At 38.5% G+C, this 129,154-nt stretch overlaps 1 protein-coding gene across 3 annotated transcripts; it reads right to left on the bottom strand.

Annotated features, from left to right (window-relative positions):
- Window positions 1-11,636: 11,636 nt before the first annotated feature.
- Window positions 11,637-128,951, bottom strand: LOC129368062 (thyroid hormone receptor alpha). 3 transcript variants are annotated; one of them, XM_055042887.1, is made up of 12 exons: window positions 128,295-128,951; window positions 109,970-110,052; window positions 93,483-93,594; window positions 77,305-77,376; window positions 43,150-43,547; window positions 33,712-33,773; window positions 30,110-30,210; window positions 29,379-29,526; window positions 28,486-28,691; window positions 23,823-23,969; window positions 21,682-21,940; window positions 11,637-20,692 (listed from the first exon to the last, which is right to left on the bottom strand). In XM_055042887.1, exons 5-12 carry the CDS (start codon window positions 43,203-43,205, stop codon window positions 20,442-20,444), a joined length of 1,230 nt encoding a protein of 409 aa, XP_054898862.1. In that variant the 5' UTR covers window positions 43,206-43,547; window positions 77,305-77,376; window positions 93,483-93,594; window positions 109,970-110,052; window positions 128,295-128,951; the 3' UTR covers window positions 11,637-20,441. The 3 variants fall into 3 exon arrangements, with proteins under 3 accessions (XP_054898862.1, XP_054898861.1, XP_054898860.1); XM_055042886.1 differs by having other exon boundaries at window positions 93,493-93,594; XM_055042885.1 differs by lacking the exon at window positions 93,483-93,594.
- Window positions 128,952-129,154: the final 203 nt, after the last annotated feature.

Raw genomic sequence — 129,154 nt, 5'->3', positions numbered from 1 at the left:
AATGTTTAAAAATGAAAATATATTATCATCGATTGTTCAACTTGACATATATCCTTCATTAACATAAGTCAATTTCTGATTGTTCTCTCTCAGGATAGATCTAGGTAAGCCTGATCATTTGAATTTGTCTTTCACTTTTATTTCTATTCTCAGTTGTAATTTCTTCAGACCTCCAAAGGACAGACACAATTTTGATAAGCAGTACAAAATGAGAACATGATGATGAACGAATTGGCAAAAGGAAGAATAGACTTGGAACTGGTGAACTTCAATGAGTATTTAGAAACAGAAATGATTCGATTTTCTCTTTCAGCTGCATTATGTATTAGTTTTCATACTGTTTTTATGATCTTTAGTTGTTTAATGTTATCTGAAGTTATTAGGGGCCCAAGTTATAAATAATACGGACAGAGATAAAAAAAAAATATTGGGGCGATGGCAAGAAAGTCTTCCAATGTCAATGACTAGGAGCTCAAGTGGAAACATGCAAAAAGATAGTTGTTTGATCTACTGCCAGTGAAGATTTTTGCATTGATTATTGAGAAGGGCATGAATCATTTTTCAACATATTTTTAAATGAAATGTAAAATTAACAGATACACTTTTCTTTTTCAAAATAACACTCCTTTAAGTTGCTTCATAGTCTTTTGAGAGACACATTATTTCCTATCAAGAGCTCATTTCTTGGCAGAATGAAAAATTATTTTATATCTAAATCTGCCAGGGGTGGCTCTGTGGGATTATTCACTTTGGCAGCTTGCTAGAAAAGAGTGTTTAAAACACCTCAAGGCTTTCTCCATGTTGCTTTATGCATATATGGGGGTTATTCGGGGCAGCGCTCAGCGTCAGCAGTCCTCATTTGACCTGATTTGAGAGCCAGCGGGGACATGTAGGGGTTGCAGGGAAGGGGAGTGAGAGTGGGTGACCTCACACTTACATAATCGTCTTCTTGTGTGTACAGATCACAAGCGAGACGTACAGAACGGTTCTTGCATAAGTACTGCAGTACCATAAGCTTAACTTACCATAAATTCACAATTCACACTGACTGACTGACGTTGATTGTGCAGAACATGATATAATTTCTATATTTTTGTCCTGAAAGATGTTTTTAAAGGGGAGGGGGTACTATCTGAAATCAACTTTTCCATCTTTATGTCATGTTATAACGTTATTCCCTCATCAAAAACATACCTGGGGTGTGGCTTTGACTATTTTATGAATGTCTGAGAAATCCTTGAATCTTTCAAAGTCAGCCATTTTGGGGTGGCTAAACACTTGCTCATACCAAATGCCACCTTTCCCACAAAGCTCCTCCTTGGAGCTGCAGTCTCTAGCAGAGCTTCTGCCTCACAGAGCAGCTCTTCCTCTCTCAGCTCCACCAGACTTGATGCTGCAGCAATTAGCAAACACCTCGTGGAAATGTGAGTCTGCTTATCTCATCATGCAAACTACTTCATAACGGTTGTAAACAGCATAATTGTTATAATGACATGTATGCTGAAGGTGGAGTGTTGGAAAGAGTGGGAGCTTTTTAAAGTCTGATTTCAAATAATTAAATTGCAAAGTTGTTATTTATATATATATATATATATATATATATATATATATATATATATATATATATATATATATATATATATATATATAGTGTCAGCTTTTTTTACAGCAAGTGAAGGTTGTGCTTTAAAAAGTTCACTATGTGCTTGGAAAATTGGAAACAGCACGTCTCTAAAGAATCAATAGATCAAAACTGCAAGATCGGTATAAAAACAACTCTGGTGAGGACAAATAGTCTAAATATTATCAAAAGTATCAACTCTACAGTTTCCCATAGCTCTACAATCTTAGCTTTTATGATCATTGTTTTGGTTTGTGGTCAGCAGCCTGGCACATTTGATTTACTCTTGTAGCTAACATAGCAGAAGGACAGACTGTGAGAATTATCCAGATGGAGGAACAAAAGAGGAAAAACAGAGCTCCAACATGGGATTGGGTCCAACAGATTCCTTTGCACACAGAGAGTAGATAGAAATGCACTTAACGAAAACAAGTGCACAAAGTTCTTTTCAAATTGATTCTGCAGCTCGGAATAATGAGATCTGCTGCAGTCTCACATGCAAAGACCTGGCACAATATGCCATATGCATAAAGGGTACAGCTGTGCACATGCCTCTGATCACCAAGGAAAAATAACAATAACATTAATAATAATATAAATTAAAAAAAAACAGTAGAAGCTGGCTGGGCAGAGGGGTGGGGTGTCTGCAAAGAGTTGTTGAGGTATGAGCATGCTCTGAAACTGACAGCACAGCTGGCTGCAAAATTCACTTGCTGCTGAGTGAAAAATCCCTGATATGACAGAGCAGGGAGCTTGACATGTGTGCATGACAGAGACACACACCAGAGAGAGGAGAAGAGTAAAAGAGGAGAGGGACCTGAGGTAGGTTGGGCTTTTATTCAAACAGCCGGGAAGGGATTGGTTGTCAGAAAAGCTGCCTTTGTGAGGTCACACCCATCACAACAGCCCCCACCCCCAAGATGGACTTCAATGACAGGGATCACTCTTGTCATTTAGTGATCGCAACAAAGATACGCAACAAGCTAAAAAAAAAAATCAGCTACACAGTTTTCCAAATGAGTCAGAACTTTGCTGCCAAACAGTTGACTATCTTTTTGCAATAAGGGAGTAACGCCATTTTAAAATGCAATAAACTTGACATCGCTACAGACATACAAAGCTCCAAAACCTTTTCAGAATATCACCACAATCTTCATAGTATTTTTATTTTTATTACTTACGTGATAGACCAATGCATACACTGAAGAAAAGGATACAAGAACCTTTCAAGTCTTTGGGTATGTCTACCATTGTATGTACCTAATGAATAAAATGTCCACCAATAGTACTTTGCAGAGAAACTGGATGTAAGATTGAACTGGAAGCATTTGTGAACATCAATTTTGCTTTGTCTGGATTTTGAATAGGCTACTTTAACCAAAATAGGAATCTGCTTTGATCTAAACCTTTCCTTTGTAACTTTCTCTGAATGCTTAGGGTCATTGTGATGCTGCAGGGTGAACTTGGTACCCAAACGTAAGAATTTTGCACCATGCTGTTTCATTGTGGACATAGTCCGTGTGTTACATGCAACATTAGTTTTCCGCCACACAAATGTTTTGCGGTCAAAAAGCAATTTAAATTTAAGTAAACTATGGTCTCATCGTGCCAGACCACTTTTCACCACATGTTTGCTGTATCCTTAGATCACCCAGTCATTCCCTTGTCTCCACACAGACAAGAGTTTCGGAGCAATTAGTAATTTGACCAGTTTTCTGAAACAACATGAAGTAGGTTAAACAAACACATCGGTCTTCAATCTAAAGAAATTCAGTAGCTAGTGTGTGACAAAGTCATTACCATCTATCCGCCTGGGGCTCCAGTGAATAACTGTCAGAGGGATTATTGACAATCAAACAAAAAGTAAAAAAAAATGAAAAAGAAAATCCAAGGACTAAATTTTAAAGCACTGCAGAGTGATGTTCATCACCAATAAAAAGACAATGGCATCCAAGGGGGACTTCCTAAACCTCTGGTAAACCTACAAAATAATAGTATTCTTTGTACTGAAAAGTAAAAGTGAAGCTTTTTGGAAGATGTATCCTGTTACATTGGAACAAAACTAGAAGAGTTTATGTTTTATCAAAAAACATCATACAGTCAGTCAAGCATGGTAGTTGAAGTTTGTTGGTATGGAGCTCCTTTGATGCTTTGGGGCTTGGAGGAGTTGCAATGATTAATTCTGATCTCTACCAGAAAATCCTATGGGAAAATGTCCAGCCAACCCCAAAATAAAGATTTGAAGCATAACAGCAGCGCCCCCACCGACTGGCTTGAAAAAATAACTGGAGGTTTTTGAATGGCTGTCTATCTATTGCTGCTTGACCACCAGATGGTGATATGCCATGTATATGTGTTGGTTTTCATAAACTGGCCTCTCACTACAGACCCTTCTCTTAAAACAGTCTTGTACCCATCAGATTTCAGGCGGGATCCTATTTTTGAAACCATAATGCTCGCTCCTGGAGAAAAAAAAACAAACAAACTCGTCATATAGTCTCTACATACTGCTCGTTATGGTTGACGAAAAATTTTTAAAATGATGTTTTACAAAATTGGAGCACAACCTTTCATCTTTGAAATTGAAATCACACCGAGGGAGAGCTGGTGAACCCACAGTGTTGTATCTATGAAACCACACAGCACATCTGTCAGCAAGTTAGGCAGGATGTGTTTTGATTTTTTAAACAAACTGAGCAATGCTGCCAGGGTCAATCCTGACACTGATTCTGATTCAACAAGAATCCTCATTTAGTCATTCTTTTAGCTCTCTCAGTCTCACAATTGTTCTTACAGTGTTAACAGATAAGCAAATAAAATATGATGCTTAACCCATAACAGTAATCCCCTCCACAATGTAATGCATAATTTCATGTAACAGAAACAAAAAAGCAAATCTTTATTTTAATATTTTTTTATTGGTTCATTCCAACTGTCATTGATGATTTGACAGATCAAAGAACATTTTAGACGTATTCTGAGTCACAATAATTACGTAAATAGAGAGCAAAATAAACCAGCGACAGTTAGCATAAAAATAGCTTCCTTTTAAAATCCTGACAACAAACATAAATGTGTGAGAGCTTCACACAAACGTTTACAAAGCCCACTGATTGTCTGGACCTCTTCTCAGCAGTCCACCACGTTTACCTGACATCACACCACCCACTGGACTCAATCTGGGAGGAGGAACACGGGCAGTGGTGAAGAATTAGACTTTGCGGGAGGAACCGGTGAGCTGGTGCGATGAAGGCGTGGGTGGTGTGGGAAATCACAGTGGACATTTTGAGGTTTGTCGGTGAGACAGGACGGCATGTAAATATTCAGCTCAGGGGGTTAACTAAAGTTTGACTGCGTTTGTCTGTGGATATTTGTTGATCCCAGCTCTTTGTAGGGTTGGGTTCTGAATATTGTTCTCCTGTGTCTCAGTTTTTTGCTTCTAAGCAAAAACCGAGAAGCAGAAAGAAAAATAATTAAAAGGATTGGGTCTAAAAATATGCTCAGACTGCTTATTGTCTGGGACAAATAAAAACAAACGCCAGACTAGAGATTGAAGGTAAATTTACTGAATTTCTGAGTGATAAGTAGGGAAAAATATACCCATAATCTGGTAATAGACCAGAGCAGAACAGGCTGAAGAAAATATTTTTAATATTTCCACAGTTAATGGTCTTTAACCCATCGTCTTCTAATCCTTTTGCATAGTGCAAGCAAAGTGGTTTATGAGAAAGAATTTCAAACAAAATGTTTATTTCATTCCATATGGTAAATGGCCTGTGCTAGTATTGCATAAATAGACTGTATATGACACAGTGATGTGTACAAACATGCTCTTAATAGCTGATATTGTCCCATAAGGTTTAATTAGATTGTTTAAAATGCTGAGTTTGCAGGGTTTGTCTCTGTTATGCCAATTTGTCTGAAAATAGTTTTTTTTTTCTGACTAAAAATGATTTGTATTTTTGAAAGAAAGCAATTTGGACCCAGCCAGCTTGTGTATGTGGGCCCAATATTGATTTTGAAGGCAGACCTATTTTAGCCTTGATGATAAAACCCATATCAGTCAAATCTGTTAGGGATCCTATTTGTGTTGATCCTAAATTGGAATTAAGAAAATCAATTCAAAATCCACAACTTGGGTAGAGAACATACAAATCCTGGTTTTCACTCAAAATTGTTCTCCATCAAATCTATAGGCTGTTACTATGGAGATATTTATATATAACTTCTGGATAATCCAATAGGCAGCCAGTTTTTGAGCCTATTTCCAAACCCACCATAAACATTCTGTCCGGGGAAGATGGAGTACTATTTTTTGAAAGAAGCATGGAATTAATTCTGATCTCCAACAAAGTTTTCAGAGACCTCCTAAAGCCAGTACATGCACTGCAAGAACAGAGAAATGTGTTTTTACCCAAGGCTGCAAGAACAAAGTTCTTTCTAGCCAGGACTTTTTATAGCGATTTCACTAATGTTCAACAGCAGAATGACGAATCTACAAATTGAGTCACAGTTGTCCCGTACCCCGTAGATGGGAAGGTTGTGTTCTGCTGCACACAACCTTTATGTTATAACAAATAATGTTCTGCTCAACAACAAGCAGCAAGAACAGAGTTAAGCAATTTTACAACCTTGCAAAAGAGAAAAACCTTTGATGTCTGCTTTGGACTTCATGCAGGTGTGAAAAATTATATAATTCTCTAAAAGGCTGGGTTTATGTTGTTGGGAGTGAAGCAGTAGTTCTAACCAAATCCTGGGTCAAAAGTTAGGAGCTAATTTGTTGGACCAGAGAAGAAATTAGAAGGAGCCTCACTGTTTAGAAGATTACAAAGACCTGGTCAGACTTTACTGAACCTTATCTACAAGAAGAAATAATAAAATTATGCTGCATAACAAGGTCGAAGACAGTTTCATTAGAGATCATTCACTGAAGCAAACATTAGCCCATTTAAGTCACATAACAAAATGTTATCGGGTATTAATTATGTGATTTAAAATGATGTATGTGACCTCTAACAAACTGGTCATGTCCTTTCAGCTCAACCTAATGGGGTAAAGTTGTAAAGTGGGATTAAGAGTAAACAAATGTACAACAAATATTTTAAATCAAACTATAGCAACGATCAGAAGCAAAATAACTGTCAAACATTCAAGAAGCTTTTAGTTCTCACTTATGTTTTTATTAGTTATTAGTATTTTATTTATTTTGTTTTGCTGGGAAAAATGGGTGCCACTGATTGCTTAGCACCGTTTAAAACAGCTGAGCGATGCCACTGGCATTATAAAGAGTTTTCATTTGGTGTACGGTAATTGGATTCCTAAATGGTCTGTTTTCACAAGGACAGACGGTCAAACTGAAAAACTGGTGCTATCTGAAAGACAACTAAAAAGAAATGGGAGACCAACAACTAATCGAATTTTTCATTCTGAAAAAAGGGTGAAACAAATTCCTCGTGTTATTTTCCAGTTTTTTGTGCTGCATAGAACTGCACTGATGACCACCGAAAAGATTGTCTCCACATCTGTTAATAAAAACGTTGCTGGCGTTTTGATAGAATTTCATTGCTGCAGTAAATCCTGCTCCAAACATTGTGTCTGAACAGTGAGGCTCAAAGTTCTTAAAAAATAAATAAAAAAATCACTTGACCTTAGTAGATAAACTGCCTTCCTGCAGTATTGTCCTCCAAGAAATTCAGAATACAACAGATGGAGGATCAGACATTTACATACAGCGAATCTTTAAATAATATGATGATGTGGCACCATGCTGGTTATCTGGATTTGGAAAACCAAATCATGTCTTAAATGTTTTATTAATTGTTCACAGTAAAGGAAGGTAAGCTCCAGCTCTAGCACCAGTTGTCGAATGGGAACACAGGGTATATAGTTTGTCCTCTTACTGAAACACTCTTTTACCTGCATTAACTTCAGAGATTCTTTACATGGGCTTTTTTCCCCCCTTTTTTTTGCTACACTCCAAAACTTTCAGGTTAACTTCAATGGCTGTCTTGATAATTTAGTCCTTCATTTAATGCAACATATATCTAAAGGAAAAATGTTATTCCACAGGATGCAAGTCATCAGATTCCTCCTTTACGACAGGTTGACAAACTGCAACAGAGACAGGAACTTGGCAGTTTGCTTAAGATCTGGCAAAGATTCACACTGACAAGGGGTGGCCGAGCTGGCTGCCACAAGACAGAGCAACACAAGGTTGAATGTTATTTCCAGAGACACGAAGCTCTCTGGTAAAAACATCATTAAATTACTGCATCTTCACATCATAAATGGCTAGGAAGCTAGGAGGCACAGAGGCAAGGTTTGGTGCTGCATAAAGGCTCAGAAAGGTACATTAAAATTTATGCATCTTAATTTTCAGGATGGCTGATTAAACAACAAAAAATGAAAAATTGACAACAAGGTTATTCTTTTAAGCTGCAACCTGACAAATTAAAAGACAAAAAACAACAATAAAAAAACAAAAAACAAAACAAATTTCAGATGCCATTGTAGGACAAATTTACATTAACTTTATTTTATTTTGCACCAATATATTTTTTTTTTTTTTTGCTTTTTGGGATCTTAAAAGCATAAAAACAGAGTTTGTTAGGTCTGTAAAGGACCAGTACAAATAAGTAATCCATCTAACGTCTTGTTTTTCGCACTTTCCAGATATGCAAAACAAGATACACGTGAGTCTGCAGAACTCATCATAGCGTCTCCAGCAGCCACAGCAGTCAATGTGCAGCCATGGCGAGTAAATGTAAGCTCTGGTTTTTTGTTTTTTTTTTTTTTGCAAAATGTAATTAGAACTATTAGTATTTGTAATTTGTTACTGCTGTAATCAGTCTGAACAAGATCCTTTAGTAAAAAAAAAAACAAAAAAAAAAAAAACAAAGAAAAAGTCAGAGAGAAATGTAACCCAAAGGGTGCCGCTTTTCAGCTTTGTAAAAACACATCTTAAAATTAGCATCTTCATTTTGAATGAGGAAAACCCATTGCATAGTAATAATATTTAAATAAATCAATAAAGACAATTAACTCAGTTGTTGGCAAAACAAATAGCACCACCGGAATTCAGTAGAAGCATTACCTCACACTAATTGCTGCATAAAAGACATATTGTACTTGTGCACTCCAGCTTTCTGATATAGACATGCAGAGTTTTATGTGCATGCAGCAGTGAGCAAAGATTTTGCTCCCAGATCTGTTGGTTTAAGTGTTTAGCCTTGATTGCACTGGATTTTACTTGTGTGTACATGAAACACTCTGAAGTTTAAGAGACGTGAATACCTTTACAGCAAGTTGCCGAGAACCAAGCAATGCTTTTGATTTCACAATAGGTTCGTGCATGTAAGTAAGAGGATGGTGTAATGTGATTGTGGGCATTTGGTGGAATAGGAAACAGGTTGAACCACAATGAAAGAATGATAAGCACCCTTTGAGGCCATTTAACTATCCGAAGGTTAAAAGAAAAAGAAAAAACATTGTGCATCTTTCCTAAAACAAATTTTTCCCAAGCTCGACACCTCACCTTTCTAACTTCAAAGCACTACTAAAAGTTCAGCAAAAATCTGCACACTCTCAACTCACTTTTCCATAAAACCCTTTGACTATAAATCTTTATGCAGATGATCTAAGCAGCAAAAACATTTCCCTATTTGCCCCAGTATTTTTATGACTTTTAATCCATGTCATTGCCATCAATATTAATATTAGCGGCTCTACATACGATGTCAATAATTTAGATCATCAAGTCTATTTCAGTAATTGAGTCCAAAAAGTGATCATTTAGATTTACACACACACACAGTGATAGATTTCAAGGGATTATTTCTGTAAACCTTGATGTTTATATGGGTTCATGCAAGTAAAAATAAAATAAATTACAATTATTTAAAAATTTGATTGCATACTAATCATGAAACTACAAAAACTCATTGCTAAACTTTCCAAAGTTGAGTCGAAAGATAAAAAAAAGATGATATCAAACACATAGTGATTTCTTTTGGTCACAAATTGTCAGGAAACGCAGATTACCAGATTTGGTACCTGCTTACATTTCCAAAGGTTTAAGGCTGTAATGATCATAATATCCCTGTGTTTGACTGGCCAGCAAACTCTTGTGGTACTCAGCACGACTAAAACAATTTTACTTTGAGTTTTAATACTCTCAACTTATTTTTATGCCCGGTTTGTGGATTCAATGTAGCACCTGAATCTTCCTTCTGAAAAGTGCAGATTTTAGAATAAATCACCTGCCATAGTATGAAACAAATTGTCGGAAAATGATGAGGGATGAGGGCGATTAAAGCAATCAATAATGTGAATATTTGAAGTGAATTACAAAAATCCAAACTCGTCATCTGTGCCAGTTATTTCCCTTATTCTGTAGTAACACAACTTTTGTTGATTAAAGCTGCTGAAGTTTCTCTTTTGAAGTATCTATTTTCTGTTATTTTCTTGAAAGTCATTTTTCTCTACCTTGCAATCTTGCCGAAGATGAGAAATGATTCCCAAGCCCCTCCTCTCTCCCACCCTTTTTTCTTTTCCTTTTTCTTCATATACGTCTGCCTGTCACTGTGATAAATACATCTGAAGGAAAAATACTGGTCTGGGACAGGACAAATGTCTGTTCTACACTCACTGAGGCCTTAAAAGGTGCTTTTTGATGGGTTTGAAGAAAAAGTGAAGCAGGTCAACCAAGACATGCCATTGGACAACAAAGCGCTGACAATTCTTCTTACACACAACTCAATCCTCCCACAAAGACATTTACATGCACAGTTTTACACATGCAAGGCCTTTCTTTATTCCCATCAGTTGAGAGCATCATGTCATCATCAGATGGATAGGGGTGTGTGGGGTCTGTGTGTGTGTGTCGGGGGTTGGGTCAGGTTCCTTCGCCTCCACACTGACGAAGACTGATGCTGAGTTTGAGATGGGAGTCATGTGCTTCTGTACGTCCAGCCTTAACACGAGGGAGTGTTATTTATGGCTGCAGAAATTTTGACTATAAAAGGGAGCAAGTGTAAAAAATAAAATAAAAATAAAAACCCAGTAAGTTTGCATAGCCTGGTTTTGAGAAAAGTCAAAATCTATCCACTCTGTGAGATACTGCATAGTGCATCATGTACTTACCTGGAAATGTTAAGCGTCATGTTAGAATCACAAAACAGAAAATATAACCCCGTGACCACAAAAACCTAAGAACATAAGGATCATTCAAAAGAAATGGCGAATGTAATCATTCGTCAAATTAAAAGGATATTTTTAGAGACCTATAACTGATTCATTTTATTTTTTTAAATCATAAATCTATAAATTTTCCAGCTGCGTCTTTAACGTACAGGGAAAAATCAAAATTATAATACACAATGATTAAAAAGAAGTGTTAAGGTTAATTTGAAAATTAACATGTTTAGAGAAATATATTTATTTATGTCCTTATTTATAAATAAATATAATCTAAAAACTTTTATTTTTCTACATGGACACTTTTTAGAGCCTAAACATAATCAACTTAAAGTGTCGTGCATGAAAAGATAAAAACAAAAAACAAAAAAAACAATATTCCACCACAGTAAAAATGTCATTATTCAAACCAATCATAATTTTCAGCAAAATTCTATTCTTTTCACCTTAAATTTTGAAAACATAACGAAGGCCAGTAATAAAGAAAAAAGGCCAGATTGTTTTAACATATTTTGGATATTCCTTTTACCTGATATGAGAGAGGCGGGCTTCAATAGCAGCACAAACGCCAACCCAACAAGGATTGAAAACCCTCGCACCTCCTCATGCGATACTAATTTGCTTTCCTTTGCGGTGAAAACCATCTACCAAAACCAGGTGAGCGTCATTCATTTTCACTGGGTCTAAACTTGAAATCTTAAGTGTTTGGTAACCTTGGTTAAAATTATTTTTCTTCATGAAACCCATCCAGGACAGAAAACAGACAATGCACAACTGCACATTGGGAGGCCAAAAAGACGAATAACAAGGGTTTCCGATCTAATGTTCGCCATCATTTATTAGAAAAGGTTCTTTTTTTTTTTTTTTACCTGAGAGAATCCTTCAATAACTTTCTTTACCCAGAAACAAAAAGTCATTTGTGTTTGTGTGTGCGTGCATGCTGATTGGGTCTTGCTGGTGCTCTCATGGAAAGGTGCATTAATCCCCACAAATGTGTGAAGAACTTTCTGATTAGATGTGAAACTCAATGAGTTATTGCACGTCATTATAAATTATAGTAAACTTTAAATAATTCTTTTAATATTATTTTTCCTTCTTTTTGGGGTTAAATTTCTTTTAAATATACATAACCTATTTATAAATATGTACATTTTGAGAATTAACACTAAGACTTTTCCCTTTTTATCGTGTTTGGGCCATTCAAAGTGCTCTTTAAGTTAAGTGCTAATTTAAAGCTAAATCAGGTTGGTTTTAAATCTTCCATCTCAAAAACGTGAACATTCTTTATATCTACGTAAGTGAAACTGATTCAGGATCAAAAGCATTAAGGTTTTAGTAAACATAAGCTAAAGCACAAATCTAAGAACTAGCATTACATTGACTAAGTAATGGCATATAAAGGCAGCAAACGGGATTAAATTTAGCTGCTGGCCCTAATTTTAAAATCTAAGTTTTTTGATGCACCAATCCCATTAAGGAAGCATGAGCAGAATCCAAGCATGCACGCGCACACGCAGACTCACGCATCACACTCTGAGCAATTCACAGAAAACAGCACATCTTGTTGAATCCTTGTTTTCCACATCATTCCAATGAACCCCGCCTACTTCTGTGGGATACAGACTGCTAGAAAGAGCTCCTGCGCCTTTGGACCGGCCACAAAGGCTGGGCGGGAAGGCCAGCTCCGCTGAGCAGTCGGGATATGCGCCCACACAAAAGCAGCAAGGGTCTTTGGGTCATGCAAAGAGCCTCTGGAATTCAAGCCAGGCCAAATTTGATTTTAATTAGTCAGACCAGCTCGTTGTTACAGTGAGCTTGTCTTTCTTTTTTGGGAAAAAAGATTTAGGAGGGGAGATTGCATAGACATCTTGCTGTTTGCATGTCTCAACAAACTCTATATTTGGCATAGGGGGAGGGGCAGGGAACCAAACACAACCAATAAGAAAAAAAAAAACAAACGACGTTACAGACGATCTTCACCTTTGTCCAAAGCATCAACATATGAGAATAGATCAAAATTAGTTGGGGCTGGATTTAAAGTTACTCAAAGTCAGTCTAACAAAAGCTCACTTCCATCCACAGACCAATTGGTTTGTGGATGGAAAAAGCACCAATCAAACTGCCAGGTTTCCCGTGACCTATTTACTTAACCCATCGACAGTAAGGATACTGACAGCAGTCAGTATCTGTAACATAACTTTTATAATTGCTTTTGTGTCACATAGAAGAGAACTGTGGGTCCTTAAAGAATATCTTAGCAATTTCCATTACAAACTTGAGTGTATTGTGTTATAAATAGGATTGAACTGGAATTGCAATTGAATTGAATTGCAATCTGTTCATCTGATCGGATTATATTGAACTGATTATATTTCTAGATATAAATTGGGTCTTATTGTTTTCAAATTTCCTTGATATGAAATTTGTTGTGAACTAGTGCAATGCAAATAAACAGATCTGGGAACAGGATATCAGTAGCGGCCAGGAAAAGCCTGATTGGTGCATTTGTAGTTAAAACAGAGCAAAAATTTTACCCTTGAATGAAACAATGGAAAGTTCAAACCACTATCATCATCTAACACCCCGTTTACATGTCATTTCATGTATCAAGGGCAGAATGGACATTCAATTTTGGGGATTTTTTTTTTTTTTCCCAGAACCACACGTACATAAACCAATAGAATTTTAAAATATTGGTGCTACTGGGGCAGGTATAAGCTAATGTTGCAACATTTCCAAGCTAGCTTTTGGAACTCAACGACGCTTTGGACAAATGGTCAGATCCATTTTACACTTTGATGACAACAATGTGAGAGCTCAGCAGCTGGGTTAGCTGAGATACATGCCAGACAAAGAGTCCAAGTGTACCTCTTTCCTTTCCTGCAGCTAACTGAGCTGCTCTCCCCACTCGCATCATCAGTTTTAAAGGACAATATCTGAGCACGCACACACAAAAAACCCACAGCCACACGTGTAGCACTTCATGTCGTCATGAGACTACAGAGGGCGTAGGCTTTTATCTCTTTGCAAACAAGACGAGGCACAGGGGGTTATGATTAATGTCAAGGGGCACTTTTGATTATGGACCTGCATGCACATGTGAGAGCGTGCACACATAAAAAATTGTAACAAACATTACACATTTCTTCGCTTCTTTTGTTGTCTTCACTTACATTACATGACAATGGGATGGAGCGGTAAAGTTGACTTTTATAATGAATCTTGAGTGTTTTTGTATGGTTTTGTATTTACATCATTGATCATGTTCCCCCTCCCCACTGCTGAAAAAGTAAAAAGTAAACAAAAAGTAAATCCAAACCGAAAACATACAAAAGTACATAGTATTGCACCTTGCAAACGGGCAATATATCCTTTCAGTTTGTTCCCCCCCCCCCTAATGTCTGTGTGACACCACTATCCTCTCTGCTGGTGAGTGGAAGCTGGGTTGTGGGTGCCAGGTTAAGGTCCAGTGCCCCCCTCTTTCAGCTACATTCAGTTCCATAAAACAATCAGCCATTATAGAAGCAAACATCCCTCAGTCTCTGGGCCGTTCACATTTTTTAAAGTCATGATCTACAACACAGTCAGAGATGTGCTGAGTGATTCTAGCAAAGCATGTCCTTGGGTTCATCTGAGATCCAAATCAATAAGAGGGCCCCAAACTTTGAGGAAAAACCAACAGATGCATCTCAATAATGTAGAATATCATAGAAAAGTTAATTCTTTTCAGTAATTTTGTTTCAGTAAAACTCATTTTATAGCTGTATTGCATGCAGAAACAGTTTATTGATTCTCGCTTATAATTAATGAAAACCCCAAATTATGTTTCTTAGGAAAATATAACACCACTAAAACACAATGTTATTTTATGGCCATTTTATGGTCAACACAATTATTTGGGAAACTCCAGACTTGACAGTTGAGCAGCAGAAAGTGACGGACAGCTTCTGCAAGAGCAACAAAAAGATATAGCTAAAAAAAGTGGATGCTAAGAGTGTTTCAACCATGCTTATAAATAGAAGGTTCAGTGGAGGGATAAAGTTTGAATATAATTTAGAAAACTTTGGAGAAGCTAATCTTGTTTTCTCGCTGTTATGTCAACAGTAAGGGTCCAGAACCACCCGCAAACAGATAAAATCCTGAAATACTTAATAGCCCTTGGTAAAAATTCCTAAAATTGACTATTTTACACCAAACACCAAATACACCTTAATATGCAATCATACACACAGTGGAAATTCTCTGAGCACTACCACAGGAGCCAATTTCTAAAGTCTACCTTGTCTCTGTACTTCAGGGTATAGCCAAACGGCGGCAAGAAAAATAAATACTACTTCAGGATTGGCTGCTTTGCAAATACCAGCCAACAGTGTCAAGTGCTCCTAAGCTGCATTTTCAGTAAAAAAATAAAATACAAATAAAGGTGGGAAAAAAGGTGAATAGGCAGATTTTCTGCAAAAAAATTGTGTTCCACAGAAAAATCTGAATTGGTGAATATGCCAATAATGAGCTAAATCTTTTTTGCATTTGATGCAAAAAGAGCCCTGACCAAGTTTGGTAATAATAATAGTGTAGTAATAAGATGCTTCAGCCTCAGCCCATGACTTTTATTTTGTTCTTACAAAATGAAACTTATATTTTGTAGTTAAAAAATGAAAGTCATGGGCTGATGCCTGGATTCAGCATTCCTTCATAGCTTACCCTGCTTGTAGAGCCTGTCGATGACTATACTGTCAGCTGTCCAGTCAGTAGTTTTCCCCATGATTCTGTAAACCATAACATATTGGCACGAGATTTTTTTTCCAGAAAAACTGGATGTGTTTTTGTCTTTTAGCTTCGAGCCATATTCATAAACATTAACTCAGAAATAAATATTTGAAATGTATTAACGTGTGCAAGAAGTCCTACATGATTTTCTCTTTTGAATTGAATTACTGAAATCAATTAACTTTGCAATAATAATCTAATTTATTGAGCTGTTCTTGTGTACGGATGCAAACACACAGGCCCTCTCTGTTCCTTTTTAGTTTATATGCATCTTTGCAATTTTACATGTGCCTGCAAAACACGACGCCTCCCAAGTTCGTATGAGTTTTGTGTTGCGTGAGGTATGACAGGCTTGTGTTTCAGTTTTTTTCTGTTTTCAGTTTAAGGTTGCATTATTTTCTGTTGTATTCCATTACAAAAAGAGAAGTATATATACGTATAAAAAAAAAAAACAACTCCTGTTTTGTTGGTTGTAAGTTCCTCCTCTGATAAAAGAGGACAGACAACTGGAGAGACACTAGACAAAACACATCAGTTGGCGTCTCAACACAAAAGACAGATGTGGGCAAAAGAAGTGAAATTTCTCCAATGTTACACTGCACACATGGTCAAAAAGTGACTACAGCCATTTTCTTTTTCCTCTCTCTTTTACACGGAGCAGTTAAAGCATCAAAATACAAAGAAATATACGAAAACAAGGAAAAAAAAACTCCAATAATTCTGTTTAGGAGTCTTTTTTTTTAAGTCCTCTCTTTTTAAATTTTGCTTTATGGATTCATATCATTTCAGATTTTATTTTTGTCCCTTAAGGAAAAGCAGCATTTAACCACCTCGGTTACACACAAAAACCCAGTCAGCTCAACAAAAGGACATCAGATTTTTTACACTCCTCTTTCAGTTGTTTAACAAAGAGGTGATCCAAACCTCAATCTCTGGAATGTGGGATATCTTTTCCGACCCCCACAGTATTAAAATTTCCAACTGGAACTGAGAGAAGGAGGTGGGGTGGGGGATCATTTTGGGTCCTCGGCTGGTGTGGGAGAAGAGGTTGGGGCACCTAAATTGGGGGGGGGACATTGCATATCCAACATTTCCCCATCCATAATTCCCACTTTATTCCAAGTTAATAATGGCATCTTGTTTTATTTTGCTTCCTTGTGTCAAATCTCTTGATCTTGTCTCTACTGCTTTGCTGTTCACATTCAATCAGTGGCGCCTCTCTGAAAGGCGGTTATGGCCAGCCTTGTCTCACAAGGTGGAGAGGCCTGAATCCTGTTTGGTGTCAGCGATTCTTGGCCAAACCCGTGGAGGAACAGCAAGGTTAAGAAGAGGAGGAAAAACAATTTGGAGGGCCCCAGATCTGAAATGTAATGATGATGATTATGAGAAGACGATAAGTGCTAAAGCCCTCCAAACCCTCCCATGCAGGGGTCTCTCACAACCCCCCCTGTTTTTTTCTGGACTGTCAGCGTGATGCTGACAACAGGAAAGGTTTGAGCCTGAGGCCACTGCGGCTGTCAGCCTCTGTTATACAGAGTGGTCAAGCATTCTCATTTAGGGTAAGTTGGGCCAACAAATGTGTACAGATAAAACTTTGAAAAGGAAAGGGTGAAAGTGAGGACCGCTCCAGTAGTGCAAAAACTCCCACTAGCCCGGCTGAATGGGGATGTAATGGCCGCTTGAGCTCAGCTCCAAGGAAGGCCATGAGGATGGCAGAGCAGGAGAAGTGATGATTCCCAGAAGCTGTTGATGTGCTTAAGGAGCAACATTCCAGGTCCTCTTTAACTTTCCATTGCGGATGCTTATCCATCTGGTAGAGGTGTGAGTTATCCTTTATGTTCAGGACTGCTGCTTGACATTGAAATAGAACTGATTCTTTTATAGGAGGGGAGCCCAGATTTGGCATGGACCCAAAATCGAAGGAACAGAGTGGACTTTTATAACAGATGCTGTATTCTTTAATAGTCATTAAAGAATGACTATTGTCATGACTCATGTATGATGTCTGCCATGGATATTTTACACATTACTAGTATAGTGACAAGAACTAGGATACATAAGACGTTTGAGTACAATCATGACAAAAAGAAATTCCACCTTTGTTACCATGTATTGTAGAGTGAAATAAGGATTATTCTGTCCGAAAGCTGAAGCATGGCTTAAATTTGGACTCAACGGGACAGAGACACCAAACTCAACAGAGAATATTTTGCTGTAATGAAAAGTGGAGGCTAATCTACAGTGATTAGAAAAACTAAGAAATCCTACAGTTGATCATTCAATGTAGTTTTTTTTTCTACCACTTTACTGATCAAAGGTGGAAATCAACACTGGTCACTGGACAAATGTCAAAATATTACATGTAATAAAATTCAACCTTGCAACATACACTTAAATTAAACGTTAAGAGTTTTAGCATTTTTAGATTTACAGATTTTAAATATCATCTTCTCTATATTTCACATTTATACTTTAATTACCAGTAGAAACAAAGTGATTAAGTTCACGGTTATAAAATGTTTAGTTTAAAAGCAACAAATTTAAGTAGAAAGGGGAAATACAACTATGCATAGGCACAAAATAGTAAAAATAAGAGAAACTGACCTGAAACTATCTTCATAAAAAAACATTTTGTTTTTTGTGTGTCAATATAGCAGAAAAGGGAGCTTAGGATTATGAACTATTTAAAGCCTCTCAAATGTCTGAGTGGCTGGTACAAATTTTTAAATTAAAATGACAGTGACCTTGTTAGAAACTTTCTTTTCCCCATGATTGTAAATCTAATGTGGTGACCATCAATCACAGATATCCTGTTTTGTTCCATATCCAGTGGCAGAAATCATGGGCGAGCTGTGGAAAGTCACTCGTTTGCAGACGCCCAGTCTCTGCGTGCTAATTCAGTGGGGGAGCCCATCATGGGCGCTTGTTTGCCGTGGCTCATCTGCTCCTCTTGCTTGCTTTCTGAGGTGGCCTAAGCTGGGGGTGCCCACCATTCACTGTTTGCTCCTGTGAGTCAGTTTCTGTTTTTACAGAAGGGGGTGAAAGGATGACGCTTGGTCCCAAATAACAGAACACGAGATGATCCGAATGTGATGGGTACCACTCCCCCCCTGCAGGGTGGGGGAGGGTGGTCGGCCCTCCTGTCTTTTAGTACAGTTTTTCATTAGAACCAAGTGAGAGAGTTAAATGTGTGTCTGTGTGTGTTCTTTGAGTGTTTTTGTGCCGCTATGCAAAACAACAACAAAATAAAAAGTCTGAACTTTTGTGTTAGTCCACATATGAAACCAGTTGAACGGTGTATGTCTGGCTGTGGGCAGCTGCCCAGTGTCCACAGAGGTGAGGTAGTGCCTGACACCGTGGGGCGGTATGGCCGCCCCATCCTCGGGGTGTGTCCGCATTTGAGGTAAATGGTAGCCTTCTTGGCCTTTTTGCCTACTCTCAGTGACTCCCACAGATTTATTTCTTCTTTTTTTTTTCTTTTTTTTTCTAAAAAAGGCAAGTGTGTATGGAAGCCTGGAGGGGCCACACTGAGCTGAGTCCGTGAGGAGAGGACTCTGTAGAAACCCTAGGGATTAGGGCTTTAAATCAACACTGTCGTGCAGTGTGTACAGTAAAATGAGGCATTTATGTTACTCTGAGGTGAAGTTGTGTGTTTTCATATAAATGTGTGTGTCAAATGAAGACAGAGGCAGACGGGGTGTAGAAGATTTACTTCTGACCCCAGTCCGGGTATTACAACGCATTTCCTCTCCCTGCCTCCGTTCCTCCTTTTTCTGCTTCTCAAAAGGAATCTCTCCCTCCTCCCATCTTGTTTTTTCTTTCCTTCTTTCAGAGTTGAAACTCCTTGGAGAGAAGCGCTTCATTGTCATTCATACGACGGTATGACAGCTGCACAAGCAGTGACTGCCTGCACATATGCATGTATGTATGTATGTATGTATGTAAGTCTGGATGTCTGTATGGTATGTCTGTATGTCTGTTTGTGTGTGCATAAGTCACAGGAGCCGGTCCAATGACAAAAAAAAAAAAAAAAAAAAAAAAAAAGTAGATACGGTCCGCCCCCTTTTTAAAGGCTAACAGAACATTTTCATCGAACTGGACTAGCCTTTTTTATATAAATATAGCACCTGTTTCAGTGGGATCTTAGAGGAGCAGCAGCTCCAAAACAAAACAACAAGACAGCAGTAAAGGCTCAGATTGAGTTGATTACCTGGCAGCCGAGTCCGGTTGCATTTGCTTCCATCGGCGCCATTGCACACCAAAGAAATGTAAAATAAAAAGAAAAAAGAAAATTTTAGCTTGCAGTGTTTGCTGATTGCTCACATGACTGTGAGAAATGACGCTGTTTTCTGAACTACTGTTTTAACACTTATTCAGAAATAATACTGAAAGATCCTAACCAGCTCTGATGCTGCTTCAAAACGTGAGCACTGCGAGAAGCATAAAAAAAAGGAAACAAGGAGGGGAACCTGACCCCCACAAACAATGCTGCCCTGAAGAACTGAGGTGAAACAAGCTGTGGCTCTGTGTGTGAGTGTTTTTATGTGTTTGTGGATGTGTCTTGGCAAATGGCAACAACTCTTTCTGGATAAAACAGCTTGCTCAGACAGAAGGGCCCCCACATGGATGTTTAAACAGGAGATGGTGTACGAAAGAGAGGGAGGAGGTTCTTGTTCCATTCTCCCGTTGCTGGTGTGTGTTTTCTTTCCGGTTATATCCAGTTCCTTTGTAACCACAAACTGTGAATTTGATGTCGGAGAAACGCAAATTCCTGCCGATGAGACTCTCCATGCGTCTCTGTGGCTAAGCCTGTCTCCTGTTTCCTGTTTCCCATTGCACACGCTGGCATCTGCACGTGTCACACTTCCTGTTCCTCGAAGACCTCGAGGAAAAGCGGCGGAAACAGTTCGTTGGGACACTCCACCTTCATGTGAAGGAAACGGCTGGCGTGGCACGCGCCGATCATCCGCAGATCCGTCACCTTCATCAGGAGTTTGGGCCAGAAGTGGGGAATGTTGTGCTTGCGGTAGTTGATGTAGTGCTCGAATGCCAGCAGGTACGTCTCCTGGCACTTCTCTATCTTGTCCACAGACGTCAGGCCTGAGCGATCTGTCAACAGAGGAGACAAAGGAACATTTAGTAAGCTCTGAACTTGGCAGTGGTTTCTTGACTTGTTATGATGATGTGTGACTACAGCAATAAATCATTGAGAAAGCCAGGAACAGGTGCACAAATATTTTACTCAATAATGCTACACTATATAAAACAATATATATATATAAGTTCATTGACAATGTAGCAGAATTGACAATCCTGTTGCCAGATAATGCATGCCTTTGTTCATGCATGAGAAAAAATTTAGGTGTGGCAGCAATTCAGAGAAGCTTTGGGGATGGACTTTTGTTTGGTCTCAAGGAAGTCCTGGAAGTGACTCAGAGAAGAAAGCATAGGTTATTCCCTGTCTTGTTTGGCATAGGATTTGAGCTGCTGAACCACACAAAGAACCTTATTGGGTAAAGTAAGGATAACTTTGAAGAGCTACTTAATCCAGTCCCCCATAGCCTTAATAGAGGAAGCAAATTTTCCAAGTTCAAAATTTACTTTCTCTACATGACTCAATTAGTTGTGGTCAGCTCCTCATCAGCACGCTGCCTGGAGTGCAGAGCATTCATCCTGAGATGGTGAAGACTCTGGGCATTATTGGCCTGGTTGAAGAGCCTCTTTTTTGTTACATGGAGGACTGGGACAATGGCTCTAGAGTGAGAGATTGGGACGGTGGACCCAATCTTTAAGAAAGGGGACCAAAAAGTGTGTTTCAGTTACTCATGGTTCCCCTTTCCCTGGGGAAGGTTTACCTGAAAGTTAGTTTCTGGTTTTTAAACACCTAGTTCTAAGCACTATGTACAGTACATACAAACATAGTGCTAAGTACTGTACATAGCAATTTAAAAGTTTTACCTCCCATGAAGAAGTACGACTGAAATTTTTATTTAAATAATAATAAAAAGACTTAATTTACTACATGTTTCATTCAAATGAATGTAAAGCCATTGACATGCAATTATAAATTGAAAGATGCCTGTTTTCTTTAAGCATACCTGAGCTCATGAGAAGCACGGCCTGCAGAAGCGCCACTTCCGTGTCGTCCAGGTTGAACTGCGCCAGGCTTTTGCCCAAATCAAAGATGGCATCAGACACCACACCCAGCCCTCCGTTCTTCAGCTGCTCGCGCTTCACCGCTATCTCCCCGCTCAGCGTCAGTGTCTCGCTTTCTGGGTCATAACGGATGGCTGCACGCAAAGACATGATCTCCATGCAGCAGCCCTTCAACAAGATGATCTGGTCTTCACAAGGCAGCTGGTGATAAAAAAAAAACGGAAAAAAACCCACACATTTATCATTCAATGCAAACATAGAAATGTGAAAATATATTCTGCATCCATTTACATTTATGTTGCTAAAAAAAGTTCATTACATTGAACAAGTTTCCTCACTTGATCATTTTCAAAAACCATCACTAAGTGTGTCCATAATATCCACGTTGACTAGTATGCTACTGCCCTTTGACCTGACCAACACGATAACAGTGCTATTTCTATGAGTATATTTTTGGGAGAATGAAGATTGTTCAGATCAGTTATGTTCTCGTGTGGGCATGGCCTAATTGGCTCAGTTTTGGTGTTACAAAAAAAAAATCACAGCATCAAGAAAAGTTTAACAGATAATAAGGGAGACATATAGATAATGGTAAAAGAAGTGGTTCAAGAACAGAAGAAGAACGATGGATGAATACCAAGCATGTATTTGTTGCCATGAATAAACAGATTATTTCAAAATCACCCTGATTTACATGGATGCAAGCCCCTCTCAGCTGAATCTCATCTCGTTACGTGTGCAGAATGCGTTCACTGAATTAATCTCACCTCGATGCGAACTCTACTCTCCCTGTGTCGCTCCTGGCAGCCGAGCAGATTAATTCACATTTGTTGCCTTGATCTGTCTTGTAAATTTCTAATCATGGCTTGTAACTGAAGCTCAAACCAAACACTTACAATGCATTTATGGCTGTGTCAATTTAAAGGAGCAGCAATTAATTACTGTTTTTTTTAGTGAGTAAATGACTGCTGGCTTTGTTTCGGTGCGCTTCCTATCAGGGCTTCAGACAGGCAGGATGAAGAAGCCTCATGGATTAAATAGGTTTTTTCCAAAGTCCAATGTTATCAGATTAAACAGCCTAATTTATAGTGTCTTTTATTATTTTGAGATAAAACAAGGCAAATTCTGGCATTGCTATCTACTAAGCTTTAATTTTCAACACAATAAGTTTTTTTTTTTATTGATTTCAGTGGTATCATCTATCAAGGAAGAAACAGTTAAACACACAATTACATTGAAAAAAGCAGTTTCATCATCATTGCCTTTGATTTTTGTTTCTAAATGTTGTACAGAATCAAAGTTGCAACTTCTCCACATATGTAGCTAAATATGCTACAAATTCCCACTTACCGGCCTATTTAAAGCCATCTGTCCCATCAGAAAATAACTCTTTAATCAGTGATAATATAATGCCTTGTCAATACTTTATTATATGTTTACTAATTGATATAACCCAAATGTAAGACAGCTTGTTCCCTGAGGTGTCTACCTGTAATTCAGTGCTGGAGGAAATATTGACTAATACAAGTGTCTGTTCGCTTCACAAATACAAAGCGACAAGAAAAAAAATCCTTTTTGAAAGAAAGCCATGAGGGCAGACAGAGCTGAAACATACAACCAGAGTCACACTTCAGATCAAGACAGACAAGTCCAGATCAATATCAAACTGAGAATCTTTATTAAAATCTTAAAATTGACGTCAACAGATTGAAAATCATGAGAATGTGCAAAGATAGTACAGAAATAACTGAAAGACTTGCAGCTGCAGTTGCAGCAAAAGGTGATATTTGAATAAACTTTCAAGAACCGCAAATCCTTCTTTTACTTCTGACGTGATGGAGATCTATAATAGAAAATCCAAGATGAAACAAAATGTAAAGCAGTTTAAATGTTTAAGAGGTATGAATAAATCTGCAATGAAATTAATTGGCCTTTCCTTCAGACAGATTAAATGATCTGCTTGACAAATCGTACTCATGACCCTCACATTTCTATGAGCACTTACAAACACACACAGCCTGACAGAGGCATTCATCTATGCACGAACTGGTTGTTTTTTGCCAAATAATTAACCTTTCCTCACCTCAGAGAACATGGGCAGTTTTTTGGCAAAGTCAACTACTCGGGTGATGGCAGGGGTGATGATCTTGGTGAATTCGCTGAAGGCTTCCAGGTCCACCTTGTCTCCGTCGGACGTCGGGGCAACCGGAGATTGGCCAATCTTCTCTGGCTGCATTGGAAATAAGGCAGTGATTAGCCCCTTCAGAAATAACACCTGAAGAGTACGTTCTTGAAGATCTCGATTTTCAGGGGTATCTATCTAAACATACCTTACAAGGATCAAAACCTTCATGATCCTGTAAGAGCGTTGTGCAGCTTTTGTTTGCCTTTATGGTGCACAGCTAAGGCTAATACTTTTTGTGCATTTTTATTATCATCATAATTGTTTTGACAAAATTCCCTTGGCTTGAGCTCTTGTGACAATGAAATATAATTCTCATCAAGGTTAAGGCTAATGCCTCACAAAGTCCCATCCATTGCTCACCTCAAAATAATTACAAACCAAACTTTTATTTTTAACTTTTATTTATTTATTTGACAACCACGCATCGTTTATCATTCACCTTCTGCTTCATAATTACGCTCCACTTTATCTTGGTCTATCACATAAAATCTCAATAAAATACACTTTCGTTTCAGGGTCTAATGTGATAAATGGGGGAAAGTCAAGGGTTTGCATTGAGAAATCTGTGTAAATTGAGGTGTGATAATGACACATATTGTGTTACCTTCTACTGAATAATGCATGTGTCAGAGCTATAGCAATTAATTTAAGTTGGGCTCCGGCCATGAACAGGATAAAACTAAAGCATGAGAATAATCGTCGTAAACAGTAAGTCATCAATCATGGAAGACAGAGATGGATGCTGTGAAAGAGCCAAAAACTAAGCATAGTGTTTGTAGATGGAGGTCAGGAAAAATTTTTACATCACTGTTGAGAAAATAGCTGTCAAGGGGGAGGCAGGAGAATCAGCTGCAGGTTATACATACTGGAAGCAGAACACTCCTTCCTCAGTCTTTCAGTCATATTTTACATTGTTTAATGGCTTTTGTCTGTGCAGAGTTCATCCTTAACCCCAGTGTGATTAGAAAAGCATGGAGAACCTGAAAAATGTTAGCAATAAGCACAAAGAAGTCTTCATAGTAAGCACTGCAGATTACCTAGATTAATGCAGGAAAAAACTTCTGGAAGCTGATGGGGATTAATCATGGGGCTTTTCTATTTCCAAATCAGTCCAATTTCTAAAATAACCAAGGAGCCTCGATAGGACTAATAGAAAATGTCTGTTTTAGGATTTATGTGGAATGCAAGCTTACCTTTTGTCTCTTATTGAGTCTTGTTTTCAATAATAATAAAAAAAAGGTGTAGTGTTCCGAGGTTCCAAACCATTAATTGCGTAAATACTCCACACTTTTCCAGACTCAACTTTTCAAATTCAATGTCAAAGTACACTACTCTATCAGTACACCATCAATTTATGATGATGGAAGGACAGAAGAAAGGACACGTGTATGGAATGAATGAAAAAGGGAAGAGCACCAGGAGAGGAAGAAATCAAGGAAAGAATGAAGGTCAAAGGAAGGACATGAGTGTAGGAAGGCGAGAAGGAAAGATATCATGCAAAAAAGGAGAAAAGACAAAGAGTAGAAAGAAGAAGGAATGTAAAGACAGGAAGATAGGAAGAACATAAGGAATGATGAAAAAGAAAAACAAAAAGGCACAAGGATTATGAGAGAAGGAAGAAAAAAAATCAGGGAGAAAAGAAGGAAAGCAAGAGGAAAAATAGAATGGAGGAAAAAAGAATGAGAACAAGAGATGAACAAAGATACAAGGATGGAAGGAAATAAGAAAGAAAACAAAACAAATGAAAGGAAGAAGAAAAAGAAAGTCAAGTTTCAGAAAGTCAGTCATGAGTCTGTGAAATCAAAACCAACTTTCGAATGAAAAGACGTTTTAACATCAGATTTACAGACTGAAAAATACCAACGCGTCTCACGGTGACCTTCCCACAGAGTTTCCTCTTGCTCGGTGAGTCAGAATGTAATCCTAGATTTATGGGCAGTTGGGGAGCACAATCCATTAGAGTTCAAAACAAACTACACTAGGAAGTTTAGGAGTAATTTATACCAGTACTCACTTTCCACCCAGCATTTTTGACGCTGTCTGCAAAACTCCCCCATTGTCCAACACAAAGCTGAAGCTCCGGTTCAATATTATTACAAAAACAAAAAATTGTATGTAAGATAAAATGACTTCAAGTGAATTAAAGAACCAATCAATCAGAGAAATAAAAATTAGCAGCTTGCACATGGTAGATGGACCTAAGTGTGAATAAAGTTCAACTGATTTACTTGTTTTTACTTGGAACCTTGTTATTGCAGTTTCAGCATCAAAGTCCTGAAATGTTGACAATTATCAGATACATTATCTCTGGAAACTCTTTTCATAATGAGCTTATAGTAAGTCTATTTCATACCAACAGCGATTAAAACTGCTCTCAATGAGTCAAGTTCAACAAATTTCAATAAATAAAAGGTGTTTGCCACAATTTTGGCATCATGATTCAAGAATAAAACCAAAAAATGTATGAATATACATAATTCCCAATAATATATAGATGTTTTTTTTAAAAAGATGAGATAAAAAGTTTAACAGAAGCCAAAAAATATAAATACACACAACATCTGACAGGATGATGAGATCTCCTCTGGGAACCTGCAGGTCTGTGGTATGAAAAGTGTTTTTACTTAATCTGCACTGAACTAAAAGCAGATGTTCAAAGGGCCTTAAATTGGATCCGTTTCTGTTTCTAATTGCAAAGACTGAAAACAGAGATTCAGATTCAATATTTGGCAAATGTTTCTAAGAGCAACAGTTTAAAGTTTAGGACCTGTGAATAACAGGAGATTTCTGTGCGGTGAAGGGTTGTGGAGAGGTTTTATATTTTATTTGGCTCAGAGAGTAGAACAGAAAACCGAGAAGAATGGTGTGTACAAGATGATCCAACACTTAAAATGAAAAACTATTCCCACAGTTTTTGTTTCGTAGACGTTCATTCTGGATGCATCCAGCTGTTTGAAAGTGCTACTAGTAATCTTAGCTTTGTCTTTTAAACAGATACCACACTGCTGAGTAAAGCTATTTGGGTGGTTAGTGTTGCTGGCATTACATAAAACAGCAGCTTCTCTGTTGGCTTTCAAGGGAAAGCACCTTAACTTTGAGATTTCCGAGAGCCTGACAGCATGTTCAAAGTCAGCATATTTCATGGCGAGGGCCTCACTAACGTTGGAAAACAGTTAACTTTGAGCCCTCTTCACTCAGAAACAGCATCCACACTGAAGGATGTGGGTTGTCAGAGATTTCCTGAATCGGCAGAAATACAGCAGACTCAGCCGATGAGTTGGATTTGATTCACTTACTCAAGTCAGTGGACTCACTGGAAACAACTGAATGTGTGAGTCAACAGCAACATGCAGCCCCACGTCAAAAGCTGGTGTCATACACACAGCGGATAAAGCAAACCATGACTCACTCCAGCAGCAGCAGAAAAAAAAAAAACAATTATTTGTTTTTACTTTTCTTTTAGAAATAAGGAAGTGAAAAATCAAACAAATTCCTTATCTGTATAATTTACCTCTTGGAGACAAGAAAACATCATGCATTCATTTACCAAGAAGTAAATTTAATTCAATTACTCTCTACTTTTTATTATTCCTCCTTTCTTCAAAGTGGACATTTTCAAACCAGAACGCTATCACGACCTTGATCCACAGAGACTAATGCAAATCAATGCAATAAGCTGAGTTCACAGTCTCAGCAGGACCTGGTGAAGCCTCGGCGTGTTGTGTTTGCTGAAGATAAACTAATCAAATGCTGGCCCGTCACCCGTCAAATACAAAAGTAATTTTTTTTCGCAAACAAATTCTAAATAAAGTGAATGAAAGAGATAAAAATGTAAAACTACATAAAAAAGAGAACACACATGCAGATCGTAGAGTCTAATAAAATTAACAGGCGTCATGTCTCCATGTGGTTTAAATCTTTATTAAATATATATATAGAGAGATATATCTCTATAGAGATATATTTATAGAGGTCTGCATAATACCATGAAAAATATAAACAAATAAGAGCTTTTCAAAAATTTTACATCATGATGTACATTCCTGAAAGATTGGCAACCAAATTTGTTTTCCCAAAATTTTGAAGGTCTTATTTGTATTACAGAGATCTGTGTTTTGAATGAGTAAATAAAATGTCACTATACAGATTTGCTTTTGGCCTTATTAGTCTGAAAAGCCTTCTAAAATATTATATATTTGTTGTAACTAAGAGAGCTCAACCTGTTCATGCTTTGATTAGCAACAAAAATAAAAGCATGCAGACTTTTTTGCTCCTGCTGCTCTCAGGTTTGTCCTACAAGGCTTCACACCTCCCACAAACTCAGGCCAAAACGACCTTGTGTTTTGGCTCAGGATTATGTGAAGCATTCAGCTTTTATGCACCTTCAAACACTTTCAGAGCCAAACTCCTACCCTGCAGCAAGCTCCGACCTTTAGAGGAGACTGTCTTGGATTAATATTTTTTTTTCTTGCATTTGAGTGTCAGAACATAAAATATTGTACATCTAAAAGAAAGTGGAGTTATCTGGACAAAAATGGAAACCAGAGCAACATGTTCCTACCAGGAATTTGCGGTTCTGTTTCCACTGTGCACCCTGAGCGTTGGTATGCCGATGGGCCTCCGTCACCAGCCGGATCAGGTCCCACTCGGCCACAGTGGGCTCTGGACGGGTCTGCAGGGACTTCACCATCTCCTCTTTTTTGCGTTTCTCCCTGTTCTCCTCAATAAGGCGCCGTTTCGCCACCCGCTTTGAGTCATCCAGGACCACTGTGGAGGAAAGAAGAAAAGTTTAAATGTACATTAAGTTTAAAGGAAGAGTTTTTACTTGAAAACACATTTCAACCACAATAACTTGTGAGTTAGATCGCTTATTACTTATTTCCTATACAAACTTTAATATCAATTTTCTGAATGTACACCAGCATCTACACTCCTTAAATATGTTCAAATTCTGCCAACAAACTCATGTTTCATGAGATTTTATGAAAGCCTTTGTATAATAGCTCAAGCTCAGCCTGAGTGAACAGAAAGCATCTATTTTCATGCCTTTGCAGAAACTTTCAGTTGGACACATACATATGCTTTCATCTAAGCTGTTCCATTGTAACTCTGGACATATAATTAGGGACATTGACCTAGTAGAAGGTCAGCCTCCGCCCCAGGCCCAAGTCTTTCTCAACACCCAATATGATATTTTCAGGATGGTGTAAAGTCTGCTCCACCTAATTGGGTTGTGGGCAACTGCAAACAGGAATTCTGGATTGTATTTAAGGGTAACAGCTTAATAGGGGCCAAATACAAATGTGTGCCATTATTTCCTAATTTTTCTGTTTAATGAAAAATTAAAACTATTTAACTTTTGTTCTACTTTACCATGATTAAAAATCCCAGTATAATACACTGACGTTCGTGTTTGTCAAGTGACAGAATGTGGAAAAAAAACTTTGCACTTACAGTCCATGGCCATTCCCACTGAGATGCACTTCTTAAAGCGACACAGCTGGCACTGGTTGCGGGTGATCTTGTCGATGATGCAGCAGCCATCGTATTTGCAGGAGTAGGTGGGATGGAGGTTCTTTTGAATGGTCCTACGAAAGAAACCCTGCAGGCACGACGAAAAGCATACACAGAGAGAGGGGGAGACGGATGAATGAATGAATGCTTCAGGCAGAGTGACAGTCGGTCAGATACAGTGGAGGCCTGATGGGAAACAGAGCAGGCAGAAATTAAAGCGATGGAGGACAAGAAAAGGACAAGATAAAATGAAAACCTTAAATCCCACATCCTACGACATCTCATTAAAGTCAGGAACAATCAGTCCTCCTGCTGGTCTTGTTTGTGAGAAACGTTAACACACAGTAAGTAAGGTGTAAAAACCTTACATCAAGCATTAGTTATTTTAGCTTAGCTTCCACGAAGGAATAAATGTATCTGAAATCTTGTATCTGACCCAAAGATCCAAATAAGCTCATTTTCAGCCTGTCTGAAGGTTTTCTTTCTTTTTTTTTTTCTTTTTTTACCTTTATTGATTTTTCTTACTGTGAATCACATCCAAAACATAATCTCTCCTAAGCATGTAAAGATCACTGTATTTTTGCACTGAGAAAAGCCTTGGCTTGTAACATGAACACAAAAAAAGAATCTACAGATAACTGACAGAGGTGAGTGTCTCTGTGGACGCGTACCTTGCAGCCCTCGCAGGTAATGCAGCGGTAGTGGTACCCTGTGGCCTTGTCGCCACACACCACACATGGCTCATCCTTTTCGAGGTAGCTGGGGATGTACCCTGAAAGAAGAGGTAACACGAGCATAAACATAAAGGGCACAATACTGCGGGAGGGTGGCTATTTAAACCAGAAACAGTACGTTCATCAAGGGTGCTGCGTTTGTATCTTTTGGGATTTTCAATGAAAACATTCAGAATCTTTCCAGGCTATCTGGCATTCTAGCATTCTCATTGCTTTACTTTCCTGTTAAAAACAATGTTTTATAAAATAAGAAGTATACAAAACCTTGCAACAAATTTATTTTGGAAGTAAATTCAAAAGATCCATTAATATTTGTGCAGTTGATATGTTTGAAATAAGGACAGAAGAAAGAAAAGAAAAAGGGGAGGGAAAAAATCAAAAAAGGAAATAAGAAAAGAAAAGAAGAGAAGTAGGGCACCTGGAAACAAAGAAAGAAAGAACATAAGAAAGAAAGTAGAAGAAAAACACAAGAAAGAAATTAAAGAAGGACACAATACAGGAAGTAAAGACGGAAAGACATGCGACACAATGATGAGAGGATGGTCACAACATTTAGACCAGTCTAAATAGGAGATGACGTAGGAGATGCAGTCTGTAAGCTTAAATATCTTTCCCCACTTTTTTTTCTACATTTTGAAAATGCAAGCACTGAGTGAGGAACCCTTACTTTAAAAGCTCCCCCTCTACTTCTAATTTAACTTTCAGAAATTTAATTTAAAACGTTCTAAACATCTTTAATGAGTTTAATTGGATGTGAACTACATGGAACTAGTTACACTTGTTTTGACACAGGGAATAAGTCATAGGTCGGGAACGGAACAGCTCGTTCTCCTCCTATGCCGCCTCTGAGACTGGGGAGAACCAAGGAGTTTGCTCAGAAACACAGGAAATAGCAGATTTCCAGACATTTCATGTGCCGTATACGTGGCCGAGCAGCTGGGAGGGGAGGAAATGGTCCAGTGCAAGTTGCAAATAAAGTCAGTGTGGGCACAAACATACACAAACTGAGTGACTTCAGCATGCGTTTTTAGCTCCACAGCTGCTCAGAATTTTTCAGCTCCTTCTGATACATATCACCCTGTATCAGGACTGAGGCGGACAGACCTCTTTTACGGTATGATAACAACCCCAAACATGAAGGGAAAGAGGGGAGTAGCAGAGTGCTCCAGCAGACGGTTTGGCTCCTGCAGAGTCTCAGATTACATCCAAACAGAAGAATTGGAGAAGCTGAATCCACTGATGAAAACCTGAGATTCGTGCAACATCCTAGCTTCTTTTTTGCATGTCTGTAACTCCAAAAGTGCAGCAAGGAGGACGGGCGGGGTTGCGCGTGGTCAAATAGTGACCCAATTCTTTGTCTGGCTTTAACTTATTCAAACAGATTATGAAATGAAAAGCCTTTCCTTCTTTACGCTTAGCGGATGCAGCAGGATTGCAGCTGTGTGTGTGTGTTTGTATTGAGGCGTGTTGAGAGCTGTGACTGGCAGTGTCAGTTGCGCCCTGCTTTTTGGCTTTGCTACAGATTCTAGATGAGGAAGAGGATGAGGGGAAGAAGGAGGGGCAGTGCAAGAAGAGGATGGTGGGAAAGCAAGGCAAGAGTGAGTGCCAAGGGGGCACAACAAGTCACATTTCAAGCCAAATCGATTTGAACAAATACCACCAAGTTCAAGCTGATGAAACCCCACTGGGGATTGTAAGAAGACTTTAGGCTTGCTGAGAGGGAAAAAAATGCACAACTGAAGATGAAAATAAAGAAGCTCAGAAAAGGATGAGAAAAAAGATAAGGAGAACATCAGAGGCAAACCTGTGAGAGGATTGTCAGTGCTGCTGCCTTGGCAGGGCCAAACAATGGTAGACCAACCCTAAAGCTAGTCTGTAGCTGCTTTTGGAAGCCAAGCCTAAAATCAATACCGCTGCAGATCTCTGGATGTGGCAGTGCCCTCTTTTTTGAAACAGGAAACTCAAGAGACATCAACGAGGGTCACTGCTGCAGAGGCAGAGCCTAGTTAAATATTTGGTCTTCACGAGGGTCGCGCCAGAACAGCTGCTTTCTTTGTTTGGATCGGAACGTAATGGATCAGGTGTCTGACGGAGTCCCATGGTTCTTTCTCTGACACAACAGGAGTCCGGGTGGGACAACATATGAGACTGTAAACACTGAGGACATTAGGGGATAATCCTGACTACACACACTAATCCGCTGCTGCTGTATGAACTACACAATAAAACTTTAATAGCATAATAAGCGATTACCCATGCTTATAATGTTAAAAAAAGAAAAAAAAAATAATGAGCTCCTAATTTCAAAAAGCTTGTTATCCTGTCTTGATGTTAGATCCTACACATATTTCTGAATATGCGGTGATATCCCAGGCTTTAAACATCTCACGGATTCAGCTCTGTAACTACCACCATCAAGTGGTGGCAGTTACTGTACCGACTATGATCTCTGAGGCGTAATATAAGACTGCGAAATGAGCATGGCATGACCCAAAGCAACGACAACTGTTCCTGCAGGTCAGAGACATCAATCATACTCTAGTGTCTATCTTTTTGAGAAACATGAGCAGAGTCTGATGAAGATAAGATGCTGAGGATGGTGGACAGCAACTTTGCTTGCATTTAAAGCACTGAATGCGTTTGGAGCATGTACACGAGGATTGACACATAGGCTATACACATAGCCTTCCAGGTTGCAACCCATGCCTTTTTTTTTCCACGATTGCAGCTCCTTGAGCTGAAAGCACACAATTAGGGGTGGACAGAAATATTGACTCATCAATGCAATTGCTATTATTTATTCTCCAATTCAATCTAATTTTCGGAAACCCTGTGAATTGCCAGGTTGCCAGTGTCTTTCGCACCGTGCTGAGCAACGACTTCATGAGCAGCATACACGCTTGCTGCTCTTCCAACAAAAGATGGGCTGAAGCAAAGTGTGTTTGTGTGTGTGTGGGTGTGTGTGTTTTCTTCTCAAAACCTTTACCGTAACACCAGTAAAGAAGACTCTTTTACAAGAGCAACCTGAAGAGAGAGGCTCAAAATGATGGCATTAATGGGCCATCCAGCAGTGTTGCGGGTGATTCAAACCATATGCTGGCTTGGAGGGAAAACAAAAACATATCAGGTGCTTCATTTTCCTAAATAAAGCTGTTCCTCCCACCATAATTCTTTCACTGCGTCTTTCTTCGCCTGTTTACATCTCTCCCTCATTTCCCAGGATTTGGAGCCGTCACTCTCACAATAAACACTAACCAACACAAAGGCAGACAAAGCAGAGGGCTATTGTGTATCAATGGCAGATGCCCAAAATATTTTTCTCCATATCTGAAAGCAAAATGTCCACAAGGCAGTTTTGAAATAGCTACCACCTACCTGTGTACAATTGCACAGCTGCCTAGATTCATTGTGAGGAGCTTTCCTAAAAAATGCTACATTCATCACGTGTTTGATGAGATTTCTAAAAATGAACAAATGAACAGCTTTAATTCTCTGGATTAGGGATTCGTGGACCTTAAAAGATTAAATCAGTCACTCACCAGTCATACTCTTCACCGAACATTGGCTGTTCTTCCTCTTCCTCTTAGGGCCATTGAGCCACCTGAGGGGTGATAAAAGAAACAGAAAAAGAATTCAGACTTTGATGAATTTTCTGTTTTACAATGAGACCGCCTGGTTTGTTTCACAGTTGTTGTATTAAGCAGTCACAGTAAAGTTACATACACACAAGTTAGCGTGAGGTTCCCAGTTTCTGCACAACTTCATCCACTTACTGAGTTTCTGCCTCGTTCTAATGAGTCACCACAGCAATTTCCTGCAGCCAAAGCATGGTCTTTGACCAGGAGATTGCAACGTCTTGATCATTTTCTTTTCCAAACATTTTGTTTTCGATTTGCTGCTGGTGCGATATCGTTGTCCAGTTGAGTAGCCAGTTTGGACCAAGCTCTAATTGTGTGACAGAAGGCTTCACTGAGGCCAGTATGAGTTTTTAACTGGACTGAAAACTGATATGTAAAAATTACTATTCAACGTAAAAGAGCAATTTTGTTCATAAGTAGTTGTCCATAGCAGAGCCAGATGATTCAGAATTTATACATAAAAAGCCAAAGAGACAATGCAAGCTAATCTGTACAATCCGTCTCTGTGCCAGCCATCTGCGCTCTAAAATCTAGAAAGAAATGAGTGTTTTCATGGAGCAATGGAGCACTCAAAGCCAATACTATTCGGAGGCCTTTTATACAAGTAATTGGGTGTATTTTAACAGTAAAAGCTTTGCTTTTGACTGTGCTCTCAAACTACATTCAATAGCAGGAAAATTACTTTGCGGGAAATACATAAATAAGCCCCTTAAAGCCCTCCAATTACATGGCTACACATGGGGGAAACCCCACACTGACAAAGCAGGGGAGAGAACAACTCCACAGGCACATCAACACACAGCACATCAGAGGCACAGCTGAAACCACACCAGCAAGGTTTGAAAGGCATGTTGGAAACATCCTGCTCAAATGGGAGGGGATGGAAGGTGAAGGAAGAACACGATCCCATAAAGACTGTGCGTGACACACAGTCAGGTTGTGCAGTCTGTTAGTGTCGGAGGTGTTTGCAGTTCAAAGAGTGTGTAGGGTGGTCGCACGAAACCTCAGGGAGAACAAGGAGTACCAGCAGAAACTGCACCGCCTAACCACAGAGATTTCTACAATAATTAATGTTTTATGCCCAGTTTGTTTATTATTATCGCACATAAGGACACCATGTGGAACTTGGAAAGCCACTGAGGCAGCATATAATAAGCGCTTAAATAAATAAGCTATAAAAACAGTTTTATTTGCCAAATTAAAATTGTAGGTGAAGGCAGCATTAGTTATTCAGTCGGTAATAAATGGAACAATAAAAACTACAACCAAACATAAAGTTGACATTCAATTAATATATCTGCTTTGATTTCTCTGCAATATTTAATAAAAAAAGTTTCAAATGAGTTGAATAACTAAAGCCACACTAAAATTAATGTCACAATAGAAATGATAAAACATATTTATTTTTTATTTTAATCACTGAATTTATGCAATAATAATTAAATTTAATTAGTAAAATGTTAAGTGTTATCTAAATTACCATTAAAAAAATAAATTCAGAGTCATTAATGGACTAATTACACACAAAAATATAAATTAAAATGAGATCAATTTACTGTTTGTCATAAATAATTTATGTAGTAATTTTTTTAAATTTTTGCCAGATCGCAGATTTGGTTCATCATCCGGATGCGGTTGCTCAGGCCACAATCAGGATGCAGTTCCTTTATGATGTCGGCTGTGATTATAAACTCTGGCAGCTTTGAGTCGCACTGCTTCGTTTGCTGCCGTAAAGTAACTTCGAGTCTTACAAGTTCTGGTGTGACGGTGAAAAGATGGAGACAATTTTCTTATCATGTTTGCAAGGTTAGTAACTTCATTTCATCATAAAAAGTCAGAATAAAAAGTCAAAAACAGGACTGCATATCTAGGCATGCTTGGTGTTTAACCTCACAGTGAGAAAACAAATGCAATTGCCTGTTAAGTTGCTATCATTGTGCCCTAATGCTGCCCTTTATATGTTAGACTTTAATTATAGCTCGGCACTGCTTATGACTCCCTTTGCCCTTTTCGAAATCTATAGGATAGATTACAACAGCATAAAATAAAGCTCTTAAACACCCCATGGAGCCTGATTTATTTTGATTGTTTTGTTTACAGAATCTTAAAACTCTCTTGTGGCCCAGTTGATTGAGATAATGATCCCATTTTGTTAGGATGTTGAAAAGCGCGACTTCAGAAGCTTTTAAGCAAAATGTAATTTGACAAATGTGGTCCACTGAAGAACATTCTCACATGTTTGAGCTATTCCACATTTTAAAATGTTGCAAGCAGAAACCTTAGGGTATTTCACTTGATTTGAATTCCATACACAGACATTACTGTAAGTATTGCTTGTTTGCAAATTTGTAGAATTTGTGAACAAGATGCAAAGTTTATTGATACCCCTGGAAAATTCAGATCTTCTGCTAGTGAAGAATTTTATTTCCTTTATGAAATTAGACAAGAATATCTAAGAAAATAATACCACCACATAAAAGGAATATTAAATTTTTAAAAATATCTCTAAACAATGTTAATAATTGCAAGTTAAAAATTACACTTTTAATTTATTTCTAATAATTAAAAAAAACTATTTACCGAAATTACAGTAATTGAACCCTTTTTCTATTTATTTTAATTTACTTCAAAATGGGAATCAGTTGTTTTAAAAGCACCATGCGTCTGTTTTTCACTTTGTTTACATTGAGGGTGAACTTGTCGGTAATAGTTGTGACAGCACACCAGTATCAAGATAATATTTGAGTTTTGAGTAAGTGAGGGTAAAAAAAAAAAAAGAAAGAAAAATTGTATCCGTAAAGGTGCTTGGGGCAACAGCCCCTCAGTCAGTCAGTGATGTGACAGCTCAGACCACCACTGTGACAGAGTGTTTATGCCGTCAGAAACATCAACAAACAGATACTCTTTTTTCCAGCTTTCTGTCATTCCAACAACTGTTCATTTCTGAAGAGATCATGGTGTGGAAAAAAAAAAAATGAAAATCTCAGTTGCCACATGCTGAGGTTTGGTTTCCCTCCTCTGAGTACCACACTGTTCTATTTGCAAGCACACATCTGTTACATCACTGCACAACAGCCGGAGAACTGGCACAGTAATGATATGATTATAAAACGATAATACAAATCTCTGGCTCAGATAGAGCTCTTGCTGTAATCCTCTCTATTAAGTTCTGATTAAACCCAAAACAGAACCATTAGTGTTAAAAAAAAAAAAAAAAAAAAAATTGCAGATACAATATTTCTTTTCTGTAAGGTTTCGTGAAGTTATAAAAAGCAGAATGTTAGCAAACCATCTCACACGGCTGCGGAACATGTGCACGTAAGTATCCCAGTTTGGAAATGAACAACATGCATAATTGAATATTATGCACAGCATTATTTGTTGCAGAGCCATAACTCAGAGGGCTTTCTGATTCCAGCACTCTTAGACTCTCAGCAGCAAGCACTATAAGCCCCACAAACACACTTAACACCCCACCAAATACATAGCACCCACTTGAGAACAATGGCAGAAAAAGTTTGGTATGTCCTAAATTTGCGCATAACAAACACAAACACACACATGTTGCTCAATAAGAGCGTCGTCCTTCTGAAAACAAACAACCAAGAATATGAATCTAAAAAAATTGCAAATTCTCAAACTCACAGCACTGCTGAGCAGATGACACAGCGAGACTGTAAAATATGCATGCCAGAGGAGTGGCTCTAGCCGAAGCTACAGATGTGAGCTGGGGCGCTGCCTCCATGCATCTCTAACATGCGATGCTATGTTTAGTCTGGTGACCCACTCAAGTGCACTCTGCCTCTCCCTTCTTATTCTTTTAGTCTGTTTCACTCTCTCTCTCGGCTACAAGAACAGAACCACCCATTCTATCCTGACTGGACCACAGCCAGCCTCTTTGCTGGTGACCCAAATGGTTGCTGTGGTTTGTTTAGAAAGGAGTTTAGTGACCTGGCTGCCAACAGAAAACTAAGAAAATTTATTTATTTTTTCTTAAAGAAAGGGGAAAAAAACTGCGGAGCCCCCAAGGGGACGTGAGGATTTTTTTTTTCTTTTGCAAAACTCGCAAAACTTTAGCGTTCCCTCACAATATTGAATACTGTAAGCCCTTTTACGGTGGTACTTTCTGCTTTAATATAAGGTTATGTGGGGTTTTTCCGTGAATGTTAATACCTTGGTTCAGACAACCAACACAACAGAGACTCAATCTAAACTTTCAGATGACTGATCACCCCGCGATAATAACTCAGAAATAGTCCAAATTAGGATGTATTTTTATTTCTTTCCTACTTACAGTACATTTCTGTTTATATCATAGGTTTTTCATGCGTTTCTATCCAAAAGGAAAAGATATAAAACTTCAAATATTTCACAAAGAGGAATTAACATTCAAGGAAAAATCTCACATAACCTTGTGTTAAAGCAGAAAGGACGGCAGCCACCGTAAAAAGGCTCACAGTATTCCATTATGCCGCATAACTGATCAGTACAATATTGCGAAGCAAAAGTTTTGCGAGGGAACGCAAAAGAAAAACATTTCCCCATGACCCCTAGGGGGCTCTGTAAAAAAATAACATATATCGACCTAAAGGTAGAGATATAAAAATGAGAAAGATCACAGAAAATAAGAAAACCTAACAAACCCAACAGAAATGGGTTTGTTATAATGAATAAATATTTGAATAGTTTACAACATTTTGTAGACTGACTTTATTGCATTTAACACCATAAACAACCCATAGCCGAGGGATGAGAACATAAAGTTTATGTCAAGAAAACAACAGCTTGAGCAGCTGTTTGTGAGCATAAAGTTTATCAGGTACAAAAAACAGTTTTATTTTACAGATAATTGTCTGTTTAACTTCCCAGTATCTGAGCCAAACAAGGAAAAATAACAAAAAGGATGTTTAGTTGCAGATGCAGCTGGAGCGTTTAACTTTTACTGTCATTTGCCATGTGTTTTTTTTTTTTTTTTTTTTTTTGTGTGTGTGTGTGTGTATATTAGTTTGATGTGATACTTTACACAACATGTAAGATAGTTAGTTTAAGCTGATATTGTCAGATCTGTTTCAAATTTTGTGGACATGGACTGTTCCTGCCTTCTATACACTAACAAGCATGAACATAAACTTTTCATTTCTCTCATCAGTTGTGCGTTAAATGCATGACAGCTGTAGAAAATAAGATGCTTCTGTTTGTATTTCTTTACACTTATATAACATTTCCTCTTATGGAGGTGAGCTCAACTAAAACCTAAGCAATAGTATTGAAAGGCTTTCACAGAAAAAGGACAAAACAAAGAAACTCAGAACAGAATTATATCCAACAGTCTCTAAATGAGGCCCCCTTGTCCTATGTTTAGAGTGCTACAGTCGTCCATTGTTGTCCCTGTATGTTATCGTCTCACAGCTGAGCCTGTCTCGGCCCATGCATCAAGCGCTAATGAACACTTTATTCCCTCATGCGTTCCCTCTGTGTCTAAAACACAGTACAACGGGCGAAGGATACAACATGCTACTGGCTGGGCTTCCACACCACAGTTGTCAACCTCTAGTCCTGGAAGGTCACTGTCCTGCAACTATATGCCTCTGCTGCACCACACCCGAATAAAATAATTAGGTCATTAACAAGGCACTGGGGAACTTATCTACACAAGAAGGAGGTAAGTAAGCCATTTCATTCTAGTATTTCGTAGCTGCGGCACATCTAAAAACCGCAGGACGGTGGCCCTTGAGGACTGGAGTTTGACACCCCTGCTCTACACTAATGTACTTTAAACAGCAAATTAACATTGTTACCCACAGTCATGTAGTGAGGCACAATAGTGACATTAAACCAGCTTGAACCTTCTATACTTTGCTTCACTATATGCTCCCTTAATCTTTTAAAGGGGTTTTGGTTCATAACAAGGGAGACACATAAGAAAAAAGGGAAATGTGAGAAAGCATGGAGACCTGCTGCCGCTCTACACGCATCAAGAACACCATCAATAACATCCAGTTCTTTGGTGGGAAATAATTGATATCCTTCCCACATGGTCATGATTTCCATTATTACAACATGTATTCCAGTTTGGTAAATACACTGCAAAACTGGGTGATTCATTTGGGAAAGTTTATGATACATATATTTTTTAACTAATACTTTTCTGAAAATACTAAAAGTCACCTCCAATCTTCCAACACACTCATGCATTTCCAAATAATTGTCCAAGGTCAGAGAAAGTGTCAGTCCTCACCAGCCTGAGTTGGCTCAGACCACAGTTGTGCGATGGACATTTGTAGCCAATATATTTCAGGGCGAACACAAAAAGACTGGAATTTGGACACTTCAGGTGCACTTATCAACTCTTGCTAACTTTACATGCGTCAGTTTTTATTGTACGGAAAATTTGGAAAACAGAAAAAGCACGCAGACATCACATTAAAATGCCTCTGCAAACTAGTTGGTTCAAACCCAAAATCAGCAAGAGAAGGAAAAGTAGGCCAAATATTCACATAGGTTTGAAAAGATGTTAATATCCTGTTGTGTTTTTCACATTTTGAGAAGTTACAACCACAATTTCAACTGCATTTCTTTTGAATTTGCTAGATAAACACAAAGTGAAATAAAATCATAAGCTTAAGGAAAACTTATAACTTTTTTTAAAGACATAACCTCGCAAGTGTGTTGTGAATTTAAGTGCAGCCCTTCTGAGTGACTACTTTTGATGCTTTTGCAACTAAGCTTAAATCACACTGTCTCGTAATTATGTGACTTCTAAATGCAGTTTATTACACATGATTTTATTGAGGGATTTCTAAGTAAGAAAGTGTCAAAATAACACACTCTGAATTTGTGTGTGTATTCAGAAATAGCAGCTTTGCCTCTTTTTAAATGAAATAAATGTATCTTGGGTCTCTTGTCAACTTGCTGCCACAACACAGCTGACTAAAAGCCCACTATAGGTGAGATTTAGGAACTCTATGCTCCATATGACCAGAAATCAAATGGATCCTGATAAGATAAGAAAGAGTATGAGAAAAACATTTTAATCGTTTTTATTGTTTCAAATTATGGCTCACATTGAGGCTAGAAACTAGGCTGCGCTCCATGAATAAATGCACACACGGTTGATCAAGTAGAAAGTGGAATCTTCCGCTGTGCAAAATGTGAAAGCATAAAAAAGGCCTATTATAGCTCATAGCTCACAGATGAACCACACTCTTTAAGGCTGTGAGCTAGGCCATAAAGTTGTTGCAGCAAAGACCATGCAGGCTTACATCAGCTGCTGTAATATGTTTGGAAACGTGATGCAACACCCAATCCATATATATCAGAGCACAAAGCTTCAAATTGGTGTCAAACACAGCATCAAAGGTAATTGTCCATCAAAAAGTCTTCTGTTTGTGTGAAAATCGGACAGATAATCATTCCCATTTTTAACTGGAATAACCATGTTGACATCGTACAACACGGGCCTGATATCCACAGAAAGCACCGACCACCCCAAAACTCATCTGCAGTGAGCTGATGAGTTCACTGATCTCCAGTGATCTGCACAGATCACTGGAGTTGTGATTACACTGATAATCATCTCAACAAGGCAACAAATTGCAGCTCGAATGTGATGCAGGTGTAAGGAAAGAATATTGAGCTGAGACCCTTGAACATGTCTAATGAAAATGAAAAGTTCAAAGGATTTACTTCCAAAAACACAACAACTGTCACTCAGGAGGGAGAGCTGGTATTCCTCCAACAGGTGCCTGCGTTGGCTGAGGAATGCATCCGAGCTTTACGCAGTGAAGGAAACCTGATACCGCATTACCGCACAGACACTCAGCCAGTTCATTTACATGGCAATAAAATATTAGCGATTTCTTTTTTATCATTGTCATGAGCCATTTCATGGATAATTATGATTCACTCAGGATTTTCTTCAACATGTATGATGTTAAGCGTTTTGACTTTATTACAATGCAAGAAAACAATCCTGTATTAAGAGAAATTTATAAACCGATATAGAAATATTGTTACTAAATTTAAGTGGCTACATATTTTACCATTCTCTGCTATTGTTTAATGTAGGGCTGCATGATTTTAGGGAATTGTGTGATACGGTTGAATATTGTAATCTACATTTTTCTCAACTCTTTCTCAGATGTTACTGTGATGCTCTCAGCACTCGCTTTGCACTGTAGTCTGCTGCGAACTGTCATACGTCTTCAGCATCAGATTGAATAGACTGCTGACAGTCAAAGGGTGAATTCATACACATTTATGAAGAATACAGCGGCCAACAACACACTCCTATATATTCTGCAGTCCCAATGGAATGTGATGAAACTGCTATGAAGCTAACCTTGATTATTGGTTAAAAGAAGTAAATAAAAATAGTTTCCCTGCATTGACAAAAAATTTAGTAAGTTTTTACCTGTAAAGACATCATGAGAAAGATTTTTTATTCTGTTTCAAGATTAAATTTTTTGTTTTCATGCACTGTCCGGCCAGTAGGTGGCAGGGTGTTGACCAATACTTATACAATAAAATGGCATTTTTACAAGTGTTCCTCCAAACGCACATGTATAAAATAAGATGCTGTTAATTTTAGTTACTGTCCTTTGACTTTGGAAGTCAAAGGTCTGGTGACATTCATCTGGGGGTAAATCAAAAGCTAAGGAAAAGTTCTTATAGCTCTTATTTTGCAAAAATAAGTTTTAATAGACTGGGTGATCACCATGCCTGCATTCTAAGCTAAGTGTTGTAGCTCCGCAAATACTGTTCTGCAATATTAAGATAACAACTGAGTCAATGGGAAACCTTAACACATGCATACCTTCAATTTCCCCATTTAATTAATTCCTATCAGGATCAGAGCAGCAACTTTAAAATTCCCACACAAATCAGCTGAGTAAGTTCAGAATTTTCCTCCACAGTTTTTTTAAATATCAAAGTAGACTGATGATAAATGGTAACCCTTTCTATTGGACCCCAGCCCCAAGGCTTTTCCTTTAAAGGGCCTCTGTTGCCTTCCTCTTGGCCTCTGTGTCACTAATATTGTTTTTTCATTAAGGTGCAGTAGCTTAAACAGGACAGTGTTTGTTTGCACTCAGCTCTGCTTCTCAAGAATCGAATGTAAGGGTCAACATATCAAGGCTAAAAGCAGCTACAGGCCAAAGTCCACTTGAAACCGTTCACATGGAGTAAACAGACCGGTGAACAAAGTGTGTTTTACTGCTGACATTCCAATAATGTAAAAAGTACCTATTAAAAGGGAAAAAAACAGAACAACAACAACAACAACAACAAAAAACTGGTGACATAAAAAGAAAAAAATAGTCCAAAAAGACTTGAACTCACTGTTTCTCTTCTCCCTCTGATGGGTTAGAGTCCTGCTCCTTGGGCATGTGTTCCATTCACCTCAATTCCATCCAGCAGCCAATCACGAGAGACTGAGGCAAGCCCCGCCCTCCGAAGCACGCTCGTCATTCGACGGTCCGGAGGGGTCTGTCTGTAAAGCACAGAGTCGTCTCGTCCCTGGAGTACCTGGGAGGGGAGCAGTGGAGGGCGGAGGGTGGGAGGTGTGGGGGGTGTTGACCCCCTGTGAGGTTGTTGCTGGGTGTGAAGCTTCAGGACAAAGAAGAGGTTGGGGTATCCGCGAGGTTGGGGTATCCGCGGGGGTAAATGTGTTGGCCCTGCAGCCAGGGCTGGGGGTGGACGTCGCTCTTAGGCAGACGGAAGGAGGAATGGGAGACACCCTGCAGAAAAACACACAAGTACAGAAAAAGATTACAGCATCTCCAGGAGAGAAAACAATCGCTCTATCGCTCCTGGATTTCTGCCAAGTAGTAACAGTACTTTTTTAAAGAATTTAAATTGAAAAATTAACATGCAAAAAAAAACAAAAAAAAGATCTGTTTTCTTAGTTTTTGTGGGTGTGGCCAAATTATGTCAGAAATGATTTTATATTTATACATATATATACATATACAAAAGTTTTTTGGGGTGATTTACTGACTGTGGTACTACAACAACTCTTTATGGCAAGAAGTAAAATTTTGAAGCCAAGCACCTCCTATATACCTCCCTATTTCTATATTGGGATTCTAGAGACACTTCTAAGCTGTCCTTGCGATCAAACGCATCAACTTCTTCGCGAAAGACGACACCAACCAAGCAGGAATCATTTATCTGCTTGACAATGCAAAAAAAAAAAAAAAACATCACGCTAATGGTTGCAAACAAGAAGCACATTAAAAATTCAAAAACAATTCCAAAGCGATGGCCAGCAAGGAACTTTCTTCCAAGCTTTCTTGTTACTTATTACGGACACATTTTCACAAAGACAAACCGCAGTGTGAATAGGAAAGCAACACCTTCACCACATGTTGTGCCTTCATGGTCTAATGCTCCAAAGCCCCCTGCAAGCAAATCTCATATTTCATCTCTCACAGCATGACCCTGGTCAGATGAAACTGGCTTTATCTTGAGCACCCAGCAGAAGAAGGAATCCTCTGCATCACACAGCAAATCAATAGTGACAATAGTAAAGAAGATGGCCTGCAGGTCAAAAAGTCTTCTGTCTTTGTTTTCCAATTGACTAGTTCCTGAAAGCTGAAATCGGAAGGAATGTCTCCCACCATACATGCTTAAGCAGTTATTATGACCAGTGTAATCTGGAAGCATTTGGAGGGCCTTGCTGTCTTCTCTTGTTTTCTTTCTACAGCTTTATTTACTCCTCTGTTAATCCCCTTAGTTCAGTATCTTTCTAATCCTGAACAGTCAGGGACTGGCCTGGAAGCTGACCTCAGACAGAATGGATATTATTATTGCTTTTCTGACTCAAACTGATTTTCTTGGAAGAGTTTATTTTTTCCAAAGCATCTTATCGTGCAAGCAGGACTTCAATAAGAGATTTAGCAATGAATTATAAGCAAATATTTAAAGACAAAGCAATATAAAAATAGAGAGAGAGAGAAACAGAGAGAGAGAGATGCCACGCTCGAGTACACAGCACATCAAACAGATATTTAGAGAAAATTCCAGGTTTGAAGCAATCACATCAATCAATTTCAATTAATTGCCAATGAGTTTTTAAATGCTTCACAAACCTGAAATTAGGAATTTTAAATAACTGAAGTTGAGCACAGGGTGTCTGTGCAACATTCAATATTTACTCAGAGTGTGAAGGTAGTTTACTCTCCACAGCCACATCTTGTCAAGAAAGGTACATGGGTAAAACTTTAGGCAGAGATGTGAAGAGAAAAGACAGAGGCCAGAAACGTAACCTCAACTTTAAGTGAAAACTGCTCTAAGATCCACAAATCAACCAACACGTTCTTGTTTTTCGGATGCTGGAATCATTTTGTACAGAACGTTTTTCTGGAATCAAAAAGAGCCATCTTCTTTATTTATAATTCATAACGATGCAGCTTTTGTACCGTTCTTCTGGACATTTCCAAATTAATTATGGCAAATATATTCGTTCTTTTGTAGGTCTGTAGAGATTACTAAGCATCTCAGGATAAAATATTTTTTTTATTTTAGTTCCCTGCATCAGGGTATTTTTAGTTTTATTAGAAAATAACAATACCCAAATTCTTGGAGCCAGAGATACAAATAACAACATTATCCAGTAAGGGGAGTTCAATTCTCTAAATTAATTTGAATGAATGACAGTAAATATTTAAGCCATAGTTAACAGTAATTGCAGAACAAACTGCCATGGACAATTTAGAGGTATTTAATACTTTTAATGAGTAAAGTTAAGGATTAAAATCAAACACACTTTGAAGACATTTTCAAAAGTCTGCGCCTTGTTCTGTAGAGAAGCACTGTAACAGACAACACCTACCAGCTGGTGGTATCTTAAAGAAACACTCATATTTAATATTTTAACTTGTCTACAGGAAGATTAGAATTATCTGCATTTCTGACTAAGTTCTGTCTAAGGGCTGGAATTAGTACTTTCCAGCAATCAGAATCCATAGTTTCATGGATTCTGTTTTCTTTCCTAAGAATTATGGGCAATGAGTTGGGGAAGAAAAACCCAGAAAAATATGTGCTATGTGTTCTTTAGGATAGAACAGAATTGGAAAATAGGAACACAGTGAATGGGTAGTCTAATAAACGTTTACCCCATGCATCAGTCTCAGTTGTGTGTTTTTATTGGTGCACTTAATTAAAGGTTGTGTTGTGGCTTCATTTTTCCATGCCTCATCTGCTGCCTCTTGCTTAAAGTTTGAGATTGCAGATGAAACCATTAAACCTATAACTGCAGAACAGTTTGCTTTGCATTTTTCAATCTAAGCAGGTTTATAATAAAATGGCACAAATAATACCCAAAGAATGGTATATGTATGAAGCTCAAACTCAGTTAAGAGAAAAAGATGAAGGCAAACTCAATTTATTTTTATTTATATACTGATTGAAATAACAGCTGAAAGATGCAGTAAATCATTGGTACATCTTGCAACTATTACGCAGACAAATTACAAGTAGAAGAATCACCAAAACATCTCCCTCTGCAGCTTTCAGTAAAACAACAACCTCCAGAATGAACCCGAACACATAATATTTCTGCAAAATATTTTTGCAGCCACTGCAGATTTGGAAATCCTGAGTATAAGCCTGAGCTTCAGGCTCTTTGACCCGAGCACAACTGCTGAGAGTGGCAGGGAGGGTGATGACATAAAGCTGGGAGGCAAACCGCTAATGGAGTGTCCTTTATCAAAGGGCCCCTCTCTATCACATCAACTTCTGCCACAAGTGAAACCAGCCTCAGTTCGTGTTTGTGGCACATACAATTAGTTGTTTATCACACTGGGACAATGAGGGTAAAGGAGGGGGAAGAAAAACGGGGTATTGTTTGATTAGCAACTGCAGTAACATTGAAACATTGACTCTTTGGTTAAAAAAATGGTTGAAAGAAACTTCAATCTTTTCAATCTTGTGTTTAAAACTGTTTTCATCTTGCTCTCCATTAAAAGCCAGGCTGTCAGGGGACATTATGGAAACACTTTGATTTGTTATGACCTGAGAAAACAAGAAATTGTGACTGGTTTTGATTGCCAGTGAGTCAGGAAAGACCTAAAAATACAAACAGATTGCCCTGACAACAACACTACTCAGAGTGGAAGTTGTCACTGAAGGAAGATGACCCAGCATGTCAGTGAAGTGCTTGAAAAGAAAGTCAGAAGACGATAAAAATCTAAGAGGTATGCCGTCTGTTCACTCAAAGTCTCATTTTTATCACCGGGAGACTTCAAGAGATAACAGTGGATTACAACAGTGAGTGGATTACAACACAATTTCTCCAGTTAAATGTTTGTCGGGTGTGTAATGCTGACTCTATTTTACTTTTTGCTGCAGACAATGTTAGTGATATTACAATTAATGTTGAAACAAAGTAAGAATCAAACAGAGAGAACTGATATCTGCCTAAACTTCGTCAAAGTGAAAATTCTTCAAGATTTGCCTTAAAAAATGTTTGAAGCACAACTTATCTGCTCCCCTCACAAGCCGCATAATTCTCGCATTTTCCTAGATACTGTGTCCTTGTTTGCTCTTGCTCCAATGCAGGAAGTTCTGCTAACATTAATATCCTCAACCCGGGGGCTTGTGAGATGGAAATTAATTTTGTCGAGATAAGGCGGGAAAGAAAGCAAGTGAGATAAAATTGGTTTAAGGTAATACACAGTTTATAAAATGGGGGTGGAAAAGTTGACGAAAAAGTGAGAAAAAGATTATGTGAGTCAACGTTGGAATAAAGATGATGCAAACTTTAATCAGAGAGCAACAAGACATGTCAAAATGCAGATTTTAGATGTATTCGCCTTTTTTTATTTTTCTAAGTCATAGTGATCACCTTATCAAAAGTCTTACTAATGTTTTAGTGGCAACTAAATAAGTAAACATCTGTGGGGCCACAAAATCATGCCATATATATTCAAAACAGGGCAATTTATTTAGGGTCAATTGTCATGGATCAAAAACTGTACAAAGTAGGCCAATGATTGATGAAGTACAACAAAGCTCACTGAGTGGGCAATGCTACAAAGAAAACAATCACTGTGATTTTAAAAGATATATATATGAATCTGACATTTATAATTAAGGATTACAATGACTATGATTTTAATTAAACAGACCAAACGTCTAATTGTCCCAAATATCGTAAAAGGAAATCAAGCAACCAACCACATCCACGTTTTATCTACTATTTCAAAAACATCAAAAAATAAGCTAAGAAACATTAGACATTTGCAATATCAAATGTTACAATTAACTGCAATTTGAAACTACAATCCTCTAACTGCCTGATCACAGAAATAGATTAAAAATCTAAAACCTCAACAAAATAGACAGCGAGCTTTGGCACTGTAAACACACGACCATTGTGTTGTTGCTGCCAAGCAAAAACTAACAAATTGACACAATCGATGTGCTCAGAATAAACAAGATTCTTTTGTTTATGTCCTTCTATAAAACTGTCCTTGTGGAATTCCTTCTGCCTACATGACGGCTGTTCGGTAAAGTAGGTGGGCTATAAAATATGTGCATGGAAACAAGTAAATGTGGCTGCAGAAAGCATACCAGACATCCTTTTGAAAGTGGTCCGAGGAATCACAATCAGTGCATGATGAGTCTGATTAAACCCCCTCAAACTTGAATGCATTGTTATTGGAATTTTTTTAACAGCTAAACCAACATAAAACCTTTCATGCATGAATTACGATCCTTTGTGTTAGCATTTTTTTTTTCAAAATATTTTTTATTATTATTAAGACAAAAAAAGTAGGAAAAAATGTTTTTTCTTTTAATTGTAAATTTTTTTTTTTTTAGGTGATCAAATTGTAATTTTCTGCAAATACAAAGTTGTTGTTTGAAAAATACATAAGTAGTATTGTTCTCCAGGGGTTATCTGGTGTCACAATATTTTTTTCACCTGCAAGAGTCGTCTACAGTAGAAGGAGGGACAGGGTTGGTCAGCATGCTTTATTGTCTGTTGGCCATATTGGATTTAACAAAAACGTTTCTTGCATTTGCAGCTGATGGCCAGTAGTTGATGGTGTATTTTATGACGCATTCGTGTCCACTTCAGTGGTCTGTGTGCATTTATAACATAAAAATCACCAAGAAGCAAAAGAAAATGGCTTTTAAATAGGATGGAACATGAACACGAAAGGGTTAAAACTGTGGCTTGTATTTCTACAAAGCAGAAGGTCATAGATGGAACTATCATATTCTTCTTCTTTTGAGAATAAAAGCTATTGGCGGCTGCACAAGACCTGACACTGGGATGGCGGTTCACCTTACAGCAGAAGAACAACCTTGAACATACAACATACAATATGATTTCATATAATACAGTCATATTAAAATAAAAGAATGTTTGTGGCACTTTTGCAAGGCACCATAAAGCTTTTGAGGATCACAGTGCATTCTTAATCAGCCTGAAAAAGTTGATCTTCCAAAGACAACCTTTGTTAGACCTCACACCCCCGTACCAGACGTGGGGTCAGCGACCTCAGCTCATATTGCTGACCTGACTAATTAGAGGTTAAGTGCCAGGGCAGGGAAGCAGAGCTGACCTGTGGATGTGGTGAAAGTGCTCTGATTATAGGTCAGACTGCAGTGAAAGTGGGGAGGAATTGTCCAGCAGCAACAGACATAAAGATCAGCTTCTCTGCTCCATTTCAGTGTATTCCACCAGTTTGCAAATTTGTTGCTGGGGAAACTTCAACATGTGGCTTTAAGGGAGGCTGAAGTGGCTATGTTCCAATATGTTACCTTGTTGTGTTGAGTAGAGGCAGCCATTAGCATAAACTCTAGAATATGTTTACAAGTAATTCAGGGTTTAATACTTTAGAAGCAAAATTATTTGAAACACTACACATGTGGCTATCTATAAAATTTGCAAACAAAGCCCAATCACTTATTTCCAACATCTGCTGCAGTAGCTCTCTGTAACATCTCTTAACTCATCATGTCGGCTCTTGTGTTGTCGCTGCTGCTGTCAATTTCTCACATTGGCAAATTCAGAATCTTTCGTTTAGTCAAGCCAAACCGAAATACAAAACACACAGAAGCGACATCCACGTTTGAATTTTCTTACTTTCTGAGCACACATTTCGTTGATCCTCAGCAATTTTTTGCTTAGTGGCCTGTCAGCAGCAGTTGTTCAAGGAGAATGTGAACAGAGTGGTGCCTGGCACCAAACCTGACAAGAGGTCAAAAACATAAATTTTCATGAGACATCTGCATAGTTGTAGGACACGGCTATCTGACCAATTACCTCCCTCTTTCTTTCATGCCTTCCTTTTCTTCCTGCACAAAGTCCCTCATTTTTAACATTTTATTGCAGATTTACAGTGAACGGGCTATGAATCTGAAAGAGTTGCATCATGATGGAGGGAACAACAGATGTTTTGTGAGCTTGCGAGTTTGCATGCAGCTGAAGTTTTAGCCTTCATTACAAAACATCTGTTTTCAGACACTATCACAAACATTTCGCTTGTAAAAAGGATTATAATCTGGACACAAGGCTTAAGTACTAATTACAATAATAAAAAAAATGCTGCATAGCAGTGGAAAAACTGAATATCTAAAACTGACAAAATGTCTTTAAAATGGACTGCCAAACAAATATGTAATTTACTATTTTGTTTTAGGAACATGCCTAATTGTTTTAACAATGAGCATATAATGGGATCAGAAAACCGCAGCTGGTTCAAACATAGCAACAATAACAATAACTTTATTGGATAAATTGAGGGGAAGTTCTCTCTGAATCTTTGCTCTCTATGATACTTACAATGAAATGTCAATGCAACCAGATGAGATTTACTTTGTTTACTGGAACTGTTTACCACATCACAAGAAAAGAAAAAAATCAATGGCTCAACAGCGTGTGTTTTAAGTCAATAGCAATATGCATTACCGGGTTGATTTTAATGTTTGCCAGTCCTGAATGATTGTATTATGTCTAAAACATTCAAGTCATTTTTTTTAAAATAAAGTTCTCAGTAAATGATCAGAAAAATAATCTGATGTTTTACATTTACAGCTAAAGTCTTATTTTTTTTCACCACTTTGTTATGGTCCATCACAAATTATGGAAATGCATAAGACCTAATGGTTGTAAGGTGACAAAATGTGAAGTAAAGTCCAAAGAGTGTGAATACTTTTTCAAGTCCCATTGAAAAAGTGAATAATTCTTTGATTCTAACAATTCAGCCAAATAAATTTAAAGCCACATATTAGGAAGGAAAGGGGAAAAGAAACCAACTCCCCTCTCACTTCTTCTTCATCTTCCCTTTGATTCCTTCCCTTTCTTCCATTCATTGGCAAAGACAAAACAGTGCTACAAAGTGCTATCAAAACAAATCCACCTTTCCTCTTTTCTTCCATTTCCCTTCAACAGTAGTTACTCTTCTCCTTAAGGAGGGTCAGAGCTTTGCAGAACTGCTAAAAGGTGGAGATTTTAGGAAACAAAGTAGATCAATTGGAGGAAAATCTATTTTTTCCCCTCCCACATCAACCAAGGCAAACACACGTCCACCTGTTTTTCAAGACCCACTTTAAGAGAAGTCTGTCTGAAACTGTTGGAGTGCTTTATTAGCTCATAAAAAAGCACAGGGATGGACAATTTGTCACAATTACTGCAGAAATAAAACCCAATAATACAACTTGATAATTATACACCTAGAACCTGACAGGTTGGTGCTTAAATATTGTGTATTAGTTAATATGTCAGTTTGTACTTCACACTGTTTCCAGACTGAGATGATAGTGCTGAAACAGATGGCGAGAAAAGGTTTACCTACACACGCATGCACGCACAGCCACACAGCAATCTATGCTCTTTATCACTCCTTTCTGCTTCGACTGATTCCCCCGCCTCATCCGCCCAAAGAAGCTCTGTTAATGGTGTTTGTGGCCAGCAAAAACTCAAAAACGTCATCGTTCTGATAATCTTCTCATCCCCTTCTGCGTCAAAACACACCCTGGACTTGCCTTGATTTGCTCAAACTTTGTGTAAGACCAGCATCCTGGTGAACAGAAACACCAGACGCCTCTGGTGTGAACATGTAAAAAACAGCTGGACAACTTCACCATGATTGCTAGCAATTATACCAGGATATCAGTATAGAAAATAAAACTTCAGGATGAGGCTCCAAGCATTTGGTTGAAACTGTTTATTTTGAAACTTTTTTTTCTACCACAGCTACAAGAGAGCCATACAACTGAAACGAACTCACTGGTTGTAGCAGCAGCCTTTAAAAGGTTTCCTCAAAGAACTGCCAGTGGCATGATGTTGCCATCACAGTGTTTTGCCGTGGGAATTTTGTGTTTATCGTTATGAATGTGTCCCCCATACATAGCATTATGCATGGAGGCCCAAAAGCTCAGTTTTGCAGAGGACCTTCTGATTCTGAGGTCATGTTGCAAACATTAAAGTTGATCATAAAAGCTTTTTCTCAGCAGTTTTTCTTCTTTCTTGCCGTATCTTCATAAAGGCCTGATATGTGGAGTAGCTGAATTTACACTGAGGTTAAATTACACAAAGGTGGACTTTATCTATTCACTACGTGACTTCTGATAGCAATGCATGACAAGCTCCAGACATTTATTTGTGTTTCACAATTTTCTTCCACTTTGTAGTCGTCTATCCGTTAAAATACAAAAGCATTTCTTACACAGGCTTTTTTCTGAAAAAACCGTCAAAGACACACACACTCCACAGTTTAGTGCACAAAGTAAACTTATTTTACAAAAATGTATGAGTCATCATTTAAACATCATGTCTTTGCAAAGGCATCTGCACGCACTAAACTGGAAGCAGGAAGATATTGACAGACACTTCCGCACACATCGTTCTGTGTGTGCGTGTGTGTGCACATGAGGTGGAGCCCACAATGAATTATTTGTCTCGCAGGAGAGACGTTTCCTGCTTTTCAGAGTGTCTGTTCCTCCCTCTGAGGCTGTGAGTTAGTTCTCCTCCTGCTCTACTAGCCTGATCAAATTGGCTGATTTGTAATTTGCCTGGTGACATTTATAACGCTCAAAACCAACACCGGGTATGTGTTCAGTGTTTAAATACTGATTCATTGCACGTTTTATTTTCATTGACGAATGTGTAAAACTTGTGAAACTTATGAATCATGAACAAACCTGCTGTTCGTTTCACCAGCAGGTCTTCGTTTCCTCCAACTCTATACTCATTGTATCATCTATAACCGTGTTTTTTCCGGTTTTCCTGGATTTTTGCAGAATAAACAAATTGAGAATAAACTGAAGTGCTCACTTTCTCCATCATCAAAAGTTGAAAAAGTGCAGTGTGAGGAAGAGTGCAAAGGTTCTGAAGCTTATACTTCCAGGTAAAAAAAAAAAAAGGAACAATTTCTTGCTGATTGTGCCAATGGTGGAAAAAGGGGAGCATTAGTTTCCTGTAATATTTACAGCTTTGTATAATTTTTTTCATAAAAATGCTCTCTGCATTCTTAATCAATAGGAGTAATGGCTCTGGTATTTTAAAATGACTATGACTGTGGGTTCTACACATTTTTATGAGCACATGAGGCACACAGTTACGCTAAAAGAAAATAACATTTCTAAACAGAGCCTTCACGTTTCAATCTAACTGTTTTTCCCTCACAGAGAAAGCAGTTTTAGAACAGGATAACAGCTGAAAAGAAGCAAAAAAGAAGGATTTTTGTGGCTAAATTTGGACTTTCACAGAGAATAAAACAATCAAGCTGCAGCTCTTCTTTACTGAACTATTGGCGAGTCCTGCCAGGAAGTGGATGGAAAATGAAGCAAGAGGACTATTTCTTTGTCACCCCTCACCTTTTCAGAAATAAACAAGCGGATGTTCTAACAGGAAAAATATCCCACACATAAAATATTATAATTCTAATATTAAATATCCAACCCAAACGGACCAATTTAAATGAACAATCTTTGATAAAAAGAGCGGCCAAAAGGCAAATGTGACGACACCAAAAGTTTGTTTATAGAAGTGCATTGTTTCCCTTAAACTTGCAATGACATTTACTCAAATATCAGTGAGGGTGTACTTAATTTAAAGCCTCTGCGGATAAAAAGAAATGGTTCATTCCAACCGTAAAATTGAACAGTTTAAACGAGTCATCAAAACCCCCAAATTAACATAAAATACATGCTGATGGCAAGTGGGTGTACACTACTGGCCAGCACTGAATACGTAAAGGTGGAAACAATGGACAACCTGGCATATGGGTTGATCTTGCTACACTGCACTCCAGCATACAGGGAGCCATTTTCTGCATGCCTTGTGCTCTGAATTATTATCCCCACTGTAGCTTTGCAAACAGAAGACTCCTTTGAGAATGCATTTTCGACAGCACAGACTCCATCAATTTTGCTTATTCTGCAAGGAATGATAACATAGATTTTTCAGTTTGGAATTTGTGGAACGAATCAGAACCCATCTTCACACAGTCCTAATCCGGCGATCCGTGTTAGCTTGTGAGGCTCGTTTAAGACACGCAGCCTGTGCACATTACACCTTTGCATACATCCCCACATCTCAGCCACCTCTGTAATGAGCAACAAATGCAACAAGCTCATTTCTTGCATATGCCCCCTCACCACACTTCCCCCTGCCAGTTTCTCCCACCCACTGGCGTAATGAAGCCGACGAGGCCTCTTGTGGCCTCTGAGAGCACCAGGGCCATAACAACACCCAGCTCACACCTCTGTCTTTTTCTGGCTGCAAACAGCACATTCTGTGAAAGCGGAGAAGGTGGTAAAAGGGGAGGAAACAAGCTGGGGCCACAAAGGTGGAGCCGGCAGGCTGGAAGGTGATTTTCTTGGCAGAAGGTTGCATTTGGGAAAGGGGCCCGGATTCCCGACGGGTTCCCCCCGAAACGTCTGTGTGGTCCAGGATCTGATTAGAACCAAACCAATGTGCAAGGGGCGCGGGGGCATAGATGCCCACTGAAGTGCTTAACTTTTCAACACATACACTTTGAATCAGGTGGTGTGCACATGCGGTGGCACACTCCTCACAGTTCTGATCTGCTCTCTCTCCTCAAGGTGAAATCTGATGTTTTTTGGATTCATAATGACAGAAAGCAGCGAGAGCCAAAATCTGTCAGAGAACACAGCATTTTTTTGTGTTTGTTTGTTTTGGTTTTACTGTTAACAGCCCTCAGGAATGAAACGGAAACAAACTCTCAGTGTTTAATCTGTTATGTAAATTCCCCTTGTTTTCTACATATGAATGCACTGCATGCTCACAACACACAGGTACAGAAACATCATAAATGCGTCAGATTAGGCAGTGTTCAGCCACAGTTTCCCGCCGGCAGGTATTTCTCAAGTGACAATGTGGCAAATATTACTTCTTCAAGCCAAACAACGTATTGTGGGACAATTATGCTTATGAAGACTTATGTTTGGTTTGACAGATGGAGTCTTGAGAACAATATTTTGACCTTTACATTATTATGGTGTACTTGTACCATCATGAATAAATCACTAACATGTGGAGAAACGTGAGAGTTGACCAATCACTGCATGGCTCACCAATATAACATTTTCTGCCTATTGTTGACTGCCAGAACAACAATGCTGGCCAGATGGAGCAAAAATGGCATCTACCTGAATACCTCCAGAACTTTAGTGTTTCATATATATAGTTTCTTTCTCTCTTTGTGGTAAAACTTGCAGACAGACTGGACTGAGAAAGCAGTTTTGTTTTTAAGTATCCAAGCTCCTACTCTCAGAAAACATGTCTCCCACCCACAAAACTTTTGCCTTATGAACCCTAATTCAAAACTGCAGGCTTTCATCCCATTACTTTTGTCTTGGAAGGAAAAATATGTTGTGCATTGTTGCCCAGCTTTCACTGTTCAACTTCTGGTCTGTGTTCCTTTTGTCTCCCTTTTAGAGTTTACGCCTTTTATAAATTTTGGTGTTATGGCCTTAAGAGCCTGAATACAGTTTAAAAAGGAGAAGTAGTAAAAATGACAAAATGCACCCTTCAGAGGACTTAACGTGTTCCAAAGGAGCACAAAACACACATACAGCAGATGCATGTATGAGGTATGTAGGGCAGGGAGATGGTGATGGTTATTTGATTTTACTTGGTATGACATAAATGCAGTAAAATTTAGTAACATAACAGAGTTTCCAATTTAAAAGTAAGTATTACCTCCCTCCTACGGTTGTTTTCTGGTGTAAATTTACACCGAGGTAATCTGATTTGACCCTTGTTTTTATTATGGAAACCATGGGAGCTAAAAAATGTTTCTGCTTCCTGGGAAAGGTTCTGGAGCAGAAACAGACTTTGAGAAACAGAGCATATGGATGAGTTGTATTCTCCTTCAACTACCTTTGAATATATTTGGGCTCGTTTTGTAAAGAGAAATGTCAATGTATGAAAAAAAAGAGCAGATTTTGCCTTGGGTTTGCATTCAAGCAGGCTCCACGAATGCCTCAGGACCTACGAGTCATTCTGCGCCATTTCTCAATTCATCATCTTAGTGGTTTCTCTCCCCCTGAATTTACAAGATCTGCTTCTTCACGTAAAAATCCCGTCTTCTTCTTGAGAGAAGTGTGTGAGAAGCATACACTCACCTCCACACGATCCACTTTCGCTCATTTTACGTCCCAATATTACTATAGCTTTCCCCATTTGAACCGAGAACCTCAGAGGAGGAAACAGGATGAACGAAAACGCAAGAAATGTTAGGAGCTTTTCACTGCCACCGTTTGCTTTGTGAATCTGCCTTGTTGGCTTGGAATGTGCATAATGATCAGTTAGGTCTATAAAAGATGTGTTGGAACAATTTGGCAGGGCATCTGTGGCCGGAGAGGTATTTCAACATACCTTCCTCACTACTCTAGATCCACAATCTGTCATGAAAACATGCAAACAGTCTAACTTGTTATGACATAAACTAAATTTGTATTCTACCTATAAAAGACATTCTGCCTAAAGCAATAAAACTGTGCATATCAACTCCAAGGATTCCTGAGTGATCTTCTTCTGCAGCAATAAAAATGGAAAGAATTGTCTCCGTAATGATGCACAAATAAATTGTTCTAGTTCCCTTTGCTGGCAGGTGAAAAAGAAAAATTCTCAAAAATGTGAATCTCTTGAAAACAAGATTTTGGTTTGAGTGCAGCAAGAGCCAGATTTAGTTTAGTTGTGAGATGTGGCTGGAAAGCGTTCAGAGGAATGCTTTCCAACTATAGGAGATGTTTTTGACAGAAGAGCCTCTGAACAAAAATGTGTATGAGAAACAGCAGTTTGCTTTTGGTGAAAGAAGAAAAGCAGAGGCTTTAAAGAAGATTATAACAGCCCATAAGGATTTGTTTCTGACCACATATAAGACCAATAATAATTCCAGATGTAGCATCTTTAATCGAGAAAAAACTTCATTTTATTTTATTTTATTTTTTTAAAAAGGTTTTCCACTTTTCTTTCAAATTTAAAATTTTAAGATAAAACATTTGTTTTGAAATGATACACAGATTAAATGAAAAACGCTAAGTGTAGTTCATCCAAACCACCCTGCTTCTCTGAAGTAAACACACCTAATATCTGGCCACAGCAGATTCCAACAAGTGTTGTTCACATGACTGTAGATGAACTTTGGCCTACTCTTCTCTGCAGAACTATTCTAATTCAGGTGGACATGCTGGGGAATTTTCGATTATTGTCATAACTCAAGTGTGCATGAGCTCAAGGTCAGGAACCGATCCCAAATATTATTACACTTCAGGATAGACTTTACCTTGAATAAATACATATTTTTGCCATATCACCAACCATGTCCGATAATAACATTATTATATTCTGCCAGGAATGTCCGAGCAGAAGCCACTGCCTCATTTTTGAACGTAAAGAAGAACCAGGAAAACCAGGTTTACCGGATACAGAACAGCCGTTACAGTGCTCAGGTAGCAGCAGAGAGGCCCCTTCATAGAATCTGTATTCAAAACAAGCCCATATACAAATGTTTCTAACCATGTCACATACACAGTACGGCATGCAAGAGCAGACAAAATATGCACTAGGTTCAGTCTCGTCCAGGTGTACGAACACAAAGTGAGGATGCTGCAATGCCCTCTGGCTCACCGCTCCACAGGGCATCCAGCCCGCTCCTCTTCACCAACAGAATTTAAGCAAAAGCATGGGCTGGCTGACCCCTGTGCACTCTCCCCGCACAGGCTTTTCCTATTCAAAGAGAAGGTGGAGCCAACAAAGAACGGGGGAGGAAGGGTCATCGAGAGACATCAACAAAGACGAAAGAGAGACGGAGAGAAGCAGCATGGCTGACTTCACGCCGCGTGCTGTGTATTTGATTCACAGAACACGTATTGAGGTGAGCGCAGTCATACATGCTCACAATAATTGAACAGAGACATTCTAGTAGCACAGTCCTCTGCAGATGGTAACAGATGGACACAGACATCTATTACCATATTCAAAAGTTTTCCTGCTTTAGAAATTGATCATTGAACTCTATAGTCCTAAAATATTTTATGCTTCCAAATTAGACGTCGTGTTCGTCAATAATTTACTGGATTAACACATTCAATTACCGAGCTGTCAAAGTATGATTGCTCCTATTCGTTAAGACGGATTTGGCCTGAGTCGACATGAAGACCTCAAAGGAAAAAAAAAATAAAAATCTGCAGAAAAGTGGGCTTTGTTTCTCTGAAACGGTTAAGTCATGTCTGTGAATGAAGTTAAAACAGGGGCTTCTTACTCCAAAGTGACACGAAGAGAGCGTAACCTCAGCAAGCCCCCATTACATCCAGCAGCAGAAAGAGGGATGAAAGCAGAAGCATCATAGGTGGAAATATGATGTGGGAATCAGATGCAGTTATGAGATGCTAAGCTACAGAGACACATCAAGGATTCCTGTAACTTAAGCTGAGCTAAGTATTGTGCTGGAAGGAAGATTCTGTGTCGCAGTGACACAGAAGGCTGGAATCGCAGAACGGCGGTGGTTAAGTGTCTGCGGTGCTTCCTGACTCAGTGCCTAAGCAGACCAAAATGTAACCAGAGAACACTGATCTAGGCGGTATCTGATGTTAACATGGGATCATTGCTGGGTACACTACGCCTGAGGCCATGAGCAATGCTTTGAAAATCATGACATTTCAGTTGAGTTTTGTAAACAATACAGGATTTTCAACAGATATCCTCAAAAATGAGTTTTCAAATGGTTTTTTTTCTACAATATAAATGTAGAAATAGCTGTCAGTTCTTTAATTTTTTAAAAATCTAGATTTATCTTAAAGTAGATATATTGCACTTTTTTGTTTTGTTTTTTGTTGCTACTAGTGGTAGAAAAATAACACTGTTGGTGTTGACAGCATTGTTCTGCAGGGTTGCTTTTTTTCCAGCAGGGACAGGTCAGAGTTCATAGGAAAGTGGATCAGGACATAGCTTAGTTATAACAAAAATATCCCTTGTGCCCTTTACTCCCACAGCACCACTCAAAAAACGCCTCTGGGGACACAGCCTTAAACCTTGTCTAGACCCATATTCTGGTTATCTTAGTATGAAATGTCCTAACTTATATCAGCTCAATTGTAGACTCTTACAGAGTTGTTCAACCATATCTTCTCACAACCCGCTGGCAACACTTCACCAGCTGCAGGGAGCTCATCATGTGACCTATCATTACACTAATGGATGGTCGATTAATGTTAACATGCCAGCAGGGCCCATATCAGTCTGATCTAAAGGTCAGAAGGGAGCCATTATTAACATAATCAGCAGGCAGACCTGTGGTCTTGGAGCATTTTCTTTATGATTCCTCTTCACTTTACCTTGTGGCAATCTGCATCAATAAATGCTATTTTTGCAAGGCTAGCTAAGCGATTATTATTCTACCTCATTACAAACGGCAATATGAAGTATCTCTGGGGTTTCTTGTTGCTTCCCGTCCCTCCTAGAGAAATTATGCAATACATGTTTCTGGAGGGTCAATGTAATGCATTGGTTTCACATCTAAAGATTTCAACATGCTTGTGTCTGTAGAGAGGCCTGTTAGTCATTACGTGTAATCTAAAAATAATCCATGCCACAGGGGAGGTGAAAGATGATGAATTTAAAAATGCATCACACGACACTTTGAATTATGCAAATTATTGTTGCAGTGGTTTAATACTGTAAATTTGACAACAACCTAATAATGTTACAACTGAAAAACTGTTACTTGATCATTCCTTTGTGTGGTCCATCCAAAATTTTACTTTGCAATATCAATAAAAATGTGACATCTTTAGTCAAGTTTATCATTCTGCCATAAATCAGCCAATGCCTGAATAATAGAACAGTGCCACATTGCCGACATAATTTACTTTAACATGGATACTTGGAGCAAGTAGTTTCCAATATCCCCGCTTTAAGAGGATCGGGGATTCCAACCTGGCAGTTTCTGCTGAATAAAATATCACAGCTGGAGGGGTCCCACACTGGCTAAGTGCTGCGCTTTCTCCACAGAGGTGGTATAACAGTAACTTTTCTGTGAGAAAAGGCATGCTTAAGGGGAACAAGAAAAAACCCCTGGCATTTTACAAGTTCGGACCCACACTTCGAGGTGTAGGATTCGGTTTTAATCCCTAACAAGAGTTTCAACTAAATGTGCAGAGAATGTCACATTTATACCATTAAAGGGTTTAGTCACTCCAATCTCTTTTTTTCCCTTATTATTCCATTTTGAGGAGCGTAAAGTTTAATGGACACCTCTTTTTTTTTTAAACCCTTTCAAACTGAACCATTGAAGAACATAAAAAGCCCTAAAATAGTTTCATACTGAAGAATTGAAGTGCAAAGTCTCTTCCAGTGGTAGCGGTGTGTTCAGAGCGATGTCCTTCCTGATTCACAATTACGCAGTAGTCTGTGCTACCGCATAAGTCCCAACACAAATACATTGGAGTTTGTGGTCTTAATATGAAAAAGTTTAAGGGAATATTTTTGCAAGGCAACGTAAAAGAATAAACGAAACACAGAAAACCAGAGCAAGCAGCAGCAATGATGAAAAGTTTTCCGTGGAATTTGCTCTGAAAAGCAAATATGTATCACCGAGGATCGTTTCAGAAAGTAAATCAATCGGCTCTCTGCTTTATCCCATTTTATTTGCCCAGTAATTATTTTCGATTCTTTGCTAGACTTGTTCCCGGGGAATAATTCAGGCTGTTTGGCTTTGCAGAGAATAAATATTAGTGAAATATCATGCCGAAACATAATCATCATTGAGATGCCCACAGCTAAACAAAACCGTTACTTGGGCCTCCTGAAAACATTCTTCTCCCGCACATCAACCTTTGTTTGCTCTCCCTCCTTTCAGGCATTTTAATGTTTGTGCTCGCAGAGCAAGGCTGTAAAGGCAAACATGTGTTTTTTGATTATGTTGAAGTTTTAGCTGAAGGTTTAGATGCAAGACCCCCTTATGGTTTGATGTTTACAATGAGGGCTGAAAATGTTTGGATTGTTCATGAGGATGTGGCCCGTCCATGCCATCATCCATGAGCAGAATTAACTACAGATCAGGACATAATAAAAATTGGCTGTTTACTAGATTTTCACAATAGATTTGTGTATATCTGACTTCAAGTATAGAAAAACAAAAGATTCCAACTTGTCTTTATTTATTAAATAGATCAAACTACAACAAAAAACTAAGCATACCCATATGATGAAGCAGCATCACTGATAAGTCCTAGCAGTCAGTTACTGTCTGACTTTATCAGTCTCTCACATTGTTGAGGAGGAATGTTGAACACATCTGATATTTGATATTGCTACAGTTCATTGAAGTTTATTTGCTTCAACAAAGCTCTCTTTAGGTCCCACTCCAGCATTTCATTCAGATTAAATCCACTGTGACACCTTTATCCTCGTTTCTTTCAGCTGTTCTGTTGTAGATTAGCCTTTGTGTTTGGGATCGTTCTTTCACTGATCACCTAGTTTGGGTCAAGCTGTAGCTGTTACAGGTGGCCTACATTTGCAGAATAGCCTGGTGTACAAACGAGCTCTGGTTGACATAGTGGCTGGACGGTGACATGCAAGGCTATTTATGCCATCTTCCTAGCCTAGCCATTGAATTTTAATTTCAAAGCTCTGTCGAGGATTTGTCCCATTGAGCCTGATTTTGTAATATGAATCTTGGCTACTCAGCAAATAGAAGGCATAATTGTACACAATAATCTTGAGTTTCTGCCCTGTTTTTGAATTGTAGTTTAGCAAAGGTAACAGAGGAAGTCCATATCGGCTACGCTTCCAAATACGGAGCAATTAAAGTCAGAGCAAGAGGAATGTTCAGCACATTTTGTTGCTTGTAGAGATACTGTGGTTGTACTTTATTTAGAGCAAACACAATTTATAGTGTAGCTTCCTTCACAATATGTTACGGCCAAACGTTAACGACTAAAACTTTTATAAATTCAACAGAGTCTCCAACAAGCAATCGTTTAGAGTCTAGTGCGAAGCTAAGAGCAGAACAAGGGGCAGGTTAATAACACGCTACTTTCTTCCCATCTTGCCATTGTGTTCATTAAGTGCTCATCCTGAAAATAAACAGGTAATAATTAGGTGGTATATATGGCAGCATCTGGCTGCTACGTAACTCTCTGGAAGTATCAAAGTAGTAATCGGATTTTCTTTTTACATTTCTTAATTTCAGCTTAATTTTTATGTGACAAACAACAAGAGAGGAGGACATTTTCAGTAGTTTTGTATATTTGATTAATTTAAATCCTTGGTAAAGGCCAAATCAAATAAACATTAAACCTTAGACTGTATGACTATTACTTGTCATCAGGTGACCTATCTGCCTTTAACAATCTGATCAGTTCAAACAGGTAACATTAAACACATGAAAGGACAGAGTCCGATTGCACCGTTGGCATGTTCAACCCAGTTATTGCTTTTTTGAGAAATGATCTGTGCTGACTTTAGTTGAAGCCAATTTGTAACACAATAGCAATTAAATATTACAACAACACAGCTCCAAAAAACATGACTGATGCACAACCACGATGACTCATAATCACACCGCCCGAGGCTCTGCTGGAGCTAACGAGAAGTTAGGACAAACAGCCTAGATAGCGAGCTGGATGCACTCGTGTGTCACAATCAAACACACATTTGCAGAATAACGTGAGGTAGCGCAGGAGACGGAGCAGCCACGCTGCCTCTCCTCTGCACTGTCAACTAAAGATGCCAGATATGCATGGCTGATGTCAGACGGGAAACATTAAAACAACATGGGACCTTAGGGGCCCCGGGAAATAAGGCTTGGTGCCATCCTGCCTCTCCCGTAAATGTGTGTGTGTGTCCCCTCAGTGACCTCTGAATGCAGCGGCAAATCACATTGTGCAGTCTATATAATTATCTATCTTATTAGTAAAAACTCTGAGTTATCTTCATTAACGGCCATGCTGCCTGATTTGTTGAAGTGTCTATGTTTAATTAATTACAAGTGGAATGAGTGTCATCAAAAGCTACTCAAACCGTAGCCTGTCATTAATGACCGTGTTGAACATTTAACAGATGCATAATGTTGGGACATCAGATGTAAAATGTTGGGCCATCAGTGTGTTGATGGGTTAACATGAGTCTGTTTGTTTCAGTGGTTTTTATAAACAGGTTTGATCTCTAAAACTCATACAAATGTGATTGTAGCTTCTGAACTACCAATAATTATTTAATCTCATGAAGTAGTCGCCACAGTTTAGAATGTAAATCAAAATTACGTGTACAAAGAATTTGTCTTTGGTTTCTGGCGCTCACAAAGTAAAAACAGTAAGTGTAACGGAACCCGGGTTGGGGCAGTGAAAACAAGTTTATTTTCTTCACAGAAAAGTTAGTGGCTACTCAGGCTGTAAGCTGTTCATCATGCTTATCAGAGCTAGCCTTGGGGAAGAAACTGTCTCTGTGCAGTCTGCTTTTTCAAATTGCACTCTGTAGCTCTGGCCTGAAGGTAAAAGGTTGAACAGTTGGTGTCCAGAATGTGTGGGGTCTGCAGACATGCGTTCTAAACAATGGTTTTCTTTTTAGCTCATTCTTATCTCAATTTCAGACGTTAGTTTTCTAGGGTATTTCCATTAGTCACATAATAAAAGATAAATCCATACCTGGTATAAAGGCAGGTTAATAAAAACTGGACTTTTGTCTCAACTTTAACAACATAAATTTTATTTAAACCAGCGAGACGATTGAAACAGTCATTCTAGACACTTTAAAGTTGCATTGCTAATGTAGTACGTATTTTAGAATAATATAAAAATAAGATGACAAAGTATTTAAATTTTAGTTAATTATTTAATGTATATTGCAATGTTTAGGCTTCACTTTGAATTTTATTCAAGAACTCAAGATCTTTTTTAAAAAATTTGCAATTAAGCTGGTAATCTGACATTACCAGAGAAGTCAATGTGACAGTTTTAGGCCATGAATTACAGTTTATAATCATCTAAGTAAGAGTTTCTAACTTAGAAGACAACAAAATTTGCATCACAAAATTATGTTCTTGAATTCTGTAATTATACAAAGGTTTAAGAGACAAAACATGTAGTTTAAAGCTAAAGCACAGAACTATGCAAAAAACTAACCAAAAAAAAGCAATTTGACATTTTCTTCTCTGAGCATTGGTTTTACGAGAAGAGCTGTAATTATTATTTTGAAGTAAACAAATTATGTTTTGAAAGCACTGTGATTTATTCGAGACGATTTGGCTCCAACCCCTCATAATAGGTTTGTACACCTTTAACATTGATGAATGATGGGCCCATAAATCTTATAGCTGACACAAGCAATCATCACATAGTGGAGGTAATCCAAGTTCTTTGCATGCAACTTTTTTAAACTCTGTCTTGCTTGCTCACAGAAGATCAGCAACAAAGCAGAGTTACTCAGGATCAACCCCGTCTACACCAAGCAAAGATAATATTTGTATAAGGCTGACACTTCTGGGAGTAGAACAGAGCAGTAGAATCCTGTGTGCACAATAAGGTCTAAAACAACTTAAGCATAACTTTCTATTTTTTATTTTGTTTTGTTTTGTACTCCATCATGTGTTGCCTTGTCAAGTTAACTGAACTGCTGGGCCCTGTGCTGTAGGTGTTGGTTTACAGTTCCTAGTTTATCTCCCTATTAAAGGAAACACTGCCATTTATTTTCCTGGATATGCCATGTGCACGTATTTGAACACAATGAAATGAGGTATAAAACATGACAAATAAGTGTGAGCAAGAGACTGTAGGGTCATTAAACCAAAGCCATCAAATTGTTTTTCTCATAACTTGAATGTTACCATCCCACAGCAGGAAATACCAGCGATTGAGCTTCTCCTAGGAGATCCGGCATTTATGTCTGCGAATGCAGCAGAGGTTGGAAATCTGATTGAATAAAATGAGATTCTTTCCTGTCTTTCATTTTTAAACATGCAGATATCAGTCTTCCTCTTTACAAGACAAGATCAGTATCATGAAAACCACACAGTCATCACAAAAGATCAATTTAAGTACTAAGTGAGTTGAAATGAGGAGTTTTACACAACGCCTAAATTGCTGCTGCTTTGGGTTTAGTGGAAGAAAAACCAAAAAAGTAAGAAAAACAATATTTATTGTTTTGTAATTTTTCTTGGGTACATGAGCGCGCATGACCTGAGTTGTCCTTCGCCCATTTTGTTTGCAGGTGCATATTGATTTACATAGACAAGAGGGAGCTGCAGTGCTGTACTCAGCGTGCTTCTCGTTAGTGTGTAATCTTTGTGCAAAGATGTGCCAGAAAGGATCTCTATACATGTGCGAAATTAATAAAGACATTTTTCTGGAGATTTCCAAAGCAGCTTTCAAAACAACCACCAAAGACAGAAAGAGATGAAATGTACTCACTTGCCTCATGGGAGAAAAATGTTTTATCTCATGAAATCCCAATCTCAGATAGCAGGGACCAAAGAAACAGTGGGAGAATTTTACTTTGGTGTATACAGCTCTGTTTAAAGCCAGAAAGACAGTAGTAAATCAAATGCCTGTTTTATATAGAGGTATTTGATCTGACCTGAGTTGCTAAGCCATTGTACTGTGGAGAATGGGAAAAAAAGAAACTATGTAATTTTAAAAATATCATAAATTAGTCAGTGAAGGAAGAGGATTTTTTTTTTTCTAAAGCTTGGCACTATTTCACAACCCACAGATGCTTTGTAACATCTGCTTCTTTTAATTTTAATAAACTGGCTCAAACTGCTCCTATGTAAAAAAAAAAAAAAAAATTAAAAAAAAAAACTTGTCCCAATTAGATTTTCAAAGAGGAGTATAACTTTAGGCCTAATTACATGTGTGTTTATTAAAATGGAATTAGAAAAAAACCCAAACAAACAATAAATCAGTATATAAATACATCTAAAGAAGATGAAGCAAATACGTACATTTAATTAAAGGTATTTCAAATAAAAATATTTAATTATAAAGTCTTATAATGAATCAAAAAGATTAATAATTAAAATTATTTACAGAACATTATAATTGTGATGTTATTGGAAACAAAATCATTTACAAACAACAGTATTGCGATGTAAAATTTGACTTAGCCTCAAACAGATGTTCTTTACTTCTGTGACCTGTTGCACTTGGAGAAACAATTTTCCTATTTAAAGGACAATTCTAATTAGTAATTCAGTCTTGGAATTTAATGCTATGCTTTATGCAAAATTTGATGAGTGTCTTTGGTTGACTTTCCTTTTAAAAAAAGAATAAAAGCCTTTCAATGACCTTGTACAAAGCAGGACTGCAATTCTGCATCAACTGAACTGATCTCCATGTTTATAAGCTCAAATTTCCTCAGTTGAGAAAATGTAAAAAGCATCTGTGTGTAAGACAGTTACCAAGCTAAATAAACTACTGAGGTTATAAACAGCTCCCATCTGCAATCCTTTCGGTTCCCTTTTTGCCGTCGACACGTGTTCCAGGCCACAACTTCCTCGCTCAAATCTCCAAGTCGATTGGATGAGAGCGGCACATACCCCCGACACGCCTACTGCAAAATTCTTACTGAGGTTTCTGGCACCAGTTCTTGGCCTCTCTGCAAAGTCAGCTGGATGTTTGCATTTCTGCCGTGTGACTCGGCACACAGACAAGCCCGCTTAATCATTAAGAAAAAGGAGGACTCATCAGTGACTGAGTCAGCACATTAGCAAATATCAGAAGCGAGTTGTACCCTGCAGGACAGCTGCCAGGAGTGACACGCTGCCTCTGTACACACAAAATGTTTTTATTTCACTATTATGTCACTGATACACTCAGTGAAACAAGCTTGTGATATAAAGTTGATCAAACAATTTGTCTTTTGAAGGAACAGCCTCCAAAACCACACCCCAGTCTCTTAAGCTGCCAAATATATATATATATATATATATATATATATATATATATATATATATATATATATATATATATATATATATATATATATTTCAATTTAAACTTCTAACCTCAGGAACCCAAAAGTTGTTATGGAAAGAAATTGGGTTTGTTCTACTCAGCTGGTGTCCAGCCTCAAATCAAATATAGGAAATGCAAAAGTTTGACTTTATAAAATCGTATGTTGTTCCTGAAGGTTGGATAATTTAACTCGACCCTTGTAGCTCAGGTGGAAATGCCAGAGCGACAAGAACTTTGGATGAAAACAAACCTCTTAAGACAGACATAAGCAATCCCAAAAACAGGCAAAACAACTAATAAATGTGTGTTAAATGTGGCACTTGGCTCTGAGAGGCACTGCCATAGATTGCTTTAAGACATACAATGACCAGAAACACTGCTAATGGCTGTGTGTTTGTGTTTGTTTCCTTTCAATTTTAGACTCACTCATATGTTTAAGTCATAATGTGCAATGAAGAAAGCACAGTCCAGCTTCCTTTCTGAGCGGCAGCCGTTTCAAGGGATTAAAACTCGCTGCCTTGAAGCTGTTTAGAGCATGTAGGCAAAGCACAGAGCAGGATGCTGGGTAACACAGTGGCATGGCAATCATTGATTACAGTAATTAGCAGAGAGGAAATGGGACTCTTTTTCTTTCTTTTTTTTTTTTTCTTGAAGCCGAGGAGGGGAAATGAAGGAAGAAAGGCAGGGAGGATTAGAAAAACAGATGTGGCAGGAAGACATAAAACGATAAGAACAATGCAGTTGTGGTGAATGTAACATCATAAAGAGATTATGCCAAGGGGTGGAAAAACTAACGTGTCCAAACCTGATTGTTATAGGCAGGCTGTAGTGGCATTCATACAATGAGCATTGATTTAAAGGGACAAAATTATGTCAAATGTTACAATGTTATTCCCTAATCAAAAACATACCTGCATTCTTCCATGCATGTTTGAGAAAGCCTTGAATCTCCCATGGTAACCATTCAGCTGCCCAAAACATCCGGGTGGACTAAGTGCCGCCTTCGAGGCGCAGAGTCTGCTCAGAGCTGCAGTTATTATGCTCCTGACAGAGCAGTCCTGCCCTGCCACTGCCCCATTTCGCTCCTTTAGACTAGCCAGCAGCATTTAGCAAAGACCTGGCAGAACTGTGCATCTGCTAAGCTCATTATTGGAGCTACTTCTCAGGACAACACTGATAAAAATGTTGTTAAAGAGTTAATAGACGAGCCATGCTGAGATGACTTCCTGAAGGCGGAGTTTCAGAAAGAGCAGCATTTTTAAAGACACAGAAGCCCAATTTCAAGACGTAAAATAACAAAGTCAAATTTCTAAAATAAATTATAACAATTGGGGGTAATATTGCTTCTTAGTTCTATTGCAATTCAAATAAATTCAGGAGAATCCTAAAAGAAAATCTGCTAAGAGCAGCAAAGAGCTTGAAACTGCGACTCACCTTTCAGCAGAACTATGTTCCTACGTTTACAACCAGAGCTACAAATGAATGGTTTAGTTAAAAGCAGTCTGTGTTCAACTCTAGACCTAAATTAGCAATATGTGGCCAGACTTGAAAATTGATGTTCACAGATCATCTTCATTTAATATGCCTGAGCTATAACTGTTTTGCAAGAAAGAACATGCAAAACTTGAAGAGACATAACCAAAAAAAAAAAGCTTTAATTGCAGCGGAAAGGAATTCTACATTTACTCTCTCTGGGTCTGAATGCAATGTCACACTCCTTATGGTACCCAAGGATTTTACTTGCTTTGTACAAAAACATCCAAATTACACCTCCAAATTAAAGAGCATTCACCAGGGGTAACATTTGAGACATATGGCAATCTTTTTAGGCTCTATTTTAGAGTCTAGATGATCATGTTAGCATGTTCAATGTAAACTCTCTGGCAGTCTAATTTAAAAAAATTAAATAAATAAACAAGTTTAGCTTGTCATGAAGAGTTGCTAGAAAGAAAAAAAAATTCTCTCTCCGAAAGAAATTAGCATTAAGTTACATCTGAATAAAGCATTTATGGAACAATGTCTTTTGGTCCAAAGTGAAGGAGATTGGCTACATACGTTTAGGAGAAACACACCTCTGCATGTCAACACAAACACCTCATTCCAACTGTTAAACACCACAAAGGAGCGGTGATAATCTGAGCTTGTGTTCAACAACATGACCTGGACAAGATCCAGTCACTGACTCAACCATGAACTCCTCTGAATGAAAAAGTATTCTAGAGTCAAATGTGAGATAATATTACCTGGCAGCTGAAGCTTGGTTCAAACTCAGTCATTAACTATCCCAAATCCTGTTGCTAATCTAAAACAAGATGCAAGGTGTCTCTTCAAGGACTGTAAATTGAGCAAATAATTTAAATGATGGTGATCATGAAAAATTTTCATTAACATTTTCCTAAATTTCTGTTTTGAAGCCCGCCAGAACATTTGGGTCCAAACCTGACTCCTACAAATAAAACCCTCTTTAAAGCATTTCTTGAAATCAAATGCTATTTTTTTCCCCTAAGAACTAAACTATAAATATCACATTTCACTCCCATGGTGAGTGAGCACTATCTGTTGGTGCCAGAGCTCAGCGGTGGGCTGCCATGATCGAGCCTCATATAAAAAAATGAGTCTAAATGCAGCTTAACCATTTTATTTATTTTAGTTGCCAGACCTTGTTTGACTGCAACATGTAGCGTGCAGCCAAGGTTCTGTTCAGGCCAAAAATGTGACAGGAAGAAAAGGAGAAACTGAAACAAGGTCCTACAATTCAATCCCTGAGGTAATAATTATGTATGCAGATTGAAATAAACTGGTAATCCAACATAACCAAACTGTGGCTGGGCTCTAATAAGATGCTGCATTTGTTACAGGACCTAAATGTTGTCCAGGTTAACATTTTTGGACAAAAAATAAAATTAAAGTGTTGCTCCCATACTTTCTGACAAACATCAAGATATGTGAAAAACCTTGAGATGAAATCATCTTTTAATGCAGCAGTATACAAAAGTATTGACTTTTTTAACTCACCCTATAGGTTTAATGTAGGATTTTGTTTTTTCTAACATAGATAGGTGTATAAGAAGATTGATTTTTGCATCTTTTTGGTCATGTCTGAGTTAATTTGGCCATACGATTTTGATAATTATCCTCCTGAAAGATTTTACAATGAACCATTTTCAGTTTTCTGCTAAACTAGTCTTTCTGGCAAAGTACTTAAGAGTAAGCATTAAATGCTTTTCCACAGAAACATTCGTCTTCCATTAGATCCCGTTGGCCCATTGGTTACAATCAAGGTCACTTTTGGTAGCATTGCCCTAGAAAATGCAGTTCCAGTAGAGTTCAGAAAGAGTTCAGAGCTGCAAAAACTTAGAATATACTAGGGAGAAAACTTTGCATTATAAACAGTCTGCAGTGGTATTAATATCACACTGGTTTGCAGTGATTTGACACTTTTTGAGCAGTTGTTTAAGAAATCTTATTTATTTTTCTTGATGTAGATGTGTGCAAGTTTAAGGGAGCAATAATTTTCCTGTAGCCATGTTTTGAAACATGTTTCCCCATTGTTCCCATTTTGAAGAGTGGTTCGGGGGCTCTGCTTCACAACATACCCCTGGGAGACAGGCAGTCGTGGACTACCAATTAAAAGCTCCTCAAGACTCTGCTGAAACTTTTTTTTAACACCATTTTCATGCGGTAATAGACCAGATGGAGACCTGAAAAGCCCCACCAGGCTCCTAGCTGTTAGTTAAAGAAACCAGGCCCCAACTTGTATAACTGTCCCCCTCCATGACTCCAGTTTTTACCTCCCACTCTGTCCCTGTCTGCAGGATAAAATGGACTTTATGTGCCCTGCAACTGCCTCCTTCAACATCCCTCTAATGACATTTATGACCTGATTGATGGGACAATGGCCAGGCTGCTGCTTGTGTCCATGTGTGGCTGTTTGATCAGTAAAAGCCCACCCTGGCGCATGATGTTTTTCTCCCGCTTCGAAGGCCGAGGCCTGATGAAATACAGTAAATGTGCAGGGGAGAAAAAAAAAACATCGACTGAAAACCCAAAAGGAGGAAAATTGAGAAGAGAAACAAGGAATTCTTTATGCTGTCTGCTAAAGCTGACATGTTTAAACACACAATGTTTATCCATGATGAGGCTGTTGCTGTTTAGGGATAAATTGTAGTGTTTACAATCCAACAGACCTGAAGTCGTGTGGGACTGCAAAGGAGCATATCCAAAGCAAAAAATAATAACAGGAACACATTTAGAAAGAAGCAAAACACACACATACACATACACACAATACAAACAGTTTTAGAAAGCAACAATATAACCAAGTGGCAGCAGAGTAGTTCTGCTCGCTGAGCTGGATGAAACAGAAATGAGTCGCACGAATCATTGCATCCAATATCATTGAAATGAGATCGACTTTTAGAGAGGAAGAAAGGCTTGTTTATTCCACTTCATTACATAAAATGACTGCGTTCAGAATGAAATGTCTCCATTACTGGATAAATGTATCAACAAGGATTCCTGCAGACTCATCTGCACACATGAGGGTCGCACACAAACACACAACCATCAACCTAAATCTATGTCCAATTAGTGACACATACAGGCCAGTTGTTTTGTTTGTTTGTTGTTTTTTTTCCTTCACCAAGGAACTCAACTCAATGAGAATCTAACGAACAACTTCCCATAGCTTGGTAGTTATTCTTGTGTTTTTCCACAGAGCTCTAACATTGTTGCTCGGTGACCTGTTTCTTAATTACCATAAACACACACGCTAGAGTTTATTTTGAGGCAATCCCACACACACTTATGCTCCAATAAAAACCCCCTGCATAACCAAACATTTAGAATCTTGTGATTTCACTTGGATGGTAAATGTTCCAACACATTTTTCCCTGCCTTGAGTCGAGACTTTTATCAGACGCTTGTTAGTAATTGTCAATTCTTGGTATAAACACAGAAGTTCTACACAGATTTAAAGTGTATATTTCTGTTGAGGTGCAGCTTTAAATACAAAACCACAGAGGGGAAAGGATGGATGACTCTTTTGATGGACTATAACAGCTTTTCAACCACGTTTAAACAAGAGCAGATGTCCTGATGTGGGCACCTCTTCAACTGTCACTTATTGAGGTCTGATGAATTTATAAGCGAACCTATCCTTATCCAGTGTGCAACCTGCCAGTGCTCTGACACAACAGCTCAATAATGTTGAATGGGTCTGAAGACAGAAAACAAAAAGAGCGTACCCTCAAGAAAAAAAACAAAACAAGAACCTAAGAGCAGAGGCGCAGCTAGGCTGACATCCTCAAACCCAAATAAATGCCACAGGGCAGATGAATGAGTGTGGATTTCAACCAGCACACCATGGGGCCGTACTTGTGTGTGACAGCTGCAAATAGCCTCGTTGAGCAGCACTGAAGTGTAGTGGTTGGCTGAAGACTTGGAGCTGTGCACTTTTTCTGCTAATGTAGTCGATCTCCCGGTTGGCCAAAGGTTGACAGAGTAAAAGGAGGGAGAGAGAGAAAAAAACGCTGCTCACTTTAGTGACTGCAATGGAGCAGGCGGGCCACACAGAACAGACTCTGTCCGGGTCCAGAGCCTCTCTGTTTGTCAGGAAACCAACCCCTCCCCCTGACCCCCCCCGAGCCACAAGCAAATACCCCCCAAGCGCTGGGAGCTATTGATCAACAAGCTGTGGACAGGCTGGCAGCAGACGGGTAGTAGTTAGCTCTGTTGATGATAATGCTCTGATGAGCAAAGCCACTTTCAGGATGATTGAACCGGAGTCCCTCATTGTGTGGGTATCCCTCATCGACTGCTATGGCTAGAGAGGCAGTTCAAACACAGCGGGAAGAGTGAAGGAATGCGGATGGCCTGAAGCCAATATGCCCGGCTTTGTTATCTTTATGTTCCCATTGTAGGTCATTTGAAGAAGTAAAAATAAGTAAGGAAACATTTTCTAAAGCCAAGGTTGTACAATTAACCTGCAATTAACACTGATAGGCACTTTTGAAATCATTTACAGGGAGTCCTAAGCTTAGTCACTTCAGCCTTTTGGATGAGATTCAAGACAATCTTCAGAAAACAGGTGGAAAAAGTCCAATTTTCTTCTACTTGAACACTTTCGACTGTCATGTCCTGTATAATATTTAATTAAACAATTCTTAAAATGGAAAACCAAATATTTATTAATTATTATTAAATTGTTAATAATATTTTTTGTTTTAATTCAATTTCAAAGAGCCAGAACATCCAGTGACTTTAACTCAAAAGCAGGACACAACATAGCAAACACTTTCAAAGCGAGACATATTGCTTCTGACAATAGGTTAGAAAGTCTCTAGACAAGAAATATAATTGATACAATATAAATAACGCAAACAAAACATTTTTTCCCCTCATGTCTCTGCTGAACAAAAGCATCCTGACCACCATATTTCAACATAAGGATAGTGTGTTCAAGGTTACGTGCAGCTTCAGTTTGAAACAAGATGAGCGTTTCAAATGACTTCTTCACGTATTGCCTCTACAGTTATTTATATATAAATGTAAATAAGAGGGGACAAGGCACATCCCCAGGGTCAACTTGCTGATGACAGCAGTCACTGAGAGAAGATACCATTCTCCTTGACAGCCTGTGTGTACTTCACTAACCCAGTGCCAAGATTGAACATATGCCAAAGTGATTTGGTAGAATGTGCAGCTGGAACCTGTTCAGAAATAAAAATAAAATTAATTGCATGAAGTAACAGTGGAGTCATCAACTCTCCTCTTTCACTTGGCATGAAAACAGCATCTCTGACCAACAGTGGTCAAGATATGTTTTTGAGTTTTCTTACACCCAACATGGCATAGCTGTATAGAGCCCTTCATAATTCTGAGTGGATTCTGCATAGTAATCTGAAAAAAAAAATAGACAGAGATGCTCGCTGCAGGAACATACGCCGTTCTTTCATCAGTTGAGTGTTACTCTGCAGTGACATTACTCCGCCTAAAAGTAAACTAGTGGTTGCTGTACAAAAAAGAACAAAACCCTTCGAGTCACCTGATAAAATATTGGCAACTCACAAGGAGAGAAGGCTAAGCTTTTTTTCATTTAGTGAAAAAAAAAACAGAGTTTCTGTGAGAAGGTCAGGGCCAAATGGGAGTTTACCTGTCAAGCTTTTCCCAAAACTGATCCCACTGAGGCCACTAATGCGGTAAGTGAAGCCAAATCCAGCCTATGTGCATGTTTGTGGTTGAACATGAGCCGTCATTACTGACTGTCCTGGATTAAGACAACAGAGCAGGTGCACCAAAGGGAAAAGGGTTTCAGAAATACACATTTTCTAGTTTAATCCAGAGATGATACATTGATATTTATGGGAAAATCTTTATTGCTTCTGAAGAAAAATTTGCAACTGCTGAATTTCTCTCACAAAGCTGGGTCAGACGTAACAACCCACTTGTGGGACTTGGCTAACTGCTGGTGGAAATAAAGAGGATAACAAGCCATTTTTTGTGATTTAATTACTTATGAGTAAAATGAGCAAAAGGAAAAAGAAAAAAAAAAAGCCAAAAAACAACTTTTAAATAACTATTAGTAGCACCAATAGAGCCTGAATGAAACTGAAGAAATTAAGAGAATTTTCAGTTTTTTTACACAGCAGCAACACATTCGAATCAAAACTCCAGAATGTGTTTAGCTACTTGGATCTGTGGATTATAATCTCTAGAATTAATATTAGAGACTAATATCATTCAAGTCAGTGCAGTTTTAGTGCATAGCAGGATATAGCTTTACAGATGGCACTTCTTCATATTAAAAGCAGTGTAGAATGATGAAGTGAAGGACAATGCTTCTTTTCTACACTTATTACAAAAAAATCTATATTTAAATATTTGCAAATCAGTGATTGGAAATCTTTTAAATTCATATCAAGGTGGGGACTGTGTGTGTACATTAGTTTTCAAGTCCTGTCAAAGATCCTGAACTGGACTTATGTCTGGACTTTGGCTAGGCTGTACTAACACATCAAAGGCTGTAACCTTTGATCTAAAGCAATCCCTACATTTAGGGTTGTTGTCCTGCCTGGTATCTTCTTTCACATGTTTGCTATGTTTCCTTTGTCGTGCTTGGCAGATAGCAAGCAGAACTTTTCATGACTTTCTGTCAGCAACTGTAAGACCACAGAATTGCACGCTGCAGTTTTCAGACTAGTTGTAAAATCTTTTGAAACCAGTGTGTATTTACTTCCACTTCACATCAATGCACAACTTTGTACTTTCAGGTTTGAAGTTTGGCTGAACTCACAGCTTCTGTAAACGTTCTCTGGTTGCGACTGCTTATTGAACGGTAATAAATGAGATCTGGCTTGTAGCATCGAGAAATTCTTCTCTAAATCTGATAACAGCTTTACATGTCCGTATTCGCTTCCCGAAAGTCGTTGAAGACAGGTGGAAAGTGTAAGAGAGTGGCAGATGTGCTTAAATAAAAATATACAGTATATTTAGCTAAAACTGAACAGAGCACTGGAGGGTTTTAGCCAGAAGTATAACAAAGCCAGATGTTACTGCTTCTTTTGGTTTGAAAAGAAATGATTTTCAATAAGTGGTGCTTCGTTCCAACAGCGGCCGCTTACAGACACATCATACATCATATTATTTTTCCAATTTCTTTCTTGCTTTTGACATAATCAGCCTGCGTGCGGCGCGCAGCACAAAATACCTGCGTGGTCTGTGTGAGCATGTACGGCTGCAGCTACATCAGAAGGGGGGCTTGTAGCACGAGGTGAGATTTATGAGGTGTTGCACAGGCTTGCTTTTAGCCCAGTGATGTGAGACTGATCCCACCTCCTCGCCTGACACCCCTACCGATAGGCACACAGGTACTTACAGACACACATTCGCACAGTCAAATACTCAGCTGCACGATAAGCACGCAGCACCCAAGCGTTCCTATGCATACATCAACCCCTAACACAAACGTGCAGACCACATGTGGGCAGCGTTCAAAGTTCCTAGGGTGAAAACATTCTTTCCAAAATGTCCCGTTAACCTTGTTCCATCACAACAAGAACAATTCTCCCACTAAATCTCACCTCCCTCAGAGAGTTTCTGGCTAATATGCGTAGCGATATTGTAGAGAAGGGGCAGCTGTGATGGAAAGGACCCATATAAGGGTCCTTTAAAAGGTCACTGCTTCGATGAGAGATGAGAAATCATTTTCAAGCTTTTACAAACATCAGTCAGAGCAAAATTTGTTTATTTTTTTATCTGTCCTTCACAAAAGAAGATTATGTTCCTGACAAGAAATGCTAAATTGGAATTTATCTTGCAGTTCATGGCTTATAAGGGTAAGAAAACAGACCCTCAGCCGTGATGTGAAAAAGTTTTTGCCTCAGTTTCAGATTTCTTTTTTCTCTCTTTTGTTCACACTTAAATGTTTTAATGGAACATAGATCATGTGAAGCTCAAGTTCTTCAGCTTCGGCTCAAATTAACAGCTAGTTTGGTTGAAAGGTGAACAGAACCAGGTGTTCTGCCAGACAATGATCCAAAATACATTAGCTGACCGGTTTTGAACTTAGTAAAGCAGGCCTTTCAAAAAAAAGAAAAAAAAAAACAATTTAAATCAACTATCAATTGTGCAGGACAAAGTAGTGAAATATACAGCCAGAGTTATGCCAGAAGCTAGTAAAGGGATATTTAATCACATGTAGGTAGAGGGTGTATTTGAACATGTGACTATTTTTTTTCCAGAAAATATGAACTTTTTTAGAAGTTCTTGTTTTAATTATGTCTCTTACATCCTTTTCTGTTAAACCAAACATAAACCAGATCTTTAAAGAGTTATACACCCACTTCCTTAGAAGTAACAGTATTCTTCTAATCAGAGCTAAAGCAAGAGTATACCGCCATATAAGTGTGCTTCCTATATAAAAAGATAACTGTCATTTAGAGTGATAATGAATAGCTATATGAACACCGCGGCACCTTCCCGAGGCTGCGCTATGTGTGTATACATGTTTAACGTATGTTTATTGCTGCAAACACGTCTGAGGACAGGAAGAGAACCTACCAATCATAATGTACGTGTGTGCGGTTAGTGATTCCCACGCCCCTCCGATGTGTCGTCCACCTCGTTTCTGTCCTGGAAAAGATAAAACAAGGATTAATAACTTAGGATTGTGCAAAAGTTGAAACAGAGTAGAAAACAATACAAAGGCCAGTAATAGCACCCTGAAATCCCATCTGCTCTAATCCTTCAATGATTTTCTTTCCTTTATTTACTTTTTTTTTCTTTCTTTCATTTCTCTCCATATGCTCATCTTGTGCTGATCTGCTTCAAAAAGTTTCTCTCATCCACTGTTTTCAATCATAATTTATTCCTTCCCTTCTCTTTCTACCCATCTTTTTCTTCACTTGCTTCTTTCTCATCTTGGACTCAGGAATCTCGGACTTTTCACACCGCAGGAAGTTACGTTTTTAGCCGATGGAGAAATATCTTTTTACGGCCAATGTAACTGGCTAAAAGTCAATCAAAAAACAAATAATACGTTATAACAGTGTTAATGCTTACTTAGAACATTTAAATCTTTGATGATCAACGCCGTGGGAAAAAAATTCAAATTCTCTATTCTATCCTGTCATTTCTTGTCAATGATCTGGAAATCTAACTTTCATTTGATATTTATATGGTTAGACCAAATAATGCATAAGTTAGCAATTCTTACGATGAGATACAACTTTGTATTTATGTCCCTATGTGAGACATGTCATACGACTTGCAGCTTTCCAACTTTCCTTTTAAAAGAGCGTCATTTAAGTGCTTGAAGTGCTTTACACGATTAAAATAAAAATTAAACAACGTTACAGTAAAGCAGCGTTTCCCAACCCTATTGCTCAAGGTACATTGCCCTGCATGTTTTAGATGTTTCCTTGCTGTAACACACCCAATTCAGATGACTGCAATTCAGCAAAAGCCTGTTAATCAGTCATCAATTGAAATGACATGTGCTGAAACTGGGAAATGCCTGAAATATTCAGTGCAGAGTGCCTGGACGACCAGGACTGAAAAGCACTGCAGTAAACGGAAGTGATGACAGGTTGAGAAACAAACCACAATTTATGATGTTCTGATTGTTATTAGTCAAAGGCAGCTCTAAGCAAATGGATTTTAGCCTTAATGTACAGGGACTGAGCGTTTCAGCATTTTTGCAACTTTCTGGAAGTTTCTTCCAGATAAGCCGAGTGTAAAATTTCTCTGTGTTTGGTTCTGATTCTGGGGATGAAAAGTAGACTTGATCATCTAATTTACAGTTTTAGACAGCCATGTCAAGGCAATTTTTTAGTATTCATTAGACATGATAATTTTAGTACTTTCAACGCCTGCTTTCACATACCGATGCTGATTAAAGCTGTTGGTAACACCAGGTCAATCCACCCCTTCATCATTTCCTGCCCACGTATTGTAATTCTGACCCTTTCCACTACAGTTCATACCTGCACACTTAACAATTGTGTATTGCTTTTTTTCTCTGCCTCTCTCTAGGTAACTAATACTGCAAATAACAAATAACATCATTCATACATCAAGGGTAGCAAAATATATATATGTACATTTGGCAGAGGCAAAACCAGGCCAGTCGTACTGGCCTCAACAGGTTGAATTCTAAATCTGAAGAAATTAACTAGTCCCTGTTGCACATCATGTGTTTACTCTGAACCACAGGAAACATCAAGCAAAGCTGTCAGAAACCAAGAGAGAGGAAGTCACTGTGCATCATTGTTAGCTATGTGTTTAGATTAAAAATGCAAAAATCAGCAGGGGAGCAAAAATATACAACAGGCCTCTAGTTGGAGCCATCAAGTAAAGCACAAACGCTTTAGATTCAACATCCTATCAACTAAATCATCAGCACAGCTGATGTGTTTCGTCATGGGTTCAACAACAAGATAATTTGTCACACAAAGCAGCAGTTTTGTGTGACAAATGACACATGAATAGTGAAAAACGAGAACAGGAGTGAGAGGAGAAACACAAAAAAATGAATCTTCGCAAAATATGAGACAGAACCGTGAGATTGAGAAAGAGGAAGGAAAGCATAATGTCTGAATCTGAAAGTGCTTCACAAATGTAGAGGAAGAAGGAAGCTGTTCATGTCTTTATGGTCCACTCAGACAGGAAATGCTTAAAGGAAGGGATGGGTTTCTCTGGGTGTGTGTGTGTGTATACACACAGTGTGTGTAAAACTGAGTGTGTATGCAGTTTAGCTCACATTTGCAGAAATTACATTAAAAAAACACACCACAATCTTCCAGCTTAATCAAAGATAGTGGTTTGCATAGTATGGGACAAGTATTGAACTTTTCCACACTTTATCATATTACAGTCACGAACTTCAGTGTATTTTATTAGAATTTTGAGTGATAGAGCAACACAAAGTAGAGGGTAATTATTGATGCATTTCTGTTTAGACTTTTTCATCTGACACCTCTAAATCCAGTCAGAGTTGCCTGGTTCATGATTCTACTAGTCTAGCATTTAATTTTGCCCTAAACTCAGCCGTTCTGTGAAGGTTAAATGCATCTAACATATTACTGTTAGAAATCAAACAGTAATATGAAGGAACACTCCTGACAGGTCAGGAATGAAGTTGTGGAGAAGTTTAAAGCATGATCGGGAATTTAAACAGGACCATATGCCAAACGTGTAAAAATTCAACTTCTTGGACAACATGCATACAACTAAAAACAAACTATTTACACAGCATCATGACAACAAAAAATGCTTTTTTGTTCAAATTTATCAAATGCAAAAAAAAAAAGAATTGTAATTGGCTATTGGCTTGTGTTTGATTTAAAACCCCTGGAGAAGAAATACAGATTTACTCTCAAACAAACACCTATCACGATCAAATCTACCAGAAAGTTTGTTGTTTGGCCTGCATAGACTGCACATCAGTCTGAACATACAATCCCCACACTCAAGAATGATGGGGGCAGCTGCACGACAACGTATGACACCCTATTGAAATGTCCCTTTCTTTTATTTTTATTTTTAAATGTCTCCTTTTTCTTCCGCTTCACAACTGGGCACTGCGTTGTACGGGTGTGTCACAAAATCCCAATAAAATTCACTAATATTTATGGTTGTAATGACATAAAAGCATAGGAGCCGTAGAAAAGGGCTCCTATGCACTGGGCCAAGGTTAGCAATAAACCACTGCTGTACAGTAATTCATAAAACTGAAAAAAATAATAATAATAAATCCATACCCTCCCACACTAAATGCATTCTCTGAGATTTTTATTAGAAGAAAACAGCCAAGAGCTAAGGGCTAAAGAATTAATGTTTCTGAGGAAATGCCGGAGGGGTGGATAATTCAATAGGTGGAACTGTGAGAAAGAGCCAGAGCCACTAAACACGACTAATTTGTCTAATTGATCAGGTTGAGGGTCACTGGATCAGTTTACTCAAAGGATTCCTGAGTCTGCAAGCGTAGTCGGCAAGTGGATGGACAGCGACACAGCGGACAGGGATTTCTACAAGCTCGGATGAGCCAGTAGTTAGACAAGACAAGTGCATTAAAGCATATGGGTCAGATGTGCCACAGAGGCAGCAGATCAACTCCATAAAATCAACAGGACAGGTCTGAACTATCACAACCCTGTGCTGGAAGTGCGTGACAGCGATCAAATCCCACCTGTCTTCCCACAGAGTGGCCAAAGATGATGGAGTGGAAAACACACAAAAATATAAAATAGAAAAACGAGGGCAGAGCTGCTCCTCTAAGTCAAGTGCTTGGTGTCTTCACAAGAGGGCGAGTTTCAAAGAGAAGCCTCTGCCAGCGCAGCCTTTTCACCAGCATCCTGACCTGAATGGCTTCTTTTGTCTTCTGGAATTCCACTGGCAAAGTCTCTAATTAGCCGGAGAGCTCTTCCCATGTGTGGGCACGGGAGAAGAAAGAGCAAAGAAAGGGTACAAGGAGGGAGGCGGCTTGGTGTGAAGTAAACTGTGCAAACAATAAAGAAGCTGTCAGTATGATGCTCCCCTGCACAAGCTCAACCTTATTATTTACTGATCTGAAAGGAGGAGAAGAGAAAAGACTGAGAGAGAGAATGAGGACTGAATCACTGATTCCCTGAGCTGCAGTGGTGCAAATCTAACAGGTGGTTAACCAATGCTGGGTTGTCAAAAGCCCAATATGAATACCCAAGTTAGTGTTCACTATGACCCGACAGGGTGTGGCTAACCAACAAAGGGTTTCATATGACTTAGCCTGTCAGCAGCTAAAGAATAACATGATATAACTAATATTTATGTATCCTGATCAAACTGGCTCTAAAGGGCACTTAACTGATTTCCTTGCATAAAGTGTCTCAAAGCTGCATATGAAGATCATTAAGAAATGTTCTTGATTAGAAATATTTCACCTACCAAAAAACTAACTTGGAGATTTGCGGCATATTGCATTGACCGTAGGTGTTACGAAGTTAAAAACAGATACATTTCTGAAAATTGTGAATCGTGCAAGGTTTTACCACTCAAGTCATGAATGACAAACTTAGTCCATCTTAGTTCCTTTTGTTCTTTATTGAACAATTTTAACAAAAATTAACATTACATAATTAAAATTGAAGAGTAAAACTGGGACATAATTATTAAAAAGTCTGTTCTCCAAAATTAAGTGACTGTCAATTCATGTCTTCATTTTGTGAACACATTTATAAACGTTTTTTTTTAAACATGCTAAGATGTTGTTATGGTTTTAATCCCAAAAAAGCAGTGGGGTCTTATGTAATATAATCGAACTTAACTTCCATTTGATGCATAACCTTTATCAGACGTACAAAAGCACATTTACCAACAGAAAATAACAAAATGTCCAAACATATTGAAGAAAACAGAGTATATAGTCATACAATGAATGGTTTTGTGTGGCAATAGAGTCGCACAATGTGTGAAATCACTGACCAAATTTCAATGTTTGCAACACTGAAATTTGGTCAGAATTTCACAAAAGTTCTCCAGTTGCAAAAAAGTGTATAGATGAAACAAAAATGGTAACCAATAATTTAGATAGTCAGCAGAATGGACTTTCACTTCCACGAATGGTGCCTGGTGATAAAGAACTAACCGACTGAAATTCAAAACCATGGGGGAAGAAAAAAAACAATCAAGCATTGAAATATTGCTTGTAAAACTTTAAAATGCCTGAAGCAAAGGGAGACCAGTTACATCACAATGCCAAAAGTATCACTTGTCTGTTTTTATATCAAGAATGTGAGCAACATCCCATTCTTAATTGCATTAATAGGATGACTCAATCTTTACACCTCTGACAGCTTCATATATCCTGGGAAAGTTTGTAGAGTTTGTTTTTGGGACTATTCTTCCTGACATGCATTTGTGAGATCAAACACTGATTTTGGATGAGATTCTTTCTATTCTAATTTACCCTACAGATGTTGGCTTGGATAAACTGAAAATGTAATTGTTGTCTTCACCATAAAATGTTTGTGGTGAAATAAAACAATGCTTCTCCAAAAACTGACCAAAATTACAGGCCCATCTCTCAGTACATCACTAAAAACAGAAAAATACAGAAACGTTCTCCAGATTACGGGACAGATGTGTCTCCAGATAAAACTCAGCTAAAAGTAAAAAACAGGTTTCCCTTATTATCAACAAGAAAATTACCAACTCCTGTTCCGCATACCCGAAAGTTGTAAAATGCACCACATTACGTCTTTTTCTGCAAGATCATTTCAAAATAAATAACTTCATATTAAAGAGGAGCAACAAATCAGTGACAGATTAATCATTTATTCCTACAATTTCACAACAAAATAACTGCAGATAAACAGGATTCAATATTGCTACAAAATCAGTATCAAGTGGGCATTTCAAACAGTCTTTCAATGCTTAAATTAGTAATTAGAAGGCTGGCATTATAAAAAAAATATATATATAAAAGCAATTTACAAAATTAGTAGATAGTATGCATATCCCATAATAGATAAAACTTTAATTTGGAACAGAGTCACTTTTTTGTAACATATTTAGCTTCTTGTTGGCATCTTATGACATTGAACTCTCTGTTGTGAAAACCTGAGTGAGTATCGATATCAGTCCAGATTTTCATATCGGTGTTTCCTACTCATAAGCGTACTTGGCTGACAATTTGAGCTCTCTCGGGAGGAACAACGTGTTGGCATTTACATTTGCGAGGAGAAAAAGTCAAACTTCCTGTTAAAGCAACCACAAAAAACACAAGTAAATAACATGGAGATGAGAGGTTATGCACACTCAGTACTATGCAGCAAGGTTTGCAGAATATGGGTTTCATGTTCTTTGCAGGGCTTTCATTTGACTCAAATGCTTAACGCCAGAAGTAGTTTCCTAACAGGGATGTTTAATTATCCAATAGCTCTAAATTATCTATACCAGCCTGAAATCACAGCAGAAATTTGAGACTGAGGCGCTGCGATAAAAGACTGAGTCTTGTGCTCACCGTGACTGATTGTTTGATGTTAATCTCCAAACGCCTCCCCTCCGAGTCCCAACATCACCACATGCTTACACTTTCAAACTGAGCACCATAAAAGCTGCCCTGTAAGTACAGTTTATGGTGTTTTTTAAGGTCTGGCTGTAAGCTCTAATTTAGGGAAATTATGGGATGTTATTTCAGAGGCTCTTAAGCAACTTAAAGACTTTTTTCCTTCAGCCTCTTCCCCCCACCCCCTCATTGAAAAACTTCCTTGATTTATAAAAATCTCATAGTGTAGCTGATTCACCAGAGAAAAACTTATAGAAGCTCAAACGCTCTGTACTCCTAGATATGTGACTTTGATGCCAGTGAGTTGTTTTGAAGGCTTTGTGCTTCTTCCTCTTTCTCCAAGTGTCTGCAGAGAGGAAGAGTGAAAACACCGCTAGTGAGTGCTTGGGAAAGTCTATAACAGAAGCAGAAAGATTCCTGCCTCTTCACAGGACACGCAACTGAAAACATCTTGAGGGTAAATTCTGACAGTGGGCCCCAAGTTCACCACTACGGCCCGTCTCTAGTGGCAAATGCAAAGCTTTGAACTGTAGCCTGGGATGGCCGAGGGGAATTCGGCTGCCTGTCAGAGCTATGAATGATGGTGGATGGAAAATATCAGATGCTGCTTTGCTGTCCTGCCTTTGCTGGGGAGAAGAACCCCTCACACAGCAGACTGAGTCATGCAAAACTAATCACTGCAAGTAATAAAGAGCTCCAGCTCCAGCAGTGCAAAGTGTTAACATAAAAACATTACATTACTCATCTACGTCCTGCAGAAATGCGGTGTAATTTTTAATAAAATTGGCAAACAGTGTAAGAAAAACTGCCTTGCATAAATACTCCTCTGAGGAGAAAAGCCAAGGATCATCAACACAAATAAAAACAAAACAAGAACTTGGGCACAGACAATAATGGAAACTCTTGTGACTTTGCACTTGTTCTATGGTCAGTGATAACCTTTGAATAGAGGAAAAACTGCAAAAGGTTGTCGCTACATATGTTGGAAAGTGGAATGAAAGGGAGAAGTGTGGACAAAAATATGCAAAAGCACAGGATTGTTTGTGGAGGTGCAGGGAGGCGGACTCCAGCTGCAGTCAGAGCTTCTATAATTACAACACACAGACATGTAAAGGACATGGTCTGTCCCTTTTCTCATGCCAACTCATTCCTGAACCAGAGATTATGTCAGTTGCATCTTAACTGGGCTACAAAGAGAAAGTACTAAACCGATTGAAGTTGTTTGAGGTCCAGTGTGATTTTTCCACAGTCAGTGGTAATTTGAGGAGTTATGCGTAATGGTGTTCACTGTGTTCTCCTATGATGCCGATTTCATTTTACCCGGCACTGCTGCCAAATACGAATAGCTGCTTAAGCTAACGTGCTGTGACTGCAAACCTGACAAACCTAAAACCCACAAAGAATCTATAGGAGATCGTAAAGAGAACGGAAGGGTAAAAGAGACACCAAAGTCAGCAGTCTAAATAGACTGAAGACCTCTCTGTCTGCACTTCCTTTGCACCTGATTATCTCCAAGCGACACCATACTGGTGCTGTAATTTGTTCTAAGAGGAGCAAGTGAAAGGGCAAGGCCACTGGTCATGCCCTGACTAACCCCATATGTACACGATGAGCAGCACATTCATTTCCCCACTTACTGTGAATATCTTATTTCATTTTGGCAGAAGACCTATTGTCAGCAACCAAACGCACAAAGACAAAACAGCATCGAGCATGTACTCATTAAATATCAATATTTAATGTAATAGCATTGATCCTCATAAAAGGTCCAGGAGTTGTTAATGTGATTGCCGTATTTCTGCTAGCCTGGACAGAGAGTGCAGACGAGCAGATTAAAAATTGGGTTGGGAAAGGATGTTGAGGGAGACTATAAAGCAACAATTAACCATGAAGAATAAATAGTAAATTCCACGATTTTAACAAGCAAATCTAATGAGAGCTCTTCAGTAAACCGTAAATGTTCACAGCTGAAAACAATCCCTGAATGAATTCCAGATTAGATGCATTTTATTCTCAAGCAACGGGATTATTGAAGTGCGAAAAATATACAAGTTTGATTCTGATATCGTGCAAAGATTTTTTTAACCTGATCCTAAAAAACGATTTTAAATATATATATATATATATATATATATACATGAAATGTGCTATCACCTCAGTTAAAAAGCCATGTTTTATAAATTAGTTCAAGATCAATGATTTATTTTCAAAGTTTAAGTTCTGTTTGAAGGGGGATTTAGTCATTTTATCTTCCCATTTAACATCATTACAGCAAATTGTTTTAAATAAAGCTTGACTCACTCAAAACCTTTGACTAAAACCATTCTTTGTGGGGAGGTGACAAATGCTTAAAAGGTATCAGGCAGAGGAAGTTAACAAAACAACCTACAGCATTTTTATACCACATGGTACAGAAAGGACAGTTAACAATAAAAGTGACTGCTCTGCATTACTGAAAATAAATCAATTGAGCTGAATGACCCCATTAGTGTTTGTTCTGTGCCTGTTTTTTTCCAACCATGTTCAGAACCTAAGAAGCATTTTGGAGGAGAGGTGAAACATCTTCAAGAAACAAGAGAACGGGCCCAGTTGCCTTCTTCTTAAAGCACTTAGGACTGTCATTTTCTGAATGATAGAGAGTCTGCACTAGCATACAAGCTAGAAAACAGTTAGGGAGGCAGCCAATTGCCTGGGATGAACACTAAAGGAGCTGCAGGCTGTATTCTGAGGAGTAGTAAGGTAAAATAGAAGCAGATTCTTCTAAAGATCCCACTCAGGCTTGGCTAAAATTCCTTCAAACCTTGTGGGAAGCATGAGTTGCGGTTAGAGCTGGCCATTATATCAAATCACAATCATCTTCGCAATGCCAATGTGTGCGCCAAAGGGGTGCTTGGAAGCAAAATTTGATAGAAGATATTTTAACTGGTAGGTACTCCTCCTCTGCATATCAATAATGTATCTAGCCATTTGGATGGATTCCCACTTCCCTTAATGCCCACACCTGATGTATGTTTTAATGGCTCAGACGTTAAAACTCATCTAGAATTTGAGGACACTGAGTAAAGAAGAAAAAGCGTGATGAAAATTCAGTTAAAAATAATCAAACCTATAATTACAGCTTCCGTCAGTAATATTATAGTTAAAAACATTCCTTCATGTTTGGATGAAACAAAAATGAAACTCTTGACAACAGCTCCACAAGATTAGTCTGCCACAAAAGCAACACACCACATCACCAGAAGATGTGCTGGGCACAAAGTGATGAACAACTGTAAATACCAGATAGTTTAGACTCAGATCCTCACAGTGCCTGCTGGAAAACTGAACAAGAAAAACACTAAGATGAAGAGCCCTTCAGAATCAGATAGATTTGGAAAGGTAATAGCACAAATATTGACAAGTAAAGGATGTTGGATGCAGACAGACTCCTAAGAAAAAGTTGCTGCGTTAATGGTGAAACAGGTTTTAATTTTATTCACCATGGTCACAAAAAAACTGACATTTTTATCTGGGGAATGAACATCTTTGGCTCCGGCACTCTGACCCTCAAAGACAGAAGCTACAGCAAGAGTCCTTCAGGCTTGCAGTGTGTCAGTATTTTCAGGTTGCGGATGGGGTTGTATGGGGATGTCAGTGCATTCACAGTATCGATTCAAGGTCGGTCGTTTGGTCTTCCTTGTGGGGCTGGGTCCACAACATGAGCAGTCATAAAACTCACAGCGCTCCGTAGGAGAAGGACTGATGAGAGATGAGGGGGACAGCAAGATGGAGAGATAGGATGGGAGAAACGGCAAAGAGCGGAGGACACAAGGCCTTGTTGAAGGGAGCCCACACTATGCACGGTTCAACGAGACAGGAGGAGGGGGTGGGTAATCCTTAGGTCATGACACACAAGGAGAAGACAATGATACAAGGCTTGTCAGAAGGAAAATTTACTGTTGGCACAGAGGCTGCAAATAGTGGAGCCTCTGTGCCCACCATACTGTATTTGCATAGAGGATGGGTTGGATAAAGAGAAAGCAACAAGGAAGGCAAAAAAAAAAGGAGCCAGAAAATTCAAACTGTAGAAATATATATGGCTCTGATGAATCTATAAATGCACAATTAATGTCTCCTACAACTATTCATGCTCTTAATGAAGCAAAAGAAGCACATAAAAAATTAATGTGATGTCACAAATGAGAATAAAATGTTTCTTAATGTAAAGTGACATGTGACTGAGCCTAATAATCAGAGGAAAAACATGTGTATGTGTTTATTCTGCATTATTCATTCAAAAACAGCCTGATGTGATGTGCACTGGAATCACAAACACTTCAATTACAGCTTCTGTCAGTTTCAATAAATGACTGAAACTGACAGAGAAACACATTGATATCTTGCACTGATTATCAGTGAAAGACTCATCAAAATTTCATGTCCGTCATGAACCCAGAGCATAGGACTGATTCAGATTTTGAACATATAAGAGCTGTGCTACAAATTCTTAGATATAGATAGTCAAAGTGTTTTTTTTTGTTGTCTTTTTTTTTTTTTTAGAGTCCACTGGTTACCTCTGACCTATTAATTGCTACCTAGTGTAGGTGACATATGTGATTCAGTGGATTAGCCCGTCCCTTCTCACTAAGCAGAGGAGGGGAAATCAAAAACCTCACATTAGGGAAGTAGTGAAAGAAATCTGAGGTAGAAAATTAAGAAATATCAAAGAAACGGAAAGGGGAGCAGAAGCCAGGAGCCTAACACTCTTCCATAATTAAAGCAGGCAGTGCCTTTGTACAGCCATATCATTAACATAACCCAGAATGCTGCAGGAGCCAGCCAGCTATTTCCTTAATGTCTTTGGAGAAGATACATGATGAGTGGGTGGGAGGTATGACTAGTCCCCCACTGGTGGGGGAAAAAATAACAGGCTACACCTGGCTTTAAGGATGGGGAAGTTAACTGCTTCTCTGGTAGTGACAACCCATTGATCAGTTCGGTATTTCACTTTTTCTATTGTGCTGAAAGAGCAGACAGAAGCAAAAGAGCCTGGTTCACTTGCAATGTACAGTAAGTCTAAAGCCAGAAGAAAGTGAAAGTTGGTTCCACTTTTGATTAAATGAGACGATCCATCTCATCTAGTTAATACAATATCAATTAGAGAATAAATACTACTCTCCATTCGTACATTTTTAATTCTAACCACATAAACAAGTACAGTGGAGCAAGAAAATGCTCTTCAAAGCTACTCTCTTTTATGTTTCCTCACGCCACCGCGGTCTTTGCAAATACAATTACACTCGACAAACAGGAATGAGGAACACAACTAAGCATATTGTTGAACTCAATGAATGCGCGAACAGAATGTACTCAAGGGTTACAAAAGAAAACATCTCTGACTTAAAGTGAAATAAGACATTCCAAAAAAAAAAAAAAAAAAGAATTGGACCCGCTGTGCATCAAAGCCAAGATAGCACATGCTTGCTTGTTCTATTAATGTTTCCTTTAGCTTTTGATTTTCAGGCGGTTTCTTTGAGAATGGTGTGTTAGACATAACACTCTGTGCGTGTGCGCATGGATGGATGTTTCTTCTGACGGGAAAAAGTATTAACCTTTGGAATGGTCCAGCTACAGTCGTGACATGATACTGATAGAAAGTCTGGAGTGGGAGCCAAAGATTAGGGTGATTGCAATGAGGCCTCCCTATCCAAAAAACTTGGAATTCATCATCAAAATCAGTAAATTACCAGTGGAATCATACAAAAGCTGATCATCAATTATAACAAGAGTTTGACTGCTGTAATGCCACAACAATTTGTAAGACCCAATTACAACTTAAGCAAATGCAAACTTTACAATATTCCCAAACACTTGTCCCAAGTGTTCACCAGTGTTCACCAAGTGTTTGGGAATATTGAGTTTTTCTCACCAGTCTTACAAAAGGAGAAAGACCAGAGAAAATACCTTGAAATGGTCAAGAGATGTGTTGATCTTTATAAGTCAGCAAATGGAGGCAAGTAAACACCTCTTCACCCGGAACCTGAGAAACAATGTTCAAACCACAGCTGGGACAAACAGGACCAGAGCAGCAAAACTGATCCAAGTTAAAATATATATATATATATATTTTGGTCTCATAAAAAAATAGTGTCTGATAAGAAATTTACACTGACAAATTTGACAAACAATCTCCACCATGACACATGGGAGAGGAAATACCTTTCTTCAGCAGGATAGTTGTAGAAGAACAGCAGGACAACAACCCAATCAAAGCACAGACTTAAGTGCAATAGAGAATCCTAATCTTTGAAAATTGATGTTCACCAACACTCTTCATCCAATCAGATGCAAATCTTTTTTTTCCCCCAATGGAGAATGGGAAAGAATATTTGTTTCTACAAAGCTGACAGAGAGATTCTTCACAACTAAATATTTCTTTGCATAGACTTGTTACATAAAATCCTAACAAAATAATTGCTAGGTATTACATTGCACTCATTTCCCAAACTGCTTTGATTTGTTGGCAACAGTAAGAGGTCCTGTTAAGTCTCGTACCCTTTATGTGACCCAGCCAGCTTTAATAGCTAAGAAAGATTCAGTTTGGCTCAGGTGTACATGACCCTGATTAGTCCTACCTTTGGAATGTTGCACAGGTGTTCAGGACTTGCCCCCGTCGACATCTTACGCAGCAGAACGTTCCCATACCTCAGCGTATTTTTTCTACATCTTGAACATATCAGTTATGTGAAGCAATCCACAGTGCAGACACACCCTTTCCCTCTGCTTGACTTTAGATTTAAGTCTTACCCTAAAGCATAAGCAATGTATTGAACATTATATTCCAACTCATGACACTGCATGTGCAGCAGCAGAGGGATCATTAATCCAGACTCAGATCAGAGTTGAGCAGGAAGATCATCTGTGATGAGGCCATTTGTTCTTGCTTGATTTGCCTCTGCATAGTGAGGAAGTCACCAGGCAGAGCTGCCTGAAGATCAGATAGGGTTTCAGTCCACATATTCTTTATATTTACACTGGATTTCTATTTTTTTTTTTTTTTTTTTGGTTTCTGTAATGGACTGTGAGACAATCTAAAGAGAGATCAAAGAATTCCTTGAGCTCACATAAAGTTAGGATTTTGGCAGTACGGTCGATGCATTACTGTCCCCCAGAGTTTACCATGTTTAAGCTGCACCACATAAAGAACAAGAAAAAGCACAGGAGTTTGAAGTGGGGGAGTTATTGAATTTAACTTAAATTAGGTTGTATCAATTCTGGCCAGTCCTCCTTACTTAATTTATGTCTTGAAAAACAAACAGTCCTGTGGATCTTTGAAAAAAACAATCTAAAGCATGCATGACCCATGTTTTTACAATAAACTGTCAGGTACATCACTTACACATTTCTTAGTTCCACCTTCGACAACCCTCAAAATTTTATCCAGGATTTCCCAGTGTGTTATAAGCTTGATGGGCCACCAGACTTTAATTGTGCCCCCACCAGGCTAAGTATTGCTTATTCATTTAAGTTTATTTTTTTAAATGTTTGCATTTTTTAAGACTTTATAGTTTCTTCACATAACTACCAAATTATATTTTCAAATTTCCTGTCAGCTTTAAACATTTTTTAAACTCAATAACACAATGGGCCGCTGCATGAATGACTGCCCTAACGCCCAACCACTGGGCTTATTATCATAAGGTTCAGATAATTGAAATATGACATTTGTTGAAATATCCCAGGTTTCCTTTCTAAGGATGAAAAAATAGACTTTGTTCCCCAACTTAAGACATCCGAGTCTCAAGCTGATAAGTTAAATAAAATAAAAATATATAACACTTATTAACACAACAGATTTTTTTTATTATTCAAAAATATTAAATTAATGCCATGTCCTACACAATGGGGATGTGGAAATGACAGCTTGAAAGATGTCCAGCTGACAATCATTGAGATCCTTCAACTGGCATGTCATAAAAGTGAGTTGCAACAGAAACTGGTTATTCAGACTGTATCCAAGTTGCTATTGAAAAGTTTGGTGGAAGGTAAATATTTTGGAAGTAAAAGCAACACAACCAACAGGTACAGCTGCAACTTTGAAAAGTTTGTTAAGAAAAGTCCAAAGTTTGAAAGATATTAACAAGACGTGGATTTGAAGTTTGAGTCAGTCTATCAGGAGACTTCACACAGAAGCATCTAGGACATGGGCTACAACTGTCATATTTATTGTGTTAAGCTACTAGAAACAATGTTGGAAGAATCTTATAATAAGTTAACACAGCTAAATCAGAGAAGAGCGATAAATATACATCCATTCATGTCCAATACATGAACCGTCTCTTTCTGTTCTCACAGCTGCTGGAAACTCTGTTACACAATAGCAGAGGGATAAAGGCTCAGCAGCTAAACGATCACAGCTGACCTGGACTATCTTTGAAATGGACACCAGTTCAAGCCAATTCAACCCAATCCCACCCCCCTTAGTCCTCCCAGCTACCCAATCAGCTCACCAAATAAGCTCAATAACAGCTGAGTAGACTCTGGCCGGAGTACAGATGGGTCTCTGAGAGGCCGCAGGAGGACTGTCAGTACTGGCAGTCTCGTCGCCTGACTCGTCGCTCAGACAGATACTCCAATTGTGTACATGTGCTGCTGCTGCTTTTTAAAAACCGGATCTACAACAAAGCCGGCTGCCACGGAATTCCAATGTTATACATACAGTGTGACTCCAGTGACCAGCAAACCACATCCTGCTCAGACATGTAGCCACTACTGTAGATCAAGGTTTTTTTTTTCTTTCCTCAGGGATTTATGCAACACCTGCAGAAGTAACATCACAGAAAAAAATATTTTTCAAATGTTTAAATAAATATATGATATAGCTTTAAGTTATGGGAAACAACCAGTAGTGTCTCTAGATTACATGGCCAATAGAGTTTGACCTTTGCTGTAGGCAAAAAAGAGAGCGCTATCAGAGTCACAGGGTGACTAGAGTGACAAGAAAAGAAAAAAAAGGCTTAAAGAGCTCCCCTTTTACAGAAAACCTGACGCCACGGAGGTCATGCATAATTGATGGCTCAACATATGAGCTCCCATGTTTTGGTTGGGTCAGGTGTCTCAAACAGGGAGCCAATCCGTGCCCAGTAGCTGTACTCAAGTGTTTTGCATTCAGAAAAACTGGAGCCGTGACAGCTATATGATCTGTGATCAAACCTGCGATAAACAGGAAACCCATTTTGTTAGCTGCCACTATTTCCACATAAGATGCCTTATTGAGTGATGGAATTTAATGTTTCGTGAACAGATACAGATCACTGCAAAAAAAATCTACAGAATCATGACAGACAGTGATGCATTCTAAGCATTTACTTCCATTTTAATGATTGTCTTAGACCCTTTTAAAAATCTTACGTCATAAAGGTCATTTTGATTGAAATAACTTCCTCTGTCATCAATTTGCTGAAGCCGTATAGCAGCGGTCAAGAACCTTTAGCATTTTGGTGGAGCTACTGAGGAACATCTAATGAGCCACTTGTGGCTTCACAGCTGTAGGCTGTAGACTGCTGGGCTTTACAATCAAAGAGAAAACTGCTGACCAGAAAGCTGATCAGCAGGCAGTCAATGACACTTTTGAGAAGGAAGGTAAAACACAAAAGGCCATAACTAAAAAAGCTGGAGTCCATTGGGTATACTTTTCAATGATACTCTAACTTACTCAGTCACACCTTGAAATGCTCACAAAAGTCAGAATCTGAAGGAAGAAGGGATGGATTCATCCAAAGTTGCCAGATGAGGAATGTCAACGTGACTCAGGCTTGTAGCAACTCCTGGAGAAAAAGGAGATTTTTAAAATACAGGCTACTGTTCAAACACAAATGTTTAAAACAACAATAGCCCTGGAGGACATTCTGTGGTTGCTGGCACTGAGATGTATTTAAAACACAGGGTGTCAGAAGAGCTAAAGCACTTCGAACTGCCTGATGCAACCACTCCCAGCGTGCCGTAACAGGCCTTTGTGCCTCATCTCCTGCTGAATTCTCATTTTGTTTATGTGTAACGCTAAGCCTTTATGAAAGACGCTACATTTGTTCAAGCTGCAAAATGTTTTGAACCGCAGTCGTTATGGCAATATCAATGTGAGCAATAAATAAAAGGCTGCTGGAAAGCAATATAACGTAGGTATTACATTTTAAATGCCATGTGCTCACATCAATCACATGTTTTTGCAACACATGTATACATGTAAGTGGAATTTATAGTCCAAGAAACAAAAACTCACAGAAAAAATTTAACTGAGTAATAATATTGCAAATACATGCTTTGGCACAGAAGATGAGTGAACAGACATCATAAAATCAAGGAAACAATCCAGAAAGGTTAAGGATAGCGCTGTGGAAAGGTTTGATGCAGGGTCGCGTTGAAGAAAACCCGATGACAGCCCTAAACAAGCAGCCAGAGTTTTAATGGAATGGTTTGGATTAAAGCGTTTTCGTTTTACAATGCTTCTGCCCAAAATTCAACAGGCTTTCACAGATGCTCTCCAATAACAATATGAAAGAACTTGTGCTATCTCTGCAAAGTATAATAAGCTAAACATTCAAACTCTCTTTTCCAAGCTAGATTAAATGATTAGCAGGCCTTGGTTTTGTAAAACCATTTATCATTTTTCTTTCACTTTGTAATACTTGGTATGTTGGACAATCGCATAAAATAAAATGCATTGAATTTTGTGATTTCTCGGCTGGAAATAACCGTAGAAAATGTTCAATCCTTAACAAATGAAGAGTACATTCCAGAATTAAAAAGAAGTAAAAACTAAATTTTTTTTAAAAATCTCTAAACAACACTGTGTGTTAAAATACTAAGGCTTTAACAAGTTGAAAAATAAAATAAAATAAAATTTCTGTTGGCCGTGATTGGCCTTCCCGATAGACCACAACAAACTGAGCCTGTAGTTCACACTCACTGTACACTGATGGCTAACAGAAGGGGGTTGATGAATGAGACAAGACAGCTTTACCAATCGAGAACAAAGACTGGCATCACTTCAATGGAACAAAGGACGTGTCGACAGAAAAGTTGATGTCCAAAGCTCTTTAAGCCACACACGATCGACCAAAACACTGTTCAGTCCCCTCTGTGAAGATGTGTTTGATGCCTTTGTGTAAAACTTAATGAAAGCTTGGCTGGGACACAGTCCCCTTTTGTAAAGATGATAATCAGAAACTCTGTGGTCTTTGTCTTCACGTTGACTGCACCATCTCATGTCTTTGAATATTGATGAGTACAGTGTGCATTTACATGTTCACAGGTACAAAAAGGCGATGTGGAAAAAAGACGGTTTCAGCCTTTATTATGACACAAGCAGCTGCTCGAAGGTTCCAACACATTTCTCATATTTGTTGTTTTGATTTGCTTTTGTACTGCCCAGAACTTTGCTTCAAAATGGGCTTTATAAATGAAATTAATTTGGATTTTTGTGTAAAAATTCCATATTTTAAGGAATGACTGATGGAAATCATACAACTTCTGGACAGCGAGAGTGAGACTAAAGTTCAGATAACACTTGTGGCTATTTTTCCAGACTGTGTAGGAACCCTGGAAGGATGTTTGTGATCATCAGCTACGCACATGTTCTATTGCAAACCAGCCATCAAGGCTGGAAATCTAAGCCAGACCAGATACAACAGACGACCAAAGACGAATGAGCCAGTGAGACATCTCAGGGAGGACATGCCAACCAAACTCTGTAAATCACAGGACTAATGTGTAGCAGAGCTCGTCAGAATAACATCACACATATGTGGGTGAAAAAAATAGATTCCTGCTGAAGATCTCGGTACATGTGAAATCTGAAGAACACAAACCCACATGAAAGCTCGGAGAAGGAATCCTTGTGCTGACAAGAGCTTAGCTTCACACTCCAGTAAAGTGATCAAAAGGCCCACTTGTTGATCTGAGTGTACAAAACAGATGAACATGTTGGATACAAGAGGATAACTGACGAATCAGACAAGTAAACGAGACAGGAGGTCATTCAAAGGTGAAGGGACACCAATGGGACTCGGGTGAAAAGAGGACATAAGCCTTGGGCTCCTGGAAATACTTCTGCAAAAGAGTTTGATTTTGCACAAATGAAACAAACTGCAAAAGCAGAAGGGGAGATTTTTGATTTAAAATACTGATTTTTTTTTCAGACATTCCTGTTTTTAGTACATCCATAAACAGAGGCCACACTGTGCTTTATTATAGCATTTTATAGCATTACAAATCCAAGTGGATATATTTAGCAGCCTTTTTGCAGTAAAGGAGAAGCTTCCAGGGGCAGTATTATGTGTTTTCCAGAATCGTAGCACAATTTTATATCACGACCAAGTAACTATGTTACCTTCGGTTGTTATGAAATATTTTATATGTAAAACATGACTCTAAAAAATTTGACTTTGCAATTTAACACCTTGAAATTGGAACTCTGTCCCTTTAAGAAGCTCCTGCTCTTTCAGTCTCCAGGAAGTCATCACAACGTTTCTCCATTAAACCTTTAACAAAGTTTTAACTGGCTTCTGGACAAAGTCAATTTTACATAATGCTGACAGTTTAATTTAAAAAAAAAAAGAAAAAATTACATTTGGAGTCTTAACTCATAATTTAATTATATTTGACTGTTAAAATAAGGCTTAGTTTTAGTCTTAAAAGATTCACTGTAGATGTTTTCATTTTTTTTCTTTAGAAGCACAAAAAAATAAATAAAGCAAGAATATAGATTAAATCTATTTGTGGAGTAAAAAAAATGTGTTAGTTTTTGAAAAATGGGGTGTTGAGTTGGGATAAAATAGGTTTTGTGGCAACTTTACACATTCACAGCAATATCAGAACATTGTCTTTAAAACAGCGTGCTTTATGCAGGCATTTTTCAGGTTAAAAAAATATATATTTTGCTGAAGTACGAGATCTTAAAGTTGTGCATTCCTATTAGCACAGCAAATATTGATTAAAAGCTGTCAGCTGCTTCATCAGAAAGTGCAACAAAATAAATGATCCTAAAATTTTCGTAATTTACATAGAGGGAGGCAATAAAAAATAACTGAAGAAACTTAAGTTCAAAACCTTCAAAGGGTAACAAGTCAGTCTCAAACTTTTTTTTTTTTTTTTTTTCCCTGGGGTCAAAATGTGGGGTGATGGAGCAAAGGGGGCCCAGGCTGCTGCTGTGGCAGCCTGTAGTTGATTTAGGATTTTTGAAAGGAGGCCAAAATTCCAGAAGGGATACTGTAACCGAGGGGGCAGGCCATAAAAACTGCCAAGAACAGAGCTATTAAAAAAAGAAGGAGGAGGAGACCGGGATGTGGTGAATATTAAATATCTGCATGAGTGCTTGAGTACAGACAATCGTGAGATACAGAGTTAAAAGTCTGAGAATGAGGCAACTGGTGAATCTCAAATGGGAACTTTGGGTGGACAGTGCATGTAGGGAGCCACACAGCAGTTATAAAGCTGCATGTAACTTATATGAAAGAGCATATTTAATTTTATTTATGAAAGCAAGGAGTGAAAGCACAGGAGACAGCCAAAGAAGATTGATTTTTAATATGTACTTTAGACTGAGTACGCAGTAACAAACCCAAATTTATTTCTTCAAACAGATTTCAGAAAGGGACAAGACGTATCCTGGTTATTTTTTATGTAACACAATCGATTCATTTCATTTTAGTTATAGCACATAGTGGAATAAAAAAACAAAACAAAAAACACTCATTTCAAATCAGCCACACCTGGGGGCGACTATGGCTCTGTGGGTAAAATAGTTGTCTTGTGATCAAAAGGTGTAGGATCGATTTCAAATTCCACTTGTCGACGTGCCCCTAGGCAAGGCACTTAACCTCAAGTTGCCTACCGATCTTTCTATTGGTGTATAAATGTGTGGGAGAATGAGACTCTAGTGTGAAGTGCTTTGAGTGGTGAAAATTATACAATTTCAGTCCATTTACCATCTACATACATTCCAGTGAATTAAGATCAGTTTATTATTCAGATTAGCTTAAAAAGTTTTGTATCCAAGGAAACCCATTAGATTGCATCTCACAGCATTCACTCCTCCTGGATGAGAACACAGCACCGGCAGACAATCACTCGACGTTACAGGAGTCCTTCATACTGAGCATTCATGTGGTGACAGTGGAGAGGAAAAACTCCCCTTCAACAGGAAGAAACCTCCAGCAGAACCCGACTCAATATGAGCAGTCATCTGCCACGTCCAACTGGGAGTTTGAGAAGACAGAACAGATTTACACAAAAGAAACAGAAGAGCTGCTGTAGGAGTATTCGTTATATCACTGAAAAGCAAAAAGTTAATAGGAGGACATGGACAATGTTTGGTAGTGTATCAGCAGACGCCCTCCTCCAAGAAAGTACCACAGCCGAACAGAACACCAGGAAGCTGAAGCTATGCCTTCTGCTTTCTGAAGCTTGTTTTTAATATGTGCTTTAGACTGAGTAGACAGTGACAAAGCCAAATTGCTTTCTTTAAACACATTTCTGAAAGGGACAAGAAAAATCCTGGTTATTTTTTATGATACAAAATAACCAGGCATAGCTTCAGAAAGCTGAAACGTTGCCTCTTACGTGGGCTCATTTTAAAATCCGTATTTGGAAAGGAGAAGAGTTCTAACACAAGAAAGACTTGTGGTTTTGGACTTAAACACGTTATGAATGTGACTGCAGCTTAATTGTCTAATAAAAAACATAAATCCATCAAGTCCTAAAAAGTAAAAAGAAAAAAGAAACTTAAACAGAGGTTCATAAATTTCAAAAAATGTATGAAATTCGTTAGACATCTATGTAATGTTCACCAGGATTGCTCTTGAACTAAACTTGTCTGAGCTTCCAGATATCCCGGGGCTCCCAAAGCCTGAGCGTTCAAAGATGAACCGGCTTTGTGAGTCTGTTTTACATTCACCTCCGCATTGTTTTTCTTTTACGTACTCTTTATCGGTGCCATCTATTTTTAGCAGGTTTACGGAAACGCCACAGCTTAGTACAGTATGTTCCATGAAATACCAGCCTCTCATGACCATATCCCCAGACATCCCTCTGCAGCCATCTCCTGCTGTATGTCTGAGTGCAACAAGAGCTGGAATCCTTCCAGAATGTGAAGAGTCATAGAGAGGTTCGAGCCCACACACTCAACGCAAAGAGACATGGACAGAAGAAAGAGTTAGCATTAGCATTTCAGATTTAGTCTTTAATGTTATCTCAATTTGACTGAAATGTTTTTCTACATTTCATAATGTAGAAATGCCATCAACAATGACTTGATGAGTAGAGGAGGCTATATGGAGTTAGAATTTTATTGCAATATTTTGTGGTACTATTGTGATAATACAAATTATGATTAAAAACCTATTTATTGTTTCTTTTTTTAGATAATTGTATGGCTATGACAGCATGGCTTTGTAACAAACACAATTACTGTTCTTGGAAAAACCTTCCCAATTGAAATTGCTTTCTTCAGAATGCCACGTAAGTGCCATTTATATTGCTGAACGGCATGCAATAAATGCATTTAGCCATTTTCTGATGCTTTAGTGAATAGTAAAAATACCATTTCAGATAATAAAGTCGTTTTATATTTAACATCATTAATTGAAAGTCATCGAGCCAAAAATAAAATTCTTATGATTGGTACTTTTCCACGAATGATAAACGATGGGATGAATGTGCACTCCTTCTAATCAATCTGAGAAGGATTCTAAAGGCTAAATACTACCGTCAGATAGCCCAAAATGTAGTCCTACAAATTCCTCCTTTCAGGAGATACACTATATGATTAGTAATTAGAGTCTATCTGTGTGTAGTTCAATCTCACTATAAACACAGCCTTTCAGACAAGGAGTCAGAGAACATTAGTGGACAAACAGCACCATGAAGACCAAGGAACACACAACAAGGAGTTAAGGATCTCACTCAATGCTCAATCCTAGAATGGAAAGATCATGGTGATATTGCAAAAACATGGTTGCTGAATTAAACTGACAGGAAAGTATGATGCAGCTAAGAGGTCCGTGGAGATTATGAAGGAACAGCAAAGGTCAACCGCTTAGGTGGGAGAGAACTGTAAGGCGATTGTATTTATAACAGCAATTGCACTGTGACAGCTTTTATTTCAAGGTGAATTAGCTTTGCATTGCTAAACTGAGAGCGATATAGGTTTTAAATAACAAAGATCAAAACTAAATCCAGGGTTTTTAACAAGATTGTTGCCTACGGGTTTATTTAAAGAAGTTAAATATGGTGGGTTTTGTTTGTGGGAAACAGAATTTGACTTTCTATGTGTAGAAAAACAGCCTTTTGCCGATGATTTGTTCTTTAATGTAAGTCACAATTGTTTATCTTCTGTTGAAGATATAAATGGATACATCTGGAATAGATCACAACATATTTATGTGTTTTAGTGGCCTAATCAAAGTCCATTCCTAAAGCCAAGAGATGTCAGAAGGTGTTCTCCATCCTATCTGACAGGCACAGATTGAATGGATAAATTTTTGTCTCCGGATGTGCAAAGCTGGTATGAAAAATCCAAATACACATGCACCTCTAATTGAGCCAAAAATGTTGACCGACAAATTATTTCCTAACAGAACCAAGCACAAACTTTTCAGATTTTTTCTTATGTTAAAAAAAAGAAATAAAATGGGAAATGCTGAAAACTATCACAAGTAAAACTTTAAAATGTGATTGTTATGGGATTCAACAGGAGAAAGCTTAAGAGGTATGAAGACATTACACATTATGATGCCTTATTACATATTATTTAGGTTCTCTTTCCAAATAAGTGAATTTTTCAATGCAAAAACAGAATGGATCAGATTGTAAGGAATTTCTGCTTGGAAAACAAATGCCCTCCAATGGACAAACTTACGCAAACTTGAACAGAGTGGATGTAATTCCAAAATGTCAACTGTGTTTCGTGGCAGAACTAAGAAAAAAAGGATTAGGTAATGGGAAATTAATAAAATCTGCAGCATAATTTGTTGCTGCTAAGCAGGACTGGCAAAACAAGCTGGCCAAATGACACAAATTACTCAGTCCTATATTGGAAATCTTCTCTAGTATGACAAAGCAATGACATATAAGCTAAATTATGATTTCATCTAAAAGTCAAAATTAATCAGAATCTATTTTCTATGCCCAAACTTATGAAAAAAAAACACCTCAAACTTTAGAGGATAGGGCTTGTCTGACAAACAACTAACAATAAGCATCCGCACATAAGCACAGCTGCAGAGAGGAAGTGTGTCAAATCACACTGGCACAACTTCAGCTGAAATAACCTTGACAGACTTGGATGGCGTTCCATGTAGGCGTGGCTTTGCCAAAAGGCACGTGGTCAGTTTGTGTAACAGAGATAAAACCTGCGGCCGTCAGCTTGAAGGCATAGAAAAGAAAAAAAAAACAAGGAAAATGAAGCAACTACTATGAGGACAACATGGTTATTTGGACCTTCAAGCTTCCGTGCTCCTATGTTATCGCGGATGATAACACTGTGGGTAGAATTTCATCTCACTCCACGTCTTTGTCGATTTCTGCCAAGTGGTGAGGGAGAAAATGTCTGATAATAGGTTCAGGTAGCCTTGGCGTACTGAAACCATCCAGCTCCGCAGAAAAATGTGTCTTTAATGAGGAGGTGCAAACCGCGGCTCACTGATCTGGAACTCACCCCTAAACACAGAACAAAAGGTAGGCACCCGTACATTCCTGTGCCCATCCCCTCACTACCTGCTGGAATTTCTCGGAGAAAACCCTCCAACGTACAGTATGTTTGTGTAAGCATTCCTCAACAAGCACAGCGGAGCGGTAAAGTTTTATTAATCTGCTGGATTAGATGTCTAAAACTCCACAGAGCGTCATAAATATCACAGTCCAGACTCTTGATTTCTGGACCTTCACTGGAGTTCTGTAAAGTTCACTTCAGCTGTGTAGGACTGACAACAACGGCATTATAATCCTCTTCATTATATCAGTTGATGCTGTGCCCCTTTAGATGGTTATTTTTTTTGTTTTAATCCTTTTGTTGCAGTCTACCAGGAAGAGTGGCCCAGATCTTGTCACTCATAGCTGCACTGATATAAAAAAAATTACAAGGAATCATGATTGGAACGTATTTGTTTGGTTTAGAATATGGCAACAAAAAAAAGAAAAAGAAAGAAAACTTATTACGCAACTCTTGCAGTTTAGGGGTTTCATCAAAAGTTATAAATTCAAGATGCCTGACCCTGGAGTGTATGACCCCTGGACTAAGTTTATTACTGCATGACAGTATGAACATTTTCAAGATTGTCAGTAACATAAATAATTGCCTCTCCTTTAGATGTTATCTTCATGATCTATGTTAATGGAATAACATAACCCTACAACTGACTGAAATTCAATATAATTATACATAAACAGTCAAGCACTCAAATTTACTGTGGTTTGGAAAAAACAGATAGTCAAATTTGTACTTTACAGAGCAAATGTTGCACTAAAGTAATGCAGTGCCAAGATATATTCACCTTTTATGATCTTGTCCATTTGGAAAAAATAGACAAGATCAAAAGTTCATCTTTGAGGAAAAACCATATTATCCCACCGGTCACAATCGTGACCAATCATAAAACACACTTTTTTCATATATTTTTCCTCAATTTTTAAAATTATTTCCCCTTGATTAGCTCAAAGGGTTATAAATGACATCTGATTTTAATATTTTCATGTCTGGGAAGAATTTGGGATTAAATGGGTTAACTGTTGAAATAGCATTTTTGGCAAGCAGAAACATTTTAAAAAGTGAATTATGTTTTTGTCCTCCCTCAGTCATTACCAGGGTTTCTGCATCTCTTCAAAAGTTCAAATTAAGGCTTTTTGAAGCATAAATTTAAGTCCTATATATTTCTAAAAATTGATTTAATAATGTTTCTACTGAAACTAAACTTGCCTAATAAGTTGAATATAACTTTGTCTATTTATGTTAGTGCCTTTTGGGCTCTGGTATGCAATCAAGCATACAGTAAATTTCATAGACCTCGTTAAAAATGCACTTTCCCTTGGCGAAGGACCTCGAGGCTAATATAATTAAAGCACTGATTTCAATTCTCTAAACCAGGAAAATTAAACTCAAATTTATGTAGGGGCAAAAAACACTTTGTATGCATGTACTGTATATGTGTTGACTAAAACAATAGAGATGAACATTTGATCCAAAAGATGAAGACACAAACTGTACTTTCTGGAAACTGTGGAGAAACTTATTTCTTACAATGCGCTTGGTATTTTCTATTATAAACTTTTTTTTTAACTTGAACAGATTTTTAAATTAGACTTTCAAAAATCATGGCAAACTAACTTGTGATCATCTTTAAATAGTTGTAAGCAAGGCTCATTGGAAGTAAAACAGAAACATTTTGGGTGGATTAAAATATTTGCAGTCCTGCAACTCTGCCAACTTATTTGTTTACTTGCTCTGGCGCTCACTTTCTCCTCACTCTAGCTTACATGTTCAGCACAGTGATATTTTTACACAGTCATAGGTCACTTGTGGAACTTGTAAACGTGCAGGCTCAGCTTGTTTTGCACTCAGCTTGAGGCTAAAGTCTTTATGAGGTCTTCGCCACACTCAGACCCATTATCTGTAATCCCTTATAGCTGAGAGAGACAAGTAGAGCAAATTCTGCCAGGGCACGTTACACACAAGCATGGGTCAGTCTGGTGTGGTGAGCACTTTGAACCTGTTGTCTCCCAGTGTGAACGGCACAGCCTAACATGCGGCGCACATATGACTGTAACGTGCGTGTTCATATGACTGGGGCCCAGCACTGTGACACAGTGCTGGGCCCCAACTCACACAGGCTTCAGGGAGAGTGGAGGGAGCATATAACACAAGCAGAGACAGAGAGGTAAAACATCTATTATCCCCGTGTGGTTCTAACATTTACCAACGAAGAAAAAAATGCATTAATAAAGCTTGATCTTATCTGTTTAATACAGATTAAAGTATATATGGACATTTTTATGAGGAATAAAAACTATTCCAATCTGATTATTGCAGTGGAAAATATAAATTTAACCCTTTTCATTTGAAATATTTAACATTTATAAAAAATCCTCTCACAGTGGATAACCCTGCAGCACTCGAAGAGTAACTTATAATACTTGAAGGTAATATTTTTTGTGTGGTTCAATTTGTCAGACTGGTGCCATTGCAGTTACTGGAAGGAAAGAACAAATGAATGAATGAATGAATGAATGAATGAATGAATGAATGAATGAATGAATGAATGAATGAATGAATGAATGAATGAATGGACAAAAAATATGGAGGAACAGAGGAAAAATGGATGGAAAGCACATTTAAATGGTGGCAACACCATCTTTTGGGAATATTATTTTCAGATGATGGACAAAGGTAGACATTTTGCAATTTCTCACAAATGTCTTAGAATGACCCAAAGGATGCAAATTGGGGGCACAAATTGACAACTGACAAAATTGTTCTTTGCAAATTGTGCTATTAAGTAACCACAAAAAAACCCCTCTGAGTTTGAACATAAATGTCATAAAACTGGAAGTGATAACATGCCAGTTGATGCTCCCCTCTGATGCAACACAAGACCACAGCATTATTTCAGTGAACTTTAACATTTTAGCGACAAGAAAGCAAGGAATCCTTGCATATAGCACTGTTGCATTGCAGCAAGAAAATCCTGGGCTATAATCATGGTCTGCATGGAGTTTGCATGTTGTTCCTGTGTACACAAGGGATGAGGGTGTGCGTGTGTTGGTCCTGTATGTCTCTGATGGACCAACAATCTGTTGGTGTACCACACGGTTAGGCAATGGATGCAAACCAGAAGTTATTCATATCAGGATTTAATGCATTAGAAATTACATAAGAAAAAGGTTTTGCTGCCCTTGCAGGGTTCTTCTGTTTTTTTTTTCTTTTTTGTCACACTTAAATGTTTTACATAAAAATAGTTTATAATATACAACAAATATAACCTGAATAAATAACAGAAAGTAGTTTTCATTCATTTATCAAGCACTGACTTAGAAGAAACACAAAAACCTGTCTCACAAAAAACAACAACAACAAATAAAACACCTTAATGACCTCTGAGATAGTTGGCAAAATGTTTGGTAAACTGACAAGAATGTGTGAATAAGATTACAGCCACACCACATGGTGGCATTAGGATGGCCTGGGGCTGAGCTTAAATAACGCTGTAATTAACGCTCCTTCGAATGATACTCTGAAGGACAAAATCTGAAGAAAAATGCCCAGTTATCAGTTTGCAAATGAAAAAAGAACAAAAAAAAGAAAGAAGAACAAAAAAAAAGTAAAATTCAAACATTTGTCAATTTTTATCAACCAAACGGCAGCATTTCAAAAAACAGAACCGAGATGTCACCAATCATTACAAAATGCTGCCAACACCACAAACAATAGCACTTCTCCTGAATGTGGGTTTTGAGTTTTTCCTCCGACACCAAACACATACCCCACCTCTAGGACAGAGGCAGACATGATCGCACATGAATTCGTGAAATGACAGAGCCGCGAGACGGCTTTAAAAACCGGAACATTTTGTACTTTGTTGAAAGGAGGCATAAAACCACATCCTTCTGTGAATGACAAAGCTGTCCAAGAAACCACACTGTTTCATAAAACAGCACATGCTCCTTTCCTTGGTTGCTCTAGACCAATATTACAGCTACACACCAACAAACCTTACCATGAAAACCTAATGAGCATCCGATCTGCCAACATCTTCACATAGAAACGACTTTACCGGATATGGCCAGACTACCCTTCCTTGAAATGTCATTCTGCAGCATTGTCCGACTGAATCCCTCACAGCCTTTATTGGCAAGTAAAACTAAATTGGTGCAACTCTTTTCTGTCCGAACAACCGAGGGCTTCAAGACAGCTTATTGGGTTAGTTTATCGATTATCGACAAAAAAAAATCTGCACGTTTAAATGTCATCTCCAGAGAAGGAGACAGGATTCATAAAGAAACATCCATCAGGCTGCTTAGAGTATCTGTTTAAATGTCACGCAGTGTCGCTTCCTCACAGCATCATCTGTCATAAAGTTCATCAGCCATCAAACTCAAACTTGCATCAAAAAAAAATAAAAAGCATATGGTGGGTGTACCCAACCAGGTGGAGAGTCACACTGGAAGAAAACAGAAGCAATACATCCCTTGGCTCTGATCCCCCTTTTCTAATACACATTCAAAACATGCAGTTCAAAAGTGATTTATGTACAGGTTCAACTATAACAGGCAGCTTGCTTCATGCATTTTGTCGGTGTACACGCTTGTGTTTATGCATATTTGTCAGTTTGATTACATGTGTGTATGTATTTGCATTTGCAGCCAGGAATGTGTGGCCAGATGGGCATATGCTCTTTCTGTGTTTGTGATCCCGAGCAGGAAGGAGATTTTCCCCAACGGGAATAACAGATGGGACAGGGACAGGCGATCTTTGTGCCACCTGAGGGTTTGATGTCCGTCCGTACGATCTCTCAGTCCACTGACAGAAGCTGCTTTTATTTGCTTTGCATTTGATCATCAAAACACCATAGAAAATTAAACCTCCACTAACAATTAGACCGAGAACATTCCGACGGCAGCAGATGTCCGAATGTGACCATCATTTTCATTTTCAAACTGGTTGTGCTCAGTTTCTCCTTGGGGGATTGAAGCACCATGAGAGGTTAGAGTATCAACACTACAGTAAAGCGACAGTCAAACCGCATGACCACTAGTGTCAGTATGGAATAAACTGATCAAATATTTCCTGTTTTAGTCAGATGATGTAGAGAAAGAAAATTTATCACTGCTATATCATAACTGATTGCAAAAAAACAACACTATGGATGAGATGCACCTTTAGCAAACAAACATAAGAAAAAGCTGATGGTACTGATATGAAGAATTTGCAATGTGAGATATTTTCCCCAACATCTGACTTTCAAACATCACTAAATCCAATCACTCAACTCCCTATCATGCCATCTACCCACTCCATCCATCCCTAATCCCACCCACTCACCCAATCATCCAACCACCAATCAACCCATCTGTTTATAAATCAAACCACTCATCCCATCAACCTACTACCTATCAATCATATCAATCAATCTACTCATTAAACCATAATTGTTTTACCTCGCCCATTGATCCATTAACGCACCCATCAACACAAACATAGATCCAACTCTCCATCCATCTATCCTAATCTATTATTTCATCAGTCAATCCATTCATTTCATTGATCTACTTCTCATCAATCATCAACCCACTCTTCCATCCACCCATTAATCCATCCATACCTAGTGCCACCATGCCAGTCTCCACTGAAAAAATCCATCAATCCACCAATTAAACCATCCATCTACCTCCCCATCAATAACTCTACACACTCAGTCACTTACTTTAACCTGAAATACTGTGAAACAGGCATTTTTACTTAGAGTTATCCATACTGGGAGCACCTCACACCAATCTGTGCTTATTGAGGAATGATTGTTTTTTTGCTAAGCCTCCTATTTACTGACAGGGAGCCAAGTTTTGTCCATTCAATGGAAAAGAGGAATTTTACCATCCCTGGCACATAAAAGTTAAACTGAAACTTTCATCTCTTATCTAAAGTCATCTTCAGCTATTTAAGACTTTGCTTTTAACCTTCGGGACGTAGCCAGGTGATGACAACCACACACTAATCTGTCTTTGGAGTTTCAGGGATGAGCTTCCCAAATCTCTGACTTAAATGCTGTTGAAAGTTTGTGGACCTTCAACAGCAAGACTGACTGAAACCAACCGGTTCAAATTAACTTTACTAGTTCTACCAAGGAAAGTGGTCTTGTTGGTGGCCACAGAATAATCAAAAGCACTTGAAAACAGATATTTAACCAGATATAGCTGAATGTCTATATTTAAGATCCACAATAGATTTAAACTTAAGCCTAATTAATGTTTTTTTTAAATACCTTGTACTTCTGAACCAAAGTGTATACCAAAAAATGATCTGTTTCCAGACCTAAAATTTGCACATCTCAAAATACACTTACTCACATTTGCTTGCACAAAATAAAATGATCTCTTCCAGCTCACTGAAAGCATAAAAGAAGAAAAAAATAGGCTCTCTCCAAAATTAGCTGTTTCTAAAAACAAGCGTCACTCTTCAGCATCACTCAGCGGCTGTCTGAACTTTGTTTTTTTTTTTCCACTGAACATAACCAAGTTCTAAATCTCTGGGAAAACAATCACAGTAATCACATCACATCAGTTCCAGCTGCCAGAATCTGTCAGTTAATCTTTAAATTACATCCAGTCATTCCAGTCAGTAAACCAACAGCTCAGAGGACCAGATCTGGACTTTCTGCCCCATCCTGCAGACATATTGGGAATATTTATTCTGCTGCAAACTCAAAGTCCAAACATAATGATGCAAAATCCAGAGCAAACAAAGAACATAAGAAAAGAAAAAAAAAGAATTATACTTTGTGAATGTTGTAAAGCATAATGGAAAACTAAGTGAGGAAGTTGAGGATAGCGTGTGGCTAATAAAGATGACAAAGCTAAGAAGTTCAACACTTTGCAAGATAACGCTCTTAGGTAATCTTGGTGATTGCAGCGAATGCTGATCTGGGAAATATGCAGAGTGGCCAGGTGCCAGCAGACTAACCGGAGAAGAACCCGTTCCTCTCAAAGTGTACTTTCAGAGTCCTGTCAGCACCAAACGATCTCTCGCCCTTCAACACCATAAAAAGGTTTGATGTTTCAGCGGACACTTAATAAAGAGCAAAAGCGACTTTCTTTTTTCTTTTTTTCCAGAAAACAAAGGGCATGCAATTATAGGAGAGAACAATGAAGTACAGTCATGGTTAAAAAAAAAAAAAAAAAAAGTAAATCCACTTTTATTTCTAGGTTGCTGCTTATCAGGATGTAATGAAAATCCAATCTCAAGCGAGCAAAAACCCTGGGAAAAAAGTCACTCATTGGTAAATAACAATTAACCTATAATGGAATCACTGCGTGTACAAAAAAAAAAAACAAGTGCACCCCATGATTCAACAACCTGTAGAGGCATTTATAAAACTCATTGGGATTTTTACAATTTATCTGAGAAATGCTCAATCTGAAATTTGCTAAAACATCCATCTGGGAGCAGTAAGTATAGTTTTAAATAACATTTACATCTTGTATAAAAATGGACAAAAGTCTAGTCATTCCTAGTTGAAGCCCAGCAAGAGTTGTTCTGTAAGATCCTTACTGGTGCCTTTACACTTCATCAACGTAAATGTGGTCTATGGTTGGTAACTCTTACTAATGGTCAGAAAATGTCCAATTTGCAGTATTTGATCATTGATTTTTAATCCTTTATAATAAGAGTATTCCCACAGCATGATGGTGCCACAAATTTGAGTTGCATAAAGGATGTGGCATTCACAAATCTTCAGCCTCACAAAGTACTTTACATGTAAGCTGAAAAGTTAAGTTTACACACATCACTCTTCAGACTTTTACTTATAAAAAGTTTTGCAATATAAAACTTTTAAATCCTGATAAAATGTGTGGCTGTGATCTGACAAAATGTGTTAAAGGGGGATATATGTTTTTGCAAGACAACAGATCTAGCACAATTTTCCTGCTTCGCTTTGTTTTCATTAATAATTTTGTAATTATGTCACTTCCTGCTATATAAGAAGTTAAGGAATTTCACTATAATCAATATGATTGTTACACTATTATTAAGTAACCCTAGATCAAAGAGGGTGTAGGCTGGACTTCTAACCAGCATTGATTTTTGGACTATTGCAGGATTATTTTTTTTTGACTAAACTTTCTCTGAATTATTTCTAACACATTTATGCTTTTTATTTCTTTCAAACAAAAAGAAAGACGAAGCTGCCACATGCAGAGGGCATCACATTCGATTGTAGGTTTTTAATGTAAACATAGTACCTTCAAAAATAAAAATAAAAAAAATAGCGTCAGCCCTGCCTGTGCGCCAGTCGCTTTTTGGTATACTATCAGTGTAACTCCCACATTAAAATGATCTGTGTTCACTCTAATGCATCTGCAGGAAAGTGGAGAATAATTTGCTTAACAGTGACTTCTTCAGCCTTAATAATCATCCATGACAATGAAAACGCTTCTCACCTTGGTTGCCAACTGCCTTCACTTCAGAGATGCTCCTCTATTTTCGATCCCAGCCTTCATTCCAGTCAACGTCTCTGCAAATTCTGCAAAGAGAAACAAGCAGTCTGGTTCAGCTCCGTATATCTGCACCATCTGAAGCAGAATCTAGTCAGACAGTACACACAGTGGGAGTTGCAGGGGAGTCCTTTGAGAAAGCAGTTCCCTGAATGCTTCATACAGCCACAGCACTATGAAGTCCGGCCACTGATGCATGCATGTGCCAAGCCAGGGATGACATGGGAGGAGTTCAATCCCAGTGAGAGGCGCAACGTTCTTCTGTCCATAAAAAGCAATGGTAGATTTTCATGTCACCAGCTTAGAGCTAAAAGGATTAGCAATCTAATCCTTTAACGAAACGACGCTGACAAACCAATGAATCAAAGGGACTTAATGGCGTGACTTTAAAATGGTCAACACTGCGCACATGCTGGGTATCTGGGAAGGAATTCCCCACACTTGGTATTCCCTTAATCTGCTCTTTGGCTGTTTTACTTTAGAGGCAATGGGAGAAAGAGCCACAGGACTCCTCAACTCAGATGAAAGAATCTGTCTGTTACCCATTTGTTGTATACTTCACAAATCTGGCTTTAACGCTACGTAAAAAATACAAACCAAACGTCTTCATGCAGTTGTAAGCTGTCATATAAGAAGTTTTCCAAAAATACTTAAATTAACCATGTCAGTTAAAATTTATTGTTCTTCTGCACAATAAAACACATGTTCACACAAAAGGGAGTAATTACCCAATGTCATTAACATCCAGATCTTAATATATAACTCTGCTCAAATAGTGCATGAATAGAAGCTCAATGTTCAGGCACAGAGAGCAAATATTTCGCTTTTCTTTCTCATTTTTTAAAAAACTGATTTTTAAAAGTCTTTAGAAACAATCATTTCATCAAATGTTATTTTATGCTCAATTATTTATTTTTTTACTGTGAACAGAACAGATTCTGCTTCTTTGCGGTGGATCTCATAAATTGATCTGGCAAAGGCAAATTGAATTATGTCACATCTGTTCCTTTTCTGGGCTACAATGCACTCTCAGATGAGCATATTAGCAATTAAACAGGCAGTAGGAATATGCTTCATGGGAGTATGTACAATTGTATTGCACGTGTGTTATTTTTCTCATGGTAATCTTGAAAATGGCAGTAAAATGCTTTCATTTGCATGAATGAAAAAAAAAAAGCAAAACAAATAGCAGGGGTCTGTAAATATTCACGCAGAAGTGGAGTCATTTATTAAATAAAATGTAGTCAGGGACTCTCCTTATCTTGCACGCCCCTGGTCTCTGTGTCCAAGCAGGCAATGCATTTAAATGGCTCACTCAACTCGGATGTAAAAGGTCTGACCCCAGCTTTCAGCTGTTTAACCTCTGCCTCACAACAAGCCTGCTGGGACATTTGCATTCAGTCCTAAACGGGGCTCCAAAACAGGGAACAGAAGTAATACAATGTTCCACTAACAGAAGATAGAAGATACATCTTGCATTCTTAAACCCTCGATCATTCATTCAAGAAAAGATAGATGGCTCGATGAGTAGATGGATGGATGGCCAGGGACAAGGTATAAATTATTGCATTATATTTTCCAGACAGGACAATACAAATCAGGAAACCCGTACAGGGTGTTAATGTAGATTCAGCACACAGTCTGTCAGTTAGGATGTTTGGCTTTCATGCGTGCTTGTTAAAAGACATCTCATAAATTCACAAAATACAAAGAAAAGACACCAGTATGGTCCATAGTACACACAGCGATAATCTCGCTATTCTAAAAGTGTCTTTGGTAGCAGTAATAAGTTAAAGGCGACATTGCCGTATCTGAATCAGATGACATTTAGCCTGACAGCTTCGCAGCACCGACACCTTTTCCCAATGACTTCTCCAGCCAAACACAATCCTATCTTAGTATGAAGAGATAAAGGAATAATTCTTCTCGACAAATATATCTCTGTGTCAAAAGAAACCCGAGCCAGAATTGACGGCCTTTAGGAGTTAAGACTTCACAAGCAAAACTGAGCAGATGGAAGTTTTTATCCTTTTCTTATTCTAACAACTGATACTTGTCAAGTTTTTATGTTCTATATTGTTCAATAATACACAACAGTTCTTGTAAAAGATACATGGATAACTGTAGCAAGTTGAGATCAATATTCAACTGTTAGCATTGATTAAAAACACCCTTTATGAACAAAAGCTAATGCAGCAGATTACCCAGAATGCACCATATTGAAATACAGTGATGGCAGCATCATGCTCTTTGGTTGAGGACAATGAATGAAGAAGACAAGCTAGAAGTCTTTAGGCAGCCAATGTTTCACTTCAGCAAGTATACCTGGTGACAGCTAACACACTGCAACAATATGTTTATACTTTTTAAGACATCAACAACAAAAAAGTGAATTTATCTTCAAATACAAATGTTGGCATTTCCCTTTTGACTGTTAAGTCAAGGTAAAAGTTTTAAGTATCACAATTCAAAACGAAACTGATCTCTCACATACAGAAAGTGTTGAATATTTCTAGCATTGCAGATAGTATGCATCTTTAATTTTCAACATAATGAGGCATGAAAAGGACATCGTCTTCCTCAGTGATCCTTCACTTTAAAATCCATTCCTGCAGAATTGGTCAAAGGTGGGCTGTTAAAATCTGGATCATTAAATCGAAGATATTGAGGTTTAGTTTCCCATGTGACCTTCGGCTGCGTCTGAGTGGAACTGCTCATTTGCTCACACGCCGTTACAGTCTACTCTACGGCAAGTCAATGTGGACATGCATCTTATTACCCGGTTAATCCATATGCGACACCAGCTCCTGGCCACCCAGAAGAGGATAAATATGTAACCACACACGTAGCACTCACAGAAATGTTGTCAGTCTTTAATGCGGGCACGTCAAAGCTACAGTTATATAACGCAAGAAGGCAAACAAGTAATGCCTGGAGTACTCAAAATGTGGGTAAGTGCATGATTACCTCAGATCAGTCTCCTGAGAATTTCTTTAGAAAAGTTATCCGTTTTTTTCACCATTAACGTATGACAGACAGATATAAATGGAAGTTTGACACACTAAAAAGACTTAAGACATGAAGGAGGAAGGGACATAGAGGAAAGAAGAAAGGACAAAGTATTTGGATGGGATGGGAAATTAAATCTGGATATGTAAACTTTTTCCCCCATTCTTATTATTTTGTTTTGCTGTGTTACTTCAAACCTGGGAAATACTCAAATTAAATTAAATACCTTTCCATATTAAGAACCCTGTAGTATAAAGAAAAAAAATAATAAGTCTGTTGAAAAAATTAAGTATCTGACAGTTATGAATGGGCCAGTTGTCCATTTAAGACATGCTGCAGTTTTCATAGCTTGCGGTTTGTAAACCCCTAAAATTTTACCATTGCACCTTTCCCGTGGTTTAAAGTTATTTTTAATGAGATGCCAAACACAGTGCATATATTTCTGTTGAGGGAGAATGAGTAGTAAAGAAGTTCTTCCGCTACCCTTTCTCCTGCTTCAAGCTTAAATGTGTACGACAGCCAAATGAGGGCAAAAACCTCTCCTCTCTTTAGAAAACGAAAAAAAGTGAACAGTGTCTAGAACCCTTTGCTAATAAGTTAGCTCTGATTTGAATCATTAAAACAAGGCTTTACCCCAATTTTTAGGTTCACAACGACATGGAATGTCCTTTTTCAGTATTTCATCTTCTTTAACGGAATAAAAAAATTGAAAAATGTATCATATCCTTAGTCATTTTCAACACTTGTAAATGGAACATTTCACAATAGAATATCAGATGTGGAATAACCTTATCCTACAGATGTGGAGCTTCTGAAAAAAATAACTAGATGGATAACTATAATTATCAAACTTAGCAAGACCTAAAAAAAAAAAAAAAAACTATATAGACTTTATAGAGAGATAGTGGGAACTCTGGTGTGCACAGGAAATTCAAAAAAATCCATGTTTTAATGAGTTTTTCCAGTCGGTTGAAAGCCTTGCCTTTGACGGATGCATTTGAAAATGAAAAAAATATATTAAAAAAATTAAAAAAAAGATATCACCAAAATGCATTTTGGTAAAAATCCAGAGGCATTATAGCATCAGCAGGTACTGGTACCAATTTGTGCAGTTGACTCATAGTTTTAAAAGGGAACAGAGTTAAATGAGCTTGCCAACAAGGCACCAACCAAACCGCAAACAGTAAAGGCACTATACCAAAGTAACGGTTAAACAAAAAAAAAAAAAAGAGAGAGAGAGAGAGAGAGAGACTTTGCTTGATGTGATTATACAACAAATTTCATAGTCGGAATTCCTGAATTAAACCGTGGAGTAATCTCGTTACAACATAAATACAAACACACTTTACAGCTTCCTCTCCTGTGGGTTTACAGCAGAACGAAGTCAGAGGGGACTCAGGCTGCCATGCCTACGACCGAAACCCTCCAACAGAAGCCAGTTAAGTGCTCTCCATGCCAAAGGAAATCCTTAAAGGGGAAATGTTCTAGGCTCTTTGACACTTCACCAAACCACCATCGGAATCACCTCCATATGTTTGCATATTATGCAAATCACACTGCGTCTGCTTTAGTGTAAGAACCTGGTCTCTGCCCGACTCTAGATTTTACAGTGAGGAGTTTAACTGAAGTGTTTCAAAAAATTGTTTACTTCATAACATATGGATCCGACACATAGCCCCTTCGCACAAATTAATGCTCTAATCCGATTTTGTTTTTCTCCTCGGCTCTGTGTAAAAAAGGTAATTTCCATGTGGAATTAATCCAGAGAGCTTTACTTGTAGAATGGTGAGGTTGGCTTAGCTGTTATGTGTGGCCTTGGTCACATACAAACACTCTCGCTCAGTGCTGTAACAGAGCCAAGGTGGAGATTGATCAGCTGGGCTGAGTCCAAATTAATGCTCGCCCTCTGCAGACATGCCAAGCATGCCAAGCATAATAATTTTCTCTTCTTTTCCAACTTTTTCCCCAAACAGTCAAAGGGGAGTCTAGAAAAACATCCATGCTAATCTAGAGCCAGAAAAAGGAAAGAGAGAGAAATAGATGCAAGCGTTTCTTGTTTCGACGCTCTTTGCAAAAAAAGAAAAAAAAAAAGGAAACGCATGCCTCTCAGATGTCTGACCCATTTTCTACTCAAAACTTTCTCTCTTCAACTCCTCTCTAATTCTCCCCACCACCTCTAATCTACAGTAAGAACGATCTCAGACTTTTTCACTTAAGCTGCACTCATGCATTCCAATCCAATGCAGTGCCACAAGACTTAAATTTACAGAGTGAAAACTGCTAAACACCAGCATGCCAGCCTGAGAAAGAATACGCCGCTAAATGGCAATAAGTGGAGCAAGAAAACACACCCTGCTGGGCCTGGCTGCCAGCTGTTTTGAATTCTCTCTGGGCTTTTTTATGGGCACTGTGCAAACCAGACACATGCACTGTATGTGTGCATCTGCATGCTTAATGAGAAGGCTGTGCTTCAATAGTCAGCTCAGTAATCAATAATTTAAGCTCTGCAAAAGCATTGCTGTGAAATACTAATAATAAAACCTGTTGATGCATTCTTATCTGAATATAAAACGCTAAGACATTCTTTTTTCTCTTACACCATATATTAATTTTTAGAACTAGGTTTAGAGGTTTCAGTGTGCATACAGCTGCTGGCCATACATTATATGACCAGTGGGAACATAATACCACACTTTAAACTTTGAACTTTTTTATTGATGTTGCCAGTCTGTGCAATAATGAGGAGAAAAGTGTCTCACTGCTAACTATTTCCACGTCACACATGTTTGAAAAAAGGTAGTGGGGATATGCTGTTAAGACAATTCAGAGTTGCTTACACACCACATGTCTGTTACATTGTAATGTATGTTTGAACAGCCATGAGTTTCCTTTGAAGAGAAGGCTGCAAGTGTAGCAAAGAAACGTACATGGGTGGGGGGGAAGGGAACTGTAAATGGTACCTATGTCATAATCTGAACACTTTCATACTATCTGAACTTTTTTTTTTTTTTACTTTCAGTCACATTGAAATGGCAAAATGTAACTTTATTTGTAGAAAGTAGCTCATAGCTGCCCGGTGAAGGTCACATTTTTTGTGTAAACTGAAATCTAAGTTTAAAAACATGTTACGCCTTCTTCCACATGGTTGCTGTGTCTTTCACATGCTGTGGATTTCTATAATTCCTCCAATTAACCCAAGTTTCTTGCCGTCTTCCCTTATTAATGCACCCAGTCTGTTTTCGTGGGAGCATTTCCAGCTCAGTCATACTATTTACATTTTCAGAATACTGGCTGAACAGTTCAACAATGCCAGTCAGAACAATAGGAGAAATTACAGTATTTAGCAGAATCTTGCCAGAATGTAAGTGTTTTGAAACATCATTTTTGGTTCAAAGTGGTTATTTTCCATAGCGGTAATTTACAAGCTGACTGGTCTCCCCACAGAGATCTTTTAAACCACACCTCACCCTCCCACCATGATGGGGTCCTGGTTTACTGCTCCTGACTTCATCCTCCTCAATACATAAATCACCCAAAAAAATATTCGTTCAAGAACCCGACTTGGAACAGTAGACGTTTTGAATTCAGTGTCGCAGATATAAGGTCATGATTCTTCAGCAGCTTTCAGCAGCACTCTTGGCAGCTATGTCCTTGCACTTTTTTATTTCCACATATTTCTTGAAACGAAAATAACTTTTGGGAGCTAACTAAACAACAGAAAAGAAAAAGCTGTAGAAATGACTATGTATACCCTCCACACACACCATTGGGGATTTTCAAATGATGCTCAACTAGGCAGCAGTTGTGTGAAAGTTCCAGCTAAAGCAACACATGCAGGGAGGAAAGTGAAAGAGTGTATCTGGGTTCCCCTTCCATCAGCTAACACTTGACATAAACACACACACAGGAAACACAAGTGAATCTAATGGACTGTGAACTATGTTTTTTCAGTGCAAACACTTGATACGACACAAACAGTCCAACTTGTTTCGAATCATCTGCTTTTGGCATGCTCACTCTGCAGGGTCATGTCTGCTGCTGACTCTGGGACTAGATGTGGAATTAGGGAAGGGTCTGTCATTTCCAGGGCTCCAGCAGGACTTCAGCCAGCCTGGACACGGGGCAGGGTTGCTGGCTGGACAACACAAACTCCGATCTGAGCCTCCTTTCAGCCTCATCGTTCAAGCCGGGCAGTTACACAGCAAAACACTCTGTGATAGCTCTCTTTCACACCCCTGTCAAGTATGTTCCTGAATGGGTTTCTGATCAATCAATCACTGCTATAAAAGTAGGAAAAGGCAAGTTTCAGATAAGAGTTCAATTTATATCAAATATTGAAAGGAAAAACAAGATTTTTGAGTTTCCATGGCAGTGGGTTTGTTGCCTCATTCTTTTTCAACAGTGCACAGCATGGTGTCAGACTGCTGGCATTTCACTGCCAGGTGGCCGTGGCCTACAGTCTTTTCTTCCAAAGACTCCAGGTCTCCTGAGACATAAGAGGATGCCGCTGTCAGCGTTGACTCCCAGAGGAACATTACACTACAAGGTGAAGCTCCATGAATAACTTCCCCTATTTTTCGAACAGATTGCTCAGTCTCGCTTACCTCCCTATTGTGGCTTCCAGCTTATTCTTTCTTTGTGTATTTAAAGAGAAATGTTTTATTTCAGGTATGATTAGATGAAAAATAAAAAAAATAAAAAACAGCTGCTTTCATGAGTTACTTGTGGCGTGAAAAGACTTGTCAATAAGATTCTGTGCAATCTGAGACAATAGTGTGCAGCTCGCTCACATCTCGGTGTCCAGCGGTCACTGAGGCTAAAAGCACCTCAAGGCGATAGTGCGCACTTATCACATCCTGGAGGCCCCCCATTTGAATACTGAGTTTCTGGGCCAGCCACATTCAGGGAAACACGAGCCTGTCTCCGAGATCAAACGCTCAAATGCGGTACAGAAATACAGAGCACACACCTCAAGAATGTCAAGATACACTGCTCACACATGTATGTATGTACCCAACAGATCCGTGTTGATACCTATAGGGTTCATCAATGATAATACCTACAGGAAACTGAATGAGTTTGGACTTTCCACCAATATTAGGCAACTGGCAGGAGTTGAGACAACTCGTGTGAGGAATGTGTCCGTCTGCCAGATCAGCAAGTCTCCGAGATCTTGTGCAAATGGGTGCACACATGCACAAGGAAAGGCGCGCGCCAACGCCTCTGGGAGCTTGGCATTAACTTTGCATTCTGGACCTCCCACTTTGGCGCCCTCCATCCCACTTCTTGGCAAGCAACAGGTATGGATAGAAACATGTTGTTGGGTTTATTGTAACCAGTGCTTTATCCCCCCAAAGGCGGGATAAAGGCACCTTATCCCACCTATAATATGGTCCCTTTCAGCACCTTTGATAAGGTGCATTTGAATTGTAATGATTCAAATGCTGATTTGAATTGTTACACGTTTTAATCGGCAAGCAGGCCTCTTCCTCAGAGTTTTTATTTTTTTTTGAAAAGCAGTTTTTCAAAAATATGTAAGCACAACTTTCATCAAAACTTATATTTGCAGCTCTCGATCCAATCTAACTGAGCTTGAGCTTTTTGCCAATGGCCATGGACAAAAATGTCAGTCTTGATGTGCAAAGCTGTTAAGAGTGTCATCATAAGTTATTGATGAGGACTGCTGAGAATGACTTCATCTACAATTCATCCAAACTACTCCCTGCAGAAAGAAAACACTAAGTATCATACAGGATCTAAGTCATCCAGCACATAAACTATGTTCTGTTTCATCTCCTTCAGGAATGACCCCAAACCTTAAATCTCAGAGTCCATTCTTACCCAACTGAACTCTGACTCAGAAACACACGTTTTATGTAATCATGCATTTTACTACTGGCTGCATGGTTGAGCAGTGGTTAGCACTGTGGCCTTAAACAAGAGTTTTTCAGGTTCAAATCCTGGTCTTGAATCTTTCTGTCCAGAGTTTGACTGTTTTCATACACAGATTTTCACTGGATACTCCGAGTTTGTCCAATAGCATGACTAATTTCTTGCTCTATGCAAATTGCCTATAGGTAGGTATTGGAATATGGTAACTTGATTATTAATCAAAGTAGTCCATGTCACAAAGTAATTATCCCATAATTAAATCACGGACTGCCATTAAACGCATTTCTGAAGCCGAATTCAAATGTGTACACTACACCCAATTACTGCCTCACCACTAGTATCAAGATATCACTCAAATAGTGTTGCTTCTTGAGGAGATCACAAAAAGCAACACATCTTAATAAATTAGGATAAGAAACAAAGTCACTTGCACCTATCGTTATGGATGAAAGCATTAAAGAGTGGTAACTCTCCCCCAGAGTGGGTCAGTCTACCAAGATTTCTCAAAGAGTGAGTGCATCAAGGAGTCATTCAGGCAGATATTAAAGAACCTCTAAAATACCACGGGCAGCAGTTGTCTCAGATAAGATCAGAGTTCATAATTCAAAGATAAGAAAGAGACGAGGCAAGACAGTTATTCACCCAAAAGTTCCAAGGTCAAAAACTTTGCTCACAAAAAAAAAGAGGACAATGGCCCGTTTTATATACATATAAAACATAGAAGTTTTTTAAAAAATATTCTTTGGACTGAAAACACAAGTAGTGGAACTTAGATTCCCAGCCATGTTATTCCATATCTTCCTCAATTGATGAATAAAGGCTACCAGAGCCAGGGAAAAAAATAACAAGTTCAAGATCTCTCACTTTATCAGCAACTGCATTTCATATAAGGGCAATCCTACCTGAATAATACTATCAGATGAACTCGTGTTATGTTGTGCTATTTTAAAGTACTTCCTTTTACTTTAACAGCACCTGCATATGGTGAGACACTTTTCAAAGCCATGGTGCAAAGGCTGACGTGCACCGTGACTTGGATTTACCTCGTGTGTTCACTGTAAACTGTCTTGCTGTTCCACTTACATGCTTGTGGTTTTCTTCCTCAGCATTCTTGAAAATTAGATCATGAATAAAAATTTGAATAATCAAGTTTTGAGGTTCGGTAATCATGTTTGCACCTCAATGCAACAAAAAAGCTATCAGGTGTAAGGAATCTGGGGAAATTATTACAATTACAGTAACAGATTGGTTTAGAAAGCCGTTTTCTCTTATTAAAATTATTACCTGAAAATTATTTTCTGTATTTAACTCATATCTGAGTTTAAAATGCATTTTATGATCTGAAACATGAAAGTATGTAGTTCATAATGAAAAAAAAAGCTTAGAAATCAAGACTTTTACCATCTGAAAATGCATGATAATAGATGTAATACTAACAATAGAAATGAAGGGTGATAAACCACAGGCATTGTTATAATAAACTGAAAGGTGACTCACTTTTGTTTCCTGTTATCAAGCATCCTCCCTGCAACCTACACCACACCCACCTGCAGTTGTAACTTAATGACAAACAAATTTCTCATTATTTTTTACCACAAGCCGCCTAAATAAAGCCTCCGCTCTGAGGAACCGACTCGGAGACCTTGGAGCTGGTAATTTCATTAACAAATGCAATTTTCTGGGCTCAGCTTGTGTCTGACTTCATTTTCTGTCAAACACAATTTGCTCTATATAAGCAGAGAGAGTAAAGTAACCACCGCTGGTGCACATGCCTCATTCTGAAAGGTTTGGACATATGATGTTGGGGGAGAGGTGGGAGGGGACAACGAAAGTTTCCTCAAACAAAAAAATGCTTGGTGTGCACTAACAGAGAGGCCCAGGTCACCATGGAGTCATGCTTCAAGGTAACCCAGCTAAACTCAGCTGATCTTTGACCTCACTGGTAGTCATAACATAAACCAACGTCTAATTCCTCAACCAGGGAAACATCTTGCATTCATTCACAGTCAGAAGGAAAAAAGTCTCAGACTGTAAAAAACAGACGTGGCACTGCGATCGGGGGGGGTAGACTCTGGCTCAGGTAGCAGCCTGCTGTATATTATAAGAGATCTGCACCGAAAGCAAAACAAAAAATTGTCATTGCTGAACATACTGAAACTGGAAGTCAGTTAATTATTTCAATTTCATGTTAATAATCAAACTGGAAGTGAAAGCAAGGAAAAGACTGACTAATGAGACAGAAAGCTCTTTTCAGCATAGAAGTTTTCACACAGGTATAGCATTAACTGAGATTAACTGATTTTAAATAGCTTTGATGTGCTCAGACAGATTTCAGATTTATTTTCTTTCTCCTTAAGTATGAAAAATACAAGAATAAGATGTGGAACTTTTTTTTAAAATAATTTTTCTCATTTAGTTCTAAATCCTAATTTTTTGCCTATTGCATTGTTTAGCCCACTAAATTAAATCACATTACTCCGAGTTAAATCAAAACATACTGAATCATGGCTAATGGAGAATCAAGTCACATTAAATTAGTGTTTGCGGCTGGTTTTTTACTTTTTTAATTTAATTTTTAAAACAAAAAAATGACGTTTATAAAAGGGTTTTATATAATGTCATACGTAGTCATCCTAAATTTCGATAAAAAATAAAAAAAAATGTCCCGTCTCAGATCCTATCATAATACTGGGGTGAATTATTAATATGACCAAATCATATTGAGGTAATATCTGTCCCAGAAGATTTCTGTTGTAGAACAGCTTCATCCACTGATCCCCACAGTTTCCTTATAGAAAACCTGAATGTTTCCACTTAAACCACCAACTGTGGCACCACAACACTTCTTTGGGTCTTTCCCACCAGTATTGTAGGTGCATGACACAACCAGTGGGTTAAAACCACAATCCTGATACAAGATTATAATAATAATAAAAAAAACACACACAATGGATCAAAGAGGGATTTCCAAAGCTTTCCAAACCAACTGGGCAGTGGAACAGGGCCATTCAGAGTCCCTCAAGTGTGACAGATTACAAAATCAGGAGCAATAAAAATGCAGCTTTTCTCCTCCATAGGAAACGCATTCAGCTTCTAATTCAGGGGTTGAAGGGAATTCGAGCAACAGTAGCTTTACAGGAAAATCGAATCTTTTTTTTTTTTTTCCCGAAATGAAGGTAATCCGGGTTAGTTGCTATTCAACTATACAGTGGGACAGGAGCAATGCAACAGCATTAAACTCCCTATTAGGATAATCTCTTCAAAGTAATCTATTCTCTTTGCTTGTCTGCACTAATATAAGGCCAAATGATATAAAGTCTTTGAGTAGTAGCCACCACAGAACCACTCAAGTGCAACATTTTTGCTGGTTTGAAGATAAACCTGCTTTTGTTTTTTTAAGTTAAGCAGATCCATAATTTAAGGTTGTCTATTTTATCTGGACACATCAGATGAATAAAGTACAAAATAGCATACAAGTATAATAAAATAAAACAAATGTGTTTTTTATTTTTCTGTCAAAAGTTTTGTTTTGCATGAATAATGCACCAATTCATCAACGTCACGAACAACGACAGGCTACTAGATAGTAGCCACAGCTGCATATGACACCACCAGCAGGCAAGGTGAGTGAAGTGTCTTGCCCAAGGACACGACAACAGGTGGACAAAACTGGAAGCGGACCCGCAACCCACCTATTCAGGGTCTAACTCTTCAACCGTTGTGCTCACCGTCTATCAGTTATGTTTTTTTATTCATCAGTTGAATTGCAAAGGGATGTAGAACATGGAAGGCGTTTCTAAGTGATTTATTTGCGTACATAACATCACCATGTGTCTAAGATTTATTTTATATATATCTACTTTGTTTGACATGGATGACAAAAGCCTGAATGAATTTGCCATCAATTGTTGTTTCCTGAAACGGTTCATCAGCGCCAATCACAACTCTCAGCACTATCAGACAGGAAGTGAGATTAGATCTTAGCGATGCTTTGATGTTAACAGCCAAACTTGAGCTCAAAGACTCAAAGCATCATTTTAAGGAAATACAAAAGGGATACATGAGTGACATCTGCTCACTGGTGAGTGTTGCACTTAACAATGAATAAATATACACCTTTTCTCACTTTATTTTCAGTGCTCTTTCCTAATCCATCTGAAGGAAGGAACTTCTTGATTGTTAGCTGATTATTTGTGGCCCTGGAGGTAAACAGAATCTGAAGATGTTATTGCCACTGCAATACTGACTCTCGAAAGACAGCGCTAGTATTCCACAACATCGCGTTGTTTATGACAGAAGGAAAATTAGCCGCTTTATAGTGTTGGGAGTTGTTTTTTTTTTTAAACCATATCTACAAATGAAGCAGTGACTTCACTCCTCCGCCACTTTCATTAACCAAAATGGCCCTAGCAGGCACAGAGCGAAGGCAGTGCTGCTCCAACAAATGTCATCCTGGCAAAGGGAAACCTCCTGGCTCCCGGTGCCAAGCATTCCCATTGATGAAAAGCCAGTTTCTGAGCGGCCCCAGTGGTGTTTCAGCAGAGCCAAGTTGACTCGTGCTAATAAGAGCAAAAGGTGGCAGCGTAATAATCCCTCTTTCTTACCCATTTTGGCCAATAATGTCAGTTTTGCCAGTTTATTATCCCTGCTGCCTCAAAGGAGTTGTTTGATGGCACGAAGACGTAGCGACAGATAAGCCGGGGGGTGGGAGGGTTGTGGTAACCATCTGCGTTGAAACCGCTGCTCAACAGACACAACTGAAACCCTTCTAACAGAATAAAATGAAACTCAACTTACTACGAGGAAAAAAGAATAGGGAGGAGCCAAATTGAAAACAAACAAACCACAAACCTAGAGCTTGCTGCCTGCCTGAGATCTGATGTAATGCCTCTCAAAGTGTGTTTGTGTGCCAGAGGGCTGATGTTTCATTAATTCAGTGACAGTGGGACCCTCGGTTGGTCTGTGAGAAGGTCTGTGCGAAGCCTGCTGATAATCTCTTGCGTTCGCCATGATGGCGTGCTTATCAGCAGTGACGCTTTCGTGCGGAAGAAAAATCCCAGCAACAACAACATACAGGAAGATTTGCCGCATTCCTTTCTCTTACTGTAGTTTGACTTGCCAAATGACTTTATCCTTGGTGCCAAATATTACAGCAGGAAACCACTTGTAATTTCCTTCATGACAGAAAGGCTACAGAGCATACAGAATATTTTATTTTCACTCAATCAGCTGAATATTCTACTTACAAAATAATCTTATATTGAATTCTTCCACTTAAAAATATAGCAGATATGGTTATCTTGTTTTTGTCTCGTCTTTTGCATCGATGTTTACATCAGATTTAAAAGATTTTTTGTATTTTACACATTTTGTGCTAAAGTTTTATCAAAACACAAGTACAGTCTATACCATGCGACTTACATCTTTTTTGCTTCACAATCTTCTCAAAACTACAGATGCCGTAGTTCCTCGTGCACCTTATTCCGTCACATGTTTTCCTTTCACTCAACTTTTCACTGATTTGCTGAAATCCGTCACTTACAAGTGCAAGAATCTTTGGCAACAACCATATGTTCTTTTTTTTTTGTTTGTTTTATGTAATAAATTAAAACAAACATCCATATTATTGAGGGCAATTTAGTGAAATAAAAAAGTAAAAGTTTGATAAAACTTTCCTATTTTTATGAGTTCATAGCAGAAGTATTTTTTTATCTACTTTTTTCAAGGGAAAACCATTTAGAATTTTTTTCATTACAGTAACAAGAAGTATTTCTTTAAAGTACTTGATGCTTGTGCACTTTCTTCTTCCACACTTTTACAAATCAGCCACCATGCAATTGGTGATCAATTTTACACAGTTTTTAAATATTTCCAGCAAATGTGAAAAGTTCCTCTATCACATTTTCAATATGAAATTATGTTTATCTGATTACATCCTAATAACTTTAAACTTCAATGTGTATTTTAAGATGAAGAGAATTTGTTTTTGTTTTGTTTTTTTCCAAATATATGGATTAATTATGCGGCAGGCCGTGAGAACCAGGGTCGGAAAACACTAACAAGCAGTGTTTGCATTTCACGGAAAATATGGGACGTGAAATTCCAACGATGATTTATCATCTCTGGAGTCCAGCGCACCCAAGTTTACAGGACAAAATAAATACATAAAACTAAAAAGATTAAAGAGGAAAAAAGAAAAGAAAAAAAACAGTGGCAACAAGGGTCAGTGACCTGCAACTTTTTGGGGCGTTAGTCCCTAAACACTGCAAAAGAAATGATTTTTTTAGCTGAGCTTCATAGAATGTGGTACCTGCGGATTCAGCCACTTGATTCAGTTGAGTTGGACACTGACTGTGTCAGTACAGTTTGATACTCATGCAGGAGGCAGTTATTGTTGCTTTTTACATTATCTTTCTTTCTTCCACTCAACTGTCCATTACCTATCTTTATATTAACAGCAACCTTTTTCCAGCACCCATCCCTGAGTGAAATCTCTGCCTGCCAACCTCTTACCCACAACTGAAACAACAACTGAGGCATTTCCAAACATAATGCTGGTGTCATGTCAGTGGCATTTTTCATACCAAGATACTACAATAAAGAGCCAATCAAACTATGTTCATTATCCAGTGCTTTACTTTTAAAGCCAGCCCTGGAAACAGATGTGAAATTAAGCCTTTCGCGCATGGACATGTCCTGACACATTGGATTTTCCAGCATCCCGTCTGCCTCTCCAAGCTCTGACATCACTGAACATCAGAAACAGAGCAGAGCACAGAGTTACATAAGAGGATGCGCTACAGATCTAAGCGTTGATCGCTCACGCCCTACCGCAGAGCAGTAGGTGATTTAGAAAGGAGAAGAGGAGGAAATAAGACACACAGAAAAGGTCACGGAGAGAGAGGCCCTTCTGGAGAGCGGCATTCTAGGAGGGACCGAATAAGGTCACCCTCATCTCCGACAAGGAGTCATGGCCTTGAGGAAAAGAGGAGGAGACGAGGCCAGGTCACATGGGGCTCCATCCATCCTCGTTTTTTCCTCACGCTACCCTGTTACATCACTACGTCAGAAACCAAGCGAGCATTTTCCAAGTGTTTTTCCGGGAAGTATCGAAATATTTCTGCACCAAACAAAGAACAAGACCTACATATTAAATTTTGAATTACAGAATATCAAAGATTAGCTCTAAAAGACTTGCTAGAAAATAGTCAATGGATTATTCCATCAGAGAGCAATATGTGAATGACAGACCTAGACAGGGCTAATCATCAACCCAGAAATAGAAAGGCTGGATTTATACTGATGGTTAATGATTAATGAAGAGGGGCAGGACATAAAAGTTACTTAATTTAAGCCATATAGACTGAATCTATTTGGTTTTAATGCTCATCCTGCCATTTATTTCCTACTGTTTTCACCTTGCAGAGTTAACGGCACTCTGCTAAGGTGCATCTGTTGCGTCCTGAATTCGGCCGCAGTAGCAGCACGCAGCCCTTAGATTGTCACCATCTCTCTGCACACTCCAAAATGAAATTAAAGCAGCAGCGCTCAGAGAGCTCACACCCTTTCACGAGTTTGAATTGAGTGCTAACACTGAGCGATTTAATTATTACACAGCCTGTGGTGCAGGGACAAGGACTTTTAAAGGGGAAACGGTTGCAAATGTGTGAGGCAAATGATGGCCAATATATTTCTGATCTGCATTTATGTTGCGATTGATTTGTTCGAGGATTCTCCTCTGGTCTGGGTTAAGGAGATGGGGACGGAAGGGAAAGCAGAGAGTGTGACTAAATTTTCCCTTGGCAACATTAAAATGTTCTCTGAATTCATGGTGAGAAAAACTTGCAAGAAGGTGGTGTCTCTCTGTTATTCAATAAGCTTAATGCTTTGCAAAAGTATTCATAATAAATTTCACATGTTGTGACATTACAATTACAAACCTTAATGCATTATATTAAAACTGTATGTGACATATGATGCGTAATTAGAAAGTAGAAGGAAAACACATGGTTTAATACGTTTTGAAAAATACAAATTAGAAAAGTTTGACTTGCATAATTCACCCCCTTTTACTCTGATATGCCTAAAGAAAGTCCAATCAAAGCAAGTGTCTTCAGAAGTCTCTTAAATGGAAAAGCATGTATTTGTGTGTAATTTACAGAAAACCACAGCTGAGAGAACCAGTTGGCGGGAAAACTGTTAGTCACGTATTCCGCAAACCTTGACTTTATGCAATCGTGCAATGGAGCACATATTACTGAAAGAAAACTATTATGTATGGTGATGACAGCATCAACTAAACACAAGGCAAAGTTTGTTCAGAATGGACAGGGATGCAGGGCAGCAACAGAGGGCAATCCTGGAAGAAAACATGCTTAAGGCTGCAAAAGACTGATTCGTCTGTCAGCAGGACAACAGTCCTAAGCACACAACCACGGCTACTACAGAAAGGTTTAAATCAAAGCAAGTTGATATGAGACTGACCCAGTCAAAGTCTGGGAATGAATACAACTGCACGCCAAACTTCTCGGATTCCATTTTCAAACAATTTTAAACTCCATGTTATTCATTTTACTTCGCAATTATGTATTGTGTTAGTTTATAACACATAACCCTATAGAAACAAGTTTAAAGTCTGGAGTTGTAACTTGAAAATGTCAGCGAACTCAAATGCTTTTACAGGAACAAGGCATTCAATAAAACGGGCAGACTGTGAGCATTATATGACTCATTATGCAACATGCAGCACATAACCTTTTAGAGAACTTTGTGACTAAATGCAAATTACCTTTAAGTTAGTTTGCATTAATATAAAACATTGTTAAAGAACTGGACACAAACCTTACAACTAAAGCATTTTTTCAGACGCTCATAAAAGTGTTTCTACTACTTCTGAGGGAGGGAAACTTTTATTCAATATTAGAAAACTGAGCAGCCTGACTGACAGTGGTCATCAACATTTGGTGAGTGGGTCCATCTGCCTTCAAGTGTGTGCGCGTGTGCATGCGTGAGTGGAGCGTGCGAGTCCCGGAGTAGAGCAGGCAGTTCAGTCCGAGTCTGGGCCCAGAGTGCAGCACCCGATCCCGGCGTCAAAACACCAACCAGAGCAGGGCTCCAACTGGCGATCCACGAGCGGCGAAGTGATAACAGGAGCACTCAATCCGCTCACGAACCTACCGCTGGTAGTAAGCCGTGTGAATGCGCGAGGCAGTATGCGTGTGCGCGTACGAGTGGGTGTGCGTCTGTCGGCCGTAGGTCTGATCTGTCACAACCAGCCCGGGCTACACAAGCTACCGCCGCCGAAGTGCCTGCAGACCACGCTGCTCCGGAGGCTTCGAACCCCTCCCCACCCCCTGAAAACAACACTTACCGTCCCACAGTTTCCCCGCGCGCCGTGGACCCCACGCTGTCCTGGGAATTGGGTCATGAGGCGGAAACGAAGCGGGAGAAAAAGTCAGCCGGGTTCCTCCTGGTTGCTGTAGAAAGTGTGTAGCGGCAGGGCTGGATGGCTCTTCCCCCACACACACACACCTCCGCTCTCCGGAGCGCCAGTCCTCCGCCTGGCCACTACTGCTGAGCCTCGTACCGTTTGAAAAACAGACTCTCCTGTCCGCTTTCCAACGACGCTTCCTAGTTTGATTCCTGTTTTGTTGTCCTACAGTTACGTTTGGATGAACGGCAACGACCGTGCGCGTGTGTGTTCGTGTGGAGTGGAAAGAACCAAAAAAGAAACAGCACGCTGTCGCTCCTCCCTCCGCTGCACTGTGTGCCTTACAGTAAGAGGAGCCGCACTTATTCAAACTATCTACTGCTCTCTACAGGACCCGCGCTGCAAAACACGCACCGACATGTCCGGGACGCTCACAGGTGACAGGCGGAGGGAGCATCCTCTTCTCGACTCGCCTCTGCGGTCCTTATTTATTGACTTCATCATGTCTGAGCTCAAACCTGCTCCTCCTCCTGCTGCTGCTCTTCTGTTTGGTAGACACTATATAGGTCATCTCGGATTTTGGCAGATAAAACATGTCTGAGGAAAGGTCAGTTAGACGGAGGCATTTTGTTAAAATCCGCGGTTTTTACCGATTATGACTTTTTCAAGCGATTGTCAAGAAAAATAAAAGATTCTTACTTTGTTTTTGTTCTTTGTTGTTTTTTTTGTTTGTTTTTTTTTTGTTTAGAAATATTTCTAAGTCATAAATTAAAACAATTATGAAGATTTCATTTCTTCTA

This window comes from Poeciliopsis prolifica, unplaced genomic scaffold, assembly GCF_027474105.1.
Source record: "Poeciliopsis prolifica strain line A6 unplaced genomic scaffold, Auburn_PproV2 SCAFFOLD018, whole genome shotgun sequence".
Lineage (NCBI taxonomy): Eukaryota > Metazoa > Chordata > Actinopteri > Cyprinodontiformes > Poeciliidae > Poeciliopsis > Poeciliopsis prolifica.
The sequence above is the reverse complement of the archived record's forward strand: the minus strand, read 5'-3'. Positions and strand labels throughout refer to the sequence as shown.

What these genes read in the sequence shown, in the direction of transcription:
- LOC129368062 (XM_055042887.1), bottom strand. Translation starts at nt 43,205, where the DNA reads ATGGAACACATGCCCAAGGAGCAGGACTCTAACCCATCAGAGGGAGAA. An exon ending in TCAGAGGGAGAAGAGAAACA is followed by an intron (nt 33,774 to 43,149) that starts GTGAGTTCAAGT and finishes ATCACCCCTCAG; the next exon opens with GTGGCTCAATGGCCCTAAGA. An exon ending in CGTGCTTCTCATGAGCTCAG is followed by an intron (nt 20,693 to 21,681) that starts GTATGCTTAAAG and finishes CTCTGTTGACAG; the next exon opens with ATCGCTCAGGCCTGACGTCT.